The following is a 144,179-nucleotide window of genomic DNA, read 5'->3' as shown; positions in this document are numbered from 1 at the left end:
CCAATTAATAATGATTATAAAAATAATGATTTCAGACTCATTAGCTTGTTCCATGAGAAATATACTGAAAATCCACCACAGTTTCATGATTTAGGAAGTATAAATAGCAGCACAGCAAGGTACTCACTTTTTCATCATTTGTTTTATTCTCCTAATGTAAAAAGCATAGATTCACTAACAGTTCTTCTGTGGGTATATGTGTCTCCGTTGAGTCATATATTTAAATGACATAAGGGTGCAAATACGTAAATCTTCATGAGGGATATTTCTTTTCACCAACAGCCAAAGTATATGTACAATATCCCAAAAGAACAGATTACGACAAAATTTTTTTAGATATGGTCAAAATGTAGTTGGCACAAGCTAGCATGAGAAATGTAGTCAAGTGGCAGGTGATATTTAATTCAGATCCTGAAATATTTACATAAACTATTCAGTATTGATGATAAGACTGTACTTACCATTTCTGATAAAAATTTCTGCTGTAAATGACATGCAGTTTTAGCCAATATAAACACAATTCTAACAATTAGAACAAAAAACGTCCTGAGATGACATCTGGTCCCCCCCAAAAAGTCAACTTGATACAAAAAGGTTTCCATATATTTAAACAGCTTACCTCGAATAGAAATAAGTTTCAAATTAACCTGATATTTTGGAGCCCATTTTGTGGTAGGGATCATGGTACATCATGTCTGGACTAGTACATCTGAACTATGGTCATTGCTAAAAGTTTATGGTTTCCTCATCAATAGAGAGGGTCAAATAACTGTGAGGTACACCCACGAATCCTATGTCCCCAGAAAGTTCAGCATTTGATTGGAAGAAGCTCTCCTCGGGTTTAATTTTCTGATGATCATGGCCTTGAAATGACTCCCATCGCTTTGCTCGTTTCATCTAACCAAATTCACCCAGAATCTCCATGCATGTGTTGTTAAACTAACCAACAACTCTGAGGCGGAGGGAAATGCCAAACCTGACTTCACCTGGTGTTTGCTGTGCCTTCCTAAAGTCCTTGAGTTGCCACGGTCTGCAAGGAGTGTCTTGCGGCAGAGACAGGAAGTAGAACCCAGGGCCTGCCAGCGGGAAGAATGTGCCAGAAGATCCCTGCGTAAAGCCAAGGCCCCACAAGCCTGCCCTGAGAGGGTGTAACAAAACCAAAATGCCCCACAGGCAGAGGACCTCGTGTAAACCGGCCTATCCCAGCCTCCGCGGCTACAGGAAAAGAAAAGGAGAAATCACCACACACCCCCAGGATTCATACCCACTAGGTGGCGCTCGCTGGGGTTTCGGGACCAATTCTAGTGCTTAGATAGTCCAAAGGCTCCTAAGCAGAGAAGTGAGTTTAAAGTAGTCCTGGAAGGAATCATTAGAATAAAGAAGAGACGATATTTAAAGAGATAATGAGTGGGTCGCCTGGGTGGTGCAGTGGGCTGAGCAGGGGACTCTTAGTTTCAGCTGGGTTGGTGATCTCGGGATCCTGGAATCAAGCCCCTGCCAAGGGTTCCACGCTCTGCGTGGGTTTGGCTTAAGATTCTCTTCTCCCTCTGCGCCTCCCACCTCTCTAAAATAAATAAATAAATAAATTTTTTTTAATAATAACAAAGAGATAACGAGAGGTTTTTCAGAATTGCTGAAAGATAGCCGTCCTCAGATCATGACACTTAATGAAACCCCAATACCTGGGAGGTACATCATACTGAAACTAAAGAACGTCAGAGATGAAAGAATTTTTTAAAACAGCCAGAGAGAGAAGATAGATTATCTACAGAGAAATGGCCGTAAGTCTGACAGCCGACGTCTTGATATCCATCCGCTGGAGGCCCCACGACGACGCACCGAATGACAGAAAATAACCAGCAAGCTGGAACTCTGGCTCCAGCAAATATTCTTTCCAAGCAATGGTGGAGTCCAGGTGGTGAGTATGTGGGTGTTGACTATAAAATTCTTTGAGCTTTGTGAGAAGTGCTCTTGACCTCCACTCAACACCGCCTTTCTTACTCTTCCCCTCCCAACCCCCCCCCAACACACACACACACACAAACACAGCGAGTGAATGCTGCAGGGGCCCCGGGACCCCAGGCTGCAGCAGAGCTGCACGGGACCCCGATCTTCTCTCCCGCCAGGGACAGCGAAGTCCAGCCGGGGCACCAGCCCCTCGAGGGGCGCCCGCGAGAGAAGCAGCGTGCAGGCGGGAGGTGCTGGCTCTGCAGCTCTCTTATCACAGCGACCAGGGCCTCCGAGTGCCAGCCGGCCTGCCACGGAGAAGCCCCCCCGGGGAGCCCCCCAGGCCCGCCCGCAGGCACTGCCCAGATCAGGTGAGGCTGTCAGGAAAAATTTCTCGCAGTTCTGTGGCTTCAAGAAACTTCCAATGTCATGGGACCGCAGATCCTCCCGGGACTGGTTGAACGCGGTGTTTAATACAGTGCATGGGGAGCGCATCCGGATGTAGGCCGGGACGGGGCCGTGTGTGAGCAGCTGCTGCGCACTGGGGGCCCTGGTTCACCACCCCGGCCCCGGGGAGGTGGCAGAAGGACTACCACAACCTCCCCACAGGCCCTCTGGGCGAATACAAGATTCAGGCGATTGATGCCACCAACTCTTGTATAACCAGCGCTGCATTTGGTCACGGGAACGCTTACAGCACGTTGGCAAAATGAGGCTGTGAGCGTGCCATTAAATCAAGGCCCGGTGCTTGGAGAGACTTGGTAAACTTGAAAATTTATAAAAAAGCATGTTGGAAATGGAAACAATTTCTTGTGGGACTATCACAGACAAGGACATCATTGCTTTACATCGCTTAAGAAACCTCAAGTATTTGTTGTTAAGTGATCTTCCTGGAATAAAAGAAAAAGAAAACCTTATCCAAGCCTTTAAGACAACACTGCCTTCTCTGGAACCAAAATTGGACTTGAAATAAAATAATAATATTCAATAAGTGTCTTATTTCAATATAAAGAGTCACTTGAAAAAAATTCTTTCAGCTTTGCTATATGTTTGGAAATCTTCATAATAAATTACTGGAAGACCGCTTTTCTTTTCTTTTTCTTTTTTAAGATTTTATTTATTTATTTATTTGAGAGCTAGAGAGAGGACACAAGCAGGGGAGAAGCAGACTCCCCACTGAGCAAGGAGCGCGATGAGGGACTCCATCCCAGGACCCTGAGACCATGACCTGAGCACAAGGCAGATGCTTAACCCACAGAGCTACCCAGGTGCCCCTAGAGAACTGCTTTTCAAGAAAGAAGTGCAATAAGGAGATTTTTAGATTAACTAAAACATTGCAAGGACCGTACTGCAGGCAAGAGAATTATCTAAAGAATTCAATGTAAAAAAAAAAAAAATGGTGAGCAAAGATACTGGAGTAGTAAATAGGTAAGTAAATCTAAACAAATTCACTGTGTAAAACAATAATAATCTAGTTCATGGCAAAGAACATTCTGGAGATAAAATACAACTGCAATAGTGTTCAAGGGGAAGGGAGTGAACAGAGTTTAAGCACCCCAAAGTCCTTCTATTTTATGAGAGAACAATTAGAGACTTAAAAGTAGAACACCACCTCCAAACAAAAATAGAATCAGAAAAAAATTTAAAGATAAGCAAACCAAAACTAAATCCAAAGGATGTCAAGAAATAAGAATTTTTTTTTAAGTTTATCTATTTTTTAGTAATCTCTACACCCAGCACGGGGCTTGAACTCACAACCACCAGATCAAGAGTCACACTCTCTTCCAACTGAGCCAGCCAGGCGCCCCAAGAAAGAAGAATTTTTTTAAAAGTAAAGGGAGGAGGACAAGAAAAAAATGAGACAAAAAGAAAGTCTATAATAAAGCTACATGGACTAAGCAAAATCAATGAAAGCAAAACTCAACTGAAAAAAAAAAAAAGCAGAAGCCAGGTTATGTAATATGTAAGTGATGCATAGATAAAATCAAAATAAAACTTATAGTTAAAAAATGGGAAAATATATACCATCAAAACAGAAGCTAGAGTAGCTATAGGAACATCAAACAAAATGGTCACTAAGGCAGTAAAATTTCTCTTGCTGAGAGTAAATGATGAATTGAACATCTTTCCCCAAACTTTGAAACTCCCAGATCAACAGTAACAGCTCTTCACACATGGTAACCTCGTTTTCAACGCTCACTCTCCGTAACCCCTTAGATTTCTGTCTCCATTTCCGGTCCACAGAAGCCGCACCTGGAATCCTCTCAAATTCTGATCCTGCATTCTGAATTCTCTGTTTTTCCATCTCTAACCACAATAGCCTTACCCTCTGGCTTCCTCCCTTTCTCCAAAAACACCAAACACAAACCTACTCTACTGCTCCAAACCCTCGAAACTCAACCTTTCTCATCTCATCTTGGTGACGGGGATGTTAGAGGCGCCCGTTCCCTTCTTGACCTCTGAACCAACTGCAAAATAAGAGTAAAGCAGATGGAAGTCCTTTCCTAAGTTCTTACATTTAAGATCTTTTCTGAATACAGTGGTCAAAGACATATGACATGATTTTGTCTCTGTAACTCTGTTTTAAGAATGGCCAACAGTTTGTCTATCTCACAATGCAGTTCACATGATTAGTGATTACCTGAACATTGGACTGGACTTCTCACTCCAAACATCTGAAACAAACAAGGGGCAGATTCTGACCTGTTAGAACAAAGAAAAAAAGAAGAAGCCTAAAGGAGACAGTAGAAAAGAGCCAAAGAGAATAAGAACAAAACAGAACTCACTGACTTTTTAACCCACAATGACCCCGGAAATGTTAACATATTAGTGGAGTGGGACATTTAGTAAAACCTGTCAGGGGAAAGGAGGAAATCCATCGAATCCCAAATAGCACAAGTCCCTTTCTGTTTTATTTCAAAGGTGGAGGGCAGAATTACTGATTTACATTGAATTTCTATTTTTTTTTCTCTCTAAAACACTTTAGCCGAATGAAAAAGGCCTAGACTCTTTCCTAGAAGACCAGGATCCTAGGTCAAAAGAGCTTTTTTTCAACCACAGGTATTAATTAGCATTCTAGCTAGAAAGAGAAGGCATAAACAAGAAAAATGCTAAATGAAAACGAGAGATTTAAACACTGGCTCAAGAAATACAAGAGATATCACTAGACCGAGAGTGAATGTCAAAGGAATTGTATCCGAGAGAAAAGCTAAACAAGATGGGCTGATAATATTACTGAAGCATTCACTTCAATGCCAAGAGATAAGCAAAGGCAAAGAAACCAGCCCCCACTTAAGCCTATCTGGACTGTTAACCAGAAACAGTCGTATATGTAAACATATAAACATGTAAACAGTGGTATAGACCACTGCTGATGGTGACGAAAGGATGAGCAAAATGTTATGCAAAACCAACAGTGGCAGAAGGCGTGGGGAGGTGGCCACAAGGAGGCTGCCCGTGACCTTGGTGCTAAGGAAGAATCACGGTGTGGGAGTGAGTCAGGTGAGGCGGGAGAGAACAGGAGGGGCCCTATCTCTGCTAGGTCAGCCGTGGTGATAGCACCGGATGACCACCGGAGACTCCTGGAATGCAAGCTGCCGAGTCAGGGAGGAAGAATGCATCCCGGCTCCCAATCGGCTGCCTGCCGCTGCCGCATCAAAGCCTCCAAGGATTAGCAGAACTGCCCAACCCATTGCGCAAGCCATCCTGGATACCCAGAATCTAATCCAGTTGATGAGTTTATTCAAGCCAGTTTTTTTGTGGAGTTGGTACCAAAAAATCTTAAATGACTTTTTTGCCAGGGAAGCAGAACAGAAGAACAGTCTTCATGCAGCACCCTCATCAACATTCACCAATGGTAATAAAGCAATTCTATAACTCTAATTCCTTAACATAAAGTTATGATTGCCAAAAACCCAAATTATAGTCCCAGACTCCCTTCTCTCTAGATAAAATGAAGGCTTGGTTATCTAAACTATTTGAGGAGTAGCCTGTTTGTGCACTTATTTTCCAGACCAGAAACGGAAAGCTAGGTGCATAGCTCCCTCTACTGGATTTGCCCCTGCAGTTAAAGATGAACTTCACTTCCCAACTCAGGCTTTTAGCTAGATTCCTCTCTCCAAAGACCAAGAAATAGAAGGACGGTACAAGTTTCTTAGTCCTTAACCACAGGTTTACAGAACCTTTAGCAAACAGCACATTAAAGAGTTAACAGAAACAGGTTTAAACCCTTAAAAATAATTTCTGGCCATTTATTTTTGCTGATATTTGCTGAAACTATTGAAATTTTCTGATGATTTTCTGAACTCTGCCCTGGAGAGTTAAAGACTGGAAAGGGAATTTAAGAAAGGAAAAAAACCATAAAGCTTCTTAAATGTTTTGAAGTCACCCTCCCATGTATTTCCTCTTCTCTCCTATCAATACATGTGGAGCCTTGCCGTCGCATTCTTCCATCCCTGAAATGTGCAAACACACTTAGTGTCCTTATATCTGTTTTCTCTGAACTTCCAGAAAAGAATATAGATGTATAGAGGGGTTTTTTGGGGTTTTTTTTATTCTTTAGAGTTTTTTTTAAGTGTAAGTGAAAACCCTGGGATATTCCCTGGTTCTTGAAAACTAATGGGAATAATCGCAGTGGTCTATACCAGCAATTGAATACCCCTTACAAGAGCCAATTGTTACTCAGATGGCTTAAAGGCTCTGTTTCCTCCTCATCGATTACTAAGCAAATGGTCCGAAGTTGACATTTTAGAGTGTATCTTCTCCCTTCCAAGGTCCCAGTTGTACCCGTAACCTATTTATTCAACCAAATTCACTCATTAGGTCATCTGAAATATATTTACTGAGCACCTACAATCTGTCAAGCAATGTCCTAGGTGCCATGGATATAGCGGTGAACAGATGGTCTCAGCCCATTTCACTGAAAAGACAGAAGACAGTTTAGTGAGTTCCCATTCATTCTCTTTGCATCTCAATGAGTTTGTTCGTGTCCACACATACTAGGTCAGATTCCAACTCCACAAAATCTCCTCTGACGAGCTTGGGTGATGGATCTCACACCAACTCTGACTTTCTGAAATATTCTGTCATTAAGCCACTACATATATCCCATCTAGACATGTGTTGTTCATTGCCTGTGATTGCCTCGAATTCATATTTAAAGATTTCACTACCATCTGACTGTTCACAGATGTCTGTATTTTCTCTTCAACTAAATTAAAAGTTCTTTAAAGCAAAAAACAAGTGACCTGATATAGAATTATAGAAGTCTTAAAATGTAAAACGTAAGTCATATTTAACAACTCGCCTTTTTTGAAAAGAATATTACACTAAATACAGTCTATCAGCAAAGCTTTACACACTGCAGAAATTGAGTTAGTTACTAATCCAAACTAGATTGTTTTATATTAAGATGTTAATTGTAATCCCCAGGGCAACTTCTAAGGAAATAACAAAAAATAGAGTAAAAGAAACAAGAGAATGTAAATGGTATCTATTTAACACAAAAGAAGGCAGTGATGGAGAAATAGAGGAACAAAACGGACACAAGACATATAGGAAAAAGTAATAAAATGACAGGCATAAATTCTACCTTACCAGAACTTGTATTAAATGTAAATGGATTAAATGTTCCAAACAAAAGGCAGACATTGGGCAGAATAGATTTTTAAAATGATCCAACTCTATGATGTCTACATGACATACACTTTAAATTCAAAAAACACAAATAGGTTTAAAATCTCTTAAGTGTAAAATAATATACCATGCAAACAGTAACCAAAAGAGCTAGAGTCCTATGTTAATATCAGATAAAACTGACTTTAAGACAAAGAAGATTTTATGATGATAAAAGGGTCAATCCATCAGGAAGACATAACAATTATAAACAGATATGCTTCTAATAACAAAGTCCCAAAATATATGAAGCAAAAATTTATAGAATTGAGGAAATAGATAATTCAACAATAATAATTGTAGATTTCAATAACCCACTTTCAATAATGGGTAGAACAATTAGGCAAAAGATCAAAAAGGAAATAAAAGGCTTGAAAAAACAATGTAAGCCAACTAGACCTAACAAACATTGATAGAACGCTCCATCCAAGGGCAGCACAGAAAGTTAGGAATAAAAGGGAAGGTCTGGAACACTACATCAAAAACTAATGATGTAATGTATGGTGATTAACATAACATAATAAAATAAAATTTAAAAAAAAAAGAAAAGGAAGATCTTCATCAACCTGATGAAGGCTATCTACTAAAATCTCACAGCTAACATCATACTTAATGAAGAAAGACTGAATACTTTTCCCCTGTGCTTAAAAACAAGACAAGAATGTCTGCTCTAGTCATATCTAGTCATTTTACTGGAGGTTCTAGCCAGAGAGATTAGTGAAGAAAAAAAAGAAAGGCATCCAGATTGGAAAAGGAAGTAAAACTATCTCTATTCACAGGTGACATGATCTTATATATAGAAAATCCTAAATCATCCTTTAAGAAAAATATTGAACTAATAATTGAGTCAGCAAGTTCGCAGAATAAAAGATCAATTTGAAAAAAATCAATAGTATTTCTATACACTATAAACAACACAAAAATGAAATTATAAAAAAATCAATTTATAATAGCATCAGGAATAATAAAATACTTGGGAATTAATTTAGTAAAAGAAAAGTAAGGATCATACAATGAAAACTACAAAGCATCATTTAAAAAACTTAAAGAAGACCTAGATTAATTGAAACACATCCTATTTTTATGGATTGGAAGACTTAATATTGTCAAGATGGCATCCTCCCCAAACAGATCTACAGACTCAACATAATCTCTTTCATAATCCCAGCTACCTTGTTTTGCAGACATTGACAACTTGATGATACTAAAACTCATATGGAAATGCCAGAACAGCCAAAATAATCTTGAGAAGGAACAAAGATGAAGAACTCATACGTTCCAATTTTAAAACTTCCTACAAAGCCATAGCAATCAAAACAATGTGGTATTGGCATAAAGCTAAATATATAGATCAATGGAATAAATAAACCCATAGGTCTGGTTTATATATTAGAAATAAACCTATATATCTATGACCAATTGATTTTTGACAAGAGTGCCAAGACCATCCACTGGGGAAAGAATAGTCTCTTTAGCCTCCTGGACACCTGGATATTCATGTGCAAAAGAATTAAATTGGAACCCCTACCACACAATATACAAAAATCAACTAAAAATGGATCAATGACCTGGGAAGCTAGAACCATAAAACTCTTAGAAGAAAATTTAAGGGTAACTCTTCATGACCTCAGATTTGGCAACAGATTCTTAGACGTGACACCAAGAACATGAACAACAACAAAAAAAGATATATAAATTAGACGTCATCAAAATTAAAATATTTTGTGCATCAAGGACATTATCAAGAAAGTGAAGGACAACCTACAGAATGGGATAAAATATTTGTAAATTATATATCAAATAAAAGTCTAGAATGTGGAATAAAGTAACTCCTGCAACTCAACAATAAAAAGACAAGCAACCTAAGTTAAAAATGGGCAAAGGGCTTGAACAGACATTCCCCCAAAGGAGCTATATGAATGGCCAACATGCACAGGAAAAGATGCTGACATCATTAGGCAATGAGGAAATGCAAACTGAAACCACAGCGAGATACCACTTCACCCCCACTAGGATGGCTGTAATCAGAAAGATAGATAATAACAAGTGTTGGCAATGATGTGGAGAAATTGGGACCGTCATGCATTGTTAGTGGGTAAGTAACATGGTGCAGCCACTTTGAAAAACTGCCAAAGCAGTTCCTCAAAAAAGTAAACATGGAGTTGCCACAAGACCCAGCAATTCCACTCCTAGGTGTGTACTTAAGAAAAATCAAAATGTATGTCCACACAAAAACTATACACAAATATTTATAGGAGCATTATTTATAATAGCCAAAAAATAGAAACAATCCAAAAGTCCATCAACAGATAAATGGATCAACAAAAGGTGGTATACCCACACAGTGGAATATGTTTGGGGCCATAAGAAGGAATGAGCTAGGGGCGCCTGGGTGGCTCAGTCGTTGGGCGTCTGCCTTCGGCTCAGGTCATGATCCCAGGGTCCTGGGATTGGGCCCCACATCAGGCTCCCTGCTCGGCAGGAGGCCTGCTTCTCCCTCTCCCACTCCCCCTGCTTGTGTTCCTTCTCTCCCCGTGTCTCTCTCTGTCAAATAAATAAAGTCTTTAGAAAAAAAAAAAGAAGGAATGAGCTATTGATATATGTTACAGTATGGAGGAACCTTGAAAACAGTATGCTAAGTGAAAGAAGCCAGACATGATAGGTCACATGTTAGATGATGACATTTCTATGAAATCTTTTCTTCTTGCAGAAACTGACAAAGTTCCAACTTTGTTCTTTTTCAAGATTATTTTGGCTGTTTTGGGGTCCTTTGCATTTCCATATGAGTTTTAGGATCATCAGCTTGTCCATTCTGCAAATAAATAGGTTTTGTAGACATGAACTCAATTTTGCTAACAGGCAAATCTGTAGAGACAGAAAGTAGATTAGTGGTTATCAGGGGCTCAGAAAGTTGTCAGAGGGGAATAGAAAATGACTGCTAATGGGCACAGGATTTCCTGTTGGGGTGGTGAAAATATTCTCAAATTAGATAATGGTAATGGTTGCACAACTCTGTGAATGTGCTTAAAACCACTAAATTGTAGACTTTAAATGGGTGAATTTTATGGTATACCAATTATATTTCAATAAAGCTGTCGCCTTTAACATCCCATTCCAGAAAATTGGGATGGTATAGTTGTATTCATTTTTCTTTTTGGCTCACACAATCTAGATCATAATATGCCTTGAACATAGAGGTACCAAAAATATATATATTTAGATGAATGCATATAACATTGCATTGTTCACAAATTGCTCCAAATATTAGTTGAAGTTTTTCAAGTGGGTCAAACTCCTTGAGGCAAAGCCCATGTCTTACACATCAAGAACATTCAGTACAGCTAGACATTGCATCGTGCTTACACTGAGCCTAGAGATAATCACATCCACGGGGGGGTAGAAATGCTCCTTACCTTGATGACCTATGACATGACATGATTATCCAGGAGGCAGCGCTCGCTGTGTGGTGGTTAAAAGCAAGAACTCTGAAGTCAGACTGTCTAGGTGTAAATCCAACTTCTATGACTTCATAATATGATCCTGGAGGAATGACTTAACCTCTGTGAGCCTTGGTTTCCTCGTCTATAAGGACAAGATTAATTATCGCAACCACCTTTGAGGGCTGTGTGAGGCTTAGATGAGTCCTGATGTGTAACGCACCTCCATGGCCTGTAAAAAGTGCTTATTATTCATTCATTGAGCTGCTTGACATTCAATGCACACTGATTTTAATTCTCTGCCTGCAAAGGACAGAAGTAGAAGAAAGCCCTGTAAACAAAGCAATATAGTAAAGTGCTCTGGTCCTCTGAAAGACATCCAAAAAGCACAAGAGGGATTCCCAAGGGCTGAGAGACACTGCGTGTGGGGGGGGATGGGGCAGGGGTACAGGGTATCAGGAAAAGTTTTATGGAAGAAGTACCACTAGAATAGAGTGTTTATGTAACTTTTTTTAAAAAAGAAATTCATTTCCCTGGGTTGAGGGAAATAAGACATTCCAAACGGAGGGAGTGATCAGGAGAAAGCATCATTTGTTCAGGGAGCTGGAATCAACTCAGCACAATAGGAACACACCCGAGATGAGGCACAGAAAAGTCTAGAGAAGCAGAAACCAAATCACAGAGAGCCTTGTTTTCCCCTTTCGCCGGGGCAGACTGAATCACCTGGCACATGAGAACCTTCCTCCTCACTCGGACAAAGGTATTTTCTTTGGTTGGTTCTGTTTCCAAAGGCCATAGAGCAAAACAGAGGAAGGACTGAAACTTTAAGGCCTCTTGAGTATTTCCAAAGTATCCTAGTAATTTAATGCTGACAAAGTCAATAATTCATTGGTCAGCCATCACTGAGCACCCAGAGGCTACAAGACAGTTATTCAGAGTGACCAGCGTCCTTAATAAATGCAGCTGCATTTTGCATGAGCCCAGTTTCCCTGGCGTGCTCCCAGCAGGCACTAGTCTCGCACTGGGCACCAGAAGGGCTAAAACAAGATGGCAGCTCCCCGAGGAGTGCCCTCAATTACCCACAAGCATCTGGGCATAAGCTGTCATCATAGGTGATTACGGCCACAGGTTAATCTAGTGGTTCCTCCTAATTAATAGCCTGGAGTATTGAAGAAGCCAGAAGTGACCACAACACTCTGAGTTTTTGGAAAAGCCCAGCTGGCTGAGTGTCAGCCTTCCGTTAGACCAAACCTTGGTGTGTTGTTTAACCACATCACCCTTTCCTGGAATCCAGCCCTTTGGCTGACACTCTTCTGTGGAGACAGAGTGTCCCTCTTGCGGCTCAGAAATACCATTTAGGCTTTTCTTCTGTCTCAGCATTCCCATTTCTCATTCTTTCAGCTTCTTCCAATCCATTCTTCTCTTCTCTTGAGCATATGCTCAGTGTTTCCTCACTCATTTCTTCAGATTATTTTCTCCCAAGTTGTTTCATTTTTTTCTTCTTCAAAAGACCTGCCGTCCATTTCTTTTCCCTGCTCCTTGATTTCTCAGTTTCTCTCTCTTCCCCTCTGCCCTCCTCCCTCTTCTCCCACTCCCTGTCTTTCTTCTACTTTGTAATTGGCCGCAGATGAAAACAAAAAGATTAATCATATTGGGTGTTTCATGACTTGCTCAGTAGGTTCTTTAGTTTGGTTCATGTTTTTTTCTAATTACTTGTTTTTATGTAATAAGCACCAATGAGTCTACTAATCATTGAAACAAAAAGGGGATCACAACAATATCCTGTAGGAAACCATTTTGTAGCCCACTATCCCACCCCCTGGCCACCCCACCCAGGGTAGCTACCATGCAGAATCTCGGGCATCGTTCCTTCTTTTCTTTTTATACTGATTAATTGTATCTGTGTGTAGTGTTAAAAATTTTTTTTACTCTAGTTTTTTAAGTTTATGAAAAGATTAGTTTACTCCAGTTTTTTAAGTTAATGAAAAGATTAGTGCTTTTTCTTTGTTTTAGCTTTATTTTACAGGCTTTTTTTTTTTTAAGATTTTATTTATTTATTTGCGAGAGAGAGAATGAGAGACAGAGAGCACGAGAGGGAGGAGGGTCAGAGGGAGAAGCAGACTCCCCGCTGAGCAGGGAGCCCGATGCGGGACTCGATCCCGGGACTCCAGGATCATGACCTGAGCCGAAGGCAGTCGCTTAACCGACTGAGCCACCCAGGCGCCCGATTTTACAGGCTTTTTTTATCTTGAAGTAAGTTCAAACTTACAAAAAAAATGTTTCAGGAAAAATTTCATATAGACTTACTGATATATAGTTTATATATGTGTATATATATATACACACATTTATAATTCTCTCTCCCTATATGTATATATAGGGAGAGAGAGTTATAATTTTCCATATCATTTAAAAATAGTTTTCATACATCTTGCCTCTTTACCCCCTTAATACATCACTGTATATTTCCTAAGAACAAGGAAATTCTTTTACATAACCACAAATAAGGAAAGTCAACATTAATACCATATTTATACACTTGTATCTTACCAATAGTCCATTTTTAAGTTTTGTCCATTGTCCCAATATTAACATTTATAGCAATTTTTTCAAGTATGGAGTCTGGTCCAGATCACATCTCATGTGTCTCTTTAGTCCTGAATCTAAAAATCTTAGCTCATCATGACATTAACATTCATCTGGGATTTTATTAGTGCCCCTCAATTTGGATTCTTCTAATGTTCCCTTTTGATTGCATTCAGGTTATTCATTTTTGGCAGAGATGCCACTGAAGCGATGCTATGTGTCATGTCCTTCTTAGTAAATCAGGGGCCCTTCGTTGGTGATATTTGCTTTGATCCCTTGGTTACATTGCTGCCTGGCATCTCCAGACAGTATGTTTACATATGTTTGGGGGAAATTATTCTTTCACTTAATACACATCCATTTACACACACACACACCACACAAAACACACACATTTTCTTCCTGTCTTTCACTTGCCAGCCACATTCTTACTCAGAATCAGTTTGAGTACTCCTAGCTGAAGTATGACCTTCTTTTATTCAGTTAATTATAGACAAAATCTCCAGAGATTGGCATAAAGATGCCAAAAATATGTGTCGTTATGAAAATAGGTGGCTTAGCAAAGAAGCAGACACCAAAGAGATCAAAAAAGGATCCTTCAAAAAAAAAGGGGGTGTGTGGAAATCCTTCACCTTTCATTCATTCAACCAACCAACCTATTGACATTTATTAACTGAGTAACTACTGTGTCCCCAGCCCCACACCTGACTAGATGGGAGCATATAAAGGGTAAAACCACAAGGGGCTTAGAAGCTCAAAGCCCCCCTCTATCGGCAGTGCACCTGGGGACACCTCTCTCATGCTTCAAATGTGACCTCCTTAAGCTACGCATTCCTGCACCTACCCTAAGTACCCAATTGAGTACCTACTATTTTTCAAGCACAGTGTCAACACACTTTCTTCACAGTAGCTCTGGAAGGTAGGTGTTACCATCCTCCTCATTTCTCCAGTGAGTAGACAGAAACTCCAAGTTTTCAATGACTTGGAAACAGTCACACAGATGTTTCAGGGCAGAGTCAGAATACGTGCCCAAACCTGACTTCAAAGTTGATTCGTCTTCTCGCTGTTCCACAATGAGTCCTAAGAGAGTCAGTGCTTTTTCCTTAAAACTCTGATAACATCTTGCTGACAGCTCAAACACCATGGTTATTACTCTGTATCATAGTTACTTCCACATTGCTCCCATGTGTTGGATTTTGAGCTACTTAAGCATAAGAATAAAGTCATCCTTATGTTTGAGTCCCCAGAATTCAGCAGAGTACTGCAAATACAGTCTTCACTATTCACAGGTTCCATATTTAAGGATTTGCTGACATTCATTTGTCACCCAAAATCAATATTAGGGGCACGTTTGTGCACATGCGCAGGAGATGCAAACTTGGAGTGACCCCACGCACACATTCCGAGCTGAGGGCCAAAGGCACTGTCCTGCCTTCTTGTTTCAGCTTTCAGATATAAACAAGTGTCTTTCCCATGGTCTATATAGTGCCACTTTTTTTTTTTGCTATTTTGTAGTTTTTGTTGGTAATTTCACTGTTTAAAATGGCCCACAGGCATAGAGCTCAAGTGCTGTTCAGTATTTCTAAGCACGAGAAGGCTGGGATGTGTCTTCCAGAGAAAATATGTGTGTTAGATAAACTTCCTTCAGGCATGAGTTATAGTGCTGCTGGCTGTGAGTTCAATATTAATAAGTCCACAGTGTGTATTAAATAAGGTGTCCTTACACAGAAACACCCATAAAACAAGTTATGTATTGGTTGGTTTACAAAAACATTGTGACCAGAGACCAGTAGGAACCTAACCCTGTATTTTCCCCTAGAAGCAATGGTTTGGTATTACTAATTCACTGTTTGTGGTGACTTTGTAGAACATAATGACTGTGACTAATAAGAATCAACTGTAGTAGGTCATAAATAAGTGTATAAAAAAAAGAAAGAAAGAAGACATCTGTTGGAGAAATGACATGAACAGATGAAAAGTTGCTTCATGAAACCACCTGAAACCAAAATGATATAGAGAGAGAATTTTATATTGATATAGTAAAGAAGTGTCAGATTGTGTAGTATAGGAAGAAAATTGATTATTATATAATTGGGAGAACACACAAAAGGCAAGGGATAATAAATGTACATTTCCTACTGAATGGGAAGAAAATGTTCTGTGACAATTTCTTTCCAAAAGAATGAATATTTATTATACAAATTCAAGCAATTCTGGCTGCCCTAAATTAACACTCCATAGCTAATAGCTTTTCCCTTTGTATCTCATTGAGCACATTAAAAATCTGTATGTTTTATGTCTGCAGAAATATAATGGCACAACATTTTTTTAAACACCAAAGTTTTCAAGAGCTCACTATAACTCTTCCAATTTTTTTTATTATTAAATGTTTTCTTACTAAATAACACAGCATGATTGGGTCCACTTTTAAAGAAAAATGCCCTGGAATATTTATCTCCAAGCTCTTCATAAAGCAAGGAAGAGGAATTTGTTTGATCTTTATACTGACTTTATAGAACAGATTCTACACTGGCATGATGGGAAAGGGCCTGACCTGCCAGTTTCTTATCCATATGATTGTGGTAAAAGCAGACATAACATTATGGTTCAAACAGAACAAAGACGAGCTTACAAAGTACATGGTATAAATAATTCCAAAGCTTTGGGACACAGATCTCTTTTTTCAAGACACGAATCTCATGTAACCATAATCATGATTGGTGGTGGGGAATTTTAAAAACAGAGTCTTCCCTAAGCCCTCCAGACTTAGTTATACCACAGCTAAATCAGGTGATTCCAACACATGATTCACATCCCACAAAAAAATGAAACGTTTACAAAAATAAGACTCCCAAAGGACAAAGTAGCCTTTTCTCAAATCCATTCAATTTTTTAAGCCAATCTTCCTATGTTTTGTTTGACATAACTACCATGTTTCTTATTCTAAAATAAGAGGTTCATACACATACAGGGGTCTGACACAGTTTAAATGCAACTTGCCTTAGTACATGTAGGTCAGGAACCAAGTCTATTGGTATAGTGATCTATACATTCATGTATTTTTTATTATGGGAATCTTCAACCATCCACAAAAATGGTAGGAGGATTAGTATAACCAACTCCCATGCTCATGGGTTGCCCCATGTACCATGCAACTCTATTCTTAAATACAAAGAAAAGATTATAGAGCATCCTACCTACTTCCGTCTACACCTACAGTAAACAATAACAGCACCAACAACACCAAATGCTTTGCAGAATATGAGCTGTTTGACTTGCAAACACATTGAATTTCAACCTGAAATGCCCAGTGGAGTGGCTGCATAGAGTAGTTTTCCTAAATCCCTCGTATAATAAAAATTGATGAGTATAAAAATCTGATTTTCAAAACAGAATTTTTTTATTTTTATAAAACTATGCATTTTCATTTTGTAAAATTGGCAAATACAATCACATAAATTAGCATGTGGATGGGTATTTTATGATATTATGAAATAATTATTCATTTCTTTGGTGATAATAGTATTATGATTAAGTAAGAATATTTATTTTTAGGACACTCTGCCCGGAACATTTTCCTCAGATACACATAGGGTCTGTGCCTCACTTCCCCAGGTGTCTCCTCCAATGTCACCTCCTTTTGAGAGACCAGCCTAGCCTGAACACCCTATCTAAAGTAACCATGCCCTGTCACTTTTTATCCTAACTTCCTACTGCTCATCATTACTCAACCTAGAGAATGTTTATTTGCCTTTGTTGGTCTCTCCAGTTGGATGTAAGCTTCAGAAGGGCAGGGAATTTGTCTGCACTATTCACTGCTGTTACCCCTGTGTTATACACTTAGTAGCTATTCAGTAAATGTTGGAATGAGTGAATACCAGACTGGGGCCCATGAATGAATACTTGAGACTTGGCCTTGACCTGCCAGAAAGATATAGATCTTATCTAAGACTTCTTCGATCCACATATTTGGTATATTTGCTATAGTTTTGATTATGGTAATTCCTCCTGCACACCTATTACGTGTGTGAGTTAAACTACATATTTTGTCATACCTTTTTTTATTTTCTGTTTTTTATTTTGAAAAATTTGGGGCACCTGGGTGGCTCAGTTGGTTAAGCTACTGCCTTTGGCTCAGGTCATGATCCTGGAGTCCCTGGATCGAGTCCCGCATCAGGCTCCCTGCTCGGCAGGGAGTGTGCTTCTCCCTCTGACCCTCCCCCCTCTCATGTGCTCTCTCTCTCATTCTCTCTCTCAAATAAATAAATAAAACCTTTATTAAAAAAAGAAAAATTTTAAAGCTGTGGACAGGTTACAAAGAGTGATATAATGACCACCATATTCCTTCCACTGAGGTTCACCAATTGCCAACAGTTCAACATATTTGCTTTACTGCTCCCCCGTATATTTATTATTTTTATTGTCATTCTGAGAATCTTGATGACATGACTCTTAAATTTCTTACTCAAACATTTGAAAACCACTACAGAGCTGTCTTCCCTAGGGTTTCCAATTTTCACATTAAATGTCCTCTGAGAGACGCCTGGGTGGCTCAGTCAGTTAAGCATCTGCTTTCAGCTCAGGTCATGATCCTGGGGTCCTGGGATCGAGTCCCGCATCGGGCTTCTTGCTCAGCGGGGAGCCTGCTTCTCCCTCTAACTGCAGCTCCCTCTGCTTGTGCTCTCTCCCTCTCTCTCTCTGACAAATAAATAAATAAAATCTTTAAAAACCATTTTTAAAAAATGTCCTCTAAGATCTAACTGATCTTGGGTGGCAGGAAAAAGATGCAAGAAGTACATATATACAAAAGCTATTTTTAAAGACAAGTTCTTCACCTTGCCAACCAAAAGTTACATCATGTATTAGGAGCTAGATTTAATCGGTCTCTAATGCTCTACTTACTCTGTGAAGACACGACATGGAGAGAGAAAGAGAGATTCTGCCCCAAATACAGACAGAATGTCACATCACACCTGGATCATGTGGGGCTCTGACAGAGGATGCACTGACTCCATCCTCATCCCAGCGCTGTGGGGAAATTCACCAAAGCGGCTTTGGACTTTTTTTTTCCTTTAACTCTACTGCCATCTAGTGTGGAAAAAAAAGAATTCTGGGCTTTGTGAAAAAGAGAAGGTGGATGTGTCCCATTTGTTCACTTATCTGGATTCAAAGCCTGTCTTACTGCAGAATAAACTGTTTTATTGCAAAATAAACTACCGTGCTCTTTTTGCTTTGCTTTGGATTAAGAATAGCTTCTAAGAAAAAAATATATGCTTTAAAAATTAGACCGTATTTCACACCATCCTGAAAACAAGCTACGCAATCAGGCTTGCTTTTCCGGGTGACAACCTCTAGCCCATTCGGCCCCATGAATGGTTCCTACATCTTCCTTTCTCACTCTAAGCACATACTCAGATATTCAGTATGGCATTTTCCTTCTTTCTAGTGGGATAGGCTAGAAAAAGGGAGGAGAAAGGAGGCGCACACACCCCCGTTCCCACACCCTTTCCCTGGACTCGCCGCCTCCTTCCCCAGGAACCACTGGCTTACTTGTTATGCTTGGTGTCCACCCCGCTGGGATGGAAGCTTCAGGAGGGCAGAGGTTTTTACTGCCCGCTACCCCCATTTTGTTCACTGGTGTATCCCAAGTGTCTAGAGCAATGCCTGGCTCGCACATGACACACATTCGATAAATGTTCATTGAATAAATGAAGGAATGGCTGGGGTCACTCAAGAAATGGACATGAAGATGTATTTGCAACATCTGTGTTGCTTGATGACTGTGATACCTTTTCTCCTGGGAAGACCACGTTTCCATTCGCAGGCCACCACCTGGTTTTGAATATATATTTCTTGTTATAGACAAAATGTTTGTGTCCCCCCCCCCACATTCATATACTGAAACCTAATGTCCAATGTGATGAATGGCATTAGGAGAACAGGGCCTTTGGGAGGGGTGTGGGTCGGGAGAGTGGAGCCCTCATGAATGGGATTAGCAGCCCTGGAAAAGAGGCCTCTGACAGAGCTCCCTCATCCCTTCCACCATGTGAGGACACAGTAAGAAATCTGTGACCTGCAACAGGGCCCTCACCCAAGCATGCTGTCCCCCTGACCTCACACTTCCAGCCTCAAGGACTGTGAGAAACAAATTTCTATCGTGTTTCAGCCACCCAGTCTGTGATATGTTGTTACAGTGGCCCAAAAGGACTAAAACACGTCCTCTTCTAAGGAGACAAACATTTCTTACAAGTCACTGACTCTATTTCCACTCAAGTCAACATGGCCTCTGAGAGTTAAATTCTGACATCAAAAACACGGTTATCAATAGGAACTGGGTAATGCTGGAATCAAATCACTTTTTCTAATACCACTAAGCACATGCTAACTGTACTGGAACTTAAATTTTAATTTAATTTAACAGAAAAGAAAAGAAAAAAGCAAACTAGAGATGATAGAGATGCTTACTTCAGGCCAAATCTTAGAATGTCTTGGAGCAAGTAAAGCAAGTTATAAAAGCTGTTTTGCTTTCTTTCTATTTAATAATCTCCATTTAAAATCTCTCCTTTCCCTAGGTTTTCCCCCTTTTAAGTTATACTACATGTCTTCATATCTTTCCAATCCCTGGCTCAGATAAGGTGATAACTGAATTTCTGAACCCTGACTATCGGTACTCTGAAGACCATCAGAACTCTGAAGAGCTCGTTTTAAAAGTTATTTGGGAGTTAGAAGATGGCATGAAAAGATATCAAAATCTTTAAGAGGGGATAGAAGAAGGAAATGCTTAAGGAACATGGTTTTCCACCCGAAATTTGGAAAATGTCCGTGTGCTAATGGTACATTCAGTTACAAGAACCGGAAGCATTAGAGAAAGCTCAACTCATTACTCAAAAGTCAACAAGAAAGAACTTTTTCTTCAATTCTTTTATTTATTTATTTGAGAGAGTGAGTGAGAGACAGAGAGAGAAGGAGCAGGGGGAAGGGCAGAGGTGAGGGAGAAGCAGACTCCCCACTGAGCAGGGAGCCCGACGTGGGGCTCGATCTGGGGACTCCAGGATCCTGACCTGAGCTGAAGACAGATGCTTAACGGACTGAGCCACCCAGGCGCCCCAGAAAGAACTTTTTCAAGTATCTCCTGAACTGGTCATTTCGCTCTGGATGAGATACAAAGGCTGATTTGGAAACCTGGCCCTTAGACACGCTTGTAAAAGGATGGGGTTCTCCAGGTGTTCATGCAAATCGAGCATTGCTTTCAGATCGCACAACATAATCTTGCAAGCCCTCACACCTTCGTTATGGAAATGTGTCTTCCCAGGATGTCAGTGGTGTAGATGGGACCGGGTGTTATCTTTGACTACACTGTTTCATGGCTTTTAAGTAGGGAAACTGAATTCCATCTTATTTTCCCCTCTCCGTCTCAGCCTCCCAAGGTCATGGACATGACTGCAATGCCAGCACAGGGCCAGGGGACTCTCTCACCTTCCACCAGACCATTCTGTGTCCTGGAGCAAATTTCATGCTTCTGCAAATTGTAGCGGGTGAATGCAGCAGGAGCCCTAGATCTCAACTGGAGGCTTCTAGATGGTTTGGTGGAAACAGCTTGTGGCAATGAGCACAGCTGGGTCATCATCTGTGTGACCATAGACAAGTTAAGTAAACTCTCTGGGCTTTAGATTCCTCACTGGTAAAGTAATCATGCAGGTCTGTGTGGTCTTTAAGGTAGTGGATTCCAGATGATGAGTCCATGGATCAGTATGAAAAAAAAAAAAAAACTTTTTAATTTTAAGGATTAACATGGGATTTAATTTTAAGCATTAACAAGGATTAAGGATTAACTCTTTATTATATGAAATAAATTCAAGATACCAACAACTACAACAACCACCTACTCATCCATCCCTCCTCTCATCCTGGCTCCAACCAGAATTGACATAAAGATTCACATGAAGACCCAAAAAACAACTTTATTAGGGGGTTGGTCAAGTGCCAAATGCCCCACAGAGTGATAGGGAATCTCATAAAACTGAATAAGAGAATGCCAGCTGGCATCTCTCGATGAGTTGGCTTTGACAACCACACCTGATGCCAGTCACACACAGAGCAGCCTATCAGGGTAGCACCCCTTCTAGCTGGATGAGGCTGGGTCTCTGCTCCCTGCCCCCAGCCCTGGTGCCTGCTTCGGGGGTTGTCAAGTGGGCAGCTCAGCTATTGCCCCAGAAAGCTCTGAAACCGGTCCAGACAGAATATTAATATACTTCAAGGCCATACACACTGTAGGCCAAAATTTGTTGCCTTTTCTATTTTCCATCTCAGATGATGTTCTACTCGATGCTCCATATCACTCACCAGAGATCTTATAATGAATGCCAGTCAAAAGTCTAAATACTCCAAATAATGCAAAGCCAGGAACACACACAAAAAAAGCCCAAATTTTAACACAAACTCATATTAGTGATTACATTTCCAGTGAGAGGCTGAATTCCAAACATGAAATCCTTTGACTTTGGAGGATTGAGGTCTGAAGACATTAAGTTTCAACATTTCTCTCACTCAGATTTGCAGCTAGTAGGAATTCTTTTCTCAAGTACATAATCCTAACATCAAAACTGTCTCCTTCACAAGTGTTACAGACAGAAGATCATGGATCTCAGTGGAATAAGAAGTCCTTTCAGGAGCAAGCCAGAAGTAGCTCTAATCATGCCCATGCATTCTCCAGTAGGATGGATCCTAAGAGAGGAGACATTGAGATGGTTCTAGTATTTGACAGGCACTCCTGTATCTCCCTCTTGATTGCTATAACTCTGCTTCTCAGCCAAGGTAAAGAATTTATCCTACATCTTCCACTCCACAGCTGTGTGCTCTGGAAGATGCTGGGACTGTCCATGCAATTTTAGGCCGTTCCCAGAACTATTGGTGCAATGAGTACCAGTTGCCACATTGAGGGTCTGGTTCAAGTTCCCATTGATGACGATTAGTTAAATAAGTATAATCAATGTTAGTCATCCTTAAAAAGGAAGGAAATTCTGACACATGTTACAACATGGATCAGCCTTGAGACATTATGCTAAGTCAGAAGCTAGTCACATACACACACTAAATACATACATACATACATAAATACTATATGATTCCATTTATATGTGGTACCTGGAAGACTGAAGTTCATAGAGACAGAAAGTAGAATGGTGGTTGTCAGAAGCCGAAAGAAAGATTAGGCGTTACTGTTTCATGGGTACAGAGTTTCAGTCTGAGAAGATGACAAAGTTGTAGGGGTGGACAGTGGGGAGCAGAGCCCAACAACGTAAACGTACTTAATACCACTGAACTGTACACTTAAAAATACGATGCACAATTTCGTGTTATGTTTATTTTACCACAACTTTTAAATTTTTTTCATAAAAAAAATCTCCCTTAGCCTGACTGTAGAACTAAGAACACCTGTCTACAATCCCCTCCAAGCCTTAGCTATCCAGCAATGGCAGATTACAATCAAACCATCAGGATATCTTGAGGTTTTTTTAGTAAATTCCATAGCCTACCCAGCCCTCCTGCACTTCCCACTTTGGTCCAGAGAAGAAAGCTCTTCCTCCAACATGTCCATCTCTAGGCCAACCTGCGAACAGAGCTTCCACTCCATGTTCTTGCAATCTAAAAAGAAGAGAAGCACCGAATCTGATTGGTGAGAACTGACATTCACAAGCATGGTCCATCGGCGGGCAAGTCCCAGGTAAGAGTTCACAGCACCTGTCCTCTTTGTGTGGTTAAGCCAGCTACACCTGGCCCACTCTAGCAATCCAGAGCAATCTATAATCTCTGTGTTCCACCTCCTCTGTCTGGGACCAGCTATGAGGCAATCAGCGTGGTGGAATGAGCCTGGATGAACTCAGTTGTAGGGAAGGAGGAGGAGGCTGCCCTCTGGACTGGACTTAGAGTGTTCTGTCCCTTTGCCTGGCTTGGGACTAAAGTGATACTTTCATCTCCATTTGGGTCTCAGTGTCTTGAACCTCTTTACCTCCACCTATCCTAGGTTTTCACCTAGGACCCCTTAACTAGAAAAAAGAAAGAAAGAAAGGAAGGAAGGAAGGAAGGAAGGAAGGAAGGAAGAAAGAAAGAAAGAAAGAAAGAAAGAAAGAAAGAAAGAAAGAAAGAAAGAAAGAAAGAAAGAAAGAAAGAAAGAGAAAGAAAGAAAGAAAGAAAGAAAGAAAGAAAGAAAGAAAGGAAGGAAGGAAGGAAGGAAGGAAGGAAGGAAGGAAGGAAGGAAGAAAAGAAAAGATTAACAAGAGAAAAACAAAGTATGCAACACACATCACTTGGGAGAAATCTAAATGAAGAGCATCTGAAAGCAGTGGCTTCGAACTCCAGCTTATGCAGCATCTTCAACCAAGAACAATACATTTCTAGAGAAATGACAAGACAAAGAAAAGCAGTTTCAGACTCCCAAGGATGGCAAACTGTGGAAAGGTAAAAACACAGAAGGAAACTAACGAAGTAAGGTTTGTTTGCAGATGCCTTTGGTGTCTTTGGGCTAATAAGATTCTATCTCCAGTAGAAGGAGAATTTATACCCTAGCTTTAGGCAGAAAAAGGGGAGCCTTTTCTGGGTTTGCTCTCTCTTAATTGCTTTCAGCTCAAAATAATTTTTGTCACAGAGGCATATTTTGGAGTGACATATTCTGGTTTCCTTCACAGAAAAGGAGGCAACAAAGAAATGGTAGAGGATAAAAGATTTCATTCCCCCAAAATTATCATCAAATGTCTTTTTAGGAGGCACTCTTTTTTTTTTTAAGATTTATTTATTGGGGCGCCTGGGTGGCTCAGTCCGTTAAGCGGCTGCCTTCGGCTCAGGTCATGATCCCAGGGTCCTGGGATCAAGTCCTGCATCGGGCTCCTTGCTCAGTGGGGTGCCTGCTTCTCCCTCTGCCTCTGCCTCTGCCTGTCACTTCCCTTGCTTGTGCTCTCTCTCTGTCTCTCTGACAAATAAATAAATAAAATCTTTAAAAAAAATTTTATTTATTGGGTGCCCAGGTGGCTCAGTCAGTTAAGTGTCTGCCTTCGGCCCCGATCATGATCCCAGGGTCTTAGGATCGAGTTCCAACTGGGGCTCCTTGCTCAGCAGGGAGTCTGCTTCTCTCTCTGGCCTTCCCCCTCTCATGCTTTCTCTCTCTCACTCTCTCTCTCAAATAAATAAATAAATAAATAAAAGATTTATTTATCTACTTGAGAGAGAGCATGTGCAAGTGAAGGGGTGGGGGCAGAGGGAGAGAAAATCCTCAAACACTCAGCTGAGCAGGAAGCCCAACCCAGGGCTCAATCCCAGGAGTCCAGAGATCATGACCTGAGCCAAAGTCAGATGCCACCCAGACGCCCCAAGACAGGCATTCTTTTTAAACATTTCTTTTCATGGGCACCTGGGTGGCTCAGATGGTTAAGCGTCAGTCTGCGGCTCAGGTCATGATCCCAGGGTTCTGGGATGGAGTCCCACATCAGGCTCCCTGCTCAGCTGGGACCCTGCTTCTCCCTCTGCCTCTCTCTCTCTCTGTCTCTTATGAATAAATAAATAAAATCTTTTTAAAAAAAACATTTCCTATCAAATTAAATATATTTCACTTTATACAAACTCAGTTTCTTATTTCTTTTTCATTTTGTCCAAACTGATGAAAATTTCCTAATTGTCGGGGCACCTGGGTGGCTCAATTGGTCGAGCCTCCTATTCTCGATTTCCTCTCAAGTCATGATCTCACAGTGATGAGACCAAGCCCTGGGGGAGCCCTGCTAGGAGCCTCTCCACGGCTCTGTGCTCCAGGAGCAGAACCTGCTTGAGAGTCTCTCTCCCCCTCTGCCCCTGCCCACTCGCACCTGCGCATGCGCACACACTTTCTCTCAAACATAAATAAAATCTTAAAAAAAAAGAAAGAGAATTTCCTAATTGTCACCTGTCCACAAACCTCTACTTGAGGAACATTTGAGGAGTATTTCTCTGAAGTACTTTTTTGCTCTGAAATTCTGTAATATTAATACTGCTGCTTCTGCTTACACCACCCCTCCCCAAATCCTAGGAACTGAAGGGGTAATGAGGCTGACATGGAAACCAGGATTTAGTGTCTAATAGAATGCTTTGTACAGAAAAATGCTTGACAAGTAAAAATAATAATAATAAGATCCTTTCTCTTGTGCCAGCAAAACCCATGAACTTGTCTGACCTGAAGTTCCATCTCCTTATCTGAATCCAGAGTCTGCCTGGGCTGGGACGCTCATTGCAGATAAACAAAAATACCAGGAGTGACACAGCCCTAAGGCACACTGCACCAAAAATGATTTTGCAGTAGGGACCCAGTTTATTTTTACTTCATGAAGCTGCACGCAAATTCAGGTTTCTCTGGTTTATCGCCTTGGTGTTAGTATTTATTTATTAAGGTGAAATGATCATGTCTTCCTCATTTATACACACCAGGACTAAAGTTAAAAGGTAAATTAAACTGTCTCCACTTCGTGATGTTCTCCAGGTATCTGGGTTCATCAGAACTCATATATTTCCCTGAGAATTATTAGCTCATTCTCCCTACCATGTTACCAAGCAGAGAGGGAAAAAGAGCACTGTGTCCCCACCCCCCCATAAAAAGCCATTCTCTCTTTGCAAGCAACTAGTGTACTTCTCAACTGACATGTCCTAGATTGTTCTAAAAAGATCAGCAGCATCAGAAACTATAAGAACAGATGATTCAAAGACTCCCCATGAACTGCCTCAGCCAGCTCATAATTATAAATGCAGGGCTAGGTAGGTGGAACATCTGTATTCTGAGTCACTCTATTTTTCTAGAAGGGACAATGTCACAAGCCCTCCTGCTGCATTAACCCTTGTCGTCTGTAAGCAGGCTCCAGAACTGGTTCACAGTGAGCTAGATCTTGAGACTGCAACTGACCCTTTCTCCACTCTCACACAAACTCAACATAATTTTTTGAAAGATTTATTTATTTACTTATTTATTTGAGAGAAAAAGAGAGAGAGAGAGCACAAGCGGGGGGGGGGGGGGGCAGAGGGAGAGGGAGAAGTAGGCTCCCTGCTAAGCAAGGAACCTGATGCAGGGCTCGACCCCAGGACCCTGGAATCATGACCTGAGCTGAAGGTACATGCTTAACCCACTGAGCCACCCAGGTGCCCCTATATTTTTTAAGTAATCTCTATGCCCAATGTGGGACTGGAACTCATGACCCGGACATCAAGAGTCACATGCTCTATCAACTAAGCCAGTCAAGTGCCCCTAAGTTTATTCATAAATATATATATTTTAACTAGGCTCCAAACCCAGCACAGAGCCCAACATGGGGCTTGAACTCATGACCCTGAGATCAAGACCTAAGCCGAGATCAAGTATTGGACACTTAACTGACTGATTCACCCAGGCACCCCCCTAAGTCTATATTTTGAATAATGACTATGCAAAATCAATGTGTGTTGTGTGTGCCTCTGTGTGTGTGTTGGGGGCAGAAGGCATTAAACAACCTTAAAATCCTGTAAAGGATTGACATCAGTTCTCTAATGGCTAGAATGGTGCGAATTTAGGGATGCTATCTTTTGTGGGAAGAAGTCCTAGGAAAAAGCAAAACGGGAAGTGGCTTTTTTACCAGAAAACCAGTTATTCTAAAAGAGAGTTCACTGAGGCTTTTTGGTTTGTGGGTAACAAAAAAAGATGCTTGCAAAAAAAAAGCAAGATATTGATAAGAGAAAATGAGAACTAACAGCAGTTAAGGCAGAGCCAAGTTAATGTGTTTTTAGGAGTTGCTCCCTCTTCTTGTGTGACTCCTGTGGGGAAATTGCAATGCTTATACAGAGATATGTAAACATGTTTGTTGACTTAACAAAACACTGATTTTCATTCCTCACCGTCCCTCCCCTCCAGCCGTGTAAATAGCCTGATGTTCAGGCTCACTGGCTTTGGTATGAGTCAGAGGTTCAAATCCTGGCTTTGCTCTGCCTACCTGTGTGTATTAGGACAAGCTTCCTATCCTCCCAAGTTCTGGTTTGCACACCTATGTGATTGGGGATGGTAGTCTGCTGATCTGTCTCAAAGGGCAGTTTTGAGGATACAATGAGATAGTGCAGGTTATCACCCCCGGACAGCTCCTGGCAAGCAAGCACTGGATGACTGCAGGGGTGGCAGTTTGTTGTTGTAGATTTATCTAAACAAAGGTTCGCACTTACAAACACCTCGCTGGAATAAAACTAAAACTCTCCAGAGTCAGCATTAAAACCTCAACCTCTAAAGTGGCAGCAGCACCACATGAAATGCTTGTACAAGACAGCTTGGGGTGAAGGGATGCAATGAAATTTGATGGAAGAACCCAGGGTGGCAGAAATACCCACTTTGAAAACTTAGACACGGTCTAGTGTTTGGCAAAGGAAGATGGCACATCGCGATCAGGGCTCCCTAACTGACAATTCCAGCAATTAAAAGGATCTCTCCTGAATCTGGTTTTGCCCAGGGCCTCAGAGGAACTCTTGATTATGTAATCTTTTCTACTGTTCTGTCTGAGGATAGAAATGGGAAGAGAGGGGGTAGCTGGAATGTATGGAGGGCCTATGACAGGACTGTGGCAGGAAGGATGTATCTCAGGAAGTGAGAGGAAATTGACTCATTATTCTCACTTCCTCTCAACCTGCCTTCCACCAATCTCTCCTCGAATGACAAGGGCTGGGGTCCTGGACATCCTTCAAACTTGACCAGAACTGATATCACTCTAACACAACATCATGAAATGGTATTATCTTATTATTACTTACTTTCAGTAGTTGGTACTCATCTTGTATGAGATCTATGTTTGTTGGGGGAAAAGCCCAGGTCAGTCCACCTGGGGAAGAAGAATACCTGTAGGGTCATGGATGTTGACCAGCACCATGGCTTCTGCAAAACCACCCTGCTCAGGGTGGGAGGCCTGTGACACTCCTGAAGTGGAAGAGGAAGAAGAGTCCGGAGGGATGGAAAGTTGGGAGAAAGAGAAGAGTCAGTGAAATGATGGGTATGGATGGAGCACACAACTCCACAGATTCTCACCCAAACCACTAAACCCATGAAGGCTCAGGAATGGGTTATGAGTTCATGTAGAGTTTGTGTCTGAGTTGAAAGGTCACAAAACAGAGAACAGCAGAAGTAGGAGCTAGGAAAAAAATGTGATTAAACATACATACATCAACTAAAAGCTCAAAGTGTCCTGAGCAGATATGCAAAGGTAAAAAAAAAAGACCTAGAGAAGATGAGAAGGTATGGAAGTGGTCTGCCAAGCCAAGGGAGCTCCCTGTGCTCGTGCTTGCATGCAACTGCACACACACCATCACTCATCCATCAGTATTGGTGGAAGTCTGCCCATGTGCTGGGCACTGTGCTGGGCTGTGAGCAAAGCCAGAGTTCTTGCTCTCCCGGTGCTTGCACATTAGTGGGTGAAGCAGACATTGATCAAGTCATTGCAGAAACATTTATAAAATTGCAATTGTGAGGGGTGCTACAAAGAAGGACTACATGGTACTATAGTGAATAACAGAGAGATTAACCCAGTCGGGGAGATCTGAGAAGCTTCCCTGAATAAGCAAAGCTTGACCTGAGCACTGAGTGTTGAGAAGATGTTAAATGGGAGAAAAGCAGCTCAGGAAGAAGAACGTGTGTAAAGGCCCTGGGGTGGCAGGTTTGAGGACTGAGAGGAGGCAAAGTGTAGGTAGGGCCAAGAGCCTGGGAAGAATGGGCAGGGGATGTTGAAAGGCAGGCAAGAACCAGGCCCCTTGGGGAATGAGGACCAGGGGATGGAGTCAGTCTTTATCTCAAGAGCAGTGCAAAGTCATTGAAAGGAAATTGACAGAAAACCTCAAGAAAGTCTGAAGATGGCAAAAGAGACCCTTGTTCATACGTTATCCCCACTTTCCTTGGCATCTCCATTGACTATTAGTCTGGCTTCGCCTGAGCAAATGAACATGCCCAAAGTCAGAAAAGAAAACATTTAACATGTTAACTTAGTAATTTCTCTTAAATAATCAATATTTTTAAAATGCATTTTCCAGGGTGCCTGGGAGGCTCAGTTGGTTAAGCATCTGCCTTTGGCTCAGGTAATGATCCCAGGGTCCTGGGATTGAGCCCCGCATAGGGCTCCCTGCTCAGCAGGGAGCCTGCTTCTCACTCTCCCTTGGCCTGCCGCCCCCCTCCCCTGCCCCGCTTGTGCTCTCTCTCTCAAATAAATAAATAAATTTTTTTTAAAAATTAATTTTAAAAATGTATTTTCCACCAACATACAAGAAAAACTCCCAATTCTGAACCACCATTGAAACACAAATGCCCAATACATAAATTCATAATTCAGTATCTAGTTATTCAAAGAACACTGGATTAGAAATCAAACAGCCTGAGTTCTAATTCTGACTCAGCCACTTATTAGTCACATTGTCTTGGGTAAGTCCCCAGACTTCTCTCCACCTCAGTTCCTTCATCTGTCAAATGGGATAATTACGATTACCCAACATACTCCACAGGATCAAAGTGAGAGCCTTTTGTAAAAGAGCTATATACCAAAAAGAGAGATTATTATTAACCTTTCTCCAAACAGCATAGGAAAATATACAACTTATTCCACTCAGATAATTTTTTAACTTGACATATCAAACTGTTTTACAATATTATTACAAAATAATGCTTTATCTTGAACATCATTATAAAACTACTTCTGGGGCGCCTGAGTGGTTCAGTTGGTTAAGCATTCAACTCTTGATCTCGGCTCAGGTCATAATCTCAGGGTCATGAGTTCAAGCCCCAGGTTGGGCTCCAAAAAACTACTTCTTATGTATTTAAAAGGACCAAGAGGGAGATTCTTTGAGAAGAAACATTTTGTTTCATTTTATTGTAACACAGATGAAAGATTCAAGTCAAGTATTCAAAGTTTTATACCTACTTTAAAATAGAAAGGACATATAAAAAGATGCTCAGCTCATAAAAAAGATGAGATGAGGGCGCCTGGGTGGCTCAGTTGGTTAAGCGACTGCCTTCGGCTCAGGTCATGATCCTGGAGTCCCTGGATCAAGTCCTGCATCGGGCTCCCTGCTCAGTGGGGAGTCTGCTTCTCCCTCTGACCCTCCCCCCTCTCATGTACTCCCTCTCTCTCATTCTCTCTCTCTCAAATAAAAATAAATAAAATCTTAAAAAAAAACTATATGAGATGCTATTTCTTTTTTTTAAGATTTAATTTACTTATTTGTCAGAGAGAGCGAGCACAAGCAGGGGCAGCAGCAGGCAGAGGGAGAAGCAGGCTCCCCACTGAGCAAGGAGCCCGACATGGGACTCAATCCCAGGACCCTGGAGATCATGACCCAAGCCAAAGGCAGACACTTAAACAACTGAGCCACCCAGGCATCACTGAGATGCTATTTCTTACTCATCGTATTCACAAAAATATAAACTGTTGACAAAACAGTCTGTCGGACATGTTGTGGGGAAGTAGGCACTCTCATTTGCTACTGATGGGTACAAAATGGTACAGTTCCCATGAAGGGGAATTGAGTAATATGTAGAAAAACTACATATGCATTTACCTTTTGGCAGATCTAGGAACTTCCTCTGAAAATACACCTCCAACTATATAAGAAAACACATGCACAAGGTCAGTCATTACAACATTATTTGTAATTGCAAAATACTGGAAACACTGTAAAGGTCCATATAGTTTGATCGAATAAGCTATGGTGTACTTAGTGGAGTACTATAGAGCTAGAAAATTTTTAAAAACAAAGATTTATATGCAATGGCATGAACTAATTTCCAGAATATATTATTGAGTGGAAAAAAAAAAACCAAGGTGCTAAAGATTATCTGTAGGATGCTACATTTTGTATGATAAAGGTAAAATATATTTATTCATTTGTTTTCAGAAAAAAGAAACACAGGGATGCCTGGGTGGCTCAATCAGCTAAGCATCTGCCTTCGGCTCAGGAGTCCCAGGATCAAGCTACATGTTGGGCTCCCTGCTCAGTGGGGAACCTGCTTCTCCCTCTCCCTCTGCTGCTCCCCCTGCTTGTACTCTCTCTCTCTCAAATAAATAAATTAATTAAATCTCTAAAAAAAAAAAAGAAAGAAAGAAAAGAAACACAGAAAAGTTAAACAAGAAACACATGAATTTGATTACCTATGGTGTTGGGGGAAATGGGATGGAAGAGGAAAAGAGGATGAGGCTGAATATAACTTTTTATATAGTTTTGGATTTTGAACCAGAACATTTTACATATTCAAAAAATAAAAGTAAATAAACAAGAATGGTGGCGGGGGCGGGGGTTGGATAACAGAAACTGAAAGTGAAAGAAATGAATGCACTTGATTATAACCAAGTTGATAGCATAATTATGAAGAAAAACAATGGATCCAAAAATCTTTTGAACATAATAAAAAGGTATTCTGACTGTACGCTTTCAGTGGGATATATATTCTAAGGACAAAAGAAATCTTGAACTTTACTTGGTAGGCTTGTTTGGGTAGTGATATTGGTGAGGCAATTCAGAAATTGCTTTGTGTATATTGCGGGATTGAGCAAATGAGTAAATATATTGATGTTTAAAGAAAGCAGTTCAGGGCGCCTGGGTGGCTCACTCGGTTGGGCATCTGCCTTTGGCTTGGGTTGTGATCCCAGGATCCTGGGATGGAGCCCCACATTGGACTCCCTGCTCAGCCAGGAGCCTGCTTCTCCCTCTCCCTCTCCCTCTGCCTCTGCCGCGGCCCTGCTTATGGCCTCCTGAGAGCATGCTCTCTCCCTCTCTCTCTCAAATGAATAGATAAAATCTTTCAAAAGAAAAGAAAGGAGTTCACTATGGGAGAACAAAAATACAAATACGGAATTGAGGAGGGAAAGGAAGAATCCTGTACTGTTGGCTTGGGTATCAATTAGAAGTGTCATTATGAACTCATTATTTTTGAAAAGTGTTTCCTGGGGCCCCTGGGCGGCTCAGTCGTTGAGCGTCTGCCTTCGGCTCAGGTCATGGTCCCAGGGTCCTGGGATCGAGCCCCGCATAGGGCTCCCTGCTCCGCGGAGGGCCTGCTTCTCCCTCTCCCGCTCCCCCTGCTTATGTTCCCTCTCTCACTGTGTCTCTCTCTGACAAATAAATAAATAAAAATCTTAAAAAAAAAAAAAAAAGGAAGAAAGAAAAGCATTTCCTAGTTCTGTCCATTGAGAAGACCTAAAAGCAATTTCACCCCAGAGTGACAAGCAACTACAGGTCTTGATTTCTGAACACCATTCCCCAAACCCTTTGGGAAAATGCCTACTTTCAAGGGGAGCCCAGAATACCTTGTGTTAGAAATTAAGGAAGTGTTCAAAACTGAGGTAGATATGTTAAAGAGATACAAGAACCAGTGTCACTTGCCAGATTTAGGACAATTTAAGCATTAAAACGGATACTGACAGGAATGGATTTTAACATGCTGAATAGGGGCTCCTGGGTGGCTCAGTAGGTTAAGCGTTTGCCTTCAGCTCAGGTCATGATCCCAGCGTCCTGGGATCGAATTCTGCATCTGGTTCCCTGCTCAGCCAGGAGCCTGCTTCTCCCTTTGCTGCTCCCTCTGCTTGTGCTCTTTCTCTCTCTAACAAATAAGTAAATAAAATCTTTAAAAATAACAAATAATAAAAGTTTTTTAAAAAATAAAGAACACTACCACTACAGAGGCGTGAAAATAAATGCAACATATAATTCTTCCTCAAATCAGGAATAGAAAAAGTAAAACAGCATTAAATGACAAATGTCCCATCATTGGGACTATTGCAGAAATTAAAATATGAACTTCATGTTAGAAAATAGTACCGTGTCAAAATTAATGCCCTGAGTGTGAGAATTGCATCCTGGTTAGAGGAAAATATCCTCATTTTTGAAAGACCCATGCTGAGGGTTTGGGAGCTTAGGTGTCCAGATGTCTGCAGCTAACTCTCAGATGGTTCAGCTAAATACACACATGTGCACAAAAGGAGGGAAAGAGGGAGGGAGAGAAAGAATGTGATAAAATGTTAAAATTGGTGAGTTATATAGATAGCAAATGGATGTTTATTGTACATTTCTGGCAAATTTTCTGTAGGTTTGACATTTTTCAAAATACAACATGGTGGGGGGGGGCTTTTTATATGGTCACTGCAAAAAGACAGCATAATTGGAAAATCTGAGAACAGTGAACATTCGCCAGTTGAATGAATCCAAGAGTGCAAGCCCCAGCAGAAAGCCCCAGGGACACTGGGATATGGATGAATTTAGCAACAACAAAATTATTTAATCAATTAATTAAATACAGGATGACTGGTTAAATTTGAATTTCAGATAAATAACCAACAATTTTTTAGTATAAGTATGCCCCAAATACTGCCTGGGTCACACTATTTTATCTGGCAGCCCCACCCTGAGAGGCACTTTGACCTGTTCCATGCCCGGGGGATAAAGCATGCCAGGTTCAGGAACACCAAGACAGTTCAAGGTTAGGACCCTATTATATTTGTTATTTACTACTTTTCTTTAATCAAACTTAGTTCTTCTTTAATGAAGACTTTTCCTCAAGTCATATTTTCTCCTTACATGTTGGTACAACCCTCGTTTAGACTCAATTTTCTCTCACTGCATTTCAGTTTTCTCCCGGTTCCCCCCAGCTTTGATTTCTAAATACTTCACTTTTCCCATCCCTTACACTACCGTTTTCCCTTCTCAACTTCCACCTCTTTGGCGCAGGCGTGAATAGCTCCAAAGCAACAGCTGATGGTTAGCAGGAATTGCTTCCGGAAATTTGAGTCACCATGTAACCCCACCCAATGCCATTAGTTAAGGCCTTGACCTAAGCTGGTTAGAGATCCTCCCCTCCCAAGGGAATCCCTGGATGTCTTTCCCTGCATTTTTGGTACATTTGGCCTCCATGAGGCCAGAGTAGCTCAGAGAAAAGATTTATATATTACACTTTCTTAAATTCAGTGAAGCCCCTCCTTTTTTGGTCTTCTTTATCAGCTTCTCTTATTTTTCTGAGTGTCTAAAGGTTAGTCAGCCTCAGTATTTTATCCTGGGTATTTTCTTTTCTCTCCCTTAGGTCTAGTGCTTACCAAAGTTCAACCATGCGTATATCAACTTTATGATTTTGGACATCTCTGGATAATTATTAGTAATTTTCTTCAAATGGATTTGATCATTTTAATTTATATTTTTAAAGGAAAATTTTACTTCGCAACTCTAAATGGAAATTTAGCAAGTCAAGTAGAAGATGAATCTAAAAATTAAAAAACATAAAATTTAATTTTTAACATGGATTTAAAATAATCAATAAAAGCAAGTCATTAAAAATTTATAAACTTATAAAAATGCACAACCCAAAATAAGTTATGGAGAAGAATTGAACTGTTTGTGGTCAGACAGGAATAGTGGTTATTTGGCTTCATGTTCCTTGTCTCTGGCTTACAGTTAGGGAAACTGAGGCTCAGGAAGGAAGATAAGTTGCCCAACATCAAAGCAAAGTAGAGGTAGAGCTGATCAATAGCCAGAGGCCAGTGAGTCCCAGTATCAGAGTGTGATCTCAGAATGGGAGCATTCAGAAAGGAACAATGGTTCTTTGGGGTGTGAAGGCTTCATCAGAGGACAGGAGCTTGGTGCATGGTAGGGTAAAAACAAAAATTTTAGAATCAAAGACTCTGGTCAGGTCTTGACTAAATTACGCCACTAAAGCCATGTTGCCATCCACCCCCACCCCCCAATTATTTCACTCTTTGAGCCTCTGGGGTTTTTTTGGTTTTTGTTTCTTTGAGAGAGAATGAGAGAGCATGCACATGTATGAGCAGGAAGGGGCAGAGGAACAGAGAGAATCTTAAGCAGGCTCCACACCCAGCGCATAGCCTGACTCTGGGCTTGATCTCATGACCCTGAAATCATGACCTGAGGCAAAATTAAGAGTTGGACACTTAACCAACTGAGCCACCCAGGTGCCCCTGAGCCTCTGTTTTATAACATAACATGAATTGTAGAATTCTGAGAGGACAATCAGACCCATGTACCGAATGCTCATTCCATCAGTAGAAGTTTCTTTCCTTAATCCAGCCCTGATTTCTCTCTATCACTGCCCTGTGTCCAGTGCCAGAAGGGATGCCATCTGTGCGGAGCGGACTAGTGAGGACAGAGGCAGTAACTTCCAGCGTCTTCCAAGGGGGCTGGGTCTTGAAAGCCAAAGATGGCCTAGTGATGAGTTCTGATGGGCTCAGATAGTCCCAGCTTTGGGTAGCCAAGAGAGGGCTTCAGGCTCTGAGGTACAGCCTGTGAGCTCAGAGATATTCTCAGCCTCCAAATAGAGTGAATGCTCAGAGGCCTTTTGGGAAGTGTAACCCTGGGAAAGCTCTGGGTGGGTAGAAGCCTTGCAGGGAGCCTAGAGAAGTCTAGAGTGAAGCATTTGATGTGTTTGGAGATGAGAGGTTCTTTCTCCACTGTGACAGTGGGATCTAAGAAACAGCCCTGAGTTGGGTATTCGGTTTCCATGGGGAAAAGAGACGGCTGTGACTTGGAAGTGGGGGGAGGAGGGAAAGACAGGGTGGCTGGTCTCCATGGCAACAGGAAAGGGAAGCAGAACTTTCCATCACTCAGAGGGTGAGATTACTTGAGGGAAAAGTTTAAAGCACGTGACCCATCCCCAGCTTGGAACCAGAGGGAAGTAGACCACCCAAGAGAAACATGGGATTTATTTCAGGAGTATGAAAAAACAGCAGGGCACAGCCAAGCAGAAGAAGCTGAAATTGGCACTTCAGGCATGCTTGAGAGTCTATGTGTCCTTGAAAAATATCCAGGTGTTTCTGGATTCTTCTTGGTGCCAAGGAAGACAGATGGCAAAGTAGCCTAGAGATTGCCAGCACTGGAGGTGGGGGGAGGGAGAGAAAGGGGGTGTAGTGTAGTGTCCATGCTGAAAATCACCAGGGAGTTGCAGCTGGAAGTCAAGAGAGACACAGGACGCCATCAAGTATGGAGCAAGTCCAAGTCGGCAACAGCAAACCACTGGAATGGACTGGGCTGAGAGAACCAACCATGAGTCCCTGAGTCTGAGACTCACATTAGATGTCCAGCAACAAGGCAAAGAAGAGAGACTTTAAAGACACCAGAGAAGCAACAAGTCCACTCACAGAGCCTGTGGATGTGTATCCAGGGGCACTTCTTTCCAGTCCTATGATTACAGAGCATCACTTCCCCAGATAGCATTCAAGGAAGGTGGAGAAGGAAATCTGAACAATGGGGCACATATCCAAGAGACCAAACCATCAAAGATATGATCTGAATCCGAAGACTGAGATATGTTTACTGGCAAGTTGCACTTTTTTCCTCCATAGTTCCCAGGAGAGTAGAGCCCCAGAGTAAGATTAGATCAATTTGGGAAGTGGGGGTGGGGAGTAGTACATTCAAAGTTGAATTTTCAATTTCAGGACATTTGTCACCATCACCATATTTTTTAATACTTCAAGATCTGGGACTATGTCTGTTTTCTCTCACTCATCAGGCCCATATCAGGCACTCAACATTTCTTGAAAAAATGAAATGAATGAATGACCACAAATATATGGCTAATTCTAGAAAAACAAGGTCTAGGTTTTAATTATTTGAGGTCACTGGCTTCCTGACTTCCCTGAGATTTGAAAACATGCACTGGAAATAAACTTCTTTTACTTTACGCAACACATCTTAGGTTGTAAATCTAAGGTCCCGGAGTAATTTCAACTAAGATTCTTCGGCAGGCAGAAGCAGGAGATTCTGTTAGCCCTTGGCAATTCCTCAAGCCACAGAAATTAGAAAAGTCCAGTCTAAGCCGGACTTGGAGGAAGGTCTTCGAAAAAACTGCACAAAGAAAGCCCCCCAAAGGTCCCCTGAATGTTGTCCCCCCTAATTCTCCTCTGTCCTCTGCCTTCCATGGAGCAGAGGAAGGAGTATCTGTCTCCTCTGATATTCTAAAAAGATTGATATCTGACTGGAAGTTCTTCTCTGATCAAACATCAAAATTCTAAATGCATTTTTAAATTTTCCCATTCATGCGGTAATTTCCAGGAAAGCCAAAGTCTGTTGCAAAGTCTGGAGGTGAATTTGTTTAATAGAGGTGACACAAACTTTGCTGGCTGCCATCCATTCTCACCCTTCTCTTTCCTAACAGGACCCAGATTTTATCCATTATCCCATCCTCCCTCAAGCAATGCGAGTGTCCCAAAGCAAGTTGACACCACCCCCTCACTCCAAGGGTGAGCCTGAGGCTCTACAATGTGGCTCCCAACTGGAGGTGATATTGCACCTCAGGGATGTCTGGCAACGCCTGGGGATATTTTGGATTGTCACAACAAGGGGGAAGTCATCTACTAGGTAGAGGCCAAGGACATTGCAAAACATCCTGGGGATATTTTGGATTGTCACAACAAGGGGGAAGTCATCTACTAGGTAGAGGCCAAGGACATTGCAAAACATCCTGCCGCGCACAGGACAGCCTTTCACAACAGAGAACTATCCAACCCAAAATGCCAATAGTCCTCCGGTAGAGAAACACTGGTCTAAGGGTTATGGCATCCCCCTTACCAGGGATTGGTTTAAGCTTGCACGTTTCTTGGAAGGTTGGTCCTGGCTTCCAGAGGCCATCTTCTCTCGTTCTGGATGTAGTGGTGGACAGATGTGAAGTCAGGAGCTGACAATGCCATTGTGACACTCTGGGTTATGCCCTCCCCTGTACGTGAAGATAAGGCCATATACACAGAAGGGTATAACCACTCGATAAAGCTGACATTGGGGCGCCTGGGTGGCTCAGTTGGTTAAGCGACTGCCTTCGGCTCAGGTCATGATCCTGGAGTCCCGGGATCGAGTCCCACATCGGGCTCCCTGCTCAGCAGGGGGTCTGCTTCTCCCTCTGCCCTCTTCCCTCTCGTGCTCTCTGTCTCTCATTCTCTCTCTCTCAAATAAATAAAATCTTTTTAAAAAAAAAGCTGACATTGAAGCTTACAATGCCCCTCTGAACTCCCAGTTTTGTGAGCCAATAAATATCCTCATTGTGTAAGCCAGTTTTGAGAGACGACATCAACTACCTCCATTTTGACCTCAGTCTGTACTTCCTCATTAAATTCTTTCCAGTTTATCTCTTAACTCAGGCAAAAGACCCTGCAGGGCGAAGCATCCCATGATGGGAACCAAAACTACCCTCTCAAGCAATAACTAGTGCCCTGAGCCAGCAAGACCTGTGTGATTGACCCCAAGACAAGGATCTACCTCACCTTTACTGCCTACCTGCACGTACCCACCCACCTTTGTCCCTCGTTCTCCTTATATAAACCTAGAAGTATTTTCAGCACTTTGGAAACAGTCTTTGAGACACTAGTCTGCTTTCTTCCCAGCACTGGCCTCACTGAAATAAATTCCTTTCCTGTTTCACCACCCCTCATCTCTCTGCCTTCGGATTTGGTCAGCGGCCAGTGGCTGAACCTGGTCTGCTTGGGACCCCAGGGCCAGGTGCTTTCACTTGCCTGTGCCCCAGTTACAGTTTAAATTAGGTTTTGCATCACACTCAAAGCTGCATGCATCCTAACTGATTCAAGAAGTATTCTTTTTTTTTTTTTTTAATGTTTTATTTATTTATTCATGAAAGTCAGAGACAGACAGAGAGACAGAGAGGCAGAGGCAGAGGGAGAAGCAGGCTCCCTGCCTAGCAGGGAGCCCGATGCGGGACTCGATCCCAGGACCCCTAGGATCATGACCTGAGCCGAAGGCAGACGCTTAACCATCTGAGCCACCCAGGCGCCCTCAAGAAGTATTCTAACATAATTTTCTGAGAAATTTGAAAAAAAAGAAAAGAAAAAGAAAGCCATTATGAAGATATTAAAGACTTCAGGCAGACGGTGAGGGAGGGGTAGAATATTTTAAAGTTTCTGAGTTCATTGTCAATTCCACTGTAATATCAAGACCTTTGTAAGAGAACTGATAAACCTCAAGAAGAGAGGGGAATCAAATGTTCATGAAGAAGCTTTGCTGTAGAGCCAGGCTGGTCCTGTATCTTTCATTCATTCCATAAATAGTTCTAGAGAGTCTGCTATGAGTCAGGCAATGGTCTAGCCTCTAGAGGACATACTGCTAAACAGAACAGTCATCTTTGCCTTTGTCGAACTTACATTCTAGCAGAGGGAGACAGACAAAAAACAAATAACCATGATAAATAATTAAATGACAAGGCAGGTGACAACGTGTATGTAAGTGCTACAAGAAAAAGCAATAGAGAAGCGCCTGGGTGGCTCACTTGGTTAAACATCCAGCTCTTTTTTTTTTTTAAGATTTTATTTATTTGGAGAGAGAAGAGAGCACAAGCAAGATGAGCTGCAGGCAGAGGGAGAGGCAGGCTCCCTGCTGAGCAAGGAGCCCGATGCGGGACTCCATCCCAAGGCCCTGAGATCCTGACCTGAGCCAAAGGCAGATGCTTAACCCAACTGAGCCACCCAGGTGTCCCTCTTTTTTTTTTTTTTTTTAAAGGCATCCGACTCTTGATCTCAGCTCAGGTCTTTATCTCAGGGTGGTGAGTTCAAGCCCCATGCTGGGTGTGGAGCAAATCTAAAAAAAAAAAACTTAAAAAAGCAATAGGTGAGGTGAGGGGAGTTGGGAAGGCAGTGGAGAGGGTGGTGAATAGCAACTTAAATAGGCAGTCATAGTAGGCCTTATTGAGAAATGACCTTTGAGAGACGATACTAAGGAAATGAGGTTGTGAGCAATACAGACACCAAAGAGAGGAAAAGCATTCTAGGGAACAGCCAGTGCTAAGTCCTGAGGCAAGAGCTTTCCTGGTGTGATGAAGGAACTGCAAGAAAGTAGTGTGGCTAGGGCAGAGTGAATGAAGGGGTCAGAGGAATTAGGGGTGAGATCAGAAGTAAAGGGAGGGGCTTTGTAGTCATTGTATGGACTTAGGCTTTTACTTCCACAGGAATGGGGAGCCACTGAGGGATCTTGAGGGGGAAATCATAATCTGGCTCAGATTTTAACATTACTTTCCTGGCTATCGTGTATAGATAAAGGAGGACACAAGTGAAAGCTGATGATCGCAACAATACAGTGAAGCAATGGTGGTAACTGTCAGGTGGAAGTAGCAGAGATGGTGAGACAACCTTGGATTCCAGACGTATTTGAAGGAGCCAACACAATTCCCTTAACAAAGTACGTAAAACACACTAGGAACAAAATGGGTTGACAAAGCTGTGAATACAACTCCTCAGCTTCTGACTCCATGGCCCTACAAAGAACAAGAACAGTGGCACTGGGTATGTTAAAGTTTGACTTGTCAAGATGTATCACAATGTCAAAGTGTGGTTGAAGATAGAAGATACAATGTAACACATGGAGCAGGGTTAATATCCCTGGAAGCAGATGGAGTCCAAATTTCTGCTTCATGCTGTTAGAAATATGTCTAGACCATGAAACAATCATCACAAAAGTTCTGAGAAACTCAGTATTCCCTCCGGTGACATCCAAAGAAAAATCAAACCAAACTTTTAAAACTGGGTTTTAAGGATCAATTTAAATCCCCACTGTAGTATTATATGGACAAAAAGAGCTGTATTATCTGTCAATATCTTTTGATTAGTATCACATCTCGTTTGAGAGAGCCTCATTTACCCTCAACATGAATCTTAAAGGCAAATTTAGAATGGGAGTTAGGCATTGGGGAACAAACACATTGAAGAAAATGCAAACAAAAAATATTTTAAACTCAAAAAGATGTATCCTCCACTGATCCTGTAGAACTCTGGATTGAGTTGAGGCAGACTTTTCCTCAACCAGTTCTTTTGTATAAGAATTACTCAGCTGGGTGTGGTAACGCTACTGTCCCATAATAAATGTATTCATGTATCACCACACTCCCTTTGGAGCCTATTATTATTGGTTTGATTCTCCTGTCTGTTCAGAACCAAAGCATCTAGATAAGGCATTATAAAAAAGTTGTACCAGTGTGTTTTAAATCACCTTAGTATATATAGTAGTTAATAATGGACTCTGCCTCATTAAAGTTTGATTTCCAGCAGTGCCATTTACTTTACCATAAATGCTACTTCCCCATCTTTAACGGGTATAATGATTTTTTCCTAGAGGATTTGTTATGAGGATTAGAGTTAATATTTGTAAAGCACTCTGAACAGTACCTGGCAATACCCAGTGCGTATGTGTCCATTATTAAGGACCAATGCTCCACGGCATCTCATGGATTTAAATTTAATGCTCTTAAAAAGCAGAGAAAGCAGAACCGTCACACTTTCTCAACGCTCCCTGATTTTATTAGTTGTTGGACGCTTTCCAAAGCATTTAGAACATGACAGCTAGGAAGGTCAAAAAGAAGAAAAGAAAGGGAACCCCGAGGTGTTTGTTCGCGAGTTCCAGGTGTGCCTCCGCGGTGCTTTTAAGGCCTAGTAGAGACCGGCGGCTTCCGTGAGCCCCGCGCGGGCGAGGAGAGTAGGGACGGAGCGGTAGCACCCCTGCCCGACCTGGGACCCGAGCCCCGGAGGGCGCGCACAACAGCGGCGGCGGAAGCAGGCGGGGCGGGGCGGGGCGGTGGGCGGTGCGCGTTTCCGGCGTGCGCGGCGGAGCGCTCGGGTGGGGGCACCGCCCGCTCCGAATCGCGCACAATGAGACAGCGCTGAGCGCCGGAAGTGGGGCCGAAGGAAAACACGGAGAGGGAGCCCGGCCGGGACAGGAAGAGGCGGGGGACCGCGGCGGAGGTGGTGAGTGCCGTGGGGCGCCTTCTCCCCGCGTCCGTCCCAGACTAGCCTCCGGGGTGGGTCTCCGGTGGGTTCCCTGGTCTCCGGAGTAGAGGGCGGGCCCGGCCCGAGAGAAACGTTGGCTCCATCCCCTGCCGGCCTCCTCGCCCCAGTTGCGAGGACCTGGGAGCCCCCAGGCCGGCGGGGACTGAGCTCTCGGGTTCGAGTCCGCATCTTCACTTTGTGTCAGACCCTTCCGGCGCCGGAGAAGAAGGGACTTGGGTGGAGGCACTCGGCCCCGGCCCCCTGGCTGGCCGGGGGGACCCCGGAACCCCATCGAGGAGGCAGGTCACTTCCTGCTTCCTGGTCCCCGAGGTGGCTTCGTGGCCAGGAGTGCGGAGACGCCTCTTCTTTCTCTGTCTCCTGCCCCGAAGGGTGGAAACTGAGGCAGGTCGAGGGTGGGGCGATCAAACGGGGGTCGAAGAGGGAGAAATGCTTTCCGTGACAAAACCAAACTTGTTTGGGGTTAGAGAATGAGGACCGGGGAGGTTAGCCGGAGTTGTCTCTTCGTCAAAAACCTAGCCCCTTTGACGAGGGGAGCCTTTGGTGGGGAGCGAGCCCGTCCCCTGCCCAAGCGACCGAAGCCCGAGCTTCTGAATGGTGGTGGTGAGGGGGAGCCGAGGCCCTTCCCTGAAGGACGGAGAAGAGACAGAAAAGTGGATTTGAGCTACTTTCACAGAAAGTTTCGGTTACTTTGTATAACACTTAAAAGTAATTGCCAACTTTTTTTTTTTTAAAGACTCTTTCCGGAGTTTCTAACAACATAGGCTTGGGAATGAGGGTTTGGTTTGGTTTTTTGGAGAAGCGCTTTTGTTTTATAGGTAAAGCCAACCAACTTGATAATGAGTAACATTTTTTAATACTGCAGTTCTCGAGACTGTAGGGAGCTTCCCTTAGTCACAGATGTAATCTTCATGTTAAATAGTAAGTACTAATTTTCGTGAAGAATATTACAGGATTCAAGCCTCCCAACTTCTAGTGTAATGCGGTGATTATTTGAATGTGATGGAAATTAGGAAAAGAAGAGTTTGTATAGGCTTTTGAGCATCTGTACAATAAACGTGTGGTATTTCATATGCTTGGTATGATATCTTGTTATAGTTTGATGATTTCCCAAAATGCCTTCTTTCAGGTGCAGAGTAAGAAAATTGAAGTCAAAGACCATGGGAGATGCAGCAAAACCTTATTTTGTGAAACGTGCTAAAGACCGAGGGACTGTAGATGATGAGGATTTCAGAAGGGGCCACCCCCAACAAGATTATTTAATAATGGATGATTATGCTAAAGGCCATAGCAGTAAAATGGAAAAAGGCCTTCCAAAAAAAAAAATACCACCAGGGAACTATGGGAATACCCCCAGAAAAGGACCATATGCTGTTTCCAACAATCCCTATGCATTTAAAAACCCAATTTACAGTCAACCCGCTTGGATAAATGACAACCACAAAGATCAGAGTAAGAGATGGCTCTCTGATGAACTTGCTGGTAATTCAGACAGTTGGAGGGAATTTAAACCTGGACCTAGAATTCCTGTTATAAACCGACCAAGAAAAGACTCCTTTCAGGAAAGTGAGGATGGATATAGGTGGCAAGATGGAAGAGGCTGCAGAACTGTAAGACGACTACTTCATAAAGACTTGACAAGCCTAGAAACCATGTCAGAAATGGAAGCGGGAAGCCCTGGTAATGTGTTCCAACTTGTCAAGTTACAGCCCCAAGTCGCAATGTCTTTTTCATCCAAATGAGGTTTATTATTTTCAGCAGTGCCGTTCCGATTTTTCATAGTTCCTGCTTATTTAATGTGAATACTTTAAAAATTGTAATCATGGTATTTGGGCAACTTCAACACATTGCATGTACTGGTCACTTTAAAAGTTCACTTTGCTATGAGGCTCATTTTACTTCAGTAAACGTATTTCCTGTTGATGCCTTTTACAGAAGAGGGTGACTATCACCCTGGGGACTATATCATATTTTCTGAGTGGTGTGTATGTATTTTCTAAATTATGTATTGTAATTTTGTATTTGAATAGCGAATGTGTCCATAATATAAATGACAGAATATAAAGCTAAAAAAAAAATCGTATTCAATGTCAGTATGCAATATAGACTGTATATATTTCCTGTCACAGAGGGTTATATGTCTTTTGGATAGAGCATCAATCTCCGGAAGAGGATAGTCCAAGATTTTTATTTTTTTTTCTTAGAAGTGACCATGGCAAACAGGCTGGGACACATTACAGACAAAAGTTTTGCGTTTTAGTTTCTGTAGCACCAAAACCCTTTTCTGAGTGCCCTCTGTGCTTGATTAATAATTGCCTCAAAGTGATTATACGTTTTTCTAAAAGGTGAATAGATTTTGTCCATGTAGCAATGATTTCTATAAACAGGAAAATTATCTAATGGACAGTAATAACTGAAATGAAATAAACTCATAAATATGAAGGAAAAAGTAAAACTAGTCTGAAAATGTAAATTATGCTTGGAAAAATGGGCTTTTAAAAATATTTGGTTTAAAATTTTTTTTTTTTTTTTTTTTTTAAGATTTTGTGTATTCATTTGAGAGAGTGAGATCGAGAAAGAGAGTGTGCATGAGCACACAGGGAGTGGGAGAGACAGAAACAGACTCCCCGCTGAGCTAGAAGCTCTATGCAGGACTCGATCCCAGGACCCTGGGATCATGACCTGAGCCAAACGCAGCTGCTTCCTAACTGACTGAGCCACCCAGGTTCCTGGCTGTAAGCCTTTTTTTAGTCACCATATGGAATGGGTGGCAAATTGGTCAGCACTTTAAAGTTTTTTTAAATTTACATGCATCTAGGCAACGTTGGCACACTCCTAGGTATCCAGAAGCCCTTACGTGATATCTCACAGTGGCCAGTTTACATCTATGCATGTTACTGGTAAGGCATTAGAACTTGTGATCTGGACATCTAGAATATTTAACAGAGAAAACATCATTTGTTATCTCTAGGGGGTCTTATGATAGTATTAAATGAGAGAAAAGGTGCTGTTTTATATTTGTGAAGGTAGGAAAAGCAAGAGAATATGCCTTATATCAAATAGTAGAAATAGAATGAGGTGTTAATAAAGGAATCCCAGGAGAGCGAAAATCTTGGCTGCATAAATCTTTAAGCTAGAAAGAAATTGAAGGAATTGTCTGATCTAGTGCTCTGTCATGATACATCAGGGTACAATCACAGTTTTTCACAGCAGGCAGCTGTGGCCTGGTGAGGTTAAATTTATTTTAGCAGGGTGGTGGATGAGAAAGTGGAACTGAAATTGAGTGCTGTGCTGCTTTGGCCATTTACTCAGCCTCACTGGACCTTCAGTCTGACAGAGGGAAACTGAACACATATTGATAATTTCTCGGCTTTTGGTTGGTGTTTTTCTTTTTAAAAGTGTATTTATTTAAGTATTTCTGTATTACTGTATCCAGGTAGGACATGGACATCTTAATGCCGTTACCAATAGTTTTTTAAAAGAAAAAGTTGGTCTCAAGTAGCATTATAAAAACAGATTTATAGAATAAAAGTTTGCAACCAGACAGACATTAGTAGGGACTGTTAACAGACTAAAAATTTGTTGTATATGTATTCTTGTTTGATCTGAAAAGCAACTAAAAAAGTTACTTTTAAGTGGTTTTGAACAGGAAGTACATAACATTTTTTTGCTGTCCTTTTAATTGAAGACAATCCCCAAACCCCCATGTTCTCTCTATATGGAGAATAGGTGTGCGCTTTCACAATTGCTAGATGAAGGACTGTTCAGCTTCTAGACCTTGAACATCTTCATAAGAAAAATATTAAGCTTTGGTATGAAATTACTTGCTGTAGAGAGAAATTCAGTTTGAAGTATAAACTTTGCACTGCACTCAGGATTCTAAAAAGATCTCATTAAAGGGACTGAAATTTTCCTTGAATCAGAATTCTGTCTTATTAAGGAAGGGTCTCATTAAATGATGTGAGAAGACAGTAAAAATTATCTTAAGAGTTGCTTTGTTTTTTAATACTTATTTTCTATTTTTCAGTTCTACGTTACCGCCCTGTACTTCATCCCTCAGATATCCTAGATTGCCAATTTAATGTATTTGGGACAATGCCATTAGTGATCTTAGCTGGAAAATATCCACTCATATACACATGTACTTTGTGAATGGAATAATGGGCCATATGCAAATAAAATATGGGAGACTTGGAATACTGTATATAGAGAATTCATGTTACAAGACACCTGCGATGAGCCAGGTAGTCTTCCTCTACATAATTGTGGGAACTTTTTAGCAATACCCAGCTTTGTCTTTCAGGATTCCCTTCAGTGAGATTTTATTTGACTGTTTTTACCATGCAGTCCTGTGAAACTCAGTTCAGAAGGTGATAATTGTCTTGTCGGTTATGGTTTAGTCTAGATGTGAATGGATATGCTACAAGGGGGGATTTCAGTAAGTTCTTTGCAGTTCTTATATTGTTAGATAAAAGGCTGAATTTCAGAATTCCATCCATGCTTTAATGTTTATTTTAAATCCCATTACTTTCACTTAGTCATTTGTCCCCGAACAAGTTATTTTCTTGGGCCAGCATTTTCCCCATCTGTACGATGGGGATAATATCAACATCTATGACAGGATCACTACAGGGATTAAATGAGGCAGTGCACGTAAAGTGCTTGCATTGCATCTGTTACATAAAAAATACTCAGTAATGACAGCTGCTGTCATCGTCGTGGTCATCGTCATCAGACAGAATTTCTGCAGCCATCCACTTCTCTGTATAAAAACAGTAAGGAGTGGGGCACCTGGCTGGCTCGGTTGGATCCTGCAACCCTTGATACCGGGGTTGTGAGTTTGAGCCCCACGTTGGGTGTAGAGATTACCTAAAAATAAAATCTTTAAAAAGAAAAAACAAGGAGTTAATCGGGCTCTTTGGAGGGAAATTGTTATTCCAGAAGATGACAGCAAATACAGTTAAGTGAAAAGCCTTTGTGATTTGAGAGCGGAGAAGTTAGAAAAGGGATTTGGTTCCATACCATTACTGGTTTGTGAACTAATACGGACTTTTCTAATGGGTATTGCACATATTGGTGTAAATCTCTAACGAGTGTTTGCCAAAGTAAGAAACTTGTTATGAACACTGAAATTAGATGTAATTATTTAGAGTAGAGCTCGTAAAGATACACAAATGAGAACAGACACACCTCTAAGTTAAAAGAAGTGCTTATCTCAGAAGTTGATGCAGACGGAGAGCACAGTCCTTAAAAGATGGTGATAATTGGGAGTAGGGAAGTGTTAAAAGCAAGTATTAAAAGTAGACTAGTTTTTCTCTGCAAATGACTACTTCCCTTTTAGTATTTTATTTGTTTGGTCCATTTTGATGGATTCAAAAAGCAAAACAAAACTATTTGTCCTAATTAATTTCTTTCAATTGCCACTTATATTATAGAAGCTATTTATAGAATTTCATTATATATTCATCTTATGGTACTTTGAGCACAGTGCTTGCTACTTTTCCTTTAGAGCTGTTGACAATAGCTTTTTGCAAATTAGAGATCCTATACCTCCCTTTTCTGACTCAAGTTTTTTCAGCCAACTGATTCATTGTAACTGCTGTACAAGAAATGAGTTCCACTGAAAACTTGACATAGGAATTGCCTCATGCAGAGCTTTTCAGTAGGTTTATATTTTGAAAGACTAATTTTTGATCAGCCATTTAAACATTATTCAAACCATTTATCACAATTTTAATTGGGGAAATTAGCTTTTATTTTAATCATGTATTAATGATAGATTTATTTTCAGAGCTTGATAGACGTTATCAAAGCTATTTAAAACGATTTTTTTATAGATCAATCCCACAGTCATCTTCAGTTTCACAGGTAGAAAAGTTGTAAATTTAAAAAAGGAAACAGATTCATTTATTAGTTATAAAGATTGTAGAACTAACAGCAGAGTTTAAATGAATTAGTCTATACTTGTAGAAAACTTTTATTTCAAGTAATGGCCTTTTTTCTTTGAAATGTGCTTAGTGTACAGACTGTCCAAAGAAGCTAAAATGAAAATAAAGATAAGATAGGAACTAGTTGTCCTCAGTAAATAAAATTTGGCTTGGACTTCTTGTATCCGTGTGGGGAGAAGGCCCAATTACATGAAAGCTAAATTTACAGCTAAATGATGGATTTTCATTCCACAAAAGAATGTAGTTGATTTCTGAGTTCTTTGGAGATCATATTGTCCATCTTTCCTCTGTTGAGATTATCCACATTTCCTTTCATTTTTGCAAGTGAACAGTTTTCATTAGAATAACAGGTATACTAGAATATATTCAATATATTTATATTGTATGTTACAATAAATTAGATGTATTAGAATTACAGTAGGATAATTACAGAATTACAGAAGGCAAGTATACTTGCCTTCAGAGGATAATTTTTACTATCACTGAGTATGTTCAGGAGTATACTTGGAAGAAATGATAAAATCACATTGTACGGTTGAAGCAAATTCTTTTCCAGTGTTCCTAAAAGAGGATTTCTATGGGCTGGTGTATCCAGATGAGGTGGTCAATGAGTATTCACGTGTTTTATCCATGGAAGAGCTTTCCTTTTGTTGTGCTCAGATGTCATTCAGATAATCACATTATTTAGTTAATATGTATGAATAAATATGTACGGTCTCATTTTTTGTCAGAGCGGTATTACTCAATATTGCCAATAATATTTTCCCCCTAACTTAAGAAAACAAGAAGCAGAGGTCCAGACCTCGGAAGCCACGTAGGACTAGAAATGAGGAAAATGAGCAGGACGGAGACTGGGAAGGCCCCGTGATTGACGAGTCTGTGCTTTCAACGAAGGAGCTCCTGGGCTTACAGCAGGCGGAGGAGCGATTAAAAAGAGACTTCATTGACAGGCTAAAAAGGGTAACATCTTTTATTTGTTACTTAAAATCCTTGTCTTTGTTTAAACTATGCTAGTAATTGGAACATGTGCTTTGATGAGTTAGGTATCCTACTACAGTTATTAGCATTTAAGCATTGTGAGTTAAAAGTGATACTCAATTTGATTTAATAGAATCACTTCCAAAAAATAACTATTAGAATAGTGGTAAGAGTGATAATAATATATTAGCAGTTTTTAAAGTGATGGGGAAATCATTTCTGGCTAACTTTTGTTTGCCTGTGTTTTGGAAGATGAGTATATATGTCTCTCTAAATCTCTTCAAATTATAGCGACCAAGAAACTACCCTACAGCTAAGTACACCTGCAAACTTTGTGATGTTTTAATTGAATCCATTGCATTTGCCCATAAGCATATCAAAGAGAAGAGGCACAAGAAAAACATTAAGGTAAGTTTAATGTAACCCAAACAAATATGTTTAATTGTCAGTTCTTTTTACTTGTCATCTTTGCAACTTTCCTCTCTTTAAGGCTATGATATTAATAACTTCACTACTTATATTACTGAATTTATTTTAGCCAAAATACATTGGTCAGATATGTTTTGCTGGGCAGTCTTGTGAATTTCATTAAGAACAGTACAGGATGAGTGAAGTCATTGATAGGATCTCAGTATATGCCCTTATGCCAGTAACAATAAAGCAAATAATTTGTCATTGCTGCTTTTGATGTTCTTTCCCTGCACTTTTTCCTTATTTTTGCCTTCTTTTATCACTTTATGTGCATAAAGAAGTGTTTGATGAACTGAAAACTAACACAGCTAAGGTGAGAGGGAGAGCTAAGAAAAATATTCCAGAATATTCTACAGAACATTCTACAGTGTTGTCTCAGGGAATGGTAGAAGGTAAAAACTGTGTGAGTCATTTTTAATCTCAATATTGATCTTAAAAGGAGAAGCAAGAGGAAGAATTGCTCACTACGTTACCCCCGCCTACACCCTCCCAGATAAATGCAATTGGTATTGCCATTGACAGAGTGGTACAGGAGTTTGGCTTACACAATGAGAACTTGGAACAGAGACTAGAAATTAAACGTATCATGGAAAATGTGTTCCAACACAAGTTACCAGGTATTTCTAGATTTGTTTTTCTATTTAGCTACCTAAAAGTGCCTCATGCATTTTTCCAACCCGTAGTAATTTTCATCTAATAGAAATTGAGTTACCATGTCCTGAAGCTCTTAATTTTTTGTGTGTTTTTGTTTCTTCTGGCTTTCCCCCAAGGTAACAAAGACTTTTACGTGCACTGTCATTAAGCCTGTCTTCATTATGAATTTCCTTTTACACATGTACTTTAAATTAAATGTTCCAGATTATGGGGGCACTGTGGGACTCTTGTGTATCTACCTGTTTACCTTCCTACCTACTCAAATTGATGCAACATTTTGAATTAAAATAAAAAGTATACTCAAGTCATTCTCAGGTTGTCTGTGTCCGAAAAAGGTTCTGTTTAACTACTTTTAAAAAGAATTGCAACATCTAAAATGAGCTCTGAACCTATTTTGTAATAGATTTTGTGTACTGTTGATTAATTTTCCAGGTTATGTCTGTGGAGCCACAGAAAACTTTTTTTTTTAGAAAGCTCTGCAAGTGATTCTAACCCACAGTTAGGATTGGAATCACTATTCAAAGGTTATCACCGTATCACCCATAGAACTATTTGTTGTACTGAAAAAGCATTCATATAGCATATCATTCATACTTGTGTATACTTTCATAAAAATAAAGAGCAAGAATCTGTTCATTTCATTATATCTATAGCTCATCCTTTGTGTTATAGACAAGTTCCCAGAAAGGCATTTATAATGTCAATGATTTTTGCTATAGATTTCCATTATAAAATTTAATATACTTTGTCACGGAAAACTGTTAAAACTCAAAGAAATCACTTGACTTAACAAACCTAAAAAAAAACCCCACAAAATCCCCTGATAGGAAGGAGATAACTTTTTGGCACAGTAATAGTAAAACATTGGGGGAAAAATGCCATAAATAAATATAGGCAGTACACACACGCATCTTCCTCTGAAGAGTGAATTGCTTATTGCCTAGTATTTTAAGTTATATCAGTGATACTAAAATTATTTTTCAAAAGTTTTCCTAAAGAGAGCATATTATGTTAAGGTTTTTTTGGTTCATAATCATACTGAAAAGTAACTTTATGCTGACGGTCATTTTTATGATTATTTTACTGAAACATGATCTTTATAGTAAATTACACATGTATGTGTTTTCTAAAAGGTGAAATGTTTGCATTAACTCTTTAGTATACTATCAGGTTTATAAATATAAGACAAAGTCAGGCATCTGTTTTTGGCTTTCACATTGTGAAAATCCTTGCAAATAGTATTTTCTGCACAAAATATAAAATAATTTAGAATTTTTTTAAACATGTTTTACAATTGGCATGAAAGAGTAGCTGTTAACATAAACTGCAGACAACACAGCCTTCCCTGTTACATAAAATAAAATGAAGACAAAAGCCAAAGAGTCAACCATTCCTTTTTGTTTATTTATGCCAGACTTGAATACTATCTTACTTTCATGCGTAGTTTTAATTGATGGTTCCATTTCTTAAATAGCAGTGTTTTGTTATGACTTTTGAGAAATTTCACCTTATTTATGACTTAATTTTTTTTTTCAGATTGTTCTCTGAGATTATATGGGTCATCCTGTAGCAGATTGGGTTTCAAAAATTCAGATGTAAATATCGACATTCAATTTCCAGCCATTGTAAGTACAAAATAAAATGTTAGAATTTTCAGAGTGGTATGGAAATTCTTTTTTTCAAATGTGAGCTATATAATAATATATTTAGATACTTGAAGATAATATAAGTGGCAGCTTTTTCCCCTAAAATTTCCAGTTCCATGCTCTTCTGCCAACCTTCGATTTTAGAGCATTTCTTTTAATACTGTACAGATTTTTGTACTTCTTTTACTCTAGAGATCTTTTATATTTACTTCAAATGCTGGTTTTCTAACTATGTGACTCTGATGGGGCTTTTTAGGTTCTGTTAACTTGAGAAGATTAAATTATCTTGGTAAAGTCAACTTTCCAATGTCATAGAAGGATTTCAGATTTTAAACAGTGTGGACATGGAAACATTTGTGACCTGAAAGCTCCATTTGCTCCTAAGTTTCCACTTTTATACACCTACTTTATTAAAATATTTATGCTTTTGAAGAACCACACCTAGCCTTGATTTCTGGTTTAAATGTGATTGAAAAAGATGTCATTGAGTCAGAATTTTGACTCTGGAAGGCACTCTAGTAGATCATCTGTTCATCCGATGGTGGTTCCCCAGGCCAGTTTGCAGATGGTTATGCCCCTTTGCCTGGGTTGCTAGTTAAAAATAATAAAGAAGATTCTTGGGCACCACCCCCAGATGTTCTGTCATACAGCCTCTCATTCCTTGCCATCCATGACTGCTACAGCTACGTGGTCAGCTGACCAACAGATTTTACTCGTCTTTTAACCTTCAAATTTTTATTAGTAATTTACCAGTATAGCAGTTATTTTGATGTCGTCATTCATTTAGCAAATACTCACTGAGTCCATGTTGTGTGCCAGGTACCATCCTAGATCCCAGAGAACAAAACAGGTAGGATTCCTCCCTTGTGGAACTCATACCTAGTGGAGGAGATAAATAATTACATATATATGGTTAATTATAATGAGGGCTATGCAGGGAAACAGGGTTCTGTGACAGAAAAGAACAGGGGATGTGTAGATCCAGTGGTCATGAAGTCCCCTTTGAAGCGATGACATCGACTCTAGGCTCTAAACAATGAAAAGGAATCAGGAAGTCAAAGGGTGAGTGTTTCAGTAAGGGGGAGCAGTGTTTGCAATCACCCTAAATCCCTACAGAGCTTGGCCTAGTCGAGGAGCTGAATGGATGATTGTATAGCCATGGTGGAGGGACCAAGAGAAAGAAGCAGCTTTAAGATTAGGACTGAGGACCCAACATGCAGGATCTGTGGGCCTTGGTAAAGAGTTTCACTGTGACCTAAGGGCAGTAGGAAGCTATTGAGAGTTTTAAGGAAGGGCACGCCTAGGTCTGATTTATGATGTGAAATGGTTGTGGTTCCTATGCGGAGCAAGGATTGGAGAGAGGCAAGGCTGAAGTGGAGACCAGCAAGCAATCTGTTGAAGTAGTCTTAGAGTGAGAGGTGACATGAACAGTTTTGTGTCTTGGAGATTTGCGGAGAGGCTGATTACCTCAGGAATTCATTAATCAGGAGTTAACTTTGTAACAGGTCGCTTTCCCTCATTTGGCGTTCATCTCTGTCTCTGACTAATGTGTGCACATGGCATAATGATTAATTTATTTACTGGGGTAGCAGTGTGCTTTCTAATTTGGAAAGGAGTTTGGATAACTTCAGATGACCGTGTATTATCTCAGTGAAACAACAGTACTTATGGATTAGTGATGTATTCATTGATTTGTTTCCTAGATGTCTCAGCCAGATGTTCTCTTACTTGTTCAAGAATGCTTAAAGAACAGCGGTAAGGCCAAATTCTTTCCACCTTTTGCTCTTAATTTTTTTTCTTTTGTCTATAATTTGGATATATCTTATTTGTCAAACGTTGAAAATAGGAAGTCATGTGTCTTTTAATTATTTCTGTGGGTAATATTCGAACAAAACCATTCTGTGGTTTAAATTAATACGATAAATAGGTGTGACCCAACCCTGGTTAATAAATCCCCAAATATTTGCTCCTGGTTAAGGTTATCAGTTGTCCAAAGTATTATCTGGCTTAGGACTTGATGACTTTTTATGCTCTCCATAGGCCTCATTAAACTGTCTCATCCCATGAATTAGTCTTTCCCATCATTCTTGTTTGGGTTGAATGAAACATTCAGACATTTCTTCTTACTTCAGCCAATAATGTATTATGAACCCAGGTATTTTAGTAGCTTTTGCAGCAATTTTGTTCTTGAATATATCCCATCCACATTTCTAATTTCCTTATCCACATAACACTTAAATATTCTGATTCAATAATGTAGTCATTTCTAATCAAGTGTGAGTTTTGCAAAATAAGGGTTTTAAATTAATGTGATTATTTGATTGTTGTACATAATACTGTTTCCCTTTTCAAGTCATCTCAGAGCTTTATTTCGTAATCCTCTTTCAAAAGCCCGAACCGATTAAGTCACAACTTGTACTTCATCTAGTTCTGCTTTTAAACAGAGGTTTAATTAACCTACTTAATATTTTTTCCTCTTTCCTCAGACTCTTTTATTGATGTGGATGCAGACTTCCACGCTAGAGTGCCAGTGGTGGTGTGCAGAGAAAAGCAAAGGTCTCTGTTTCTTTAAGCTGTTTGTATATTGAATAGAAACTTGCCAGGAGCACATGTACTTTATTACATCTTAATGTCCAGTTTCTAGAATAGCAAGCTCCTCATGTGATTAATTTCACAGGCTCACTGTTAGCATTCTCTCTATACTTTTGGCATTTGATGCAGGAACAGAAGGTGTTTTATTTTAAAAAGAATAAAATTATTTGAAACAGTGGAGGAAGGAAGCATTTTGACCCACTTCATTTCAGTAAAAAACAACTTTATCGAAGGGTTATTTGCTGTAGCCACCTTACTTTGCCATGCTTTTTAGCAGCATTTTTAGCAATGCTGAGTAACAATTAGTGTGACTTCCCCCATGTGTGTCTCCCTCCATCTGGAAGCATTACCATCACCATAGTACATGGGTGGTTTGTAGGCTGTAATGATTCTTCATTAGGCAGATTCCTCCAACTCTTGGGAAAACACTCCTTTACTTTTTACAAAGATGAATTCCTACTCCCATTTGAACCATTTTACAGTATTTTCCTAATTTTCATTTCCCCCCCAGAAATAGTTTTAATGTATGAAAATACAGAGTTTTAGTTCTGAAAAATAAAGTTCGCTCAGAGAATAGCTGCCCTATCTTTTTCTTAATGCAATGACCTAAATGACCCATAAAGATTTTGTGAGTTTTTTATTTCATTTTGAAGATATTTATTATCAGTGCAAATTAGTTATTGATACCTGTGTAATGCTTTTTATCTTTCTCTTTTTCTTTCCCATCTCCACCCCTTACCCACACCCCCCCCAGTGGTCTTCTTTGTAAAGTGAGTGCAGGAAATGAAAATGCTTGTTTGACGACAAACCATTTAACTGCCCTTGGAAAACTTGAATCAAAGCTGGTTCCTTTGGTGATTGCCTTTAGATACTGGGCAAAGGTAGGTTTGAGTTCTTTAAATGTGTGAGCACATTCTATGTATGCATAAACAGTATGCTTTGATTTTTTGCTTGGTTAATCTTAAACGTTTGGATGCATTATTTATAGACATGAAGAGAGTAGGCATCTGAGTATCGGAACAGAAATTTTAATATCTGCAGAAAGGAAAATTTAGTGTTTCTGTTTCACTGTAACAGTATTGCTGAAAAGATCAAAATGACTTACAGTGCTTATTAAAAATCAAATTTGTGGGTCAAATATAGGATATGGCCCAAAGAATTTACATTCTAACTGGTTTCCCAGCGTACTTCTTAGGCACAGGAAAGTTTGAGAGATACCATTTCTTTTTTTTGTTTTTTTAAAGATTTTATTTATTTATTTGACAGAGAGATAGAGAGCACAAGTAGGCAGAGGGAGAGGGAGAAGCAGGCTCTCCACTGAGCAGGGAGCCAGATGTGGGGCTCGATTCCAGGACCCCAGCATCATGACCTGAGCCGAAGGCAGCCGCTTAACCGACTGAGCCACTCAGGCGCCCCGAGAGATACCATTTCTAATTATGTACCCAGAGAATCCAAAAAATGGAAGCCACTCTCTGCTCATACTTATATTTCTCCATATTTATTAGAGTATTTAGTATTTCCTTAAAACTTAAGGTCCCATGATGATTATAAAATTGAGATTCTGTGTAGGTACTTTAGAGAGAAAAGCTAGAGCTTTACTGATTATGTCAGTAACAGGGGCACCTGTGTGGCTCAGTAGGTTAAGCGTCTGCCTTCAGCTCAGGTCATGATCCCAGGGTTCTGGGATCGAGCCCTGCATTGAGATTCTCTGCCTGCCGCTCTCCTTGCCTGCGTGCATGCACTCTCTCCCTCTCTCTCTCTCTGACAAATAAATAAATAAAATCTTAAAAAAAAAAAAGGTACAGCAGTAACAATATATAGTTCCTATTGCTCCGGTCCAGGATAAGCAGAGGATTGCATCAGTCTTAACCAGGTGAATTGATAATTACAATATACTGTCCTCTGAAAGCTGCTTCCCACTTCATCACTAAGTAGGCTATGCTTTTTAAATTGTTATTCCTGTTGGGCACCTGGGTGGCTCAGTTGTTAAGTGCCTTCGGCTCAGGTCATGATCCCAGAGTCCTGGGATCGAGCCCCGCATCGGGCTCCCTCCTCCGCGGGAAGCCTGCTTCTCCTTTTCCCACTCCGCCTGCTGTGTTCCTGCTTTCGCTATCTCTCTCTCTGTCAAATAAATAAAATCTTTAAAAAAAAAAATTGTTATTCCTGTTGGTGCTAATGAGTTTGCCTACATTCTTTCCCCAATCACCTTTCTGGGCAAAGCATGAATTTTCAAGGCAGTAAGTTCAGATGTAGGTTCAGACCATTGAACTGAGCAGAGCCAGTTGGCTTGCACTTGGGATTGAACCATCATTTTGATTTCACTAACAAGCATTTTAACCAAGTTGAGTGGATTTGCTGTGGATGTCAAAAAAAGAAATAACAAATATTAGATTAAAAATTTGAAATTGAAGTTGCCACACACCATCACAATATGTCGTTGCTCCAAAAGTTTATGGAAGTTTTATTTTTTGTCACTGTGGTATTTTATAAAAGGTTTTAGAACAAAATATGTAAATGATAGGTTGGTACAAAAGAATGCTTATCCTTTTTTTCTCTCATTTGTAGCTTTGCAGTATAGATCGCCCTGAAGAAGGAGGTTTGCCGCCTTATGTGTTTGCCCTGATGGCTATTTTCTTTCTTCAACAAAGGAAAGAACCTCTTCTGCCTGTTTATCTAGGATCATGGGTATAAAACTTTTTTTGCTTATATATCTGATACTAATTTTATTCCAGGGCCACAATTGCTTATGCATAATTTCAAAATCTAAAAACTTAGCCAGAATGGACATGAATTTATTTATCCTACTAGTATGAATATTCATGCCTCTCACTGCTGAAATATTAGTGTATTTGCCTACAAGATGCTGGTGTGTACTCTGCTGGGGATAGGATTACTTTTCTAAACTGAAAAAGCTCTTAATTTGCGAAACACATAGGATCCTGAGGGTTTTAAACAAGACAATGTGAACCTGAATTAAATTTATCCTTTGGTACATACTTCCTCTGGGTATAATTACTTAAATTTACAAGTCACCTCCACACAGACTGTATGAAGCATTTGTTGCTGTAACTTACTTTCTGTTTCTAGTCTTTGAGCTCTCTGCATTCCCCATTCCCTGTGAAACAAAAGAAAATAGAAGTATTGAGATTGCTAGTTGTACTGCAAGATGCAGAATGTTGTCGTCACCTCTCGAATAATATTTCGGTGTTTAAGATGAGTTAGAATTCAGTAATATGACCACTCTTTTTCTGCAATAAGCTAAAGTTGATTTATTCAAATAGTAGGATTAAAGAAGTCTCTATCTCAAAGTCAAAATAATACTCTTCTCATCCTTTTGGAAACCTCACTTTTAAATCCTAGGTGTTTTTCTTGATAAAAATCTTATATGTATACTTAATGTATAAAAAGTCTCACTTGGTAAAAAGCTTATTTTGGCACATATGGTATTGTAACCACCTTTCTTCTTACCGTACACAGGATTCTCATCATTTAAGGAGGATTTGTTCTATAGCAGTAGCTTAACTATGAGTATATATCAAAAATACATGATTATAGGGAACATTTTTTTCTTTATACTTAATATAGTGAGTATTGAGCAAGGACCTTTATCTGCGGGGTCCTAGGAACAAAGACCAAAGCAAAATGAGCCCCTTGTAAACTCTCCTGGCAGACGGATCACAGTCCGCTGTGCGTCCCAGTGGCCTGAAGGGCACTCTCTTTGTGCTTGTGGTACTGAAATGAAAGAATACAAGGCCCCAGCGGGTGTCTGCTAGATAGCTGTCCTGGTGGACAGAAGAGAGAATAGTCAACCCTTAGCTGATAAATAACCCTTCCCATCAGACCCAGAAGGGCCTGTGAAGGTCTTTAAGGTTTTCCTTTCACTTTAATCCAGTAGAGACAGGAGTTTAGGATGGGACCAAACCATTTAGATTCCTGTGCCCAAGAGGGCCTTTGTATGTGTTCCCATACTCACTATTGTCTTAGTGAGATCTACCTTTTCTGGTGTCCTGGTCACCTCTGAGTAGTCAGCTGTCACTGATGTGAGGATGCAGGAAAAAGGATGTTTCTATTCTGGTGATGTGGTTCTCCTCAGGATTTGCTTATGAATACCCTATTCTATGGCCAGTATATCCTAGGCAGTGGTACTGGCCATTCTCTAAAGTGACATTGAATTTGCTTTTGATTACACCATTTGTTCACTTAAGATTTAATGACAGAAACAGGTATGTGGTGGACAAAAATGGATTGAATTCTGTCATCAAATAAGGCACCCTCTACTGCCTGAACCAAAATGATCTACAGTTTTCAGTATTTTAAACTCATCAGGCATCAATGCTAAAGTCTTACCAGTAAATGCTAGAAACTTCTGCTAGAGTCATAGAAATATAAAGCAAGTGCGGGAAAAGAAATTAAATTCACTATTTAATTAAATTCACTTATTGGTGCCAGAAATTTTACATCATTATTTCTGTACAAAATGCATTGAAGATTTCAAAATGATGTTTATAAAAGTATCTAAACTGTTAATTCCTTCAAAATCTTTAAAGCACTGTGTATGTTTGTCATTTTACCTGGCTCTGAAGGGAATACACAGATGAATAAGATGAAATTCCTTGTCAAGAAGTTTAGGATATCATGCCTCTGTGCCCTCATCTCTCTTCAGAGATTCTTAAGCCAATCTACGCCAACCTCTTCCATGTTGGAGGCTGTCCTCGCTGACCTTTTACTCCCATGTATTGTTATTAGACTTTGATTTGACTAAAAGTTAATCATAACGAGTTGTGACTGATGAATTGGTTTAACCCTGTCCTCTCAGCATCTTTCATCCCTACAACAATATTTTACTAGTCTCCTAGTAGTTATTCTTTGGCATCTGTCTTATTTTAGATTATATAGACTTAGCTTTTAGCAGTTATTTACCCATGAAGGATGCCAGCTAATATAGTCGAAAGAGGAGTAGTCTAAAGTTTGCTAGCCCTACAATTCCTCCAGATTTCGTCACTTACACATATCCTTATGACCTTCGGCAAGTTATTTATTTTCTCTGAGCCTCAGAGTCCTCCTCTGAAAAATTCTGAAATGAGATCATGAATGTAAAGCTCCTGAACCAAGGCAGGAGAACAACTGTAGTTCTTTTTCCCCTCAATGGAAAGTCAACTTCTACTTATGATGTGGAGGCACAACCTCCTAACCAAGTGATCCTTGTATAAATAACAGCTATAAATTCTCAACAAAACACAAGAAAACAACAATGTGAAGGCTCTGGAGACTGAACAAGCACAAGCAGACTTTGGAGAGAAGTCAAACTTTAGAGCAAGTGTCCGACACATAGCGAGTTTCTGTTCTTCTGTGGCTTTACCCTAAAGGCACGTACCTCTGATAGCAAAACCAGTCCTCTCTCTGGCCAGAGGAACTAGGGCCACCAGATAAAGGGGGAAAACCCGGGGGAAAGATACTGAGAAGTGGAACCCTTAATTCTGTGTGTAAACTCAGCATGTCTCTGACTAACTCCCGAACCAGTCCAGTCTGTCCTATAAGGAGCTTGGAAGTCATCGCTCTGTCTTCACAAAAAGAGGAAAAAAAAAAAAATGAACAAACTGAAAATCAACAACTCTTCTTAGAGCCATCAGAGAGTTGAGGTCACAGGGAAAGCCACTGCCCCCAGAATTGGAGAGACAGGCAAATACAGCAAATTATAACTTGTTAGAGCAGAAGCCCAGGAACAGAGCCAATACCAGGGTAGGAGGGCTTAGACTGTGGTTCTGGAGGCTCAGTCTGGGCAAGCCTGAGAGTGAAAAATAGCAGGGGCCCCAGCCTTAGGGAACCTCCCAATGATTTCACAGGTTCTACCCCAGGAACCCCCACCAGGTTCTCAGGGTGAAGATCCAAGAAAAAATCCCCCTGTGCTTTTGGCAGGGTGAGGAAAAAAGTCACCATTTTGAAGTATGCCCAGAGCATGCTGTTCTCCTAAACAAAAACCTGCCTTCAAGGGAAACTTTTTTTTACCTGGGCCTAACCGACCTGGGGAAAAGAAAAATACCCAACTCCATCCCCTTTCCTGAGCCTTCCTGTCTTCCTTAGGTGGGGAGGATTGAAAAGCACTTGTCAAGGTCACAGTCCAGGACCACAGGCTCACTAAAAGACTGACACCTGATCATAGAGGACTATAGAATGCTTCCCCTCCCCCAGACCTTACCACATTGTTAGGGCTCCTGCATAAAATGGGGTTACAATGGAAAGACCTCAGTTCACAAGAAATCTTTTGGGAAACCCAAAAACAACAGGGAAGATAAAAACAAGGACACCAGAGAAAGTTTTAGCCTCTTGACATCTACAGCTATAACAATCAGTAAACATAGCCTAACTCCTAATATAACAATCAGTAAACATAGCCTAACTCCTAATAAATAAAACTTCACACTAAAGGCCTTTCTACCTCAGTTCCTTTTACCGAGTACATATATCCAGCTTGCTTTTTTTTTTTTAAGATTTTACTTATTTAACAGAGAGAGCATGCGCATGCACAAGCAGGCAGAATGGCAGGCAGAGGGAGAAGTAGGCTCCCTGCTGATCAGGGAGCCCCATGTGGGGCTCGATCCCAAGACCCTGGGATTATGACCTAAGCCGAAGGCAGACCCTTAACCAACTGGGCCCCCTAGGCGCCCCTATATCCAGCTTTCAACAAGAAAATTATGAGTCATACTAAAAGGCAAAAAGACATAGTTTAAAGAGACAGAGCAAGTATTGGAATTATCAGACCAGGAAATTAAAACAACTAGGATTAATATGCTAAGGGCTTGAATGGAAAAAATGGAGAACATGCAAGAACAGATGGGTAACACAACTTGAGAGATGGAAGCTCTAAGAAAATCAAAAGGAAATACTAGAAATAAAGTCTGTAACAGAAATGAAGAATGCCTTTGATGGATTCATCAGTAGGTTGGACACAGGTGGGGGAAAGAATCATGCTTTCTTCACCAGAAACTTCCCAAACTGAAAAACAAGGAGATAAAAAAAAGAATGGGGAAAAAAAAAAAAGATGGAACAGAATACCTAAGAAGTGCAGGACAATTACTAAGAGTTGTATGTATTATGGGAGTATCAGAGGAAGAAAAAGAAAGGAACAGAAGAAATAATTTGGAATAATGACAGAATTTTCCAAAATTAATGACACACTTCCAAAACACACATGTAAAGCAGACTAAAAACAGGCTTAAGGCTAAGGCTTAGAAAAATGAACTGAGATCAGAATTGCCGTCCACCAGAGAAGAGACAGTCTGCAGTTTATGTAGTCCAGTTAATTACCTACAAAAGTATCAACACATTTTGGAGTAACTTAAAGAATCTAAAACTTTCATAATACAATATAGCATCACAGTATCCAGAATGCAATCTAAAATTACTCAATATACGAAGAACAAGGAAAATGGGGCCCACTCTCAAGGGAAAAGGGAAAAGAAAAGGAAAAGAGAAAAGAAATCCAGTTGCCAAACCAAGATGCCCCAGATGTGGGAACTCTGAAAGACTTTAAAAGAGTTATTGGGCGCCAATAACACAAAAGAGTTATTGGTGGCTCAGTCGTTAAGCGTCTGCCTTCGGCTCAGGTCATGGTCCCAGGGTCCTGGGATCGAGCCCCACATCGGGCTCCCTGCTCCACGGGGAGCCTGCTTCTCCCTCTCCCACTCCCCCTGCTTGTGTTCCCTCTCTCACTGTCTCTCTCTGTCAAATAAATAAATAAAATCTTAAAAAAAATAAAAGTTATTAATAAGTATGCTCCATGAGATAAAGGAAACATACTTGCAATAAATGAAGAGATAGGAAGTATCAGCTAGAGAAATAGAAAATGTAGAGAAGCAAGTGGAAATTTTAGAAGTGAAAAATACATTATTTTTAAATAAAAAGTTTACTGGATGGACATAGAATGGAGGTGACATAATAGTTAGTGAAAGTGAAAATAGATGAATAGAAATTAATCTGGAGAAGAAAAAGAAAAATATTTGGAAAAAATAACCTCAGGGACTTAGGGACAATTAAAAAAAAATGTAACCTATGGGTAATTTGAGTCCCAGAAGGAGAGGAATAAGAGGATGGGACAGGAAAAGAGCCAGAAACTTCCCAAATTCGATAAAAGAGATTTATAGACTCGGTAAGGTGAAGAAACCTCAAATAAGATAAATTCAAAGAGAAGCATGGAGAGCACATGATAGTCAAAACCAAAAATAAAAAGCAAAACTTAAAAGCAGGCAGAGAAACACCTTACCTAAATGAACAATGATTTGGCCAACTACTCATCAGAAACTAGTGATTAATTAATCATTTCATAATGTGTATGCATATCAAATCATCAGATTATATACCTTAAATATATACAATATACCAGTTTTTGTGAATTATACTAATAAAGCTGGGGGGGGGAATTAAAGTCAAACCAAAGCTCTACAATATCAGATGAGATCAATTTTAAGAGAAGAAATGTTATCCAAAGACAAAAAGGGACATTTCATTATGATAGGGTCAATTCATCAGAAAGGCAAAACAATCTTAAATGTTTGTGTCTATTAAGAGAGCACCAAAAACATGAGCCAAATATTGACAAAATCTATCCCATCAGAGTAAGAGATTATAACACCCCCTCAGCAGGTGACTAATGTATTAGCTAAACAAAACGTAAGTGAAGATTTAGGGGATTTGATAGACACTATTGACAACAACCTGGATCTAGTTGATATTTGTGGAACATTACACCCAACAACTGCAGAGTGCACATTTTTTTTTCAAATGCATATTGTACTTTCATCAAGGTAGACCATATGCTGTTTTAAAAAGTTTCAATGCATTTTAAGATTGAAATCATATATTCTTTGACCACAATGGAATTAAATTAGAAATAATAATGGCAACATATGTAGGAAAATCATATCTATTTGGAAACTAAACAGTGTACTTACAAATAATCCATGGGTCAGAGAAGAAATCACACAGGAAATTAGAAATATTTTGAACTAAATTTTAATAAAAACACAGTAAATCCAAATTTGTGAGATGCAGCTAAATTAGTGTTCACAGGGAAATTTATAGGTTTGAATGCTTAAATTTAAAAGAAAGGTCTAAAGTCAGTAACCTAAATTTTCACCACAAGAGGCCAGAAATGAAAGAGCCACATAAACCCAAAGTAAGTTCTTATTTTTTTAAAGATTTTATATATTCATTTAGAGAGCATGAGCATGAGCAGAGGGGCAGAGGGGGAGGGACAAGGACAAGCAACTCAGGCTGAGCAGGAGCCTGAGGCAGGGCTCAATCTCACAACCCTGAGATCATGACCTGAGCTGAAATCAAGAGTCAGATGCTCAACTGACTGAGCCACCCAGGTGTCCCAACCCAAAGTAAGTTTTTGAAGAAAGGAAATATTAAAGCTAAGGGCAAAATCAATAAGGAGAAAATACACTAACAATAGAGAAAACAAGGCCAACTGTTTGATCAGTAATATAAGCCCCTGATAGACTCATGAGAAAAGAAGAAAGAACACAGGATCATATGATCTCACTGATATGAGGAATTCTTAATCTCAGGAACAAACTGAGGGTTGCTGGAGTGGTGGGGGGTGGGAGGGCTGGTGTGGCCAGGTGATAGACATTGTTGAGGGTATGTGCTATGGTGAGCGCTGTGAATTGTGTAAGACTGTTGAATCACAGACCTGTACTTCTGAAACAAATAGTACATTATATGTTAAAAAAAAAAAAAAAGAAGATAGGAGAAAGGGAAGAATGAAGAGGGGGAAATCAGAGGGGTAGATGAACCATGAGAGACTATGGACTCTGAGAAACAAACTGAGGGTTCTGGGGGGGCGGGGATGGGTTAGCCTGATGATGGGTATTGAAGAGGGCACGTACTGCATGGAGCACTGGGTGTTATACGCAAACGATGAATCATGGAACACTACATCAAAAACTAATGATGTATAGTGATTAACATAATAAATAAATAAAAAGGAAAAAAATAAGTTAACTCACTAGATAGGAAGTTTTGAATGTACAACAACAACAAAAAAGAATTCCTCATATCAGTGAGATCATATGATACATGTCTTTCTCTGATTGACTTATTTCGCTCAGCATAATACCCTCCAGTTCCATCCATGTCATTGCAAATGGCAAGATCTCATTCCTTTTGATGGCTGCATAATATTCCATTGTATATATATACCACATCTTCTTTATCCATTCACCTGTCAATGGACATCTTGGCTCTTTCCATAGTTTGGCTTTTGTGGACATTGCTGCTATAAACGTCGGGGTGCATGTACCCTTCGGATCCCTACATTTTTATCTTTGGGGTAATACCCAGTAGTGCAATTGCTGGATCGTATGGTAGCTCTATTTTCAACTTTTTGAGGAACCTCTATACCGTTTTCCAGAGTGGCTGCACCAGCTTGCATTCCCACCAACAGTGTAGGGTTCCCCTTTCTCCGCATCCCCGCCAATATCTGTCCTTCCCTTACTTGTTAATTTTAGCTATTCTGAGTGGTGTGAGGTGGTATCTTATCGAGGTTTTGATTTGGATTTCCCTGATGCCGAGCGATGTTGAGCACTTTTTCATGTGTCTGTTGTCCGTTTGGATGTCTTCTTTGGAAAAATGTCTGTTCATGTCTTCTGCCCATTTCTTGATTGGATTCTTTGTTCTTTGGGTGTTGCTTTTGATAAGTTCTTTATAGATACTAGCCCTTTATCTGATATGTCATTTGCAAATATCTTCTCCCATTCTGTCGGTTGTCTTTTGGTTTTGTTGACTGTTTCTTTTGCTGTGCAAAAGCTTTTTATCTTGATGAAGTCCCAATAGTTCATTTTTGCCCTTGCTTCCCTTGCCTTTGGCGATGTTTCTAGGAAGAAGTTGCTGCGGCTGAGGTCAAAGAGGTTGCTGCCTGTGTTCTCCTTTAGGATTTTGATGAACTCCTGTCTCACATTTAGGTCTTTCAACCATCTTGAGTTTATTGTTGTGTGTGGTGTAAGGAAATGGTCCAGTTTCATTCTTCTGCATGTGGCTGTCCAATTTTCCCAACACCATTTGTTGAAGAGACTGTCTTTTTTCCATTGGACATTCTTTCCTGCTTTGTTGAAGGCTAGTTGACCATATTTCTGGGCTCTCTGTTCTGTTCCATTGATCTAAGTGTCTGTTTTTGTGCCAGTACCATACTGTCTTGCTGATGACAGCTTTGTAATAGAGCTTGAAGTCCGGAATTGTGATGCCACCAGCTTTGCTTTTCTTTTTCAACATTCCTCTGGCTATTTTGGGGTCTTTTCTGGTTCCATACAAATTTTAGGATTATTTGTTCCATTTCTTTGAAAAAAGTGGATGGTGTTTTGATGGGGATTGCATTGAATGTGTAGATTGCTCTAGGTAGCATTGACAGCTTCACAATATTTGTTCTTCCAATCCATGAGCATGGAACATTTTTCCATTTCTTTATGTCTTCCTCAATTTCTTTCATGAGTATTTTATAGTTTTCTGAGTACAGATCCTTTGTCTCTTTGGTTAGATTTATTCCTAGGTATCTTATGGTTTTGGGTGCAATTGTAAATGGGGTCAACTCCTTAATTTCTCTTCCTTCTGTCTTGTTGTTGGTATATAGGAATGCCACTGATTTCTGTGCATTGATTTTATATCCTGCCACTTTACTGAATTCCTGTATGAGTTCTAGCAGTTTTGGAGTGGAGTCTTTGGGGTTTTCCACATAAAGTATCATATCATCTGCAAAGAGTGAGAGTTTGACTTCTTCTTTGCCGATTTGGATGCCTTTGATTTCTTTTTGTTGTCTGATTGCTGTGGCTAGGACTTCTAATACTATGTTGAATAGCAGTGGTGATAGTGGACAATCCTGCTGTGTTCCTGACCTTAGGGGGAAGCTCTCAGTTTTTCCCCATTGAGAATGATACTCACTGTAGGTTTTTCATAGATGGCTTTTATGATATTGAGGTATGTACCCTCTATGCCTATACTCTGAAGAGTTTTGATCAAGAAAGGATGCTGTACTTTGTCAAATGCTTTCTCTGCATCTATTGAGAGGATCATATGATTCTTGTTCTTTCTTTTGTTAATGTATTGTATCACATTGATTGATTTGCGGATGTTGAACCACCTTGCAGCCCAGGGATAAATCCCACTTGATCGTGGTGAATAATCCTTTTAATGTACTGTTGGATCCTATTGACTAGTATTTTGGTGAGAATTTTTGCATCCATGTTCATCAAGGATATTGGTCTGTAATTCTCTTTTTTGGTGGGGTCTTTGATTTGGGATCAAGGTAATGGTGGCCTCATAAAACAAGTTTGGAAGTTTTCCTTCCATTTCTATTTTTTGGAACAGTTTCAGAAGAATAGGTATTAATTCTTCTTGAAATGTTTGATAGAATTCCCCTGGGAAGCCATCTGGCCCTGGGCATTTGTTTGTTGGGAGATTTTTGATGACTGCTTCAATTTCCTTAGCGGTTATAGGTCTGTTCAGGTTTTCTATTTCTTCCTGGTTCAGTTTTGGTAGTTTATACATCTCTAGGAATGCATCCATTTCTTTCAAATTATCTAATTTGCTGGCGTATAGTTGCTCATAATATGTTCTTACATTTGTATTTCTTTGGTGTTGGTTGTGATCTCTCCTCTTTCATTCATGATTTTAATTATTTGGGTCATTTCTCTTTTCTTTTTGATAGGTCTGGCCAGGGGTTTATCGATCTTATTAATTCTTTCAAAGAACCAGCTCCTAGTTTCGTTGATCTGTTCTACTGTTCTTTTGGTTTCTATTTCATTGATTTCTGCTCTGATCTTTATTATTTCTCTTCTCCTGCTGGGTTTAGGCTTTATTTGCTGTTCTTTCTCCAGCTCCTTTAGGTGTAGGGTTAGGTTGTGTATTTGAGACCTTTCTTCTTTCTTGAGAAAGGCTTGTATTGCTATATACTTTCCTCCTAGGAAAGCCTTTGCTGGATCCCAAAGATTTTGAACAGTTGTGTTTTCATTTTCATTGGTTTCCATGAATTTTTTAAATTCTTCTTTAATTTCCTGGTTGGCCCATTCATTCTTCAGTAGGATGCTCTTTAGCCTCCATGTGTTTGAGTTCTTTCCAACTTTCCTCTTGTGATTGAGTTCTAATTTCAAAGCATTGTGGTCTGAAAATAGGCAGGGAATGATCCCAGTCTTTTGGTACCAGTTGAGACCTGATTTGTGACCTAGGATGTGATCTATTCTGGAGAATGTTCCATGGCACTAGAGAAAAATGTGTATTCTGTTGCTTTGGGATGGAATGTTCTGAATATATCTGTGAAGTCCATTTGGTCCAGTGTGTCATTTAAAGTCTTTATTTCCTTGTTGATCTTTGCTTAGATGATCTGTCCATTTCAGTGACGGGGTGTTAAAGTCCCCCACTATTATTGTATTGCTGTCCACATGTTTCCTTGTTTTTGTTATTAATTGCCTGATATAATTGGCTGCTCCCATGTTAGGGGCATAGATGTTTACAATTGTTAGATCTTCTTGTTGGATAGACCCTTTAAGTAGGATATAGTGTCCTTCCTCATCTCTTATTATAGTCTTTGGTTCAAAATCTAATTTGTCTGATATAAGGATTGCCACCCCAGCTTTCTTTTGGTGTCCATTAGCATGGTAAATGGTTTTCCACCCCCTCACTTTCAATCTGGGGGTGTCTTTGGGTCTAAAATGAGTCTCTTGCAGACAGCATATCGATGGGTCTTGTTTTTTTATCCACTCTGATAGCCTGTGTCTTTTGATTGGGGCATTGAGCCCATTTACATTCAGGGTAACTATTGAAAGATAGGAATTTAGTGCCATTGTATTGCCTGTAAGGTGACTGTTACCGTATATTGTCTGTGTTCCTTTCTGGTCTATGTTGCTTTTAGGCTCTCTCTTTGCTTAGAGGACCCCTTTCAAGATTTCTTGTAGGGCTGGTTTCATGTTTGCAAATTCCTTTAGTTTTTGTTTGTCCTGGAAGCTTTTTATCTCTCCTTCTATTTTCAGTGACAGCCTAGCTGGATATAGTATTCTTGGCTGCATATTTTTCTCATTTAGTGCTCTGAATATATCCTGCCAGTCCTTTCTGGCCTGCCAGGTCTCTGTGGATAGGTCTGTTGCCAATCTCATGTTTCTACCATTGTAGGTTACAGATCTCTTCTCCCGAGCTGCTTTCAGGATTTTCTCTTTGTCTCTGAGACTCGTAAGTTTTACTATTAGATGTCGGGGTGTTGACCTATTTGTATTGATTTTGAGGGGGGTTCTCTGTGCCTCCTGGATTTTGATGCCTGTTTCCTTCCCCAAATTAGGGAAGTTCTCTGCTATAATTTGCTCCAGTATACCTTCTGCCCCTCTCTCTCTTTCTTCTTCTTCTGGGATCCCAGTTATTCTAATATTGTTTTGTCTTATGGTATCGCTTATCTCTCGAATTCTGCCCTCATGATCCAGTCGTTATCTTTTTCTCAGCTTCTTTATTTTCCATCATTTGGTCTTCTATATCACTAAGTCCCTCTTCTGCCTCATTTATCCTAGCAGTTAGAGCCTCCATTTTTTATTGCACCTCATTAATAGCCTTTTTGATATCGACTTGGTTAGATTTTAGTTCTTTTATTTCTCCAGAAAGGGTTTCTCTAATACCGTCCATGCTTTTTTCAAGCCCAGCTAGTATCTTTAAAATCGTCATTCTGAACTCTAGTTCCAACATCTTACTAATGTCCCTATTGATTAGGTCCCTGGCAGTAGGTACTGCCTATCCAAATAGTTAAAGGAAGTCCTGGTCATTACAATAAGGAAAGAAAATAAAAAGTCATAAAGACCTGAAAGGAAGAAGTTGAAGTTTCTCTATGTTGGATAACATGATGGTTTACATAGAAAATCCTCAGAAAACTACAAAACCACTTCTAGAGCTTAGTTAATTAAATTTAGTATGAGCATAGAATACAAAGATGATATACTAAAAGATTTGTACTTTTATATATTAGCAACATTTAAAAATGGTTTTGAAAAATGCCATTAATAATGCTGCTTGAAAACATACACTAATTAAGAATAAATTTAACAAAAGATGTGTAAGACTTCCAACGTGAACAATAGAACATTACTGTGAAAATTAAATAAGAACATACATAAATGTAGAGACATACCAAGTCTGTGGATTGGAAGCATTGATACTGTTTTCAACAAAAGTGCATAAGCATTTCATTGGGGGGAAAGTCTTTTCAACAGTTGATCCTGGAGAATCTAGATATTCATAAGGAAAAAAAATATGAACATCAACCCTTAACCTCCCAACATCCACCAAAATTAACTCAAAATAGATCAAAGATTTAAATGTAGAAGTTAAAATTATCAAATTCCCTGGGCACCTGGGTGGCTCATTTGGTTAAGTGTCTGCCTTTAGCTCAGGTCATGATCCCAGGCTCCTGGGATCAAGCCCCTTGTTGGGATCCCTGCTCAGTTGAGAATCTGTCACTCCTTCTCCCTCTGCCTCTCCCTCAACTCATGCTCTCGCTCGCTCTCTCTCAAAATAAAATAAAATAAAATAATCAAATTCCCAGAAGAAAAAGGAAAAAAAATCTTTGCAGCCTGAGGGTGGGCAAGGATTTCTTAGGTGGAGCCCTAAAAGCACAAGCCAGCCAGGGAGTGTGGCTCCGTGGTTGTTAGGGGAGGAGCTTTTAAAGCAGAGGGAGTAGCACTCTGAGCCAGGAGGATGTATCGAGAAGATGGGACAGAGAAGTGGCAAAGGGCCAGATTACCTAGGCCCTGGAAGGGACTGAATTTTATCCTGATTAAGAAGGAAACCATTGTGAGCAGGTGAAATGAAATGTTGGCTTATGTTTTAGAAGGATCACTCTGTGTACTAAACCAAAAAAGTAGTCCCATCTGACATGGAAATACATTTGAGAAACGGGATACCGCATCCACACCCCACACCATGACCCATTAGCTACATTAACCAGTTTAAAGGCTATGATCAAGCCCCCTGCACAATAAAGAAATCTGTTCAACTTTGTTCCACATTTCTTAGACCTTTTGAGCCCAGACTGTGTTCTTTAGCAATTGGCATCTCAGCAGCATCAATATAAATAGTTTCTCACATTGAGCATTCCCTGTGTGCCATATGCTGTGTCAGTGGTTTGTGTCCATTATTTCATGTCACAACTATCTCATGGGGGAAGTTCTAGTGTAACCCGTTTTTACAGAAACCTGAGACCTGGAGGAAGGTACTGACTGAAAGTCTCACAGCTCCACAAGGGAGGTGAGGTTGGGGCCTGTGCAGTTTTACTCCAGAACCCGTCGCTTTGGGCCTAGGCTGTGTTACCTTCTCTTAGACTGTTCACTAAAGAATTATCTCACAAAATCACCATTTCTTTTGCAAGTGAAAACCTTGTTTTTTACTTTTAAAAAATATTTTTAAATTAACAGATGTCTCAGTCCATAAACTGATACCTTTTCTATTTTCAATGGGCTGTGTTTTCATTTCTTCCAGGGTTAATACACTCTGGTTGCTATAAAATCCTTTCTACCTCATAATAATAGTATATGTCTAATTTTTCCTAGATCGAAGGATTCTCATTAAACAAACTAGGGAACTTCAACCTTAAAGATGTTCAAAAAGACACCGTGGTCTGGGAATACACTGACAATGCCGCCGGGGATGCAGACACACCAAAAGAAGTACCTGTTAAAAGGGGACAGGTCTGTTCTCTCTCATTGTTCATTTTGCCATTTATATTTGATTTCATTGTTAATTGTGGAGTCTGTGAGTTAATCAGTCATCCTTTCATCTGTCAACTATCTTAACTCTTTCATGGATATTTCATTCCCTAGTTTGTTCAGTCCTTGAAATAGACAAGTAATGAGAGAAGGTAAAATTCAGATCACTGAATCCACAGTGAAGAAGTATTCAATATAATGTATTTCAGTGTCCTCATCAGTACCATTAGGGGGAGGCAGGGAAATTTATGCACAAGGGAAGAACTGCCATTGAAATTTCAAACAAAACTGAGCAATGTAATTATACTAGAAATAAGGATAGGTATCTGCCCCAAATTGGTGTATGGGCCCTGACCCCATGACCTTCCCCGTAACTCTCTGGGATGAAATGGTAGCAATACCCGCAAAGGACTTCTGAGACCAGGATTCTAGTCCTTGCTCTACTCAAACAAGTCCTGTCGCTCCTCAGGTCCATGCTTAAAATGGGGAAATGGTGGTGAATCATAGATTGTCCAGTTGTGTTTTCTCGAATCCTTGAGTGCTGGAGAGAGAAGGGAAGTGGTGCCATTCAACCCCTGTTGCCACCAGAACACCACCACTTTTTTCTCTTTTCTACTTGGGGTTCCAGTAGTGGAGAAGAGTTCAGGCTGTGGAGCCAGAATCTGTGAATTCATATCCCAGCTCTCCCACATCCTGGCTGTGTGTCCATGGGAAAATGACTTAATCTTCTTGGGCCCCAGTTTCCTCACCTAAAAATGGAGATGATATTGGTACCCTCTCATAGGGTCCTTGGCTTCTAGAATGCTTAACTCAGTGCCAAGCAAGTGGTAAGCTCTCAGTAAATGTTAGTTGCCATTTTTTTGTTTTTGAAAAAGAAAGCGTTCCCTACTTTAAAAGAATAAAAACAATAATGAAAAACAGCTTAAGTACCACTAGTGTAGATATGTCCAAGGTTTTGTAAGTTCCATATTGTGGTATTATCAAGTCATCTCAGTGAGATGCTTAAGAGCCATTAGTGATGCTGAATAAGGCTTATGGATAAAGAGGTGAAATTTAATGAGGCTTTCAATTTCTGGGGGTTTTCTTTGTGTCCTCAACTACAGTGTTAGGGACCTAGATAATTTCCGTTTTCAGGCAGTTCTGCTTTGTAAATCTACCTGATGACTTTATCGTACTTGACAGAATACTTGTGGTCAGGATTTAGTGATTAATAAAATACTATACCACTTGTTTTGAAGCTCAGTATAATAAAGTATGTTGTGCAACAGATTTGTATACCTAGAGAAGGAAAAGCTGTTGCTGTAAGCCCAAACAAATACTTGATGTTTACATTTTCATGCTAATTGGAGAGATCAGTCATGCTACCACTTCAGAAATGAAGACCTAGATAGGGTCGAGATTGATTGCATGGCGAGATACCAGGATCGAGACACATTGTGCTCGTTCTGCCGCTGACAAGCAGTGGGACCTTTGACAAGTCACGTCAACTCTTTGGGCTTCAGTTTTCTCTTGTAACTTAGGGAGTTGAGCTGGATTACCCCTCAAGAGCATCTTACAGTTGTGACATTATGTTTCAATGATAAATGGATTTCTTGTACTTGAAAGACTATAAGTGAAAGAATACAGAGAGCAACCAAATCCGCCGGATGCTTTCCCTTGTTTCTCATTTAATCCTCATAACTATCCTGTGTTATAGGTGGTACCATCCCTACTCTGCAGATAATGATAGCGACCATTTTTTGAACATGTGTGCCAGGCACTGTGCTAAGCTCTTTACAGACATTCTCTCACTCAGTCCTCCCAACAACCCTCTGAGGTGGGTACTGTAATCCCCATTGTTCAGATGAGGAAACTGAGCCTTAGACAGCATAGAGCTTGGCCAGGATCATACGCAGCTAGTACATGGCAGAGTTGGATTTCAAGCCTAAAGTGTCCCATTGCAAAACCAGTTCTGTTAGCCACTATGCTGTCACTCCGACTGAGAGTGAAGAGGCTAAGTCCAAGAGCAGCTAAGAGCCATGAAGTGGCAGAGTCAGTATTTGGACTCTCTTGTTTCTATTCTAGGTCCTGTGCACCTTCCAGTATAGTCCATCACAGTATATTCCAGTTTGTCGAGAGTCAGTGAATGTAAAACCTGCATCAATTTCTGATGTCAAGAGTTACTTGACGTTGGGGAGCCTGGCTCTATCAGGCGTAACAGCATGAGACTCTTGATCTCAGGGTCATGAGTTCAAGCCCCACGTTGGGCAGAGAGATTACTTAAATAAATAAACCTTAAAAAAAAAAAAAAAGAGTTGACTTTAAAATCATTTGTCCCTGGCAGATTCAGTGAGCGTATGTAGCTTCTCAGAGCAAATGAAAGGAGTGTTTTGCCTTTTGCTCTCCGCCTATAGCTGCCTCCCATTTTTGTGTGTGTAAGTGTAAACGCACCCACCAGCGGCACCAGGGAGAGCTCCGTGCTGAGAGTAGCAATCCGGGCACGTTTCTCTCCACCTGTCATTCAGGCTTCAAAATAAGGAGTGCCACCTGGTTGCCTAAAATTGCCTGTCTGCTCCTATGATGATGGTTAGATTTTAACATGCTCTCATCCCAGGAGTGCAGGGTAGGAATGCCATTTTCTCACCAACGGAATATAACCTAGATTGATTTACCTAGATGGATTGTCAAATTCCTGTCTTTGCTAAGGTTTTTAGATTTTTTGTAATTTGCTTGAATGATCTCTAATTTTTCAGATTGTGCTGACATCTCGACTAACCTGTGTGTTTCTCTTTGCTTGTTAATAGGTATCATTAATGTTTGATTCCAAGCACATCCCGTCAGTTCCAGTTGGGCAGCTCTGGGTGGAAATGCTTCGATTCTATGCTTTAGAATTTAATTTGGCTGATTTAGTGATCAGTATTCGTGTCAAAGAATCTGTATCTCGGGAATCAAAGGATTGGCCCAAAAAGCGCATTGCCATTGAAGGTATCTCAAAATGTTTATCTGTAATTCCCTTTTTTTAAGGTACCAGTCTAACCGCATGCTTTTTACTTCATTCTCCTTTCAGCCTCCACACGTAATGTAGGCCTGACCCCGAAAGTGAAATAGTTAGAATCTTGCATGTGTTACTGTGGTCATTCCAAGGGACCAAACTCTTTGTTCATCCTGGGTTTTTTTAAGCACTGCAGTAAAACGTCTTAGTTAAAAAAAAAAAAAAAAAAAAAAAAAAAAAAAACAGCTAAAACAGTGGCTGGCTGAGTCCTTGCTTTCTTTGTAAATTGCTTAACAACTTAAACGCTTATACAGTTTTCCCCCACCCCATGATGTGTGAATCCCCCTTTCCTCTTTACTGTTCTCCTTGCTGGATTTTTAGATTCAGTCCTTTCCTGGATTGTTGTTGTCATTTAGTTTTACGAAGGTGAGAAAATACTTTTTCTCATGAAAAATAATTCTTCGTTGGATTCCTCTTCATAGAAAGAGGGGCTGGTTATTATTGGAATATCTACAGTAGCATTTGGAACTGATTCATGAGAACACTTTTTCTACCGAAGGCTCATTTAATTAAAACCATTGTATGAAAGACTCTCTGATGTGCCCTGTAGACTACATTAAATGGACTAGCTCTTCTCATCTTTGCAAAGTCAGGAGGTTGAAACCCCTCTAGAAATCTTAACCAACTGAGCCACCCAGGCGCCCCGCCCCTCTAGAAATCTTAATTCTCCTCCTTGAAATAACTTAAAGAACCTCCTAAATGGAATTCTCATATTTTTGCTTGATTTTTTTCAAGCTTTATATTGCATAAGAAGGTTTTTTTTTTTTTTTTTTTTTTTGCATTTTGCATAAATTCTGTGTGCAGTCATGGGGATCTCACATTTTTAAACCCTCCCCTGCAGTTTCTCTGGCACAGCTCTTCTGGCCAATTGCCTAACCTGCTGGAGTTCTAGGGGAGGAGAAAAGATTGAGAGAAGTGGTGTCTCCTCCTGGTGCCTCCCTCTCGCCCCTGAATTCAGTCCAGCCAGTTCAGTGATGGGGCTTCCCAGGGCAGAAGAGTGGAGGTAAGCTCTACACACCACAGGGCCTGGCTGAGTGGGGAGGCAGAGCACTCAGCAGAGCCTGGAGGGAAGTCCTCACTTCCCCAGGGCACAAAAGCACACTAATGACACCTTTTTTACCTCCACAGTCACAGAACAAAATAGGGAAGGGGAATTGGTTCAGAACAGAATGGGTTCTCTTCATAGAGCAGACGTTTAAGAAAACATTTCTCTTTGTTCTTAAACTACACCTTTCTTATTCCCCATCCCCAATTTTTTAAAAAGCATACAAGATTCATGCTAAACTTTAGTATCGTTTGGTTGTCTGTTTTTATCTACAGCAGGCTAATTTTTAAAACGTGAAATAGAAATGTATGAAGTGGTGGATTTTTCTTTTTTTTGTTACAGATCCCTACTCTGTTAAAAGAAATGTGGCAAGGACTCTAAATAATCAACCCGTGTTTGAATATATACTTCATTGTTTAAGGACAACATATAAGTATTTTGCTCTTCCACACAAAATTACAAAATCCAGCCTTCCAAAGCCTCTGAGTACTGTCACATGTCTTTCCGAACATTCTAAAGAGGTCGCCAAGCATGACCCGACTGCACAAGCAAAAGATGATAAACTCAAAAGCTCAGTTTTGGCTCAGGGGCCAGGTTCTGCCAGTTTGACTGCAGATACCTGCATGGTACAGCCACTGACTCTTAAAGAGACTGCTGAAAGCTTTGGAAGCCTCCCAACGGAGGAAATGGGAAATGCACACGTCAGTGTCCACCTGGAAAACCCAGACTGTATCAAGGCAGGGGCCAGTTGTGATGAGTATGAGGATATTAAAGGACACCATCAAGAAACAGGAAGTGAAATTGGGAGAGAGGGCAAGCATCCTTTGACTGCCGATGACCAGGGTTTAAGGCACAGCAGACATCGAGAGCTTGTCATCTGCAGCAGCACACAAAATAATGAGACAGAGAGCACTTTGGATTTAGAAAGCTTCCAAAATCCTGCAGCCAGAGAGTGTGATGGATTCACTACTTCAGAGGACAAGGCTGATGTTGACGAAGAAGGCGTAGAAGGTACTGATGATCTCGAAGATGCTCTGAGCCACTTTACCCCTTCAAGACAGGGCCATACATCAGGAATCATTCATTCCGATGAAGAGGAGGAGGAGGAAGAGGAAGAGGATGACGATGAAGAACCCAGGCTGTCCATTACCCGAAGGGAAGATGAGGACGACTTGGCTAATGAAGATGAGTTAGAAAATACATACACGGGATCAGGGGACGAGGATGCCCTGTCTGAGGAGGAGGATGAATTAGGAGAGTCTGCTAAGTATAAAGACTTGAAAGAAAGCGGAAAACCTGCGGATGGGGCTCTACTAATGGAATTTAATAAGATCTGTCTTAAAGAAGAAAGTGCATGTGAGGAAAGCTCAACTGTGGATCAGTCTGATTTCTTCTATGAATTTAGTAAACTCACATTCACCAAAGGCAAGGTAATCAGTGCCACTTCCAGAACCAAGAGACATTAAACAGTTTTAATGCATGTAATTTTAATTTTTGTGTACTAGAACAGAGCTCTCCCCTGTCTGGGTGGTAGTGAGGAGTTGGTCTTATACTCCAGTACAGCTGCTCCATCTCTTTCCCTCAGACCCATGCAAATTTGCATTGGAGAAAGGAAATGCTCTTGGTAGTGGAAATTATTACCTTTGTCTCATGAGTATCCCAAAAGATGTCCCCCCTCTGGAGTGACTGCATATTATTTTTATTCCTTTGGAAAGTGAGAGTAGACTGTGGACTTTTAAAAAAATGATTCAGGACCCCTTTATTTGGCAGAGTTGTATATTATGTCTTGTTTTACTTTGCCACCTTCCTGCAGTCTCCTACGGTTGTGTGCAGCTTATGCAAACGAGAAGGTCATCTCAAGAAGGACTGTCCCGAAGACTTCAAAAGAATTCAGCTGGAACCTTTGCCACCACTGACACCCAAATTTTCAAATATCTTAGATCAAGTTTGCATCCAGTGTTATAGTAAGTTATTAACATTTCTTTTCATTTGTCCAAATATTGCATTGACATTTGCTCAAGAGTCCTCTGAATCACTGACCTGTTAGCTCCATCACTGGGACCAAGTCTGTTCCATTCTCCATGGTGTCAACAGAGCTCTATGTACTGCCTGTTCCAGTTGAGACCCACAGTAAACAATTGTTGAAGGAAAGACAGGGAAGGAGGGAGGATCTTTTAAGTCTAACTGTTGGAGTACCACCATTCCCAACTAGTGTTCCTTGAACTGTTTTCCTAAGTGCAGTTAATAGTATTTCATGGCAAGAAGTACTCCAAGTAGGGAATGAGTGTACCCACATTTCCCTGCTGGAGAGATTTGCAGGGCACGTTAGCATAGTAAAGGCCTCTGAGCAGTGTTATGGAAAAGAACCTATTTAACTCTTTATGCCAGCATTTCCAAAACTTGAGCATAAAATACTTTAACACTAATTAATAGCCCCCTAACAGCCCTTTGAGGAATACCAGTTCGGGGAAGCAGTGGTAGACAGAGGGTTAAAGTTAAAGGAAGAACATTGAGGAGAGGCAGGCAGCTGTTGAGATGAACTTGGTGCATCACAGTGCCAGAAGGCCCTTACTTGTAAACCAGTCACTGAGTCGCTTTTAAACCTTTTTGGAGGTTATAAGCTATGAAAGGAAACTAGATTCCCCTTAGAAAATAATATATATGCGCATGCTCACAAACTTCTGTGTTCACACTCTGGGGCAGTTCCCTGAGGACCACCTTTATAGAACCCGGGGTTTCTGAAACCTCGGAGCAGAACCATTGTTCAGATTTGTTTCTATTTCAGTAGCAGCTCCTGGGAACAGACTCTTCTTTCCTTCTTTCTTTCTTTCTTTCTTTCTTTCTTTCTTTCTTTCTTTCTTTCTTTCTTTCTTTCTTTTCATTATTGTGGGGGCGGGGTATAATACAGTATTACTTTTTATTTTTTTCCTTTTTTAATTTAAATTCAATTAATTAACATAGAATGTATTATTAGTTTCAGAGGTAGAGGTCAGTGATTCATTAGTTGCATATAATACTCAGTGCTCGTTATATCACGTGCACTCCTTAATGCCCATCACCCAGTTACCCCATCCCTCCACCCCCCTCCCCTCCAGCAACCCTCAGTTTGTTTCCTATGATTGAGTCTCTTATGGTTTGACTCCCTCTCTGATTTTGTCTTGTTTGATTTTTCCCTCCCCTTCTCCTATGATCCTGTTTTGTCTCTTAAATTCCACATGAGTGAGATCATGTGATAATTGTCTTTATCTGATTGACTTATTTCACTTAGCTTAATAGCCTCTAGTTCCATCCACGTCATTGCAAATGGCAAGATTTCATTTTTTTGATGACTGAGTAGTATTCTGGTGTGTGTGTGTGTGTGTGACGTATATATACGTCATATATATATGACATCTTCTTTATCCATTCATCTGTTGATGGACATCTGGGCTCTTTCCAAAGTTTGGCTATCATGGACATTGCTGCTATAAACATTGGGGTGCAGGTGCCCCTTCAGATCACTACATTTGTGTCTTTGTGCAATTGCTGAGTTGTAGGGTAACTCTATTTTCAACATTTTGAGGACCTTCCATGCTGTTTTCCAGAGTGGCTGCACCAGCTTACATTCCCACCAGCAGCGTAAGAGGGTGGGAACAGACTTTTCAAAGAAAGACATCCTCTATTTTATAGTACTAATGCTGTCTACCAAGAAGACACATAAAATTTAGTTTTCTTTTTAACTTGTTAGATTTTGTTTTATAAAAAATGATTTTTTTCCCCAGAGAATGTGAACAATCTTTGTTTCTTAATGTTTTCTTTTTTTATTTTAAACAGAGGATTTTTCTCCAACTATTTTAGAAGATCAAGCTCGTGAACATATTCGTCAAAACCTAGAAAGTTTCATAAGACAGGAGTTTCCAGGTAAATAACTTTTTACCTTTAAGAAAAGAAAGGTAGCATAACCTTCCTTCAGAATGAGTACATATGTTATAAGCACATTAACTTTGAGAATGAGAAAAAATGGTGATGGTGGGGATGGGGCTTCAGTTACTTTGTGATATACCAAGGATGGTCTTTGGTCTGCCCAATCCTACTTTACCAACAGAGAAGACAGTAGCAGTGTGGGATTTCTGTTAACAGATACCACAAGTGAGATTTCATTTTGGGTTATTTTTAAATCTCTAAAAAGTGAATATTTAAAAAGCAGTAAAATTACATTATTAAATATATTGATGTGATCCACATCTTCCTTGAAATATCCTTGCATTTGAGAATAAAGTTTGGCACTTGGTAATCTTTCACACCATATGCAGATTGTATTTATTTAAAGTAAATTTTGAGAGAAAAGTTTGTAATAAATGACTGGTTAATAAAAGAACATGATTATGATGAGATTCATATAGGATAGTTAACAACTGGGTATTTTTTATTCATGAGAGGGCCGTTTTAATCAGAAAATTAAATGTACTCAGATAATTAGTTATTACTTTTCATATATCCCTAACAGGAACTAAATTGAGCTTGTTTGGCTCCTCCAAAAATGGATTTGGGTTCAAGCAGAGTGACCTTGACGTCTGTATGACAATTAATGGACTTGAAACTGCAGAGGTACAGTGACCACATAAAACTTGAATTTGCTGTGGCGGTGTGATTTGACAGTCTTGACTGACAGTACAGCTTGGTAGTTGCCAAACTCATAAGCGCATATGAAGTACGTCATTTGGCACAGTGTCTCTGGTCAAATACTTAAGAATCTTAGAGGTTGGGGCGCCTGGGTGGCTCAGTTGGTTAAGCGACTGCCTTCAGCTCAGGTCATGATCCTGGAGTCCCAGGATCGAGTCCCGCATCGGGCTCCCTGCTTCGCAGGGAGTCTGCTTCTCCCTCTGACCCTCCCCCTCTCATGCTCTCTCTCTCTCTCTCTCATTCTCGCTCTCAAATAAATAAATAAAATCTTTAAAAAAAAAAAAAAAAAAAAAGAATCTTAGAGGTAAACATGAGGAGGTACCAGGGCTTGTATTTTCAACCTATAGTACAAAGTGGATTTGAAAGCAGCCTGTGGGAACACTACAAAGCCAAACCAGCCCCTCCGGTGTTCATTGGCCAGTAGGTGGACTTTGATGCACACACCCACATAAGGCTTTTTGAAAAGTATTTTAGGAGGCAGGCAATGTGGTTTTCTGAGACTTGTTTAGCAGGCAGGCAAATGTGGTACCATGATAAGAGTGCTAAACGTACAGTTCAGAGACCCAGATTCAAGACAAGCTTGGTTTCATATGTCTGTAAACATGTGGTCTTTGGTTGATAATCTATAAAAGGAAAGAGTACCTTCTGTTCCTCTTGCCTCAGGAGATTGTTGTGCACATCAGCTTGGATCATGTATGTCAGGAGTCAGCAGCCTATGGCCTACGGGCTAAATCCAGCCTACTGCCTATTTTGTCAGTATGGAGCACAGTCCCATCCCTCCATTCATGAAGTGTTGACGGCCTCTGCCTCACTCTATAACGACAGAGTCGAGTAGTCACAGCAGGGTCATACAGTTGGCAGAGCAGAAAAGATTTGCTAGCCCCTGACAAATATGAAGCCTTTATAAAATATAAAATACTGCATAAAGGTATAAAGTCTGAGAAGTGCAAAGTTCCTTTTATTTTTTTATTTTTTATTTTTTTAAGATTTTATTTATTTGACAGAGACACAGTGAGAGAGGGAACACAAGCAGGGGGGAGTGGGAGAAGGAGAAGCAGGCTTCCCGCCGAGCAGGGAGCCTGATGTGGGGCTCGATCCCAGGACCCTGGGACCATGACCTGAGCTGAAGGCAGACGCCTGACGACTGAGCCACCCAGGTGCCCTTCTCTTTTTTATTTTTAACAACAGCCCAAATGCTGTATAGCCAAATGAGTGATGCTGCTGTCACTCAAGATCTTTTTATGTCTTTCCTTACTTTCAAGTCTTTGTCTTTTGAGGATGTATCTGATTTGGGAAAATAGCCAAAAGTTATCTACCCTGAGCTTGGTGAGTAAAGAGGATAAGCAAGATTGGGTCCAGTATATGCAATTACCTGATTGTGCATCATCAATATTGAATTTTTACATGGCTTAGAAACGAGCTTTATGGGCATTTCTGAAGGAAAATTTTAAATACATTCTGGGATGTGTATAGCCATCAAAAGGGTTTATGTTGTAAAAGCGAAGCCCAGTGTTTTTAAGTATAATTTATTTGAAACATTTGTATTTGCAGTATGACTTTCATTTGTGCATTATGCACAGTCCCATGGAGAGATCATCTGAGCTTAATCACTTTCCACAGCAGTTCCTCAGCTCTTAACTGAAATATAATGAAAGTCCACCCATAATTAATAAAATGGGGCACAGAAGCTCCTTCTTTATTCTGGCACAGATGGCCCTTCTGAATAACGGAGTTACATAGAGGGGAAAAATGGAGGTCCTCACTTGGACAATGGTTCAGACTTCCTGGGGCATCTGATTTCAGCCTCTGTTGTACCTCCAAAAACAATTAGTAAATAGGGTCTATGGGAATTTTTGTATCCTTAGGCTATTTCCTATGAATACTGACCAAGGCTTGCCTAAAAGGGAAAAATGTATATAGAATGAGTTGAAGTTAATATCATTATTTCGGAAGGTAATGAAAACTATCTGTAGCCAGGTTTGGAACCCGTCTTCCCTTTCTGAGCCAGTATGTGCAATTTTTGTTGCAGGGGTTGGACTGTGTACGAACTATTGAAGAATTGGCAAGAGTCCTCAAAAAACATTCAGGTACCTCTGCAAACTTTGTCTAAAAATATTTTTGTCTTTTTTATTAGTGTTTTGCATACTTAAAATTTATCAATGCCGATGAAACAGTCTAGTGGCCCATCTATAGCACATTTGCAGTATCGGTGTCTTTAAAAAGTTTTGTGTGATAAAGCATGATAAAACATGAAAACACTGAGGTAATCATTGTGTGCATATTGTTGCCTAGCTTAGTTTTATTTCAAAACAAAGCATATACCATACAGGTAAGAAATTTTGGAAACCCATTTTGCTGTATTCACTTGTACCAGTCATAATGTTGCTGGCATCAGTGTGAAGCACCGTGGAAAGCCCTGGGGTTATGGACTGTATTTGTAGCTATGCTGCTCGACAGTTGTACGCAACCCTGAACAAGTCATTTAACTTTACTTGATCTCTTTTTCTCTCACCAATAAATTTTCTCTCACCAATAAAGTGACTGAACTGGGTCACTTCTAAATATTTATAGCTGTACAGTGTACAGATGCTGTCCATTTGTGCACAGTGCTGACATGCCATTAACATATTCTTTTGCTGTCAGGGACAGCTATGGATGCTATTAACAGTGGGAATCTTCTTTTAAAATGTGGTTCAGCAAATTTCTGTGTTAGGAGCTAGGAATGAAGGTGGACACAGTATGGTCTGTGACCCCACAAAACTTGCACGGTCTGTCCATAAGATGCTTTCTTTTATCTCAGTCAAGAGTAGACTTAACATTAATGTCATGAGTACACACATATAGCTACACACAAACATACACCTTGAGTGCTACCCCCTCCTTTTTTTTGTACTTTTTTATTTCCAGGAGTTTAAATAAAAAGGATACCATGTTACTTAAATAACAAGAAAAACAATGTTAATTTCAGTTTATTCCCTCTGAAAGTTAACCTAGAACATTAGCATTTTTTTTTGAAGTGCATTGATAATATTTTTTAGTCACTGAAATATACATTCCCCTCACTTGGGAATTTTACCTCTAAAGATCATGAGCTTTTTAAATCTTTTTGAAGATTATGCAGAGAAACTAAATTGCTAAGTTGCCACAATTATTAATTATTTAGTACTGAGCTAGATTTTGACTTTTTGTTTTGAAATCATTTAAAACTTAGAGGAAAGCAGCAAACATTGTATAACAAACTCTGTGTATCCTTCATTCAAATCCACCAGCTATTAACATTTTACTACATTCGATTTATTCTCTTTCTTGCTTGCTCACAATTTTTTCTGTACCATTTGAGATTAAACTGCAGACATGTTCATTTCCCCTAAATATAGCAGCGTATCTATCTTAAGAATGAACCATGTTAAAAACAGGTCATTTTTAGACTGAAAGGACTTATACACTAATGGAACACAGATTGCATGGAACCTAGTATCTTTAAAACAGTCCCCACCTGTCTTTTTGGGTGCCTACTATGTGCTCAGCACTATATTGGGCACTTAGGAATGGTGGAAAAATAAAATAAGTCTATACAAGTCTTTTCCTTGGGCAACTTTCAGATTTAAAGAAAGGGGAGGTAATCTGACAGACCATGTAACAATGTAGGGTAGTATTCATTTTTCAGAATGAGTCAGAAGCTATTATAAGTATTCAATAAGTTCTGAAGAGAGAGAGATTCTGGGAAAGAGTTGCATAGGGGAGATTCATGCAAGAGATGGGTTTATTCTGATCTCAGGTGATGATGAATTGGATTCGAGAAGGATCTTCTCCCAGAAGAGAAGTCATTCCTAAGAGTACATACATGTGAACATGAGGATTACTGTAGTATATCTACAGGAGGACAGTGGGAGGATCAGTACATTTAGAGAGGAGTTTCACATGGTTCCTATTACTAGATAAGGTAAAGTCTGCAGATATTTGGAAACCAGTGAAGTTTCTTCCAAAAGAGGAGCAACCCAATAAAAACACAAAACTTAAGCTTTTTTGGCAGCTGGTAGAGCCTCTCCGAGAGGGTATAATATAAGTGAATCTAAGGACAGAAGGACCTTAACCAGGTGCTAAAGATCCTAAAAGGAAAAGAATAGGAGAGATTCCCAAGGGGAACTTTCCTAGATTTGGTACCTACAAGTAGGAAATAAGGGTTCAGACTGACGTTTGGGTACTTGAGAAATGGGAATGTTTGTAGAGGACACCACGTGGAGGTGTGTAGTTTGCCATGAAGGTATAATCGAGAGTTAAAAGTCCAGCAAGCAATTAGAAATATGGAGTTGTCAGTCAGGATTGAAGAACAAAAGAAAACAACTTTGCGTTGAAATCCTTGAAGAGAGAGAGACCAAGAATAAAAGAGAATTCTAAGGGATCATTTGAGAGAAGTTAAGGACTAAATTTCTGTGGGTAGAAATTAAGAAAGGACACTGAAAAAAGAGCCATTGGAATGACAAGAACCAGGACAATGTGCTGTGAATAAACCATAGAGGACAGGCTGGTAATGGGCAACAGTGTCAAATTCTAGAATGGGAAGGAAATGGAGTGTAAGGTGATCTAATTTAGACACAGTATAGCAGAATAGTTGGTGGGGGTTCTGGAATCAGATTCTCTTGTTTTAAATCTTGCCTCCCCACTTGTTGGCTGTATGTTCCCAGAAAGACACTCAACCTCATTATAAGTGCTTGGTTCCTCATCTACAAAGTAGAGTAACAATAATAGCATTTAAGGTTAAGAAAGATGTACATTAAAGTACAGGATCTAGCATATGCCAGGTATTCAGCAACTATGAACTTCCTTGCCCCCTCCCCATCAGTAAAAGTTAGACCTCCTCTGTCTCCCACACAGATTTTTTTTCTGAAATTTCTTCTATCATCTACATACTTTTCTCGTGAGCTCTGGATCACACCACTTAGCTCTTTGAGAAGAAACTCCAACTCCATCTCAGAATGAACTCCTCTTTCTCTTTACTGCCTTCCTTCTGCTGCAACCTCCACTACCTGCCCTTCCTTCTGAATCCACTTTCTCTGTTACTGACACTGACATCCTTGGAATCACCAAAATGGGTGAAGCGATAACTAATTCATCCTAGAATAGGTTCAGTAGAAGTTTGGAGTTGGTCACACCTACGTGCAAATTTTAGCTCTGCAACTTACTAGCTCCATATTCCTAAGCAAATTAATATGTCTGGGGCTTTGTCCTCTCATCTGTTGGGTGAGGGTGAACATTCTTAGGAGGTAATGTTTGTGAAGGATTCTGGGTGTGCAGGAACTGGTAGTTCTTACTCTTATAGCCCTCCTTCTTCTCCCTTATCCACCCCCGCCCCCCGTCTCCACTTCCTCTACTGCTTACCTTCGCTTCCCTAGCCCATCCAGGTATACACACTCCGAAGCATGTCTTGCTGCTTCTCTGCATCCCCATGGCACCAAGATAGTCGAGGCCCAGATAGATCATTTTTCATAATGGTCACCCTGTCCCTCTGGTGGTTGTGTCCAACCTGTCCGTAGCCAGGGGCGTTGTCCAGATAGATGTGGTCAGTGATTCTCCCCAACTTATATAGTTCATTGGTGTCTCTTTGCCTCTAAGGATAATTCTTAGCAGGATGATATATATGTTCTCTATTTAGGTTCTTCTTGGTTTCTGCCCCACCTCCTATCACTCATTATTCCTTTCCCTCATGTCTACTCTATAGCCTTCATAATTCCATGGAAGTTCTCGAGCATGCCCTTCTGCTTTAGGCGTCTGCCCTGTCCCTGTGTACTTTTCCTTGCCTGCTAAATCCCCTCAGCCGCCTCTATCTTTACCTGTCACTCTCCTTTTTCAAAGCCTAGTTCAGGCAATTTCCTCCTCTCCTATCAGCGTTGATTCCTCTCTTTTACTGTCTTAACTTCTAGCTCTGTGATAAGTAATTTTTGTTTCGAGGATTCAGATGATTGCCCCAAAGGCTTTTCTCTATATTAGACATAGTCAGGTGGAGAGAATAGGAAGGGTCCACATAGCCTGGACTCTGTAGTAGTTTCTTCTGTTCTGGGGTTTATCAGACTGACAGCCCTACACACGCACACGATCCAGTGAGCTCCTGGAGGGCACTGGCTGCCTTGTTCATCCTTGTTCTTCAGATATCGATGTGTTTAACTAATATAAACTTTGCCAGAAAAGTCTTCTCAGATGTTGAATAATAGAACTGAGTAGTTCTAGTGACTGCAGTGAAACAGGCCAAAGTTATGTTGGAACATTAACAAGAGTAGCTTATGGCCCAGCTGCTATGTATAACAATACTATCTTATTCCCAACCTAGGTCTGAGAAACATCTTGCCTATTACAACAGCAAAGGTGCCAATTGTAAAGTTCTTCCATTTGAGAAGTGGTTTGGAAGTGGACATCAGTTTGTATAACACACTGGTAAGATTTTCTCTAGGCTTTTTCTTTAGGGAGATCGAGGGGAATGAATGTCTCTTAATTTACAAAATCTCAAGTAGAATTAAGCCATTTATTTTTATCTTGTTCATTCTTTTAATCATTATTAGGAGAGCTTGCTGTATGCCTGGCAGTGTTCTGAGACTGGGGATATAACAGAGTTGTTAGTATTTATTTAAAATGAGGTCAGAGTGGCAGGTGCTTTTAGTTTGGCTTGAATTTTTTTTTTTTTAATATTTTATTTATTTGAGAGAGTTTATTTTGGAGTGCCTGTCTGTCTTTGGTCTCATACTTGGTTTGCTTCAGGGCTTTATGGACCTTCTCTGGACCCTGGGGGCATTCAGTTTAAATAATGCCAGGGTGAGGTGGGGGACTCTTAGCATCTGCTTAGACAGAATTATCTTAATAGCTCTTATTTCTAGGAATGTTCAGACTAAGAACATACTAACATAATGGAAGTTGTGAGCTCAGATGTCATTTATAATTCTTATTATCTAGTAAGTTAATGAAGCTCAGTTTTGGAGAAAAAAATATTACTTTCAGTCTAAATGTGTTCAACCTAAAGTGAATTACAGTGTAAACCTTTTCAGAATATTCCAGCCTAAAACTTTTTCTTCTAATTGATCCCCTATAGTGTAATTTTCCTTTTAACAGGCCCTTCATAACACAAGGCTCTTATCTGCTTATTCAGCCATTGATCCCAGAGTGAAATATTTATGCTATACCATGAAAGTATTTACAAAGGTGAGTATGCTTCCTGTTGGGATTCATCAGGAAATTTCACTGCATCTTCAAACCTAGTTGAAAACATAAGTCTGTATTTTTTAAAGAACCATGGCCATGTTAAATGCTTCCTTTAACTACTTTGGGAAGCTTGCCATGGCAAGCTAAAATTTTGTCATCTTAAATTTTACATATGATAATCTGATCTTGCTTGTGACTGATGGTTGGGGTTTTTCTTTTGTTTTTGACACCCTTTTTGTTGGTCTTATTTGGTTTTATTGGCATATTTTAGCATTTGAAGGTGTTATTTTTATATTAATGCCCTATAGAAGCACCTTTTAGTGATAGTAGGGTAGCTGCAAATTTAGCAGAAAACATTGGTGATCTTTCCTTTGTTCCTCGTTTTCCTTCCCTCTAGATGTGTGATATTGGTGACGCATCTAGAGGCAGCTTATCATCATATGCATACACACTTATGGTGCTATATTTTCTCCAGCAGAGGAATCCACCAGTCATTCCTGTCCTTCAAGAGGTATTAGTAAAAGAAATTGTGTTTCTCATCTGTAAAGCTGGGTTGCCTTTGAGCCCTCTTCCTTCTCTAATATTCTTTGGTTCTGTAGTTAAATATTTAACTATTTTCCTACAAGTTTTTGTATCAATGCATTAAATTTGTAATCCATACTAATAGTTTAAAAATTAATTTCAGATATACAAAGGTGAAAAGAAACCTGAAATATTTGTTGATGGCTGGAATATTTATTTTTTTGATCAAATAGATGAACTGGTACGTATTTTAAGAGTAAAGATTTTTTTACATCCTTGACTAAAAGTTAGCTGTACTATGCTGTGATGTAGTGGTCAACAACTATATTATCACTTGTTATATTTATTTATATTATGAGAGTAAAAAACTAGCATATATAGATGTTTCCTCTGAAGTTGAAAACACTTTTATTAAGCCAGGTGAGTTTCCAGGGACTGTATCTAGGATTTCTTTAATGCCTGTCAATTCCAAATGATTATGTAACTTTATTCCAAGTGAACAAATATTTGCCAAGTGCTTTTCAGAGTTTGGAAAGACTTTCGTTGAGTTCAAAGATCTAATAACCCAGGCATCATCAAGGCTCTTAAAATTTATTTCCAGATTCTTCCACAAACATGCATTCTGGGGTTTGACATTTAAAACCCTGAGCTCTCCCTATCTCGAAGTCACAGGGTAGAGATTAATAAACTCATATAAATGGTATTTTAAAATGTGAAAGAAAAGTTATGTTATTATGTTTTTATTTAAATTCCAGTTAATTAAAATAAGTCCAAACTTACTCCCTAAGATACAAATGAAGATAGATATTAACACTTTACTATAGAGCATGATATCTCTTGTTCCCTTCTATTTCTAGCCCATCTATTGGCCAGAATATGGGAAAAATACAGAATCTGTTGGGCAGCTGTGGTTGGGACTTCTTCGATTCTACACAGAGGAATTTGATTTTAAAGAACATGTCATTAGCATCAGGAGAAAAAGTCTGCTTACAACTTTTAAGAAACAGTGGACCTCAAAATACATTGTTATTGAAGGTACAAATAAAATGAAACTTAAAATGGAATAGAATATAGTTTGAACTGTGAGGGTATTGTTTTTCATCCCTGCAGAGCTCTTGCAGAACGGCAGGGAGCCACTGGTTGGGATGGGCGGCACAGCCTTCCTGTGACTGTCCACAGCAGCACACGTGTCTCTTTCCAGCATAAAGATGTATTTTTAAGTGACCCACGTCCTCCTCTGGGGCCTCTCACCAATTCAGAAGTCTTTTGACCAGGACACATCTTTGACTTTTGTTGAACACGTACTGGAGAATAAGTTTGCAATAGCGATAAGGCAGCTTCAAAAGAGCAGGACTTTTAACACCTTCCGAATTGAGGGTTTGAAGAAAGGGCACTAAGAATAAATTTTCAAGATCCTTACTTGCTATTTATTCATGAAGGAGTTTACCTATAAGTAATTATATATAAATTTTGATATTTCTTTTGCCCACGCTGCAGCCTTTTCTTCCATTGAATGCAAGGATCCTTGGGCCATATATGTTTGTAGTTGATTGTTTATTTGCAATTTGTGGGATTTTAATTTTAGGGACAAAATGGTGTTTAAATGCTTAAAACTGAACTGAGAATTGGCTTAAGAAATATTTTATTGATTTTAATCTTCTTAATTTTTTTAATATTCTAATTAGTTAAATAATGTGTGTTACTCTAGGTTATGTTTCCATCATTACTTCTGCCTATTGACAGTATTAATACTGTGAACATTTATAAAAATAAATTCAGATCACTGTGGCTTTAGATAGGGTTTTAACTTTTTAGGATCTCATATGTCAAAAACATAGAACTTTGTCTTAAACCTTCCCATTATCACAGTGGATTCGTATGGTCTCCAGTTGTTCATATTTTGTTTTTAATTTTTGAAGTCTCTTTATCGTTTTACATCTCATTTTTACATTACTTTCAGATGAACCATTAGTAATAGGCTAAATCAGAAAGAACACTTTTAACCAGCTATTCTAGAATGGAGGAATTTTAGGGGTGGTGGCGGCAGCAGTGTTTATAACTGTCCAATAGCTTAATATCATAGTGTCTCTGCTGCATTAAGCAAACAACCAAAAATACTTCCACATACACACACATGAAAGTCACCAGAAGAAAGCATGATCAAACCTACTAGGAACTAGGAACCTACTGATAGCGGTTATTAGTGTAGGGTTATACTGAGCGAAGGCTCCTATACTCCAGTAACGTGTTAGTGAGTCTGAATCCCGAATGGTGTGCCCCAGTTATTGTACATTAAAAAGCGTAACAGACAACCAGAAGGATGCCTCTTTTTACTTATGTACTCCTTTTGTGTATACTGTACACAAGCAGTCTTCTACTTTCTTGATCCCCAAAAAGGGTTTTGGGGGTTTTTTACTTTACTCTTCTTCAATGTTTTTAGGCATTTATTGAAATAAATATCTACACATAATATTCAAAGTATGAATTATTATGTATGTATATTAAATCATATATAAAATAGTATTTTAATTTAGAAATAGTACCTTACCTCCATTTATTTCATGAACAAGTTTTATTCAGATCTCGAATAAATCTTTGACATCAGTATTTTTATTCCCTCATTCCTACCACTTTCTGGGTCATCTAATAAATAATACTGCAGCACACAACATATATATATAGCTAACTAAGACTTTGAGATGCAGACCTTTAACATCATGTGAGAGTCCTTTATGAAGCTTTCACTAAAAACTGAGGTCAAGTAGCCTTTGGGACAGGTGTGTGTGTGCTTTAATTTGTCTTATAAGTGTGTTTTATGATCTCCAGGATGACTAAAGTGACCCTTAAAACACTTGGTAGTTAGAAGGAACATCCAGTACTAAAATGTTCTAAATATATTTTGACCTTTATGCTTCCCAAACTAGCACCATTAGATAATACTCGCCTAATATGTCCTCTCCAAACAATATTTTGTTGTTCAAAATGAAGCAACTCCTCATAATAGGAAGGAGTCTATACAGATTCAAATATAAAGTAACACCCTCTCTTCTGATGGACACTTTGGATAAAACACTTGACTTATATTTAGGAATCTGTATTATGTAGCCGTATTACACATTTGAAACTCATTAAAAAGGCAGTCATTTAATATAGTTAACGCTTGAACAACAAGAGGTTGAACTGCACAGGTCCACTTACATGTGAATTTTTTTCAATAAATACAGTACAGTAAATGTATTTTCTCTTACAATTTTCTTAATGTTTTCTTTAGCTTACTTTATTATAAAAATGCAGTATACAATACATATATAAAATATGTATTAATCACCTATGTTATAGGTAAGGCTTCTGGTCAATGGTAGGCTGTTAGTAGTTAAGTTTTGGGGAACTCAAAAGATATGTGTGGATTTTTGACTGTGGGGGGGTTGGTGCTTCTATCCCCTATGTTGTTCAAGGGGCAACTGTACTTTCATTAATGATAAAGTATGTAACACTTCCTTCTTCTTATATACTCACTTAATGTATGAATAGTGGCATTTCCAATTTCATTATCTTTTTTGTTCTCATTAATTTTCTCTACTTAGATCCCTTTGATTTGAATCATAATCTTGGAGCCGGATTATCAAGGAAAAGTAAGTTGCTTTGTTTTATAAATGTTAATGCGATCCCTTTTCTTTTTAGTCCATCTAATTGAGCACTTACTCTTTTCTTCTTAGTGACAAATTTTATAATGAAAGCATTTATTAATGGTAGAAGAGTATTTGGTATTCCAGTCAAAGGATTTCCAAAGGACTGCCCCTCAAAAATGGTAAGTGTCTATTAGAAATATCAAAAAAACAAAAAAAGGTGCTTTATTAATTTGTACATAACACACCGGTAATACATACCCTGAAAGTCTGGTGAGTCTAGCCAAGATAAACAATTGCAAGACCAAGTAATTCCTAATAACCTTTTTTTCAGCATCCCAGTTCTGAGGCCGTTTTTATCAGGAGAAAAGGGAGAAACAGCCAGAAGTGGAATTTGTGTGGGAAGATTAGTCATTGTGGTGCTGCTGCTTTGCCTTGGTAATGCATGTAGATGGCATTGCTGTTCCACCAGCATTCAGCTCCGGGCCAGCCTCTGCCAAGTCCAGCTTGCATGTAGCTAAGGGTCCTCCACCCTCCTCATATGAAGTCTAGATTTTTCAGTCGACTTGCAGAGTAATACATTTCTTAATGGGACTAGGAGAGAGACCACGCTCACTGTGCTAGCAAGCTCACTGGTGTCATATAATCCGATACTCAAAATTTGTATGGAACTGGACTCATTCAAAACAAAACAAAACTGCACTGTAAAAATTCCCTTCAGTGAGAGAAAAGGGAGTTAGGAACTAGAGGGTTTTCTGTTAAAGTTATTTTTTCCTACATTAATTTTCTTAATCAAGACTTTTTAAATGAACGTTAAGTGTATGGGTATACATTCAGCATTGGTTCACATCTGTGCATCTAGTTTTTGCTAGATATGCTATGGCTGTCTTCTACACCAAGGGTTCTGAAATTTGTTCCTACAGATCACCTTGGGGATTTTGTTAAAATGCAGATCTGATTGAGGAGCTCAGGATGGGGACCAAGACTTGCATTTCTTACAGGCTCCCAGGTGGTGCTGATACTTCTGGTCCTCACCTTGATTTCACTGGCAAGGAGGCTTCAGTCCAGACATTGTCTTTCCTTTCTTCTGATATTTTTCTCCAGAAGCCACAACAAACAGAATAACACATAGCTTCTTCCTTTTTCTCTGTATATGTAATGCAGATCATATTCCTCAGTTTATTGGGTTTTAGCCTTTTCATTTTATGAGAAAGCGAAGCCTTTGAACCTGACCTCAGCCTCCCCCAAGTCCTGGGGAAGCCGACTCATGGGTATGTGTGATGCTCTTGGGTAGAAGTGTCTTGGAAAAACAGGCTCCCTTTGTGGTTAGGGTTAAACCATGGTCTGCATGATGAAAAGGAATAAACCAACATGAATTTCGGTAAAACTATCCTGAAGTAAACCTCTTAATGGTCATAGATTTTGGAATTAAATAGTATAATAATCATTAAAAAGAAGGTCTCTGATTGATATCTGGTTAGTTTTTGTGTTTTGATCTCACATTAATAATTCATACTTTTCTATATTTATGTTCTGCTAGGAGTACTTTTTTGATCCAGAAGTGCTAACTGAAGGAGAGCTGGCCCCAAATGATAGATGTTGCCGAATTTGTGGGAAAATTGGACACTTCATGAAGGACTGTCCTATGAGGAGAAAGTAAGTCAGTGTTCAAAAGGGGTGGTTTCATTTTTACTCTCTTATTGTACCAGTTTTTAAATGAGGTTCTATTGTAACAGAGAATAAACTTGTATTAAATCCAGCAGTTCTCAGATAAATGATTTTTCACAATGAAAATGAAGTGATTTAAAACATGCATTTAAGCGCAGATGACCAGATGTCCCTCAGGTGTCCAGATAACAGTCTTCCAGGCCTGCTCCCCTTTCCTCATTTTGGTCACTGCCCCAGTTGCTACTCAGCCATTTGGTCACCAGCCTCTCCAACAGGGATGGAAGAAGAAACGAGCAAAGTAAAATGGGCTCTTCAGGACATCAGTTATACTTCCAGTGTACAGTAATGGGGCTGTACCAGACTCACGTACAGTTTATTGCTAGATAGAACCCTTCACTTGTACGCAGTTCAACCCTTAATGATTGCTGTGGTGACCCACTCACTTTGGTCAGCATGCTTGCTTCTCGTGATGTTTGTGGGAGGTGGGACTGGGGGTGGGAGGCAGTGCTGGTTGCTTGATGGTGTGGTGGTCTTAATTGAACAATAATACTCTCATTTAAAAACATGCTCTTAAAACAAGGCACCATCTGGAATTTGAAGCTCTTATTTAGTACTTTGGTTTTGTATTCAAGTAATAGTCACTGATCATGTAGAGCAAGAAAGAAACATTTTCAACATTTTAAGAATATAAATCTCCTTACAATCCTTGTTCCCTTGTGAACTGAAGGTTCCACGTCTCAAATTTCTAGTTCCTAGTAAAGAATGGGCCACAAGAGTTGCAAGAAATCACCCCAAGGATCATTGGAGTTTCATTACATCCATATCACAGTAGGTACTGGACCCAAGGAGTTCCACTAACTGCAAACACTGCTTTTATGGCACTAGAGTAGTTGTGAAAATCAAAAAGAAAAACTATACCATCACCCTGAGGTTGCTTCTTGAAAGAGGAGACGGACTTAAATTTGTTAAATTCTTTGATACCTTCTATCTCTGGTTATCTCCCAAACCTGGAGCGCCCTTAATATCTTGTCAGGTTTCTGTTTAGATTTTTCCTACCGGTGTTATATCATCTTCTAGAGTGAGGCGACGGCGTGATCAGGAAGATACCCTGAACCAAAGATACCCTGAGAACAAAGAGAAAAGAAGCAAAGAGGACAAAGAAATTCAGAACAAGTACACAGAGAGGGAGGTGTCGACAAAAGAAGATAAGCCCATGCAGTGCACACCTCAGAAAGCCAAGCCAGTGAGGGCAGCTGTCGACCTGGGCAGAGAGAAAATTCTCAGGCCACCGGTGGAAAAATGGAAGAGACAGGATGACAAAGACTTAAGAGAAAAACGTTGTTTTATTTGTGGAAGAGAAGGGCACATTAAAAAGGAATGCCCCCAATTTAAAGGCTCTCCAGGTATGGATACCGGTCATACCTCGATGTTTGCACTCACATCTCAAGGGAAATCTCTTTTTTAGAGTTTAGAGTTCTTTACTCTTTTAGTTATATTTATTTCTTTAACAGATCGACTTACCGAAAAAGATTTTAAGAAAGTGAACCCACCCCCTTTAATTCAGACCCTCTTATATGTCTTAAACGTATTCCCAATTTCATTGAGAGGTTTATAGAAGTCACTTGGTTGACTTTTCTAAGATTATCAATAAATGGAAAACCCAGTCATCCACAGTGCCTATAAAATGTAGCCTCTGTGACCAGAAAATAAGCTGCCACTTGAGCTTCACTTCTCAGTATGTGCACTTTTGAAACTGAAGCACTGACTGGCCAAGGCGGGGAGGGGGTGGGGTGGGGTGGGGGGAGGAGTAGCTAAATTATCTCAGGACACCAAGCTGTGCATAGTGAGCCACTTGTACTTTTGTTTGAATATGTACATGCACATGCCTAGAAAAGGGACCAGAAGGAACTCTGTGACACAGTTATGGTGGTTCTAGCTGCAGAAGAGGATTATGGAGTACATAATAGTACAGTAATAGTTTCCTGCAGCAACTGTGATTATTCTTACGATGAGGAAAAATACATTATCAGTCCATAGTTGAATATCATCCATACGTCCCATCCCTTTGAGTTGTTGGATCTGCATTGACCCTTTCTATTAAATGGGTAAAGTGTCCACTGTGAGCACCTTTTTAACAGATGGTTAAGCGTGAAGGTACCTTCTCTGTGTATGAGAAGTTAGGATTTACAAAGCAGTTTATACACTCTCACTTTGTTTCTCAGAACAAACCTGTGAGAGTGGATGGAATTTGATTGGCATAGGAAAGAAACCTGGCGAAGTCATTTTTTAGATTAAAGTAGTAACCTCTCCTGTTCCTGTCCTCAATTGTATATGTGTATGGATGGTGTAACAGAGTCAGCACTGACGACAATTCCCTTAAAACTCTCCACTGTTCATCGTTCCTGGAACACTAGTACCTCTCTTCCATTTTATTATATCATAGCAGCAATATAGTATCTCTTTTTTTAAAGACAAAATTTTTAGAGCACTTATTCTTATTTTTTTTTAAAAAGGAGCTTTATATGGAATGAAGTATATTTTTAAATTATTTAATTATTGGTTTTAAAATAGGACTTCAGTGTTTATGGAAGATACAGCTTGCCCTACTTCTAAGGAACTCCGACAAATGTAAATCAAGCTTTTTTTACCCTGACATGGGACATAGACCAGATCTTTTATGATTATAAGAGGAATATGTATTTAAGAGAAATTAAAATAATAGCCAGAGCTAACATTCATGGAGTGCTTACTATGAGTCAGGCACTGTTTTAAGTACTTTACGCGGGCAGTCTCATCTAATTTTCTCCCCAGCCCCATGAGATGGTGGTATTGGTAATCCCAGTTGACAGATGAGGAAACTGGAAGTAGTATAGATCAGATATAATGAAGTTCTACCAAAGTTATTTTTGTAGACCCTTATGAAGAACTGGCGGTCTGTGTTTACTAGTAGCACGAAGCACATTATCGCGTCCCTCTTGGGTACAGCACAGCGGTGAAGGGAGGCCCCAGCATTCCCCCAGCTTTGATGGATTTCTTCCTCCTAGCTGGTAGCGAGGTTTAAGTTGTCTACTAGTGAAGCTGTCAAAACAGAGCAGTGCTTCTGGAAGGCTGCAGGGGCAGCAGCAAATCAAGGAGATCCAGGGGTATCCTGTGGCGGGAGGCTGGGTATTATCAAACCTAAAGAAAAGCAATAGAATCTTGGATTCCTCAGAATGCAGTATTTACACATTAAATCAAGTAGTCACTGTATCCTAAAAGTAAAATAGGAAAGGAGGAGTGGGGCTAGAATATGGGGCATTTCCTCCAGTAGCAACTCAAAATACTCAGTTGCTTCTTCCTATGGAAAAATTATGCTGCCCCCTCTCATTTCTTCAAATATGTTATTATTTTGTCCACACAATATACTGAGTGGAGCTTCTGTCCTATCCACAGAAAATTGTTCTGTGGAAGTTTGAAAACAGGGCTACTGCTTTCATTTTAAAGTGAGAACAAAATGCTCATTTTTTTCTCAGGTATGTCTAAATCAGATTGTGTATTTGGATCCCCTTCTTCACCTAGCCCCTTGAGACCAACTGGCACATTTGCTCAGGTAAACCTAGCTCACACCTGAGCAGGAAGCCCTGGGGTCATCTGTCTGTTCAGCGAACACTTACTGACTGCTAGCAGCTCTGCACCAGGCCCTCTGCGAGGTGCTGGGCAGCCCCCGGCCCTGCCCTCCTTCCTCTGGCTAACCCGCCTGGCTCCTCTCTCTGCCCTCAGTGCAGCGTGTGGTGAGGCTTGCTATGTTCCGGGTGGCAGGGCGTGCTTTAAGGATTCCTGAGTCTCTGTCTTGCTTTTCAATTAACTTGCAAAGTTCTGCCTTCCACGTGCCTAATTTCGGCCCTCCTTGGATATGGTTACCGTTTTAAGGCTGTTTTCAAATGCTCTTCCTTTCGATTTTGTAAACCAGTCTATTTCGTTTTTTAGGCAGTGCTTTTACATGAAGACAAAAAGAAACAAAAAACAACTATATTTTTGAGTCCCCAGTCAGGTATGTGGGTTTTAAAAAAAAAAAATGTGTGTTATTTTATTTACTGCATAGTTTACCACATGCCTTTTGAGATGCTTCCTTTGAGTAAGTGGTTTTAACAGGGACTGGACATCACAATCACTCGGGGAACTTTTAAAAATACAGTTGCCCTGCCCCCACCTTTACTTCCTAAATCCATTTCTTCAGTGGTTAGGCTTGGGCCTGCGTATCTTTTAAGTGTTCTAAGGTGATTCCTATACCATCCCTGAGTAGGAACCACGGTCTTTAATTATTTGTTCCTCTTTCACACTTTTTCTTTCTGCTTTGAAATTGCCACTGTCTTGTCAGCAGTGTGTTCTCCTCATGAGACTATTTGCCATGCGCCAAAGTAAGGAAAGAAAGAAATTGTTGGCCTAAACTCCACTCTCTCTGTCTCTCAGCTACGCCGTTTATTCATTCCTTCAACAAGTACTTATTAAGCCACCACCACCCCCGGCCAGCCCCAAGTGCAGGGTATGAGCCTAAACACTGGCGATACAGCAGTGAACCAGCAAAGCCCCTGCTCTCATTCACTCTACATTCTTGTCAGAAGAGGTGCGGACTTCTGATGGCAACAAGTGCTGAGGAATACAAAGCAGAAAAAGGGAATGCTGGGTAGGGAGGTGGCCGTTCTGTTAAGCAACATTTATGCAAAGAATCAAATCAAGGAAGGGGCAAGTCAGGGGAAGTTGGAGTTAGACCGTTACCACAGAACTAAAAACCACTGTTGTCCCCTGGCGTCACTGCAGGGCGGGAGCAGGGAGGGGCGTGGTAGGAGGCCAGGTCAGGGTAGGTGGCTGTGGATCATGAGGCACCTTGCGCACTGGCCGGATTGGATTTCTTTCTGCCTGTGAGATGGACGGCTGTTGGAGGGTTTGGAGCAAAGGAAGTATAATCTGAATTCTGTTGCAGAAGGTTCCTTATGGCTGCTGTGAGGCAGTGAGGGTGGCGACAGACCCATAAGGAGGCTCCTGCAAGAGCTCAGGGGAGAAATGGTGCCGGCTTACACTCGGGTGGGAGCAGAGGGGCTCGTGAGGACTGGTCGTGTTCTGGATATTTGGAAGGTGGCACCAATGTGGGTTGTCGCTGGGTTAGATGATGACATAGGACAAAAAATGAACCCAAGATGAGCAACTGGAAGAATGGAAGTGGGATTTCTTGTATTGAGAAAGACTCAGGAAGAGCAGATTTCGGGAAGAAAGAGAGTCCAGTTGTAGCCATGTCCATTTAGGAGACTGCTAGATGTCTGGGTAGAGATGCCGGGTAGCCAGCGGGATGTACGAGCTAGGTGTTTAGAGCAGAGGTCCAGGCTGAAGACCAAGACCTGAGTATTTTCAGTGTAAAGATAGTGTTTGAAGGCCTGGGTAGGAATGGGGTCACCTAGAAAGTAATGCAGAAAGAAAAAAGAACATTTATAGACTCAAAATAAATAAGACAGAAGATGGTCAGTGAGGGAACAGGGTGGCAAGAGAGCTGGCTCCTGGAGTCAAGAGCTGGCTGTAAGGACAAGGGTCCTCAGAGAGGGCTTGACCATTCATGGGCATCGCCGCTGCGAAGTCTGGTGCGGTGTAGACTGCACTGTAAGCATTGCATTTGGCAGTGCTCAAGTCACGAGGGACTCTGAAAAGAGCCATCCCTCTGGAGTGGAGGAACAGAAAGGTGACTGCAGGGGTTTCTGGCAAGAAGTGCTGGAAGGGGAACTGGGCAACCGAACCTCACACCATCCCCACCTGGCCCACAGGCCTGTGCACAGATGCTCAGAGGGAGGCCAAACCGGGAGGCTCTGCCTTTCTCCGGTGTTTTGAGAATGCTTTTGAGTTGGGAAAGGGGAGGGAAAAGGAAAAACAAAGTAAATGAGGAACTTTTTCAGCTTTTTTTAGTAAGAAGGGATGAAACTCTAAACTCGATAACAAATATTCTGAGTTCTGGCCTGCAGACACCCTTAGTAACTTTGCTTAGTCTCTCTCTCTCTCTCTCAGACACCCTTAGTAACTTTGCTTAGTCTCTCTCTCTCTCTCTCTCTCTCTCTGTGTCTCTCTTATTCAATAAGGTAGGCTTAAGAAGGGAAATTATATAAGCAAATAGAGCATGTGTAGTCTTTTTAATTTGATTGTACAGTTTATGAGAAAGGTTTCTGAAATTTTCTTAAAAACTTCATTGATAAAACTTGACATTTTTGTATGTAGTGTAAAACAACCCACATATTTTATGATCAGCTTTTACATATTGTATGTTATTGCTGATGTGCAAACACTGTTTGTTTTTAGCTTGGAGAGATGCTGTGTTGGTTAGAATGTGAAGAGACGAAGCTGTCTCTGCTATCAGTTATTGAGAAATAGCACTCCCAACCCCTGGAGTCTTGTAGGTCCCGAAGTAGAGAGAGCGCTTCCCTGCTTTTACCAGCTTGGTCTGAGATAAGCCAGGGCGCAGTGATCTCACCCTGGGAAAGCTCTGAAAGCTCCCAGCAAGGAATGTTTGATTGTCTCTACTCTGAATGTTGTTAACAAGAGAAAAATAAATGGAATTGTTAACTTATTTAGCTACTTCCGTTTCTGTCAGTATGGAGATGAAGTATCTCAAGTATATACAGTAATCTAGGAATAGGCATTTATTTTTATGCTATGTGAATTTCAGGGATTTTTTTTTTTTTTTAATGATTGGAGAAAACATTTAAAGTGGCATCAGATCTCTTAACAATTATAATTTAAGAGGCATGGGCATTAGGTTGGTATAGAGTGAGGTCAGATGATTCAAAGAGAAAGAACCAGAAATCTTCAGAGAAGTACCACACTTACCTAAAAAGGGAACGGTGGACATAAAGGTAGAGACGCAGGAGGCTCTATGAGAAAATGCGGGAGCAGCTGTTTGTCATTGTTCTCAGTAGAATGCATGGACGGATGTAAAAACAAGAAAAGTTCTAGTGGGAAAACCCCCCAAATCCAATAAAAGTGAAATGAGACTGGGGCCCTATTGTGAGACAATTTGATTGACAGCGAGAGCGACCATGAAAGACAGAGGAAGAGGCTGACAGGCTGCCTCTGAAAGCCAAGTACAGAGAACAGACTCCTCCACAGTGTGTGCGGTTGCTTCCCGTAGATCCTCTGAGAGTTTGAGGGTCACGGAATTGTACCATATGTAAACAAGCCAAAAGAGTGTTGTTTTTACAAGCTTCAGCCTTGAAGAGATATTTCCAAAACATTACACAGAGGAAAAATACCGATCCTTGCTTAGTCGAGATGTTCCTTTTGCCAAGGGTAGGGTGTGGAAGAACATGGCCTCTGCCGTCAGATTGCAGGATATGATTTCTAGCTTTGTGAGCTTGAAAAACCTGCTTACGCTCCACTTGACTCAGTTTCCTCATCTGTTACAAGGGGATAATAATACCTGGCTTGTAGGAATGTTGAGAAATCCATGTAAAAGCACTTAGAACAGCACCTGCACGTAGCAGCAGAGCAGAGGTTTGTAGGGTGGTGCTACATGGATGCTCCTGCACGGCGTCCGTCGCGTGGCTCCTGCTAAAGGCCTTACACTTCTTGAAAGTAGGAATCTATTATAATTTTCTAAATTTTTTTTAAGTGGGGGAAGAATACAGATGTTGGACATCTGGGCATATACCTGGAAATGGCATTATCAACTGACAATAAGGATTTCTGTAATGCCTTCTGTGTCAAAGACTTACATATTTATAAATATTGTCAGCAACTGTAAAACTTAAAGCTTGAATTTACTACAGAAGAAAAATTATTACAACAAACATACCTACTTTATACCAGGAAAAAAAGAAAACATTTATGGGTGGTTAAAATCTATCTTAATTAAACTCCTCAATCAACAACTGTTAAGACTTGTCAGATGTATCCACAATAAATTTACCCAAATTGTCTATATTATATATCTGAAATATGTTTCAACTGTAGATAGTATTAAATTTCCCGAGAGCTCTTCTTTTCCACGGTACTAAATATGTGACACACGGGTGGTTTCCTGTCGGTAGGACAGCCCCTATTCTCTCCCATTAGCCATATTGACCTCAGGCAAGAGACCTGCTTTCTCTGAGCTCCAGATGTCTCATGTAGAGAAGGGCTGTAGCCCCATTTATCTCATCAGATCCTGAGATTAAAGCACCTAGCCCATAATAAGCCAACTTCTCTTTCCTGATCCCTCCTGCTCCATTCCTTTCTACTGGGCTACATATAGTCCCTAACTCCCAAATGAGAGAGTAGTGAATAGAAGATTCCATGAATTTCCTTGTTCTTCATTGTGACTCCCCTCTCCCTCATACACAGCTGACACAGTGCCTTCGATGTTCAGTGAGTTTTACTGATTAGAGGTATATTCATTTTGAAAGAATAAAGACTGAGTGGGAGGAGGGTCAAGAATAAGAGCTTTCAAATCAGATGTACTTGAGTTTTGAAATACAGCCCAACCATCTGCTGGCTTTTCAGCCTCTGTCAAGTTACCAAACCTCTCTGTGCCTCAGTTTCCTTATCAATAAATTGGGGCTGACACCTCAGGACAGTTGTAAGGATTAATTTCCTATACATAAAGCCCTTTTCACAGCATCTGGCACATGGTATTCCTCAGCAAGTTATCACTGCCTTGTTACTGGTGTAAACAGTCTCCTGCCTCACTGTTACCTCCCTCTTGTTCTAATAGGACAAATATATCATGGAAATTTGTAACAAAATAGGAGTATGTGGAGGTTGTAGAACCATAGTCCACTGGTTTTCATGCATCAATGAATTACTCTGGTTTACATAATAATTTATTCAGAATGAGAATCTCAAAAAAACTAACATTTCTCTATTCCTTATGCCTCCCCCTTTTTGCAAAGAAAGTTATATTTCAAAAAAAACTACGTCTTTCTCTTCATTTATTCCATTTTAATCTCATAGTTTGATATCCTAAAAACTGGAGATGTTGTAAGAGATTGATGCTATCTTTACTCCCTCATGATGATGTACATATACTATTACAATTTTTTTCCTTGACCAGAATTTAAAAGCCTAACTAATTAAAAAAAAAAAAAGTGATCTTTATGATAGTAAATTTAAAATAACAGAAATGGGGCGCCTGGTTGGCTCAGTTGGTAGAACGTGCAATTCTTGATCTCAGGGTTGTGAGTTCAAGCACTGTGTTGGGTGTAGGGATTACTTAAAATCTTTAGTAAAAGGGCGCCTGGGTGGCTCAGTCGTTAAGCGTCTGCCTTCGGCTCAGGTCATGATCTCAGGGTCCTGGGATCAAGCCCCACATCGGGCTCTCTGCTCCGCGGGAAGCCTGCTTCTCCCTCTCCCACTCTCCGGCTTGTGTTCCCTCTCTCGCTGTGGTTCTCTCTCTGTCAAATAAATAAAATCTTAAAAAAAAAAAAAAAAAAATCTTTAGTAAAATAAAATAACAGAAATACCTTTGTAAACAATATAGGAAGACCTTGTTATCATTGAGTACAGATCATTCTTTTTGATACCCTTCTTGATATTCCAGTATATGAACATACCATTATTTATTTAATCATTACTTATTAATGGACTAGCTACTTTCAAATATTTGGTATATCAGTATCCTCCAAAACTTTTTTGCTCTCATATTCTTCCCTCAAAATGTAGAAAGCCCATATATCTCGTATATTTTTAAGTTATCTAAATTTTTCATCGAAATTGCAAAGCATATAATCCCTGAGTTTTTTTTAAATAAATGTTGACATTTCAAAATAAAACTTACCAACGCCTTAAACGTATCAAATGAAATTAATACGTCACTACTTTATCGTACACACTACCATTCATTTACAGCTCCGTAATAGGCAGAAATTTTACATCATTTTACTTTCCTCCTTGAATTCCTTTGTTTTACTTCCATCTTAAGTTGGTATGTTTTTATCATTATATATTTCAAGCATTTTAGGGGCGCCTGGCTGGCTTAGTGGGTAGAGCATGTGACTCTTGATCATGGGGTTGTAAGTTCGAGCCCCACTTTGGGTACTGAGATTACTTAAAAATAAAATCTATTTTAAAAAAAAAGATTCAAATTCAAGCATTTTATTGATCAGCCTATCCTCCTTATCATAAACAAAAATATAAATTCGATTTTTTAAGCTTTTTATCAAAATGTAAAAATTTCTTCTAAATTGGGTTTTTGCATTAGAATATATAAATCAAAACAAATGTAACAATTTTTCATTAAAAATTAGTGAAAGAGATTTTTCTTTTTATGCTTACATACTGAAAATGACTGCCATTTAATGAAATAGATGGGATTTTCCCCATGCAGTCATGTATTTTTGGATCAATACTACAGGAATGAAACAGTGTTCCTTATCATTTCTATTCCAGATCTTTTTTGTTTTTATAGTTGGTAAACATCAAGAAACCCCAGTAGTCTTTATGATAGCATATTAAAAATAATAGATATGCTTTCTTTGGAAATGGAAGATGTATGACAACAGTGTCACTCAGTTATTGCCATTCCTTTTTAAACTAAATGACCAAAAATCACATAGTAATGAATCATCAGGAATTATCTGTGATGAACATCAGCTATCAGTGTAATTTTACGAAAGCTAAAAATTTGGAATTTTTATTAGATACCAGCATGTCGTTTGCCTTCCTGCCTCCTCAGGTTTTTTCCCAGAGCCATGTACCACATTAAGATTTGGATGAGTAGGAAACATGCCTTTCTTTTATAAAATAGGAGGAGGACTGTGAAAGGAAGACCGGTGTGCCTCCTGAGAACCAGCCCAAAACCTTGGCCACAGAGGCATTCTCTGAAAGAATCCAGGTAGACATGAGGCACTGCAGTCAAGTCCCCTAAAGCTCCCTGTCCGCTCATCCTGTTCAGTTGGCTCAGGAATACACGTACCCAAGTTTGAAGACCACTGTTTATGTCAAACACCACCAGGCATATTTGCTAGTTATTTCCTCAGGATAAATTCCTAGTCAGTAGAATGATAGGTTAAAAAGTACGCACCTTCTGACAATGATGCCGGCAATGCCAGCGGGATTGTTGACCACCCCAGAGAGTCCTGACTGCCTGCTTCCCAGACCCTCATTTCATGGGAATAGTCTTTTGCCCATTGGCTTGTATTCTCTGTTGGAAGTCTCCTGTTTTTCACATGTTTTCATCTGTATTTCTTCATGTTTCTATCTATATATTTTTTAATGAGGGTATTCATCTTTGTTTTTCTCTCTTTCCACATAGAAATCCATTCGTGCTTTGTCAAATGTGTTCTGTCCTTCACCACCACCACTCCAGTTTATCATTCTTTCAGCCTCATTTACGATTTGTTTTGCCATATAGACAGTTTGTTGCTTGTTTGTTTAAGTAGTTTCATCTAGCCAACTCTTAGGTGATTTCAAGTCATGCTTATAGAGTTTTATAAATTTCATGTGCTTCCCCCAGATTACATAAAAATTCATCCATGTTTTATTTCTAGTGGGTTTACTTTTTTACATGCACATTTTTATATGAAATTTCTTCAGGTATGATGAGATTTATTTTTTTATATAGGGGATGTAGTAATAAGACTATTAGTACTGTTCTTAGAACTAAGAGTGGTTTCCTAACATGTTGGGAAAAATATATAGATACAAATAGAACTCATCTACTAGAGAACTGACCTTATTTTTTTCTCATTTTCTTCTCAATCTTTTTTCAATAAAAGATCATTAAGATGGTTGAAGTCTCCTTTGACTACCATCCCAGACCCATTCCTTCGTATCCCCTCCACCCCAAAGGCATCTGTTATTAGGAGTTCAGATGTTCTTCCAGTTCTTTTTTTAAACTTACATATGTACCCTTTAACATATGTATCCTTGGTGAATTTTTTAATTTGAATGATGTATTATACTGTATAATAAGAATGTTTTACACCCTTTCTCATATCTATTTAATGAAGTGATTTTGAAATTTATATATATTGCTATATAGAGATTTAGTTTTATTTTCTTTCCAGTATTCCATCTATGAATACAGAATATATTATCCATTACTAGCACATGAGCATTTAGATTGCATTTGGTTTTTTGCTATTATAAACAGTGCTGTAGTGAACATTCTTGTCTGAATCTCCTTGAGCATGTACGAGAGATTCTATAGTTTGTGTATCTAGAAGTCAACCTGTTAAGTCATAGCATATGTGCATTTTCAACTTAGATTATCACCAAGTTATTGGTTGAAATAATTGCCACTTCCGCCAGCAGTGTTTATTTTTGCAAATTTGATCGGTGAAAAATACCTTGGTGTTGTTCTAATGTATATTTTCTTGAGTCTGGTGATGCTGTTATATGTTTATTAGCCAGTTGGAGTTATTCTTCTGTGAATTCCCTGTTCATATCATTTGCCCATTTTACATGTTTGTTGACCAGTTGGAGTTCTGTAAAATCCCTATTCGTTTGCCTATTCTCCTGTTGCATTATCATTTCCTTAATTTGTAAGTGTTCATTTTTTCTGAATACTCCTTTATTATATACATTCCAGATATCTTCCTCCAGTATATCTTGTCTTTCAACTCGTGTCTGTTGCCACTCCAAAGTTTTAAATTTTGAGATAATCAAGGATGGATTTTCCATGGTTAGTTTTCATGGTCATGTAGCTCAGTGATTTTAGGGTCATCTTTAAGAAATTCTTCCCTGAGTTCATAAAGATATCCATCTATAGTTTCTTCCAATAGCTTTAAAACTTTATTTTTTTTCTGTTTAGATCTTTAACGCATCTGGATTGTAAAGTACGAGGTGTAGTGATCTAAACTTTTTGTCCCTGGAATGATAAGTCTATCCTCAATGCTTTGGGCAGTCCAGAATATCAAGATTTGTTGCCTGTAGACCACTCAAGGCTCTAGGGTATAAATACCAAAGGAGAGTGCTTTGCTTCTTCCTGATATCACTCATTTTTCACTGTGAATTGACTATCTAGATGGTCTGCTTCAGAAAGGTTGCTTCTGGGGGGCATAAGTTTCTATTTGCATACTTAGTATGATTGCTTTAGTAAATGTAGACAGTTAAGCAAAATGAATAAAATAAAAGCCATTTATACTTCATTCTGGAGCATAACTACTATTTAGGTTTGAGAAATAAAGTCTTCCCATGTTTTCACATCAATGTACTAACAATGGCTAACATTTCCTGAGTACTTTGCTATGTGCCAGCTACTGTTCAGTTGCTTTACCTGCGTCAGTGTATTTAATCTTCAGAATAACTCCAAGGGGGTAGGTGTAATAGCTCACATTTTACAGATGAGGAAAATGAGGCACCAAACATTTGACTGATGGGATTTTTCATTTGTTTGTTTTTAATTTTTAGTAGTTTTTTAAGTAGGCTCCATGCCCAGTGTGGAGCCCAGGGCAGGGCTTGAACTCACCACCCTGAGATCAAGACCTAAGCCGAAATCAAGAGTCAGACGCTTAACCAACTGAGCCACCCAGGTGCCCCTTTCATTAGTTTTTATGAAAATACTATTTGTGTGGTTTTATAACCTACTTTTTATATTATTAATTATCCTTTTATGCAAATCTAGTATTCTGTTGTGTCCATTATATACTTAGTCATTCATATCACAAGTTTTGAATGTTTAAGTTGTTTGCATACTTCAATTATTATAAGATTTCTATGAATATTCATTTAGCAAAATTCCAACCCACTTCTCTCCTTCTGATCTTCCTTCAACTTGGTGATCAAAAATTGTTTTAATTTGCATTTCTTTGATTACTCATTGATATTAAATGTTTTTTATATATACTCATGCTTTCTTTATCCTCTTCCATATATCGCTTTTTATTTTCCCAGCTGTATATTGGTGTTCATCTTTTCTCTATTGACTTGCTTTAGTACTAAGCATAGCAAGCCTTTCTCATAGGTGGAGGTGGTATGCTTAGGTAACTTCCCCACCCCAAAATTTTATAAATATTCACTACTTCTTATACTTTGATGCTCTTATATTTAATTCTGTAATTCATTTGGAATTGGGTGGAGAGAAAGGGTATGTTGTGGGAAAGAAAACTAACTCTCCCCTCCCTCCCAAAATCACTTATTTGACACAGTACCAGTTATTGAACAATCTATACATCATTGGTTAGAAATGCAACCTTTATTATATACTACTTTCTGAAACATAATCACTTAGGAATTTCTCAGTTTTCTTGTTTTATTGATCTATTTGTTTATACTCCAGAACAAAACTTAGTAACTCTTCCGTAGTATGGTTTTAATTAGTAATCCACATTTCTGTCCTTTACCTGTAAATATAATAAATTTCCTATTTTTCATTTCTGTCAATAAGTTATTGCTAGAATGTCACCATTCACGGGTTCATATCTGCAAAGTAATGATACAAGATATTTATTTCTAACCAAAGAATTTGTTGCAATCTATTCTATGTGGTCGTTAAGTGAAGACACTGATGTATGCAAAGCAGAGGTTTCGAAAAGTCCACCTGGCCCTCTGCACCAACATGGAAATAGTGATTAGAATGATGTCACTCTAGCAACCTGCCTGCATTTAGAAAGAATTTTGACTAGGTTTGTGTTTAATAGACCATGTTCCTTACATACCTTCTTTATATCTAGCCTTGCTTACTCAATTCAAAATAAGTGACCAATACCAGTGTGAAAAGTTTCTGTAAATAATTAATAAGAAATAATTTTATGGCTTTTGTGATAAAGTGAGGCTTGTTTTATTTATGTTGGGTTTTGTTTTTTCCCCCCCTCTAGGTAGCCTTTCCAGTAAATATATGACTCAGGGAAAAGCCTCAGCGAAGAGGACCCAGCAGGAATCATGAGGGAAGGAAAAAATGCAGCACTCTAAATGGCCACTCAGGCGTTCCTATTCACTTTGAAATTAGGTTCATTTCACAGGACACAGCAGCATAGATCAGGCTTCAACTTAACATTTAAGGGAAATGTCAGATTTTTTTTAACTTAATGAAATTGTTAATGAGGAAAAATAAATTTAATACAGTCTCACGTACCACAAATCCCCATAGATGTAAGGATTTTAAGAGAAAGCCATGATGTATGTATTTAAGCCAGGTTTTATTTTTTTTTTAAGCCAGGTTTAAAAAAAAAAAAAAAAGTATAACTGTGGGCCAGTATTCAGTGAATACAATTTCATGGTTTTTAATTCTTTCAAAGCACACTGAAAGGGGTGTGCTGATAAACCCTGAGTAAATTAACCCTTTTTTTCACCTACAAATCCCTTTTTTGTTTTGAAGAGGGGAAATTATATTTATTGTTTACTGAATCCTTGTATGAAAGCATATCAAATATGTGTGAACTGCTACTACTGTATTTACAATTTACAAACCTTATTTTATTGATATTTGTAGAAGTGACAACGCGAACATGAGTACCTATTTATGCGAGCCTTCCGTGGGTAAGCAGCGCCACTGAGGGGCTCTGGGGTTTTTTCCCTCTCTAATTTTAAGTAAGTTGACATAGAATTCCTATACTCATAAAAATGAAGTAAGGAAAACAAGTAGTCCTGTTTGCTGCTAAAAACATTTTCAAAGGAAAAATGACAAAGTAGAAGTGCTTTTTACTTTTTATGATACTCAGAAATTAGGGTGGAGAACTTTTAAAAAATCCCTGAGGATTAAAGAGGCCATCTCTGCCAATCACAAATTTGGTTGGTGTCATTTTGGGTTTGACTGGAGCCCTCCTGGAACTGTTTCTCTAACTCCACAAGCCATCCAGAAGTAGTATGTGGTCAGAACTATGCCTCGGTTTATTTATCATTTTGAAATAAAATCAGAATTTCAACCTGTAATTTTATCCACATTACTTTCTAGCCAGAGTCCTAAATTTCATGAGGAAACCAGATGAAGGACTGAGGGCAGTACAGATCTGCTCTTTATCTCATGCTCCCTCTACTTGTGCTCATGGGATCTGCTGTTCATTGACCCCACTGTGTGCCAAGCACTGGAAAGGAATGCCCACAGGAGAGGTACAGGCTTGGTGGGATGAAGACAGAGAAGGATGGGGAGGGTGTTTGCTGGGCAAGCGTTCCCAGGTAGGAGAGGGCTCAGAAAATAACACCTGTGAGCCCTTCTTTTCACCTACTTGAAGACATACTCCAGTTAAAGAAGAATCCTATCAAAATTACGTACAGAATTTGGGAAGTTGTGGTAGAAAGGATTAGCGATCATTCCTTACTCAGTTTGGATGAACCCAAACTCAATTAACCGCATGAATTATGTACCCTGGGCAGAAGCTGCTCTTCTGATTTCTCTTGCCTTCAGCATGAAAATGAACTTGACTGGGCACGTAATTCTTGTCACACTTTCTTTGGAAAGCCTATTAATGCTGTCTTCTGGCATGATAGCAGAAATCAGAGGCCTCCCTTGTAGATTTTATTTTTCTACTTGGATACTTCCGTGTTTACTTATCCCTGTAAGTTTTGTGTCCGTGACTTTTGTCTAAAACAAAAGCGAATCCCATGTATCTCCCTAGCTCAGTTTGGTTTTTTGGTTGTTGGTTTTTTTCAACTTGGGAAAGTATGTTCTTAAATTTTTTTTTTTTTTCTCAAAAATACTTTTGTCTTTTTTCAGCATTTCTCTATCATCTTTTTCCTTCATCCTAGGAAAACTCATATTTAATCTCTACATGACTAGCTGGATTTTTGATGTCATTTTGCTGTTTTCTGTCTCACATGAATTTTGTCATTTCACTTCTAATCGTCCTCAATGTACCTCAGCCACCTTCCCTTTTCCTCTCATTCAAGTTTATTGTTACTATCTTCCTTTTCATGGAAACCATGTTTCCTTATATCCTTTTAAGAATGTTAAAAAGCTTCCTACATTTTATTCCAATTCCTGTGGTAGATTTCAGTCCCTCACACTGATCAATGGGACAGTGACCAGTGTTTGCCAGACCTGGGGAATGGATGACCCTTGACTTGGGCACTGGTCACAGCCCCTTTTCAGCGCCCCAGCCAGGGGACAGGTGCATCTGCTCCATGCTGAGGCCAGCTTCCAGGGTGTAGTTATCGTTCAAATGCAGCTGGCCTGTCCCTCCGCAAGCTCCACAGATGCTCCACTAGCACGATTTCCTTTCCTCTTTCTCCCAGGAACAAACAAGAAAATGAAATCTATTCTTACAGCCCCAGTCTACACTTTCTAATCCCTTGCTCAGTGTGTACAGTATCAACAATGTGCACACTTGGAGATGTTACTAAAATGTTCTGACATAACTTGAGTTTACTTTTCATTTTCAAATGTTTCACAAATGGTTCTATTTAAAAAAAAAAAATCTTTCCTGAGTGGAAAAAAATCCTGACTTAGGTCAATAGGGTTCATAGTGTTACAGGCAAAAAAAATTGTTCAGAACAGAATGCAACAAACTCCCATAAAACTGTAAAGATATGCTCAGTGTTTGTTTTCTTTGAAAGTAGGCATGTTTGGACAACAGCAGTCAAGAATTCAGCACACTTCCCTGGGTGGAATTCTAGACTTGATTCGGGTCTCTGGTTCTGCCAGTTTTCCTGCTGAGAGTGTGGCAATCCCCCTAACCTCATGGCAGTTCAGTTTCCGTGCCTATAAAATGGAAGTCACCCCTGCCCTTTCACAGAGTAGTGAGAAGCAAGTGAGGTCTTAACTAGGAAAAACACTTTTTTAAATGTCTAAGCCCTGAAACTAAGGCCCAAAGTGCAACACTGAACATTTCCCTATTTTAAGCTTTTAACCTATTGGTGGAAATCTAAATGTGGTTACAGCTTGCCAACTCCCTCAACAGTTACCACACCCACCTCATGACACCCTAGGACAGCTGCTGTCCTGAGATAAGGGAGCCCACATATTTCTTACACAATCATGAAAACCTAAGGCCAATTTATCTTGGGGACCTGCACCAGTTTCAGATAGTATTAGGTATGCCTGACCCACTAACAAGTAGATTATGTGACTTACCACTCACATGCAAAACAGCCAACCAAGTTAAAAACTGAGTAGTGTGTATTAAATAAATGAAAGAATTAAACATACACATGGGGGATCCTGAATCACGAAATTTAGGACTAGATTTTTAAAACGCACTTTTTTTCTAAAGCACTATACTTTTAAAAGGCCAGAGTTTATGCATCATTTTTAAACTAGCTGTCCCAATACTCAGCCTAAAATTGTGAGGCTACCATGAGACAGTGTCCCGAAAGGTGCTTTTGAAAACTATACAGTGCTACATAACTACATAACAATATTTCAACAATTAAGAATGATACATGGCATTTTTTTTTTTTACATTTTATTAGCACACTTTATTTCTTAGAACAGTTTCAGGTTCACAACAAAATTGAATGGAAAGTGCAGAGTTTCGATATGCCCCTGTCCCCACCCAAGTCCAAATACTCCACTATCCACATCCTGCTCCAGGGTGGGGTATTTGTTACAACTGATGAACCTATGTGGACACAACATTATCCCCAAAATCATTGTTTACATTAGGATTCATTCTTGGTGTGATATGTTCTATGGGTTTGGACAAATGTATAACGGCATGTATATCCACCATTGTAATATCAGTTTCACAATATATGACCTCTTTAAATATCCATGAACAACTAGCAACGTTTATTGAGTTGTAGTACTTAGCTAGGTGCCATACACTCGTCTAAGGGCCTTTCATTTAATCTTCACAGTGTCTGTGGGAGGAAGGGCATGAGAAGTAAAACACCTCGTGCCAAATCACCCAGCTAGTCAGATGAAGCCAAGACAAACCCACCATACTACCATCTCCTAATCTCACCCTTTCTTTTGGGTTAAGCCGGGTTTAGAGGCAAAAATAACCATTCTCTTAGTGTCATGGAGTTGTATTTCAGTAGTAGGGAGACCCAACTACTTAAGGGGATTTTGAACTCTCCAATCCTGTAGGTTTTAGGGGATGAAAGATAAACTGGGCTCTAAAACACACTTCACTGATAGTTCTTTCCACACTGAAACACTGAGCAAGAGTCTATCCTCCCCAGCACCACCCCACCGAACCTCCTTTTCCCTTTACCTCTAGCACCGCCACGAGAAAAGCCTCCTGTCCTTCGGTTCTCCTCCTCCCGACTGCTAACTTCATTCTTTCCTGGGCTCTCCATTTACCAGGCTACCTATGCATGCCTGGTATAATGCCTGGTGCTTAGGTGTATTTGCTGAATTAACAGGCAGAATTAAAAGGCGGAAGCCCCTGAGCAGCCACGACAAGGTCTGACAAACAACAGGTGTTCGATCAAGCTTATTCGACGGTTCACACTATGAGTGTTGACAGAGCTGCCCAATCACATCCTCGGACTGTTTGGGTTCCAAAGTCGGCACCTAAAAGCGAAAGTTACATTAGCACCATCCTCCAGTATCCCTTGCAGTAGAGCATGTGGTGAGGCGGGGGTCCGGGGGTGTCTGAGCTGTTTATTTCACGAATCTGCGGTTAAGTCTATGCTCTTTAAGAACTGCCTAGCTCGACCAAAAAGGAAGACAAATGTATGTACCTGGGCCTCGGAATCTTTCTGCTTTGGAGAGCACCAGCTCTCGCGCTCAGCGTTCTTATGCAGTGACGCCGCACCCTTCCCAGGGACAGGTCGTGGAGCGACACGCCTCCAGAGTCCACAAATCCGCAGTCACTCCACGTGCCCAAACCCCACTCCCCACCACGCGCGGAGGTAGTCCTCGCGCAGACGACCTTGCGCCTCCCTCCCCCACGCACCTCCAAAGCCCCGGGCCATTGCGCCCCCGCGTCACGTGCCTACGGCCCAAGCGCCGCGCCGCGCCCCGCCCTCCGCCCGTCACTCACGCGGCCCGACCAATGGCAACGGCGGGGGCGGGCCCGCGCGGGGCGGGGCTTGGGCGCCGTGCGCCGGAGCCTGTGGCGTCAATTCGGCCGCCGTGTCCATGGAGAGTGGCTGAGGTGGCCGAGCTCCGGCCCGAGGCACCGGGGCTCCGGGACGGCGAGAATGTCGGCTTCTTTAGTCCGGGCCACTGTCCGGGCTGTGAGCAAGAGGAAGCTGCAGCCTACCCGGGCCGCCCTCACCCTGGTGAGTGGCCGGGGCGCGCGGTCGGACGGGTGACATTGGTTCACCTCCGCCCCCTCGAGGAGGTCACGGCGGCAGGGCGCTGGGCCCGCTCCGCGGCCGCTACATCGCCGCCCTGTCCTCCTCGCCCCGGCTGGGGAGATAAACAAGCGCGGGCGGGGCTGCTCCGCCGGAGCCGGACGCCCCGGGAACTACGTTTCCCAGCAGGCCGTGCGCCGCTGCGTGCGGGGGTGGGGGTCGCCGCGTGTGCGCGAATCCCCGAGCGGCCGAGGCGGCCCGCTGCGAGCCTGGGGGTGCGACTGTGTTCGAGTCGCGGGCCTTTCAGAGTTCGGCGTGCGGGAAGCTGGGGGAGGGAACCGGGACCCCTGCCCTCGAGGTGCGCGGGGAGGGCGGAAGCTCGCCGGGGTACGACGGGGCGAGCGTGGCCAGCGACGTGAGAGCGCAGCCTCGACAAAGCCCACCCCTCGCTGAGATCAAGGCTGTGGTGCACAAAGGGTTCCTTCCTGGGGTCTGGGAGGGAAGGCTTTTTGAAACACCCTCTGTCCCTCCAGCGGGCCTCGGCCGTGGTCGGCTCTCACAAAGGACGAGGAAGGATAAAAATCTCTACCCTGAGTGAGCGTTGGGCGTTTTCTGGGTGAAAGGTCGAACACACTGGGAGGGCACCAGAGTCCAAGCCGCAGATGCTCACCGCGGGATTTACCACGCGGACGGGATCCCTGGTGTACAGTGCAGTCGCTTTGTTTTTTTCTTTTAACTGAGGGAAAACTCACATAACATAAAATGAACCACTTTCAAATGTACCATTCAGTGGCATTTAGTACATTCACAATGTTGTGCAGCCATCACCTCTATCTAGTTCCAAAATACTTCACTCCAAGAAAACTCCGTTAGTCACTTGTGTTTTGAAAGAGTTGGATTTCATGGGAAAGCTTATGAATCAGTTCAGCATTCTTCTCACTCCACTCTTGTGCAAGCATTCAGCACCTAGAGAGTGGGAATTAGAATGAATCACGGATTCCATTCAAGCTAATGCTATAAGAAGGCCTGTTGTCAGAAAATCAGTTGTACCAAAATAGAAGAAAGTTGTGATCAGGTGGGAGAATTCATTTTTATAATGGATCAATGTTTCCAGCCTGTATAGAGGTTATCCCGATTATTCTGTATTACTGTTTTCTGTACCACAAAGCAGGTTTCATGTCTGGAAGATACCATCATCAGATCTTAGAATTTTCCAAGGTCTTGAAATCACAAGAACTAAAGGGCATGAGTCATACTTTGTGTTTTTCAGTCTCAATTAAAAAATATTCAGAACTGAAAAGAATTCTACCACTGGTAATGGTAGAGCGAGAAAGAAGAGGTACAGAGAAGCTTTTTGGCCTTTTCTTTGTCCATCATCTAGCATATTACCTGCTTGTTCAAAATCTCTGAGTCATTCCTTTCCTCTCCATTCCTTGTCATTCAGTTGACATTTAAGACCTCCTGTGTTTCAGGACAAGAAATAAATTGAGTTACACAGTTCCCACCCTCCAGGGACACCGTTGTGGGCCAGACCTTTGCCACCCCTAGAATTACAGCTCGCATTCTCAGACTTCAGCTCTCTACACTTGCTCCTGCCTCATGACCTGTTACTGGGCTAATTCTGCTAACAGAATTTGGTCAGTTCTTTATCTTGTCAATTCTTAGTTCACAGGGGCTCCATGTTGCCTTTGATCAAGTGTTCTGATTAACTTGCCAAAGTCCATTGTGTGAACTTAGCCTGTTTAACTGTCTAGCTAACTTTAGAAGTTCCTTTCCCTGTAGTCTTAGCTGGTGCCAAAGATAAAGCAGGTCCTCGCTGCTTTCCACCCACGGCCTGCATAGCAGGCTTGCAGTCATTTTAATCCTAGCATATGTTCCCTAGTCTCAAGATACTGGCATGCGTGAATTGCTGTCTGTTCTTAGTTTTCGGGTGTTTTTGCAAACATTGTAAATCCCAGCATGTTCTGTCGAGGGCAAAAGGAGGTGATCAAAGGGCTAATGAGTGAATACAGATGAAAGCAGATGAAACTAGAGATGATTGAACAAAATGGGTAGGAAGAGATCAGTGTTACCTAGATATATGAACTTGACATCAGGAGTTTGACATGGTGCAAACTTGTCTAAGTGCTGTACCTGTGTAGCCTACCAGAGGTCATCAAAAGGCTGGGAAAAGGAAAAGGAATTGATGAAATGAAAACATGATTCCATGCTGTCAGCGCCCAGTTATCCACATTAACTGTCGTTAATCCAGGAGAGGACTGGTGGTTTGCTGGAACAGAAGGTTTAGTCTGGTGACAGGCTGCCCTTAACACTTTTATGCAACCAGAGATGGTTCTTTGATTGAATGTTTTAAGACTCCACCCCACCACCTCAAAGTGAGTAACTTTGGACACCTGTGGAGAACTTCCGAAGAGGATGCTGTCCCTACTCTGCATACCCAGGAGTTGGCAAAAGAAACTGAATTTGTAGGAGCCAGAGTAAAATATGATGAAAGCCTGAAGATTTAACACTGCCCTGCTGGCAGAGGCTTTTATTTCCATTGTTCTACAAATCAGAATTAGTGCAACTATAATTTAGGATTAGGGACGTACCTATAGCTGTTCATAAAGCGCAACCAAAGTTGTAAGAGAATGATGGTACATAGCCAGCATCATTCTTCATGCACAGAGGGAAGTTAATTCATTATGTGCAGTGGGTGCTTTAATACTTCTAGTGGCACCTGGTTGAGAAGGACAAGGAAACAACATGTTACTTGAGCCCCAGTAAGGAGCTGTTAATTCATTGAAGGACAAGTAACAGAAGTCCTTTGGAACAATGACCAAGCAGTAATTTGTATATTTAGGCAATTTAAGGGATATTCTCCAGGAAACAATTGGAAGTAGCCTAAATGTATAACAATGAGAGGTTAAACGAGTAGATCCAGTTAGTGAGTAGATCCAGTTGGTGAACTATTATGTGGTCACTGTAAATAATGTGTTTTTTTTAAGTTTGGGAGTCATAACTCCATTCTTTACTATCCCTGTGTCAATTATTTAATCTTTAATACTTAAATCACAGGATTATAAGAATAAGATGATGCATATAAACCACTAAGCACCTGGAAGGTACTCAGTAAATGGTTAATATGTTTATTACTATGTATTGCATGGGAAACTTGTTAAACTGTTTAAAATGTAGGCCACAAAATATACACACACACAGATGAATAGGAAAAGACAAAAGGGGAAACACCATAATGCCATAATGAGTTAAAATATACTGCAACTTGTTCATTGGCTGCTATTTATCTGCCATCTTTTAAACATTAAAACGCCACATTTATAATGAAAATGAAAATAGGTTGTAGTTGTTGGCACATGTTTAGTATACATAATCATGGAGTTAGCTTTGGTTTTAATTTTTTTTCTTGGACAGCAAAATATTAAAATTGCCTGGGGAATTACCTAAGGAAATACAGTGTTGAGGATGAAAAGCTTCTGATACAAAAATGGACTAATAATCTTTTTTAAGGGCCTTTTGTCTTGTTCTGTGATCTACCTCTGAGTAGATTAAAAACCATCGTTATATTTCATTGAGTTTCAGGAATCTTAAACTTTAATTCATTGGCCAAATCTCAGGTGAATAAGTCATTAATTCTACATACATTTCTTAGAAAAGTATAGGTGTCTTAATTGTTTGGGGGGAGTGCGTGGAAATTGGAAGGCTACCAGGCCTGCAGCCTGTTGTTTAGTTGTGAAGTTTTCAGACTATTTGCCAAATTGAGTGTACTTACGCAGAGTTGCCAGGGCCTGCAAATAGATGTGAGCCCATAGGATCCTCAGCTTCTGCCTGGTCCTGAGATACAGAAAGTATTTTTTATAGCTAGCGTTTTTTTTCACGTGCCACATGTTCCCTTTTAGCCATTCTGACTTGTTCTGAAAATCAGTCCCTCACTTAGAAAGTTAAAAGATCCCTATCTTTCCCCTTAAGTAAGTACGCCACTGGGTTTCCATCATTAATAACACTCCTCCCAATGCAGTATGTTTGGTTTTGACCTGACACAGGAAAATTAAGAAAGACTCATTTTGGTTCCTATAATGACAGTTCCCAGGCACACAGTTTACTTTTCCCTTAACAGTGTAGGAGTGTGAAGTCGACCGCTTCGGGATAGGTGGACCACTCCATGAAGTGTTTTTGTGTACTCTGTGTAAGTGTTTTCTACTAAGAGTTGGGAAAAGAAGAAAAAACATTATTTTGTAAAATCAACTTCGGTAATTTAATAATCACGTGGAGATAAAAACACGTGAGGCTATTGACAGAGTAGTGTGTACACCCTGTCTTCTTTGTTTTGGTCATGCAGCCGTAACCCTCCTCACCTTTGACTCTCCAGCATTACAGGGCAAGTTGTACTTGCAATAAATATTTCCCATGGTTGTGCCTTTTTTTTTTTTTTTTTTTTTAATTATTTTAAACCCTTTTTTTTCTTTTTTTTTTTTTTTTTTTTTAACTTATCAGAAATCCTTTGCTCTTTGACAGTAATTAGATTAATTTCTTCAGGACTCAATGTGGGAAATAAGACCATGAGAATAACAGAAGCTAGTTTTTACTGGCAATTGTTTAGAAGGGTAAATGAGCATTTTTAAACATTTTTTTCAGAAATATTCCTGTAACTATTTGAGGTTGACATGCTATGATCTCAAAAGAAGAAAAAAAAAACCAAAACGATAATTCTGCTCTTCTCCATTTCCTTTTTCTTCCCCCGGCATACTGTTCCCTGTTGTCCACTATTGTCACACTGGTTGGCTTCTGTTCTGGTAGAGTCGTGGGAAAAGGCCTTTATAAACCACGTACTGGGGGTGTTTTTTTTTTTTTTATTTTTTTTTTTTTTTTTTACAGTTATGCACAGTAAGTATATATGTGCACACCCACCGTACATTAATAATTGAAGTCAGAGTTTCTTTGAACATTCATCTTTATTTATCAAGTGTAATACATTGTTTTCTTTTCTCTTCTAGTTTGTGTTTTTAAAAAATACTAGTGTCAGCCTTCTAAATTGGTTTCATGGCCTTTCTGAATTGGGTCCAGACTCTGCTTCAACATCCTCATCTGGCTAAGCCCCACCGGCCAGGCCAGAAGAGCACACTTTGAGGCCATCCTCTCTGTCTGCTCCCTTCTCACAGGCTGGGGTTTTGGCTACAGTTACTTCCAAGTCATAGGTCATAATGTCCACTCTGGGATTCCACAAGCCAATAAAATGCCAGTAAAAAACTGGAGGACCAGCACAGCATTGCCAGCTAAGGAGCTAATAAAACAAAGTAGGAAGGACATGATCTCTTCGTTAATACACTCTCATCATTGTAAAGTAGCAGTTTATATTGAGCTCTTTGTGCCTGGCACCGTTCTAAATGTACTTCATGAACTTACTTATTTAATCCTCACAAGAATCCTGAGGAGGAGGGTCTGTTCTCCCCATTTAAGCCAAGTAACAGGCTTGGACACAGCTCAGAAGTAGGGCAGGAATGCCCTGGAATAGACTTTGTCACTGACAGCACAGAAGCAGATAGGATCCAAGAATAGAAATTCAGTAGATGTTGGAATATTGCACTTCCCCAGAAAATGGGATTGATGATGCTGACCTATACACATATAATACATTGTGGTGTTTTCGTCATTTTGAGGACAAATGGGCTAGGTAATTAGACAGCATTGCTCCTGAAAAATGCCTCCCTATGCTTGTTTCTATAGTTGACTAGCTTAGCTCTGTTCATCCGGATATCCTGAGATGATGTTGTTTTAAACCACATTTAGTAGCTGTGTGAACATGTGGTGGGAGTGGTATAAGAGGCACCCTCTGGGTTGATGATGCTACGTTATTCCCTCTGTGCGTATTGATGGACTTGAAATAGATTTGGGGTAAGCAAAAAATATAAAATAAAATAAAAACAATAGGTTAATAATGATCAAAAGAAAAAATGTCTGAAGGTTGGCTTCCCCGGCGATGACTTAATTGATTCATTGGCTATTGAGCGCCATCTGTGTGTCAGGGATTGTGCTTGTTGCTGAGCATGCAGTAGAAGCACAAAATAGATGCTGCCTAGAAAACTTAGATTTGTGATGTAAGTAGAGAGAACCAGAGAACTTATGACAGGGCGCTGATCTTGACAGGGGGTGGAACAAGATTCAAAGGATGTTGCTAGAAGGTATTTTAAAAATAAAAATAGAATGCTTTGAGTTGACGAGAGTTGATGTGTTTGTGTATAAAAGCCACAAGGTACTCAGACAAGAATATAAATTTGTCAGACGAATTTCCTAAAGATATACTTGAATAGTCTTAAAGACTACAGAACTATAAGGCTTTAAAGAAAGCAAGTTTTGTAGCTAAAAACTTAATAACTTGTTCTTTTTTCAGACACCTTCAGCAGTAAACAAGATAAAACAGCTTCTTAAAGATAAGCCCGAACACGTAAGTAAAACCAATCAAATGAATATTCAGTAAAAAATTGAGGTTGTATTTTCACACTGAATTTATCTTGTGATAAACAGCATGTTTTCACTGGCTAGGGATTTTTATTTAAAAAGTAAAATATGCTCATGGTTTTTAGAAATTCAAATAAAATATAACAGGGTATTCAGTGAAAAAGACATCATTTGTGACCCCAAACTCTTGGCTGTCTTTCATCCTTCTAAGGGGCCACCTCTTAAGTGTCCTTCCTGAGACAATCTGTACATTTTTATCTGCCTACACTGGGGTTTCTCAGGCTCTACACTATTGATAATTTGGGCCGGATAATTCTTTGTTGGAGGTGGATTGCAGGATGTTTAGTATTTCTCTGGCCTCTGTGCACTAGATTCCGGTAGCACCGCCCCACTCCTCAGTTGTGACAACCAATAATAATTCCCCGAGGGGCACTACTGGCCTAGATCATGCTTGGAATGTTTGTGTATCTCTTTTCCTACTTAGAGGAAAGCATTCCATACATGCTGTGGTTATGCTTTGCTTTTTGCCCCTAATAATATAGCTTGAAGTTCTTTCCAGAACATTACAGAAAGACCCACCTCATTCTTTTTTTTATGACTGCATATATTAGTGTATTTTATTTTATTTATTTAGCCAGTCCCCCATATTAAAGGTCTTCGGGGTTGTTTACATCTAGTGCTGCCACAAACATCATTCAGCAAATAGTGTCTGTAGTGTGCCAGGCCCATTGTTCTAGAAGACTAAGCCTGTAAGCCTGGTTTAGTGCACCTATGTAGGCTGTCCTAGACGCAGAATTGTTGAGTAAGGGGAGTGTGCATCACCTTCACCTTCGTGAATTGTTAGTTGCCTGTGGAATATTGTAAATTACATCCAAGTACTAAACTCTTAAAATTTAGTAATTAGACTATGGAATGGTTTCTAGGTTCTGTTGTACAACCTGCATTACAGTGTAATGAAGTTCTGGCACGTTCCTCCTAAGAATTATTAAATGCTAAAAATATCAGTATGCCAACTCCATTAGGACAGACTAATGAAAAGAGTATATACGCATCGACCAAATGAAACACTGAGTGTAGGTTTGAGGGATGACAATGACATGAAAAGGATGGCGCAAACACTTCATTGGGTTTCATTGCTGGTACAAGCAGTCCCTTTTCCAAACTCCAAGTACCTAAAGCTGTATTTTCCTGTATTCTGTAAGTATCTGTATTCATTCCTAGGAGTTGGACTTTCTGCTTGCTTGAGTCTTTCCTGTTTATGAAGATAAAAGCTAAGTCAAGTCAATACTTAGGACCTGTGCTCCAGAATTTCAGCTAGACAGTTTACTATTGATAATTCTGAATATGTGAAACGCCCCACACGTTCTCTCAGCTCTCACTCTGAGAGTGAATAAAACCACAGTTCTGTCTCCTTGTTGTTTAAGGACAGAAGAGACTACTGTCAGAATGCTTCAGCTCATCAGAACTCCCAGGCAGCTTAGCATTCTAACTCCCGGTCTCACCAAGTGTCTTCCCACTCGTGATTGCTTTCCTGAAGCAGTACACATTGCTACTTTTAAGAGAATCAAGATCTGCTTGGTGAAATCATACTTTTTATGATAATACTTTTACTGTATACTTCAAAAAAGCAGATAGGATCCAAGAGTAGAAGTTCGGTAGATATTGTTAGAAAATCACATTAAGATAGACATTGGTATTTTAAAAGTGCAGTTTGGTCACTTTTTAAACTTCTTACCATCTGTGTTAGCTGCAGTCTTTTGATTTCTGGTACTTGAGAATGTTTTCATAGTTCTGCCTTAGAATTAAGGCCCTGTGTAGAGGCAGGTATGATTGCCAGGGGACAGCCTGGGGACCTCAGTGAACCTAACCATAGGGAGGGAAATTTCCTGAGAACATCTCATGCGATGAGGTGGAGCACAAACGTTTTGAGGAAGTGAGAATTTGTTAAGTAGTCATCTCTGCCATCAGATAAGTTTCTTTTTCCTTTAAAAAAAAAAAAAGTATTCATGTTTGGAATTAAAACTCTTCTTTAAGGGGCACCTGGATGGCTCAGTTGGTAGAGCATGTAACTCTTGATCTCGGGGTTGTGAATTCAAGGCCCACATGGGCAGAACTTACTTTAAAAAAACAAACAAAAACCTCTTCCTTTAAAAATGTTATTTGCAACCTAAACGGCTAATAGTAAGGGTTAAGTAGTTAACATGCCTTGGTATAGTGGACTGCTAAGGCATTATATGCAAATGATAATTGTGAAAGTTAATCACATGGAAGGATGATGTCTTAAGTGGCAAAAACAAATCAGAGAATTAAGACTTACTACTGTTATAATAAAGCCTGTGTTTAGATTATATGTATATATGACAAGGACTGGAAGAAAAAAGGAAAAAAAAAATATGTTTAGAGTGATAGTGACTGGTTTGGGGGGGTTTTCCCCCTATGTATTGTTTTGGGTTTTTTGCATATAATTGTTTTTGTTTTAGGATTCCCCACTAGTATTGTAGTGCTGCTTGTTAAATGGCTAAATTTTTTAAATGCTTGTTCCCCTTTCCACTTATACTTCCTAAAGGGACATGTTATAGCCAGAAATCTAATATTCCTCTTTAAGCTTATGGAGAAACAAATAATGTCAAATAGCCAGGGTTTTTATAAATGCTTAATACGAACTACTTTAAAACTAAGTTTATATTTACACTGCTTTTTCAGGTAGGTCTGAAAGTTGGTGTCCGAACCAGGGGTTGTAATGGCCTTTCTTATACTCTAGAATATACAAAGACAAAAGGAGATTCTGATGAAGAAGTTGTTCAAGATGGTGAGTTTTAAGCATATATAGTGCTTGCTGTGAGGTAGGGTGGTTTGACAGACTTTCATATATCAAGTGATTTATACACAGCCGCTGAGTGAGATGGTACCATATTGTCCCCAGTTTTGCAGATGAAGAGACTGAGGCTTGGAGAGGTGAAATAGCTTGCCTAAGGTCACTCAGCTAGTTCAGTGGCCTGGTGAAAAGTTGAACCTACTCAAGTTGATTCCAGAGGCTGTGCTCTTATCATTTGTTTGTTTATTTCAATTACAAAAGATAATCATTGTGTGTGGAAAGGTTTTAAAACGCTAAAACTTCAGACTGAACCATCCATTTTTGTGGGAAGCAGCAGTTTGACGTCTATACCAAATAAGTAATGTCATCTTATGCTTTTGAGGAATCTGTACTTTTAATTTTTATTTAAAATGTCAGTGCTTTAATTCTCTCTTGCCCCCATGCCCCTACCCAGTAATCTGATAAAACCTATTTAAAAGAAAATAATGCCACAGCCTTGGGGGAACTTCAGCGTGCACGGGCATTTCAGTGGTGGCTCTGCGTCAGAGCCGTGCTGTCAGCTAGCTTGCAGGTTCCCACCATTCATCTCATTAAACTGAAGTTACTGACCAATAATGACATTTTTGTTAATACGTTGTTTTTTAAATCACTACATAAAATACCTTAAATATTAAATTTTTCAGAAGATGAGCTCTAATAATTATATATAGTTTACATTTGAGTGAGTAGTTTCTTATAAGGAAGAAAGCTTTCTTAAACCAATTGTATTTACGAAGATACCAACCTCTACCTGCATAGTTCTAGGGAGTTACGTTACTGCCAGTTTTCCGGCCCCTGAGCAGAAGAACAGAACAGCCCTGTTGCACTGATGGGCCTTATGACCCCAGGCCGGTGTATCACAGTCCTGTGCGTCTCTCGGCTTGCCAGTGTGTCCTGTGTACGGATGTCAGTTAAGGCTTTTCACATATTTCATGTTGCATATTAGAAAAATGGGTGAAGTATTGTGAAAAGCAAATTCTAGTTTTGCATGGAATTGTCATTGGAATATGCTTCTCTACAACTGCCAAGCCTAATACTGTGTTTGACATAGATTATTGGGTGGAAAAGAAGGGACAGACAGGAAACTGAGCCCTAATCTCTTAAAGGAAATAATGAAGCAGATTCAGAAGTTTCCTGTTTGACTTTTGTCAGTGGTTACTATTTAAAAAGTTCACTTGTGCTCTGAATCAGCAGGTTCCGTAGACCTGCAGGCTTTATGTGACACGTGTTTTCTTCTCCCCAAGGAGTCAGAGTGTTCATCGAAAAGAAAGCACAGCTAACACTTTTAGGAACAGAAATGGACTATGTTGAAGATAAATTATCCAGTGAGTTTGTTTTCAATAACCCAAACATCAAAGGAACGTGTGGCTGTGGAGAAAGCTTTAATATTTGACTACTCTGGCTGTAAGCTCCAGGAAAACTCATGGAAGTCCTAGGGCTTACTGAAGAAATCATGTGACTGTCACGTGCTTAAAGTTTATAATGTATGACTGCCTTATGAGGAAAATAAAATGATGCATTTTGAAAGTGAAGCCAGTGTGTTAGATTCCAGAAGAAGCAATATTTGTATTCTTTTTAGAGGGCACAAAATGAGAAACCATTGCTCTCTTTGGGTCATTTTCCTGATTTGTAAAGAAAAAAAAAAATCCTACCCTGCACTTAATTGTCTTACATCCTTTCTATTAGAACCAGTTTCATGAAAGCTGCCTACCTGGGAGGATTTCAGGAAACGTATTTTTAATACGTGTGCACGCCATTGCTCACTGTTGAGAGTGGCGTGAACGTTCATTTCCCGACCAGATTGATGGCAGAAGATCCTGACTGCCGGCGCGACGTGGAAGTGCACTGGTTTTCTACCCAAACTTGGCACAGCATTTCTACGTTTGTGTCCAAAATTTCTTTGTCAGATGCCTCATTTGCTTTACCCTTTAGCAGCACCAGCCGGTAGATGAAAGTATCGAACAAAGATTTCCTTGAACTGCAGTGCAGAACAGTTCTGAGCGATGGCATCAAAAGGTAAGAAATACTTCACTCACTGTTTTTAATCCATTTCTTCTACTACCCAGAACATCCCCTCAAAGGTGGAATCTCAAGCTGGCTTAGATCCTTTTGGTTGCAAGGTGTCTTAAAAGCCATCCAGCCCACCCCTCAATGCTATACCTGGGGAAGCAACCCCCAGGGAACCTGCAGGACGTCCGTCCACCTTCACACTATGGGCTATGTAGTGGCAGAAGTTGGAACTACTCTCTCTCCCCTTCCGTGGAGGGGCCACTAGTTCTGCAGTCTGAGGCAGTCAGTGAAGATCAGTGTGTGGTCTGGCTTCTTTATCTGGTTGGCATTTTAATAAGATTTCTTTATAATTTGATGAAGATCGTATTTAGTTTATTTTATTTTGAGTGAGAAGAATCTTATTTTAAAACCCACTTATGTGAGTTACCATCTTGTTTCTTTAGAACTTTGAAACAGTGGTTTATATTAGCAGAGAAGACATTTGTACCAACCCAGAAATATCCTTTTCGAATATAGTAGTCATTTTGAAGCAGAACATGAGGGTCTTTTCTTCAAATTCCCAATACGTGTACACTTTCTGGATCTCAAGTTCAATGACTGTAATTCCTAACATTTTCGTCACCTACTTTTTTTTGACAGCATTCTTTTTGTCATTTAGTTATTGATTTTCCTGGGTTTGACAAACTAAGTGTTCTATGCGAAGACATGTACGCTTTTTTTGAAAGCTGATTTCATGAATTGAAGTAGCTGTCCTATTTATGTCCGTTGTATTTACTGAAGTACCTGGCACAAAATGCACCAACACCTAGAGTAGTAGCTGTATGTAAATGCTCATGAGTCCATATTGTTAATATAATTGTCAGTTCACTTATAATCTGTGCAATACTGTATGTATGTAGAGATTGAGTTGTGAATAAAACAAAACATGGCCTCTTTGTGATCATAAAACTGCCTTTTCTTTCTAGGGAAGAAGGGTTTGGGAATAGTAGCTATTCCAGCAACTAATGAATAATGGCTATTTTTCTCTAACCAGTCTTGTCGCTTCCAGGAATTTCCTCCACCAGATTCTGTTGCATCGTCTTCTTGCTGCTTTGTTCTCTGTGCAGCCCTTTGACAGAGCCATTTTGCATCCCTCTTGGCCCCAGACATCGGCATTCCCTTTCTTCTTCAGCCTTCTCTTCTCCCTGTTTCGCTTCCTCCATCCTCTTGCACAGATTCCTTCTTATGTTCTCCTGTCATAATCCCTACCTGGAATTCCAGATCTGTCATCCAGGCTTTATGTTCACCTTCAGAAAGTTTCTTAACAGTTCACCTCAGGCATATTTGTAAGCACCTGCTCTCCACCTTCTTGAGGTTTCACAGATGACCAGAGACAGTCCCCAACCTCAGAGATCTTAAGAGTTGGCAAATGAGACACCAATAAAGACAATACCGTAAGTGTTGTAATAGGTAAAATTTATTGCATACTTGCTACGTGCCAGGAGCTGTTTGAATACAGTCTTCACAACAATCCAGTGAAGTACGTCTGACTCCTGTCATTTCATAGGTGAGAAATTAAAGCACAACATGAACAAAATAGTTGACCTGAGTAACATGGTCAATGGCCAGGTCAGAATGACAGCCCGCCCACACCATCTGGCACCAGCCTGTGCTCCTAACAGTTGGGCCATGCTACATGTTCTAGAACCAAGATGGGTGCACTTTCTAAGAAGTTATCCTAGAGGTTGTTATACTTAGCCCCAAGTTTTAAAAGCCCTAAGAGATAAGGGGAAGAGGGAAGAGAATGGACAAAACTAAAAAGGATTGAAAACATGCAGGAAGCTAAGCGCTCTGAAGAACGTGAGGCAGCAGGGGCAATCAGACCAAGAACATTGGGGCTTTCACTGGCTTCTATAGTGTCACAAGGGCAGGGAGCCACTCAGAGTCGTTACAAGAGGGCCATCAAAACATCTACATTCAGAAGTGTCTGGCTGGAGGCTCCTGGGTGGCTCAGTCATTAAGCGTCTGCCTTCGGCTCAGGTCATGATCCCAGGGTCCTGGGATCGAGCCCCACATTGGGCTCCCTGCTCGGCGGGAAGCCTGCTTCTCCCTCTCCCACTCCCCCTGCTTGTGTTCCCTCTCTCACTGTGTCTCTCTCTGTCAAATAAATAAAATCTTTAAAAAAAAAAAAAAAGTGGCTGGCTGCCTTGTGGAGTGTGGAGAAAGCTGGCCGGGGAGGAGGATGGAAGGAGGTACCGCAGAAGCCCAAGTGGGGCCTGAGGGGGAGACCAGTGTGAGGATTTAGAGGTGCCATTGGCAAGACTCCATTGTGAACAGACCAAGCTCAGCAGGGCTGTGGTGGTGTGGCCCTTAGCTAATCACACTAGCAACACTTTACTGGGTTTTCCTGTTTTTTGTTTTTTTATTCTCTTGCACAATATTGAAAGGTTTTTGAAGAGAGGAGCTTTATCATTTCTTTGGTGTTCATTTAACACCAAGCATGTTGTAATTATTTTTGACAAAAAGACTTTACAACAGCCATGTCCTGTTCTTTCTCATTTCAGCCAAGCTCCACTTCAAACCCTGGGCATCCTCTGAGAGGTCACTTCATAGTGCCCCCATGTGACATGGAGGACATCAGCTGCTGTGGTGGGAGCTTCATGCAGAGACAGGGCCGATGATTTTTTAGTTAGAAGAGCACGCTTAGAAGCCCACTCCAGAGGCTAAACTATCCCAGGAAAGATTTCAGGAGACAGAGGCTACAGTGCTCTTCTGCTACCTAGTGTCTCCCTGCCCTCTGCCTCTGCCCCACAAGAACGATTTTCTCTTTGGCAAAGAGGAAAATAGGGAGGGGGTTGGAAAAAATCTCTACAAGATCAGACATCCCTAAGATTTCTGGTACTTCCTAGGTTTCATTCATCAGGAAATACCTTTAAAAAACGGCCTTTCTTGTCTTGTTTTGATGCCTGAGAGACCAGGAAATGGGAAAATCTGTGATACTAAGCTGCCTGGTCATTCTCATGCCATCAAACAGCTGTGAGACCCTTGGAGCCTGCAGAGCTCTTTACAGGTATCCAGTTTGTGCCTCGGTGCAGACGTGACATGGGCCATGAGATCACATCAGCTCAAGGGTGAATACGCATGTAACCAGCCTGATGCTGGGGTTCAGTTCAGCAGTTCATGAGATGCCAGCATGCAAAGCTGTAGGTCTGGGGGGAGATACACCTGGATTTAAGTCATGGGCTCTGTCGTGTTGCAGCCTTTTGACCTGGCACAGGTCAGGTAATTTCTCTGAGCCTGCTGACCCTTCTGTAGAACGGTCTCAGGATTTGGGGAAGTTGATGAGCTAACTGCACGTAAACAGCATCCACCTTAGAGTTGACACTCAGTACGTTGTAGTTTTAGTCCCTTATACCTGTGGTTATCAGTCAAAGCAAGAGTTTAGGGAAAGGAGCGTTTCCATACAATTAGGGAGTTACTGCCCCATATTAAAATCTATTGAAGGAGATTTCCTTATTTCTTTACATGACCACAACAACTTGTTTGAAAAGAACTACAAATATAATTATACAGAAAAATAGCTGATTAGCTATTAAGAGAATTCCCATGTTGGGCCTGAGTAGTGCAGTCGGTTAAGTGTCTGCCTTCAGCTCAAGTCGTGATCCCAGGGTCTTGGGATCAAGCCCCAAGTCCGGCTCCCTGCTCAGTGGGGAGCCTGCTTCTCCCTTTGCCACTGCTGCTCCCCCTGCTTGTGCATGCTCTCCCGCCCCCTTAAATAAAATCAAAGAATTCCCACATGGATGTGTCTTAACTAAGGAGTAGTAGCTGAACCCCCTCCTTGGACTGGAGGGCGAGGGGTCCACACCAGACTTAGCCAGGCTGGGGGTCCACCTACCCTGTCCCTCTGCAATGCAGAGCCCATGTTGGGGTTAGAGTCACAGTGGGATATGTGATGTCGACTGCCTCCCTTGCTGTCCACCAAAATCTTCAGTAAAGGCTAGGGTTCTCATGAATGGCATAGAACGTAACCTTCCCCAAGGCAAGGGCTCTGTACCAGTGATAGCCTCCCAGTGTAAAACTCCCCTATGTCTTTGATAGCCCTAGTGGATTGCATCATGGATTTACTTCCGTGAACAAGTAATTCCCAACTGTTCACTATTAAGTACACGTTTAGGGGTGCCTGGCTCGCTCAGTCAGAAGAGCATGCGACACTCGATCTCTGGGTCGTGAGTTCAAGCCCCACATCAGGTGTAGAGATTACTAAAAGAATAAACCTTACATGTTTATTGTTTTCCATGGAGTCCAGGTCTTCAAGCAGTCCTCAAGCTTCAAAGTGCAAATAAATCTGAGGATCTTGTTAATAGTGCAGACCCTATCCCAAAGGTCTAGGGTGGCCTGGGGTTCTGCACGTTGAGCCAAGTTCCACGTAAAGCCCATGCTGGTGCTTTGCAGACCACCTTTGAGTAGCAAGGTTTTAAACTATCTCCAGAAGTACCTGGTTGTATTAAGTGATAATTCACACCTGTGTTTGTTTTTACCAACTATCCACTGCAGGGCTTCTGATGGGCATGAGTTGTGGCCGTGTTGCCACTCTTGAGATCACAGGGCCTCCCAGACTGCTTAGCTGCCAGTTTTAACTCTTAAGTGCTGATTCCTTTCAGTATTGTGAAATACTAAATGTCTCAAGGATGCCCATTTCCACTTAGTAGCTTCCTTCGTGGCTGGGTCCCCAGCTCAGTCCCCACTGCATTACCCAGCACAACCAGGTGATCTGGACGGCCCCTAAGTTGCTTTGACCCTAATACTCTGGAACCAGAGTCTTCTCGGATAGACCAAGTTTGACATCTCAGGGAGGGGAAATCTTGCACGGCCCTTCTCTGAGTGGCCACATAAGGTGGCACAGGGCCTTGCCATTCCTCAGGAAATGTGTTTTGTGGTAAACTGCACATAACAGAATTTACCATTTAAACCACTTTTAAGGGTGCAGTTCAGTGGCCGTAAGTACCTTCACATTGCTGCACAACCGTCACCGTCCATCTCTAGAACTTTCTCATCTTTCCAAACCGAAACTCTGTACCCATGGAACACTGTTCGTTCCTCCCCAACTTCAGTCCCTGGTAACCACCATTCTACTTCCTGTCTCTGGACTTGTCCACTCCAGGCACCTCAGCCCTGCAGCCATACAGCATTTGTCCTCTTGTGTCTGATCAGGGGGTACATTTTTAATCTTCATCAGCAGGAGAGTTGGCCTAAACAGTTACTACTGTTGCTCTTTAACCCATTCTGATGGAGTCCTCTATTCAGCCGAGAGACTGTCCATTGATGATGTGTCTGCTGATGGTTATTTATGAACAATTGAGGGCAGTTTAAGAAAAGCATCAAACAGGAAAAAAAGCATCAAAAGACTGTGCACTCGACTGACCCAGACGAAATTCTTTATGAGGACTCGGGAGAAACAGGTAAAACGAAGTTAAATCTATAGCACAACCCTCACTCTTGTCAGGGAACAAAGTCTAGAGACACCATTTGGTGCTACAACAGATCTTCTCTTCCTCATTTTCTTTCCAGTGCAGCCCCAATCCACTTCCAGCCCAACCATGTGGGCAGACGTAGGAAGCAGTCTGTCTCCTAGTAACTGCCTCCATTTCTCTTCTGCATCTTGTCCATATCTATAGAAGGAAAAAACTTGACAATTCAGCTACTTTATATTTGCTTTTTAAAATGTCTGTCCATGGGGCGCCTGGGTGGCTCAGTCATTAAACATCTGCCTTCAGCCCAGGTCGTGGACAGTCCTGTCCTCTGAGCTCTGTGGACAGTCCCCAGGGAACAATCCCAGGGTCCTGGGATCGGGCCCCGCATCGGGCTCCCTGCTCAGCAGGAAGTCTGCTTCTCCCTCTCCCACTCCCCCTGCTTGTGTTCCTGCTCTTACTGTGTCTCTCTGTCAAATAAATAAATAAAATCTTTAAAAATAAAATAAAATAAAATGTCTGTCCATCCTCCACGTTCCACCCATTACCCTCATGCAGGAAGATAATTCCCTGACCCTTCATGTCATGCAGCTGTTTATGTGACCTTGAGGAGGTCCATATGTCACAATGCAGTTACTCACCAACACTAAGCATTAGCATTGCCAGATGCCAGGCTAGCCCAGGGGGTACCAGATGAATGAGGCCCAGCCCTGCTCCCGGACAAACAAGATGGCCACATAATTACAAAGCAAGTGGTAAGTGCTGCGACCGACCCACTCCTAGGGCATAATGAGAGAAGAGAAAAGGGAAAATTCAGCCAGTTTGGGCGTGGCTAGGAGAGGAGGGGTGAAGTGGGCGGTGGAGAGAGACAGGAGAGACTGGCGCTGAGAGATGAGGTGGTAGCTGGGTTCATGTCTACAAATCAGGGTTGGGAAACTGACCTCCTTCCAGCAGGTTACAGGAAGCTGGACCCAGCTGGTCATGACTGAGCCTCACCAGTCGCCCTCTTCCCTTGGGGCCTTCACTTAGCAGCCTTGCCCTCTTCCTGGGTTTCTGTGCCTTCCTTCCCCACCATGTTCCCACGGACTCCTAGCCCTGACTTGGCTCTACTCTCACTACGCCTGTCCCCACATCCAGCCCTGAGAGTGTATGGCCTCGGTAGAGAGGACAGTCTGAAAGGAGGAGATCAAAAAATGGTAGAGAGCTTCCTCTCCCGGTTTCCAGAACCAGCATATGCAGACAAGCTGTTTCCCTTGGGCCCAAACTGGGTAGAAATAAATGAACTCCTCAAACTGGCTTCCATCCAAAGCTGCCAGGTGTTACCTCCTGCCCCTGCCCAAGCAGGCCTGTCAGTCCAGCCAATGCCACTGAGCAACTGTCGTTCCCTGGGGACCGTCCACAGAGCTCAGAGGACAGTCAGCATCGGTCGATGGCAATTCCTTTGGATGGAATCGCACTGTTCCAATCCATCTCACCACTTCGTACCCCAGCTGCTACCCACCTAGGTAGGGTCTTATCTTTCTTCTTCCCTTCCATACATACTACCTTATGTTTCAGGTGCTAGGGGCACCCATAAGCACACCGTGGTGGTGTGGACGGCAGACGAAGCTAAGGCTGGTCACCCAGCCAGTGCTTCCAAACTGGCCTAGGATCCTGCTCAACATTAGCCAGTTCCCTGGAGAAGAGGTGAGAAAGTAAGCCCCCCTGCGGCTGCACAGCTTGTTCTTGGTATCAAAGGAAGTGGAGTGTAAGTGGTTGTAGGTGCGGAGATGGGTGGGCACGGTTGGCATTGACCACGGGAAACCCCAAGGACATCTGTTCCTCCTCTAGGTTGGTGAGTGGAACAGTGCCCCTCTTCTCTGGTTTCTGTTTTTGGGAGTCTGGCTCCTTCCTTTTGGGATTCTATCCTATAGGTCACATGCTGCTGCCTCCACCAAGCAAACCAGAATCAAGCAGAGATCTTCCCTGGAGCCTACACCAGGTACTGATTCCCATTTTTAAAGACACTGGCATCCTCTGTTCTCTCCTGAGGTCCCTGAGCTGCTCCCACATCCCCTGCCCTGAGTGCCTGTGACACAGCAGACTGTGAACTGCCCACATCACCATAAGATGTTCGTTACCGCTTGCTTTCTCCCCGGCTCAGGGAGGATGGGGGCTGGCTCATTTGGAGAGGCCTCCAAGGAATGCCACTCTTCCCACGCAAATCCGTCCTGTTGGTTTGTTTTGGGCTTGCTTTCTGTGTGGGACCACACGGCTCCAGCTGCTTCATCAAGTGTTCATGGAGCCCTTGCTATCATCATGCCTCATGTTGTGGAGGACACAAAGATGTCCCCCCGCCCGGAGGTGACCCTGCAGGAGGAGGGGTGGTGGTAGGAGGAGGAAGAGCATAGTGGTAGCAGGTGGTGGCCGTGATGAAGCTGCTCACACTTAGCGAGCAAGTCCTGGGAGCGAGGCCGCCTTGCAGGCAGTCTGCAGGACTCAGCACACTGAATCCTCATGCAGCTTTGGGGAGTGGACACTATACTTACCAGGCCCATTTTACGTATGTGTATCCTGAGTACTGAGCTCAAGGTTAGCAAGAAAGACCTTGCTTCTCTTCTCCACTGTGCTCAGCTGGGGAAGGTAAGACCAGTACAACTGAACAAGATGGAAAACAATAGATGCCATTGAGGAGACGCAGGGACACTGTCGAGGAGGCTCAGAGAAGCAGGAGGACTACACGAGGGAGCAGAGGTGGGCTGCCGCTGTGAGGAGAAGGGCACCGGGGCCTCTGTCCGGAGAGAATGGATAAACAGGCACGGACGTGGGAGAGTGAGGGCCGTGGGTGCCATGTGTGTGGGCGCTGTCAGACGATCCACCCTCGGGAGGAGAGCCGCCCGACAGGGAAGTGGTGGGGACACGGGTGCTTATGGCTGCTGGCTGGGCTGAAAAGCCCTCAGCACTAGGTGAATGTGCTTGCATGCTGTGGGCCACTGAGGGTTTTGAGCGAGAGCAAGTCTGGATCAGAATTCTCTTTTAGGAAGGGTTGACCCAGAGTGGCTTATAGAAAATAAGACGTTGGAGCACAGGATTTCTAGGGCACTAAAACTGTTCTGTGTTATGTGTAATACGTTCGTGTGGATACGTTTGTCATCACCCACAAGATGTACAACACAAAGTCAACCCCAGTGTAAACTAAGGACTTGGGTTAATAATAATATTGGTCCAGTGCACCTGGGTGGCTTGGTCAGTTAAGCATCCGACTTGATTTCAGCTCGGGTCATGATCTCGGGGTTGTGAGATGGAGCCCCGCATTGGGCTCCACACTCAGCAGGGAGTCTGCTTGAGATTCAGTCTCCCTCTCCCTTTCCCCTGTTCACACTTACTCACTGTCTCAAATAAATAAATAAATCTTTAAAAAATAATAATATTGGTCCATCACTTACAATAAATGCATCACACTAATGTGGGGTGTTAATAGGGGATTGTGGAGGGCGCCTGGGTGGCTCAGTTGGTTAAGCGACTGCCTTCGGCTCAGGTCATGATCCTGGAGTCCCTGGATCGAGTCCCGCATCGGGCTCTCTGCTTGGCAGGGAGTCTGCTTCGTCCTCTGACCCTCTTCCCTCTCATGTGTTCTCTCTCTCTCATTCTCTCTCTCTCAAATAAATAAATAAAATCTTAAAAAAAAAAAAAAAACAATAGGGGATGGTGGAGAAATGTGAACACTTTTCAAACAATTTCCTGTAAACCTGAAACTGCTCTTTTAAAAAAACAAAGTATTAATTATTCAAAAGTCTTTTTTTTTAAGATTTTATTTATTTATGAAGGGGGGTGGCAGGGGAGCACAGAGGGACAAGCAGACTCCGTGCTGGTTGTTGAGCCTGAGTGGGGCTCAGTCTCATGACCCTGAGATCATGAACTGAAACCTAGAGTCAGATGCTTAACCAACTGAGCCGCCCAGGTGCCCCTCAGAAGTCTTTTTTTTAAAGAGCTTTTTAAAAACTTTTTAATTCCAGTATAGTTAACATACAGCATTATATTAGTTTCAGGTGTACGATAAAGTGATTCAATAGAAAAGATGTCTTTTATTAGCAAAATAATCAGAAAGTTGCATTCCTAAGAAACTCAGGTTTTCAAAAATTGCATTTTGAAAGCAATTATTTCAAAGGAAGGATTGACAGTTTCGTTCATTTTTTTCCTACCAAAATTTAAATAATAAAGGTCATTTTTTTTTTTTAAGTTTATTTAAGTAATCTCTACACCCAACCTGGGGCTTGAACTCACAACCCTGAGATCAAGAGTCACATGCTCTTCCGACTTAGCCAGCCAAGGGCCCCAGTAAAGGTCATTTTGAATAGTTGGCTGTGTACAGCCATAAAATCCACATATCAGAAAACACTCTGGCCTTTGTGTCTGGTATCTGCTCAAGACTGATAAGCTCTCTTGGCATATCAGCCGCGGCAGGGTGGTGCATGCCACCTTCCACAATGCACTCCCAAGCCATTGTTCTCACCTTATTCCCATGCCTCGTGCTGGTAAACAAGGCCACTCCACGGTCTGCTCTTGGCCAGTGCCACAGGCTTTTTCTTTCTCCGAGGTGCTGAATCTGATGGATCCATAGTTCCAATTCTGACTGCATTACAATCAATAATAGCACATTGTATTCCCTAGTCAGTTGTGTTACATGCAATTCATCTGACAAGCCCAACAGAAGGCCTGTAATAACAGTACCCACTCTGTGCCGGCCACTATGCCACACACGTGGAGGGCATGGGCAGACAGATTCCAAGGCTGGGGAATCTGGGGAAATCCACCAGGAAAGCCCAGTAGGCATTTTGGTGACAAAATCATGCAAGAGCTAACAAAGTCCGGATGAATCCTTGGGTCCCTGTGGGCTCGCACCTACTTCCCAAGGGGTCCTCTTCTCAGACCAACATTCCCAAAGTGTGGAACCCTGTAATCTCTCCAGTGGGCCACAGGCATCTGGAGGTTTCAGAGGAAAAAACAATGACACAGCAGTAGTCACATGTCTTGAATTGGAGATGTAAGATTGTAGCAACTTCACAAAAACCCTATTTTCACAACCATTCTATATTTAAATGTTGAGCATTTTCCATAAGGACAACATTAATCAGATTGTCTTAAGTAACATTCATTTGACAAGGTTCATCCTGGTTAATGTATTTTTCACACCATTGGCTGGCTTACCAGTCAATTTGGGTATCAAATTTGCCATTATTTTTTTAAGATTTTATTTATTTATTTGAGAGAGAGAGAGCATAAGCAGGGGGTGCAGCAGAGAGTGGGGGAGAAGCAGGCTCTCTGCAGAGCAGGGAGCCAGATGCGGGGCTCGATACCAGGACTAGAGATCATGACCTGAGCCGAAGGCAGACAATTAACTGACTGAGCCACCCAGGCACCCCTCAAATTCGCAATCTTTATTATTGCTATTGTGTTATATTTTACTCCATTTCACTTTTTAAAAAGGGATTAGTGGCCCAAAAGTGTTCACAGAAATGTAAAATAATGATGGAAACAGTATTTTATATCCTACAGATCAGAAAAATCTTTCAAATACCCAAGGTAACTATGAGTCCAGAATGGTTTAGAATGTCAGGATTTGTTGGGTCAAGCAAATCTGCAGGTGTGATTTTACACAAAGCAGTTGAACATTAAAACTTAATAGGAGATGTGTCTGGATCTCAGCATCATGAGCTCAAGCCCCACAGTGGGTGTAGAGCTTACTTAGGAACTTAATGGGAGGTGCCACAATGAATATCTGAAAACTGAATTTAATTAGATTGGAGCTTCTGCTTGCCCGGGTCTTCCTTAGCAAAGTTACAAAACCTGGTCAGAGGGTGCCATCAAAGCTTTTGAGTTCTTCAACAGTAAAAGGTGGTGATGATGAGGCACTTTTCCAGAAGAAGTACAAAAAAAAGGACAAAATGATTCATTGCTGAACAGAGAGTAAATACAAAAATGGTCAACCTGTTATTCAAAAGCTTTACTTATTGAAGCAGATAGGTACATGTTACCATTCTGTTAGAAACCTGTCTACAGAGTTACTCACATATGTTATGTTCCATGAGAAACAAAATGAGCTAGTGGCCAAATAGTTTAATCAAAGATCTTATTTATTTATTTATTTATTTATTTATTTTTATTTTTTATTTTTTTAAAGATTTTATTTATTTATTTGAGAGAGAGAATGAGATAGAGAGAGCATGAGAGGAGGGAGGGTCAGAGGGAGAAGCAGACTCCCTGCTGAGCAGGGAGCCCGATGCGGGACTCGATCCCAGGACTCCAGGACCATGACCTGAGCAGAAGGCAGTCGCTTAACCAACTGAGCCACCCAGGCGCCCCGATTTTATTTTTTTATATTTTTAAAAATTAATTTATTTGAGAGAGAGAATGAGAATGTGTGTGTGAGAGCTTAGGGAGGGGCAAAGGGAGAGGGAGAATCTCAAGCAGACTCAGCTGAGCGTGGAGCCCAACGCAGGGCTCGATCTCACAACCGTGAGATCATGACCTGGGCCAAAACCAAAAGTCAGATGCTTAACCAACTGAGCCAAGAGGCACCCCTTTAGAGATTTTTTTAATTTCATTTTGTCAGTTTATTTATTTAGTTAATCTCTATACCCAACATGGGGCTCGAACCCTGAGAGCCAAGAGTCACATGCTCTTCCAACTGAGCCAGCCAGTTGCCCCATCAAAGATCTTATTGTACAACGATTAATAATCTACAATATGACAGAAGCATTTCCAGTTGCAGACCTGTGCTGTATGTAAACACGAGGAAGGAAGCCACAGTGATGCTTTGCTCTGTGTCACTGAACCTGCAGTGAAAAGCCATTGGAGGGGTGGGTTGTAGACGGAAATAGATGACCAGGTGTCCTACCGCAGGTGCAGTGGAGGAGGGCTATTGTTCCAGAAATGAAGGACCTGTCTCCACCCGTCCACACACCTTCTCACTCCCAGGGAGCTACTTCTTGGTTATGATGCTGTTTGGACAGATACCGTGAACGCGACACAAAATCAAGTTGTGGTCACCGCATGTCCACTCTGCCCTGTAAAGAAGTGGGGACAAAGGGAGACCACTGATGTACGTTAAGATGATGGACTGAAACCTCCAGGGGCGCCTGGGTGGCTGAGTTGGTTAAGTGTCTGCCTTCAGCTCATGCTCCCAGCGTCCCAGATCGAGCTCCACGTCAGGCTTCCTGATCAGTGTGGAGCCTGCTTCTCCCTCTCGCTCTGCCCCTGGTCATGTGTGCACTCTCTTGCACGCTCACTCTGTCTCTCAAATAAATAAATAAAATCTAAAAACAAAAACAAAAAACGGAAAAGGAAAGAACCTTCCAAGTAATTTCATGCCTTGATTTTAGAATAAAACTGCAACACAAGGATGTCTGTTAAAAAGACATTACACAAAGGTAAGATCCTGAGAGATGCTAACATCAGTAGTATTTTGGAAGTTGGAAGGTAGACGGATGAGGGGCTACTAATGGTTTGGCAAACTGGAGGAAACTGAGAACCAGATGGCCCTATTATGCCCCCCAATTCTCAAAAGGCTTCACCGCAGGCGACACCAGCTCTTCGATGGGAAAGGTGGGCCAAGAGGATGATTATTGAGCACTGTATGAGAAGGTGGACCCCCGGATGCCCTCCCCACTTCATGCCTCTGCCTGTAACCCAAAGAATTTCTCTGTGGAGAGGCTAACACAGAGTCTGCAGACTGGGAGAGCCAGGCCCAGTAGAGGGTGTTAGTATCATACCGGAAAACAACCAGCAGTCACCCAAACAAAACAAGGGATTCTGCGAATGTGTGTACAGTAAGTGCCTGATACAGGGAACCCTGGCCCTACCCATGCTCTGCATTTGTCCTGTCACCGTGAGATACTTAGCACCCTCCAGACCAGGGAATGGGGTATCTTACCAGCCCAGGAAAGGCCTAAAGGTGCTCACAGTGTGGGATCCTCCCCCAAATGGTCCACTCAAAGCCTAAATCCCCATCAGTGTGTGTAGAGTTTCCTGCCAGCTTTTTAGCACCCCATTTGTACTCGTGAAAAGACAATCACAGCTTACCAGACATCTGAGGACTGCCCCTATCATGGAAGTTAGGGGCCAAAACAGGAGTCAGAGAGACAGAAAGACTCTGTTGGGAGGAGACAGCTCATGCTCTGTCAAATAAATGAATCTTAAAAAACGAAAAAACAAAAAACTGTAGTGTCTTCAGAGGGATGAAACGCTGCATCATGGAGCAAGAAAGGACATGGAAAGGAACAGTCAGAACAAGAGCAGCTCTTATAAACCCAAGGGCCCGGTCACAAAACAGAAGGGTTGGAAGATAAAGTGCTCTTCATCTCAGAAAAGAGATAAAAGACAGCCAGATAAAAAGCCAGAGAGAAAAGATGAACAGTGGGTATTTACTGCACCCCAAAGGGAAGTTCTGTGTTGACCCACTCCTGAGATTTGGAGGTTGGCCATTGTGAACAGAAACTGCAGAAAATACAAAATGAAGTGGCGTGCTACCCTTTCTGGCCTCCTGCTCTGGCCCACCCCGTATCCCACCTGATGCCCCAGCAGGGGTGGACCCCGTGCTAGCCAGGATGCAGTCACCGCATCGCTTCTGACTCCCCCAAAAGAGACCCTTGAAACTCACAGGGGAACGGAGGTCAGACGAGGCCCCGGGCCTCTGTTTTCCACTGGAGCCTGCATCTGACTGGAGCAACAGCAGTTTCTCGCTCACGGTTGTGCTTCCATTTTAAAAAGGAGATCGTTTTCCATCATGCAAGATGAAAAAGTTCTGGACAACGGTGGAAATATACTTAACACTAGCTAACTCTACACTTGGAAATGATTGTGATGGTAAATTTTATGTTATGTGTATTTTGCTGCAATTAAAATTTTAAAAAGAGGGAAGCAAGTTGCAAGAGAAACCTGTAGGGAGACCTACATATGTGAGAAAAATGGAAAAGAAAGAAAAGAAAAAAAGAAGAGAATGCTAAACACAAAATTCAGGAGGGTGGTTATCTCTGGGTGTAGGGAGGGAAGGAGATGGCGATGGGGTGGTCCAGAGGGCTTCAGGCTGTTCCTGGCTGGGTTTTAGGCACATGGAATTCCATGATCACTCATTCCTATTTAAATGTGGACATGATTCAGGGGCACCTGGGTGGCGCAGTCAGTTAAGCTTTTGACTCTTGATTTCGGCTCAGGTCGTGATCTCAGGGTCCTGGGATCGAGCTCCCCTGAGTGGGGCTCTGCGCTCAATGGGGAGTCTGCTGGAGATTCTCTCTCTTCCTCTGCCCACCCTCGTCTCTCTCTAAAATAAATAAATCTTTTAAATAAATAAAGAAATGCTGACATGCTTCACTATTACATTTTCTATTGTATATCTACTCTCCATTAAAGAAAAAGAGCTCTTTTAGACTATTTAGGCCCTGACTTTTGTTATATATATCCTGCTCTATTCAGTGCCCTCCTGTGATAAATGCTAAATCGGTGTTATTTTATAGATGAGCATTGTCAAAAAGAGTAGAATGCAAGTCACTTAATGTGATTTTAAGTTTTCTAGTAGCCACATTCAAAAAACTAAAAGAAATAGGAAAAATAATTTTAACCTATTTCATTTACCCAGTGTATCTGAAATAGCATACTTTTAGCATATAACCAACATACAAATCCTTAATGAGATATTTTGATTCCTTTTTTCATACCACAGCACATCTCAATTTGGACTAGTCACATATCAAGGGCTCCATAGCCTCACATAGATAGTGGCTACCATATTGGACAGAGCAGACTGACAAAAACACTTCAAACATGCTTTTTAAAAATTTTTATTTATTTATTTGAGAGAGAGAGAGCACGTGCACAAGTGGGGGGAGGGGCAGAGGGAGAAGCAGACTCCCCGCTGAGCAGGGAGCCTGATGCGGAGCTCGATCCCAGGACCCTGAGATCGTGATCTGAGCCGAAGGCAGATGCTTAACCTACTGAGCCACCCAGGCACCCTCAAATAGTAATTAAATGCAGCCTGTGCTACCATAATGCATATGATTTAGGTGAATGAACAACAGCTGTTCAACAATATCATGAGGCTGAACATCAACAGCCATGTCCAATTTCACGCAAGCACAGGCCATGAGAATAGTCTTGACAGCCACTGGGCTACCATCAACGGTGAGGCCCCCCACTGACTATAACCTACATCCTGCTTTTCAGAGATGTTGAAGTGTGAAGCTGATACAATACAGTGGTTGTCATGCAAGGCGTGTGGTGTAAGGACTGGTTATTAGTATGAAGACCTGAGGATGATGTAGGGAGTTGGGGGCTGGGTGCATTCGAGAAAGTGAACCTGGAGCTCGAATGTGAGATTCAGGGGAAGAGCCTTGCTGAAGGTGGTTTCTGTGACCTTGTCAGGCTGCTGGAGTATGGTGAAGAGTCAAAGAGGCTTGGGGAGCCCCGACAGCCCATCCCCACGAGGAGGCCTGCACGACACTCTCCGAACACCTAACTGCTGCCGCTACCCTGATTTCCCCGTGCACATTTCCCCTGTGGGGTACCTGTGAGGGAGAGCTGGTGTTTGCAAAACCTAAGACCACTTCGTGGCTCCCCTCATAAGTGTTTTCTTTGCTGTTTTGTTGTAGTGGTAACTTTATACTTTAACATCTAACTCCTTTATTGTCATCTTACTGGGTTAAAGAGGAAGAGAGAAAACTCTCCGGGCCCAGTTTCTTATACGGAAAAATATTTTTGTGGTGCCTGGGTGGCTCAGTGGGTTGGGTGTCCAACCCTTGGTTTTGGCTCAGGTCATGATCTCAGGGTTGTGAGATCAAGCCCCACGTCAGGCTCCGTGCTGGGTGTGGAACCTGCTTCAGATTCTCCCTCTCCCTTTGCCCCTCCCCCTGTTCATGCACCCACTCTCTCTCTCTCCCTAAAAAAAATGTTCTTGAGAGTTAAGAACTGTTGCAAATATTGTTTCAAGTATCCTCAAAGGCCTCAAAAGGGCCTATCCTGTGACTGAGCACATAAGTAACTGTAGATACAAGAAGACATAAGGTTATCTTTCTTTCCCATATGTGCCACTTTCTCCTCAAAACAGGAAGTCAGCTGTGTCCTGAGGGAATTGTTGTTGATGTAGTTTTGGAATATAGGTTAGGTTCAGTGGGATGGAGTCCAGAGCCAAGGGCCAAGAAAGAATTCTTGAGACATCTTTGGTGCAAAATGGTGGTTTATGAAAGTGTGGGGACAGGCCCCGTGGCCAGGAAGAGCTGCTGTCCCAGGGTTGTGAGGGGTGGCTGATCCTATATTATGGGATTGGGGGAGGTAAGGAAAAAGGGAGGTTTTGAAAGAACTTTCATGTATTAAAGAAGACACACAGGATACCGCAGGCTTTGCTATTTGTCAAGTTAAGGTTATTTTCCTTCTAGTAAGGCATTAACAGCAAGATAGTTGGGAGCTTCCTGGAGGAATGTTACATTCCTCCTATCACACGTCCTTATCAATGGGCTGTAGGTTTAAAAGAAATTCAATTTTATTTACATTTCCTTCTGCCTCAGCCTCCCTCAATTTTATGGAGGGGAGGGTGATGTTAGGGCTTCAGGACACTGAGTCCTCTGGAAGTTAGGCTATTGATAAGAAAGCTTCTTCCTTGTAAATCACTAGGACATTTGTAAACTGAGGGAGACTCAGGTCTTGCAGGATTGTGATCTCTATAAGTTAACTATTTGTTTTTCCTTTCCTTAGTTTTAGGGCAGCCAGGAGTGCCTGAGGAATGTCACATATATCCCATGGCGGTGGGGGGGGGGGTTGTGGGGTGTCAGCTTCTGCTTTGTCCTCAGCTTGCCTTCTGTTTCCTCATCATTTTGACATTACAAAAGGAATATATGCTTACCATATAAAAACTTCAAGCAAAATGCACACTATTGATAAAGAGCAGAGAGCAAATCTCCCCTCCATTGCCTTCCTATTACCTCTCTTTCTGTTGAAATTGGTACATGTCCTTCCAGATAATTTGCTACGAATTGACAACTGTGTTCATATATCCACTTTATATACAAAAATATTTGTCGGCTACATGAAATACATATATGGCTTTATTGTTATAGATGTGGAATCGTTGTACAATTACCATTAACATTTATGGAACATATTTTAGCAATATGTTTCTCCACATGGCAGCCAGAGCGTTCCTTTACAAATGTAAGTCAGAGCCTGTCACAGAGCCTGCAGTGACTCCCCAGTGCCCTCTGAGGAAAGCCAAAGTCTGTGTCTGCCTCAAAGCCCCTGGGTGTCAGGGCCCTCCTCCCTCCTGCCTGCCCTCTTCCCCTCACCCCCTGTGTCTCATTCCTCTTGAAACCTGCTCTTCCTGCAGTCAGTCAATCACATGGCCCTTACCCTGGCTGCTCTCCGCCTCAAAGGTTCTCCCCCCAGTTATTCTCAGGGCTCTCACCTCCTACAAGTCTTTCTCAGATGTCACCTTCCCAATGAGGTCTACCCTGACCACCCTATTTAAAGTTACATCCAGCCCCCCAGCACTCCCACTACCCCTTTGGCCCTTTTATATTTTACTTCCTTTAGAGCACTCTGACTTTCAAACTTATTAATTCATTTATGAACTATATGATTTTCTGTGTGCCTCCCCTTGCTGGCATGTAAACTCCACAAGAGCAGAAATGTTTGTTTTGCTTGTCAGTGGATCTATCCCCAGGGCCGAAGCTGTGCCTGCCTAAGAACAGGGGTTCAATGAATTATTTGTAAATGTTTTAAAATGTTTTCCTTATTATTTGCCCTTCATTTGCCTTCTATTCCTAAGGCCTAGTCCAGTACCCGACACATTATGAACACCAAGTGTTGTTGGATTAATGCTGTCTCACAGCCAAAAATTCAGTCAAGAAGGAAGAAAGGAGATTGAGAAAGAAAAAATAGGAAATGGTGGACGAAAACTTCCAGTGAGCGCCACCTGGTGGCAGGACAGCGCCATCAGGCTCCCTCGGCAAAAAAGAACAGATTTGTGTGAATAAGATAAAGTAATTCCTTTATTTTTTAAAGATTTTGTTTATTTTTTAATTAGAGAGAGAGTGCGCGTGTGCGCACGAGTCGGGGGGGGTGGTGCAAAGATCATGACCTGAGCTGAAATCAAGAGTCAGTCACTCAATCGACTGAGCCACCCAGGTGCCCCAGATTTTATTTTTAAGTAATCTCTACACCCAGCCTGGGGCTCGAACTCACAACGCCGAGATCAAGAGTCGCATGCTCCACCAACTGAGCCAGCCAGGCACCCCTAAAGTAACACCTGTAAAGCCACACTTTTGCATGGCCCTTATAAAGGGATTGCATGTGAATTATTTCTGGGTAGTACGTCCTTGAGGACAGGGATGGAAAGTATATCCTCAGAGACTTCTTGCTCCAAGTATTCAATAGTGATAAGTATTTAAATGCCTATTCAGACAATTAAAAAAAAAAAAAAAACGTTTTCCAAGGAAATCCAAGTTCCTCAACCCTTACTACTGAAGCAGGTAATAAAAACAAATAATAGAATAATCCTTACAAGTTATTAGGTGGGTATTATTGTTCCTAATTTTGTCCCTCTATTCTTTATATGTGGATTTTTTTAAATTTTCTTTATATTCAATTTAGTTTAACACGTAGTGTACTATTAGTTTCAGGGGTAGAATTTAGTGATTCATCAGTTGCATATAACACCCAGTGCTCATTACATCAAGTGACCTCTTTAATGCCCATCACCCAGTTACCCCCTCCCCCCACCCACCTCCCCTCCCACAACCAACCCTCAGTTTGTTTCCTACAGTTCAGCGTCTCTTATGGTTTGTCTCCCTCTCAATTTATCATCTTATTTTATTTTTCCTTCCCTTACCCTGTGTTCATCTGTTTTGCTTCTTAAATTCCACCTATGAGTGAAATCATCTGGTATTTGTCTCTCTGACTTATTTCGCTTAGCATAATACCCTCAAGTTCCATCCATGTCGTTGCAAATGTGGATTTTGTGTGTGTGTAATATAAATGTATTTTTCTCCTATGATTTTCTTTTCTCTAGCTTATTTTGTTGTAAGAATACAGTCTATAATACATACAACATAAAAAAAATCTGTGTTAATCGACTGTTAAGGCTTTTGGTCAACAGTAGGCTCTTAGTAGTTAAGTTTTTCAGGAGTTACACACAGATTTTCCACCGTGTGGTGGCTCAGCACCCCTAAT

The 144,179-nt window shown here is 40.8% G+C and overlaps 2 protein-coding genes across 6 annotated transcripts; both read left to right on the top strand.

Annotated features, from left to right (window-relative positions):
* Positions 1-42,310: 42,310 nt before the first annotated feature.
* TUT7 (terminal uridylyl transferase 7) lies at positions 42,311-108,961 on the top strand. Of its 4 annotated transcripts, none has more exons than XM_021677942.2 (29): positions 42,311-42,370; positions 43,539-44,089; positions 49,136-49,317; positions 49,627-49,743; positions 50,246-50,423; positions 51,997-52,085; positions 53,810-53,861; positions 54,593-54,662; positions 55,453-55,579; positions 57,264-57,383; positions 71,270-71,407; positions 74,209-74,389; positions 75,844-76,931; positions 77,315-77,465; positions 79,315-79,401; positions 79,988-80,088; positions 82,193-82,250; positions 86,489-86,592; positions 87,262-87,351; positions 87,749-87,862; positions 88,037-88,114; positions 88,731-88,908; positions 91,458-91,505; positions 91,590-91,681; positions 93,040-93,155; positions 94,245-94,570; positions 96,680-96,756; positions 97,134-97,197; positions 107,594-108,961. In XM_021677942.2, exons 2-29 carry the CDS (start codon positions 43,570-43,572, stop codon positions 107,686-107,688), a joined length of 4,641 nt encoding a protein of 1,546 aa, XP_021533617.1. In that variant the 5' UTR covers positions 42,311-42,370; positions 43,539-43,569; the 3' UTR covers positions 107,689-108,961. The 4 variants fall into 4 exon arrangements, with proteins under 4 accessions (XP_021533617.1, XP_044776648.1, XP_021533618.1 ...); XM_044920713.1 differs by having other exon boundaries at positions 42,352-42,423; positions 107,915-108,961; XM_021677943.2 differs by having other exon boundaries at positions 42,352-42,423.
* A 141-nt stretch (positions 108,962-109,102) lies between these two features.
* On the top strand, positions 109,103-124,061 carry ISCA1 (iron-sulfur cluster assembly 1). Of its 2 annotated transcripts, none has more exons than XM_021677946.2 (4): positions 109,103-109,145; positions 119,608-119,661; positions 122,379-122,484; positions 123,774-124,061. In XM_021677946.2, exons 1-4 carry the CDS (start codon positions 109,131-109,133, stop codon positions 123,920-123,922), a joined length of 324 nt encoding a protein of 107 aa, XP_021533621.1. In that variant the 5' UTR covers positions 109,103-109,130; the 3' UTR covers positions 123,923-124,061. The 2 variants fall into 2 exon arrangements, with proteins under 2 accessions (XP_021533621.1, XP_021533620.1); XM_021677945.2 differs by lacking the exon at positions 109,103-109,145 and adding an exon at positions 113,006-113,204.
* The last annotated feature ends 20,118 nt before the right edge of the window (positions 124,062-144,179 follow it).

This window comes from Neomonachus schauinslandi, chromosome 13, assembly GCF_002201575.2.
Source record: "Neomonachus schauinslandi chromosome 13, ASM220157v2, whole genome shotgun sequence".
NCBI classification, from domain to species: domain Eukaryota; kingdom Metazoa; phylum Chordata; class Mammalia; order Carnivora; family Phocidae; genus Neomonachus; species Neomonachus schauinslandi.
This window is presented reverse-complemented; position numbering and strand designations above follow the sequence as displayed.

Coding starts and splice junctions, on each gene's coding strand:
- ISCA1 (XM_021677945.2), top strand. CDS start 113,124: ATGTCGGCTTCTTTAGTCCGGGCCACTGTCCGGGCTGTGAGCAAGAGG. Junction 113,205..119,607: donor CCCGGGCCGCCCTCACCCTG/GTGAGTGGCCGG, acceptor TTCTTTTTTCAG/ACACCTTCAGCAGTAAACAA. Junction 119,662..122,378: donor TTAAAGATAAGCCCGAACAC/GTAAGTAAAACC, acceptor CTGCTTTTTCAG/GTAGGTCTGAAAGTTGGTGT.
- TUT7 (XM_021677942.2), top strand. CDS start 43,570: ATGGGAGATGCAGCAAAACCTTATTTTGTGAAACGTGCTAAAGACCGA. Junction 71,408..74,208: donor TACCTGTTAAAAGGGGACAG/GTCTGTTCTCTC, acceptor GCTTGTTAATAG/GTATCATTAATGTTTGATTC. Junction 80,089..82,192: donor ATGGACTTGAAACTGCAGAG/GTACAGTGACCA, acceptor TTTTTGTTGCAG/GGGTTGGACTGTGTACGAAC.